The sequence below is a fragment of the Haliotis asinina genome, chromosome 9, assembly GCF_037392515.1.
Source record: "Haliotis asinina isolate JCU_RB_2024 chromosome 9, JCU_Hal_asi_v2, whole genome shotgun sequence".
Taxonomy (NCBI): Eukaryota; Metazoa; Mollusca; class Gastropoda; order Lepetellida; family Haliotidae; genus Haliotis; species Haliotis asinina.
Window position 1 is genome coordinate 676,172 of NC_090288.1, and position 144,179 is coordinate 820,350.

Sequence of the window (144,179 nt, forward strand, 5' to 3'; positions counted from 1 at the left end):
GGTCACATGCAACGTAAAACACAACTTTGCAGATTCTGGCACCTTTCGGTATGTGCTTACCGAAACAAATCATAAAAATGCCAATTCAACCTATAAAGTTAAAAAAACGCGATGTAAAAAAAGCCCGCGAAATCGGAGTTCAAACGTTTCACTCAATTCCCCCCCAGCGCTGGGGGGAAAAACTGGTTTCAACAGCTGTGCTGCGCTGCGTCCATAACGCATGCGCAGTGAATAGGTTTGCGGAGCTTGAAACAGTATGCATGCCCAGCGTCTGAGGTCATGAGCAGTAGTCTAATCTTAGTTGTGTACACAAACAAATAAATAATCTACTCGTTATGTAAAACAACTTGTTGATTGTGGTAACCTGTCTCTGTCACACAGAAAGCTCAGTGTCTGGTTTATTCACACCTATATGTCTGCCAGCCTGTCTGCTAAAGACAAGATGCAGTACACAGCTTCAATCATTGACCACGTGCAATTTGAACTTAACACCTATCAGACTATACGACATAAAGAAAATAAATTGATTTATGACTCGTGCACCCGAGTCCCGTCTCTGCCACATTATGTAATTAGGCACGTGTGATACACATGACATGTTTTTATGACTGTGGGTTGCAAACAACTTCATTCACTTTTTTCGGATGACTGGATCTGACGGAAACTGGTGCAAACTCTTGTCAGTTTCAAGTCCTGCTTTGTACTTGGACGAATGACAGATTCCAGCCACGCAGTAGTTTACCATCTCTACTGACATGATTTTTGATTGGATCGAGCGCAAATTCAGAGAACATATATTTTCAAAACCCAACATCTCTATAGGCCCTATACATTCTTCATGAATAACGACTTATTTTAGTGTGTATGATTTTGTTTGACAACAGTATATGGATCCATACTGAAACGACGCATGAAGTACACAAAAGAAGATGTTATCCATAAAGAATCTTACTTTCTTGTGACTGGGTATACTTCTAAAATGCCCACCCATCAAACAGATCATCTTTCTGTACACACAATGAACCCTCAGCATATCAGCAAATGAAACAGCCAATCAGAAGCCGTTGTTACACTTCAGTGCACATCCACCCGCTATGACTGGATTCGGTCTCCCGAGGGCTTCGTTTCGGGGGGAAGTAAGCCCAAGTACAAAATATTGCACTTTTGAATCGCGATTATAATTTTGTGTATTTGGTTTTTAAAAAGCAACAATGTATATTATATGTCATGAATAAGTGTGAAATGTGTTTTAATTATGTTTGATTTTTGGTTGCATGTGACCTTTAAGATAATCTCTTACTGTGTGGTATTTGTGAGGTCAGGCATTATCATTCATGAATATGGGGCGACCTGCAAGTGCGAGATTGTCAAAACGAGGCACGACTTTTCCCCCAGGGAGCTAATTTTGGTAGCTTTGTCCATTGAGGGTGCCTTTGACTTGGGTAAGATCAAGCTTACAACTGTAAGAACAACAGCCCCAGACCATCACATTATACAAATGGAATTACTGCCTGGACGTTGTGTTTATGGGAGGCGGGTGGTCGTGCATGCCATGTCCAGGCTCTCCCATTAACCACCCTGTGCTCTCTTATCAATTGTCTGAATACCTAATGTCGTATCCAGGCTCTCCCATTAACCACCCTGTGCTCTCTTATCAATTGTCTGAATACCTAATGTCGTATACAGGCTCTCCCATTAACCACCCTGTGCTCTCTTATCAATTGTCTGAATACCTAATGTCGTATCCAGGCTCTCCCGTTAACCACCCTGTGCTCTCTTATCAATTGTCTGAATACCTAATGTCGTATCCAGGCTCTCCCGTTAACCACCCTATGCTCTCTTATCAATTGTCTGAATACCTAATGTCGTATCCAGGCTCTCCCATTAACCACCCTGTGCTCTCTTATCAATTGTCTGAATACCTAATGTCGTATCCAGGCTCTCCCATTAACCACCCTGTGCTCTCTTATCAATTGTCTGAATACCTAATGTCGTATCCAGGCTCTCCCATTAACCACCCTGTGCTCTCTTATCAATTGTCTGAATACCTAATGTCGTATCCAGGCTCTCCCGTTAACCACCCTGTGCTCTCTTATCAATTGTCTGAATACCTAATGTCGTATCCAGGCTCTCCCGTTAACCACCCTCTGCTCTCTTATCAATTGTCTGAATACCTAATGTCGTATCCAGGCTCTCCCATTAACCACCCTGTGCTCTCTTATCAATTGTCTGAATACCTAATGTCGTATCCAGGCTCTCCCATTAACCACCCTGTGCTCTCTTATCAATTGTCTGAATACCTAATGTCGTATCCAGGCTCTCCCATTAACCACCCTGTGCTCTCTTATCAATTGTCTGAATACCTAATGTCGTATCCAGGCTCTCCCATCAACTACTTTTAGCAACCAACATGTGCTCTCTGCCACCAGACATAGACATACTGTAGACAATAGATGACTGTTTGCACTGGAGTTACCGGATGTATGTTACTTCCCGTTTGACAAGCTGACCACTTAATGATAATCCCTCAAACAAATCGGCGGTCAATCTGAAATGCTTGTGGCTAAACGAAACGGTAGCCTTTGTGTTTTTATTACCACCGTCCGGTTACAGGCGGACATGCATTAGGCAATTTATGAGAATATTTTGTCAACCAGGAACAAACCGCGAAATAAAAAAGGGATAATGGTGGCAACAATTTACAACTGCTACGCGTTTGTCTGATGTATAAGGAGATGCAGTTTGACTCTCATTGTTGTTTCTATGTTCGTTACATGTTGAAAGTGTTTTGTGATTACTGTTTTAGATGTCGGTAACTTCAAATCATATAAATTATTTCAGATGTTCGGCTAATAGACTTACGTTCATTGGTTTAGTTATCGTTCAATATATTGTGAAATTATTAAAATGTTTGGGAAGGTTTGAAACCTGTGTACACTTACACGTATGTAAAACTATTATGTATGTTGTATAGCGCTTGTATTAAAATGAGTGAAGGCACCACCGTAAAACATCAACAATACGTATAATAGTTAATGTTGCATTGTTTTAAGTTGAGGTTACCAATAGAAATCTAATGTGTTAGCGTATGTTTGTGTATTGCATGTGCCATTCTGTAAACTTTAAAACTTGTTCCAGCAAGGTATTACACAAACGTATATTGTCCAACTTACGTTGATGTTTTGATAAGTATAATGTTATGTATATGAGTACAAATGTTCATATCATTTATTTGTAATAATGTACCTTATCATGTGTTCATATACATATGTATATTTAAATATATATAACTGAATTGAAATACAATATTTATCTAATGTTTAAAACGCTGGTGTTCTTCTAAGCTTGATAGTTATGAAGATGAATATTACATGTTCAAGCCAATTGTAATATTGCATGATTGTTCTCATATCTTCATATATTGATTTGAATTGAAATGATTATTAAAGTCACTCTGCATCTGAATAAACCTTGGAACGCTGGCAACTTTTATGACATCATTATCCTGAATTCATCTGGTTTATGTTAAGGCGAAAAATACCGTGAGACAGCACGTGTTCAATAGTTAGACAGTGGACAAAAGTCGTTTTCAGATTGTAATGAGACGACACCTGGCAACTTTGATGTTTTCATGCGGTGGGGTTATCATGTGTGATGGGCTGTCACATGCCACTTTCATAACATGCCCATGTGTTTTTGAATGTTACATCTTTATAGCATCACCTCGTGTTGCAACTATGTTTACCGGATTTCCTCAATGTTGTATTTTGGGGTCAACTTTTAATGTTGAAGTTGTTGGTGCTAAACTTATGAGCAGGTGTAAAGATACCAAGGTCAGTTTGTCAGATATTTGCACCTTGCGTTTTAGTCCTTTGCAGAAAAGATATAGTACAGAGAACGGACGAAAGAAGACCATTCACCGACCCCATGAACCAGCAGAAAGCGGAAACAACGATGACGTCAAGACCAACCGATCGTTACTTTTGTGTGAGAGGTATGGAGCAGAAGGCCAGGCGCTAGGAATGTTTGATACGTCTAACCAAACACTGATGTTGATAGTGAGAATACTTCAAACAAACGACTTCCACTTTATTTCTAGCATCCCTTTTGGTGCCATATGTGATGCCTTCTTACTTCCCCAGCAGCTTGCCCTGAATGTCGCTGTCTGTGTTAAACTGGGGTGCTATATCAAACACTGCAGTGGACCCTTGTCTGCTTGTAATACTTACGCCCTTAAGTATAATTTTGTGTTTTTATCAGAATGTTGAAACAACACATCTGCCAGATGACAGTCGTGGCGGTCCCAGATAACGCCAGTACTGCGAGAAGTGCCGTCTGGTCAGCTTTGATAAGACTTTATTCTTGCGAAACAATGGCGTCTGACAGTGTTGGAAAGTCTGTGATATTTCTGACCATCTTTGTTGTCCTCAACACCATCGCCCTCGTTGTGGTGTCTTTCCTGCAGTACAGCAACATGAACAGCCTCCAGCTTCAAGATTCAGATCTTGAAAGTGACCTTGAATTCCTACTGCACGACGGTGAGCATGGTGTTAGTCTCATGTTTGAGCTGTCTTCTGGTGTGAAGCGAGATGTGTCTGAGTCACTCGCCCGCAGCAGACGATCAGGTCTGGAGGATGTTTTTCTGAGTCTCCTACAGACGGAAGAACGTGTAATTGAGCGACACTGCAAGAACACCACCAAGGTCTGCAAGCAAGGTGAGAAGGGGGCGACGGGCAAACCTGGTCATCGGGGAACCAGAGGGGTCAAGGGCGTGGTCGGACTGAAGTGGGGCGAAGGGTACCAAGGTCCAGAGGGAGATAAGGGTACCTCGGGTCCACCAGGGGAAGTAGGCGCTGCTGGGACAACAGGTCCTACAGGAACTCCCGGGGCTACGGGGCTTCCAGGGGAGAAGGGCGACCCAGGCTTGCAGGGAGCGAGGGGACAGAAGGGGGAGCCTGGAAGCCCAGGGGTGAGAGGAGACGCAGGGCAGAGAGGTGCACAAGGAATCACAGCTCAGGCAGGTTCTAAAGGTGAGGTGGGACCGAGAGGAGTTGATGGGGACCCGGGCGTGGCTGGACTTAAAGGGGAAACCGGAAACATGGGAGTGAGGGGCGGTGACGCTGACAAGCTTAAGGGTGGGTGCGAGTGCCTCAAGAAGCCGTCAATATTTGGACCAGACAGTGAGAAACTGGTTGTACCATACGGTGCCGCAGCGACACTCAACTGTAGCTCCAGCGGCATACCCCCGCCAGACATCACATGGATGGGGAATGGAAACAAAGCTCCATCTTACACTATACCCGTTGTGACGTCATTCGATTATCGTTCGTACCAATGTGTTGCCTCTAATGTGTTTGGAACGGACACGAAAAATATCACGATTAGCCGCCCATGATGTGACTCTTGTGAACCCGATGATCCGAATAAAGCGTCTGCCTGATGCGTTTGTAGTACTATGTTCAGAGTGGAATGGTTCACCCAGCTCAGCTGAAGTATCACGATGACCTGTGCAGGCAGACTGTCAAAGCACCTGTCGCCTCTGTGCAAGGTCAAGGCTTGTCGCAAGCCAAGGTAATCTGTCAACTGCGTTCTGCAAGTATGCGATAACAGCTCTGGAACGATGAGGCCTAGCATTATCGTCAATAAATACTGACCGACTGGCGAGGGGGTGGTTATCAAAATGCGGGACAACAGCAGCTTCCAGTACTTCCTGTGGGTATCTCTGACCATTGAGCGTCTCATGAATGGTAATGAGATTCACCTTACAGTCATAGGAGATACACCCTACACCATTACACATTCATCGACAAAGGGTTCAGCTGCATGAATCATCCGCTGTTGATAAGCCTCATTACTCCTTCTCCAAACTCGCCAACGGCCATCAGTAACACGAAGAAGAAAACGACTTTCATCGGACCAGTGGATCCTGCGCCATGTCCTCAGATCGTGATTTTGCCGTTGATTACACCACGACAAACGTTGAGTCTTGTGTCTATCAGTGAGCAGAGGGACGTCTAATTGGACGACGTGCACGGAGTCCAGCGGACCCGAGCCTCTTTCGGATGGTGCTGGTTGAGAGAAAAAAATCCACTCTCCATTGTTCTTTGAGATCTTTGGCACTGGTAATGTCTTGCGTCTCACTAGACGAACTAGGGCACGGTCATCTCGGCCTTCCTGATCGTGGACGATCCTTGACGTAACCAGTGACCGCATGTTTCCTTACAAGGGAACTAATGACAGTGTGATTGATGTTCAGTCTGGACCCAATGATGAGACAGGACAAACCAGCTTCATGCATGCCAATAATCTGCCATCTGGTAGTTTCAGAACGCCTACGCCTCGGCATGTCCAAAAGAGTTCAATTTCAGCACGGTCCACTTATTGATGCGACGATAAGAAAGCAATGATAATACTTCATTTCACCTTGTTATACCCCTCAGTCGCTTGTACCATGACAGAACTTTAACATGAAAAGCATGCATGTGTGTTAGTGTGTGTGTGTTAGTGTGTGTGTTAGTGTTAGTGTGTGTTAGTGTTAGTGTGTGTTAGTGTTAGTGTTAGTGTGTGTGTGTGTGTGTGTGTGTGTGTGTGTGTGTGTGTGTGTGTGTGTGTGTGTATGTGTGTGCATGTATGTATGTGTTGTTTGAATGGGCTTGGTTTGGTTAGTTTCTTGTTTTACGCCGCACTCAGCAATATTCTAACTCTGTGACGACAGTCTGTAAGTAATCGAGTCTGGACTAGACAATGCAGTGATTAACAGTCTGGGCATTGATCTGCACAGATGGGATACGATGACATGTGTCAATTATGTCAGCGTGCCTGACCACCCGATCCCTACAGTCGCCTCTTACGACAAACAGGGGTTGCTGAAAATCAAGCCTAACCCGGATCATCACCGCTTTGCTAGTATCGGAGATAAATTGGTAACGCCAACCCACCTCCATCTACACACAGTTGGGCTGGCCGGCATACAAACAAACAAACAAAACACATATGTACGCACATACATGCAAACACAGAATAACAGACAAACACAGACACATTTTCAGACACCTGCACGTTGCCTGGGAACCTGGGGGCATTGTGTGTGATCGTGGGGACATTACGTGTGATCATGGGGGCATTGTGTGTTGAACCCACCTTATTCCTCCCAGCTACACCTTGATTTAACTAAAATCCTCTGAACATCTGGTAATGACTGGCACCATTGCTACGACCTGGCTACATAGCCCGGGTTGTGTTTCATGTTTACATACATCTTAAGAATCATTATTTACGTAGGCATTTCATCAAGATTAATCCTTGGATTAAGAAACTCTCTGTCTCAAGCAGAACTCAAAACATATATTTTACATCAATATTTACCGTGCAATGCCGAATAATTAGTCGCTTATAGTCTCAGGTTAAATGATTTGAAGAGGTTTGAGTTTACAGATAACAGTAATCCCAACCTAGGAAAAAATAACAAACAAACACATGGAACAGATATTTATTACAACATAATGGATAATTATCACACACACACACACACACACACAGAGAGAGAGAGAGAGAGGGAGAGAAAGAGAGAGACGAGAGAGAGAGAGAGAGAGAGAGAGACTATGAAAGACTTTGTAGGTAGAAAAATTACATAAAATACTTCAGCGTCATATTTGAGTTCTATCACGGGGCTTTAGTCCACGAATAGTTCCATGTAAACATTCAACTTGAAACCATCAGTGAAAATTAACAGTAATGGAAACCCCAACTAGACTAATGTTCCTGCTCCAGGAGAATCATAATGCGTGTACACTTATCCACCCAAACCTCCATACCTAAACCTTCCCATACAAACATCAAACAGCGTCCCTCTTCCCATTGCGATCAACACAGTCACGAATTGCATGGCTGGAACCGCTATAAAGGTGAATATACAATAAAACAGTGCTGTACTCCCCGGATCCGTTGCCCAGTCAAGTCCATGGTATATAGCGTGGGCTCCCAGACCGTTAGTTCCGCCTGCAGTCTGATATATGGCGGAGAAGATGGTGTAAGTGGCCGCCACGATGAGGGGTTGGAAGAAATGGAGGAACCTGATCGGGGATGCTGTGATGCAGAGGTTGACGATGACGTACGTCGTGTTGCCAGTGTGGGTGATGAAATCAACATGAGACACGGGCTTTCCCGCTGCAACAGATATACATATATGTATATATATAGAGAGAATCTTTCCTCTTTACCACCCAACGTTTATGAAAGAAGCAAAAATGTAACTTTTGATGTAATTAAATTGTATTCAAATATCCCACATAGCCTAGGAATTGAAGCGGTGGAATATTGGTTAAACCCTTGTAGTGAACTCATACCAGAGACAATTTCAAAATCACTTATTTGGGAAAGCGTTGAATACATCTTAAAAATCAATATTTTCTTTTTTGACGAAAAATGATATGAACAGATTAAAAGAAGAGCCATGGGAACTACAATGGCGCCGACTTATGCGACGCTTGTATTAGGGTGTCTGGAACGAAACCTCAAACATAAAATCAGTCAAATTCTTAAAGAGGATGTTACCCTTTATTTCATGGATAATTGGACAAGATTTCTATACAACTGCTTCATTGTGTGGCCATTTTCTGAGGAGAAACTAAATACATTTTACTAACTTTTGAATAGAATGGATGAAAATCTTGTTTTCACTGTGGAGGCAGATAAAAGTAAAACAGCTTCCTGGACACAGTGGTCATCAAATCGGGGCAGAAATAGGACAGATATCTTCTACAAACCTACAGATACGAAACAATATTTACACTTTAAATATTGTTATCCGAGCCATACAAAAAGAAATCTTCCTTATATAACCTGCCACGAAGAATATGTACAATAGTTTCAAACTAGGACACCCGCAATCAAAGACTGAATGAAGTTATTTATTTTTACTATTACGGGATTATCCAAAATCTCATGTTGAAGACAGGCTCGATAAAGCATTACAGCTTATTAGAGAAGATCTTTTGACAGGACCGATAAAACAGACTAATGCGGAAAACGTAGTTGCTTCTGTATCAACTTATAATCCGTTGAACCCAAATGTCTTTCATAACATTAAAACAAACATGTGCATCTCAGAACAAGAAGAAAAACTGAAATCAATGGTGAAATCTAGAAAAATAATAAGCAGCAAAAGACAAAATCTTAAAAAGATCCTAACTAAAGCAAAATTTACTTTTAAGAAACATAATGTATTATATCCTACTATAGGTCAATCAGAAAATCTGAGAGGCCGGGTTCGTGTCCATAAACAACAAATATCGTGTCCTGAAACCGGATGTATCCCACTGAGAGAGCAGCTAGATGTCTGTGACAAAGGAAACGATATTAAATTCACAATATTTCTGTGTCATTAAATTCAAAATTCTTACAAACTACGCCGAATTTTAAAAGAACACTACTTTATAGATACGTTTAAACCAATGTTATCCCATTGTAAGCTTTGACCTCGTCACTTTAGACCTTTGTCCCTTGTGACATCATAATGTATATGCAATGACGTCATACGGCAAGTTCTACAATCTCGCTGAAGATAAAAGTGAAAAACGGGGAAAAGGCATTGTTTGTATTTAACTATATATATTTATCTTCATTAAATACCTTGCCACGTGATATAAAAAGTCAGCATTACTGGGACACTTCAATGATTAAAAAAAGTATGTTCAATGATTTGAAATGAGGTTCAACCTTTTGATTTAACATCTGGTGTTATGAACAACTGCATAATTATATGTAGTGAGTGAGTACGGTTTTACGCCGCACTTAGCGATATTCCCGGGTCTTCAGCGTGAATGCAGAGCTATTACATGTACATGATATTTGGGTAACCGTGTTGGACTGTCAAGTCAATCTTTTATTCCATGAAAGGTCACAGTGCCTACAAATATTTGCCAACCGCGGTAAGATACTGTGTAGCAATGTGTACTTACAACTGTCTGTCAAATGTTGTAGGATGCTTTCAAATACCAGCGATGTGTACTTACACCTGTATGTCAAATATTGTAGGATGCTTTCAAATACCAGCGATGTCTACTTACAACTGTATGTCAAATGTTGTAGGATGCTTTCAAATACCAGCGATGTGTACTTACACCTGTATGTCAAATGTTGTAGGATGCTTTCAAATACCAGCGATGTGTACTTACAACTGTATGTCAAATGTTGTAGGATGCTTTCAAATACCAGCGATGTGTACTTACAACTGTCTGTCAAATATTGTAGGATGCTTTCAAATACCAGCGATGTGTACTTACACCTGTATGTCAAATGTTGTAGGATGCTTTCAAATACCAGCGATGTGTACCTACACCTCTATGTCAAATGTTGTAGGATGCTTTCAAATACCAGCGATGTCTACTTACACCTGTATGTCAGATATTGTAGGATGCTTTCAAATACCAGCGATGTGTACTTACACCTGTATGTCAAATGTTGTAGGATGCTTTCAAATACCAGCGATGTGTACTTACAACTGTCTGTCAAATGTTGTAGGATGCTTTCAAATACCAGCGATGTGTACGTACACCTGTATGTCAGATGTTGTAGGACGCTTTCAAATACCAGCGATGTGTACTTACAACTGTAGGTCAAATGTTGTAGGATGCTTTCAAATACCAGCGATGTCTACTTACACCTGTATGTCAAATGTTGTAGGATGCTTTCAAATACCAGCGATGTCTACTTACAACTGTATGTCAGATGTTGTAGGATGCTTTCAAATACCAGCGATGTCTACTTACAACTGTATGTCAAATGTTGTAGGATGCTTTCAAATACCAGCGATGTCTACTTACACCTGTATGTCAAATGTTGTAGGATGCTTTCAAATACCAGCGATGTGTACTTACAACTGTATGTCAAATGTTGTAGGATGCTTTCAAATACCAGCGATGTGTACTTACAACTGTCTGTCAAATATTGTAGGATCCTTTCAAATACCAGCGATGTGTATTTACACCTGTATGTCAAATATCGTAGGACGCTTTCAAATACCAGAGATATGTATTTACACCTGTATGTCAAATATTGTAGGATGCTTTCAAATACCAGCGATGTGTACTTACAACTGTATGTCAAATGTTGTAGGACGCTTTCAAATACCAGAGATATGTATTTACACCTGTATGTCAAATATTGTAGGATGCTTTCAAATACCAGCGATGTGTACTTACACCTGTATGTCAAATGTTGTAGGATGCTTTCAAATACCAGCGATGTGTACTTACACCTGTATGTCAAATGTTGTAGGATGCTTTCAAATACCAGCGATGTGTACTTACAACTGTCTGTCAAATGTTGTAGGATGCTTTCAAATACCAGCGATGTGTACTTACAACTGTATGTCAAATGTTGTAGGATGCTTTCAAATACCAGCGATGTGTACTTACAACTGTCTGTCAAATATTGTAGGATGCTTTCAAATACCAGCGATGTGTACTTACACCTGTATGTCAAATGTTGTAGGATGCTTTCAAATACCAGCGATGTGTACCTACACCTCTATGTCAAATGTTGTAGGATGCTTTCAAATACCAGCGATGTCTACTTACACCTGTATGTCAGATATTGTAGGATGCTTTCAAATACCAGCGATGTGTACTTACACCTGTATGTCAAATGTTGTAGGATGCTTTCAAATACCAGCGATGTGTACTTACAACTGTCTGTCAAATGTTGTAGGATGCTTTCAAATACCAGCGATGTGTACTTACACCTGTATGTCAGATGTTGTAGGACGCTTTCAAATACCAGCGATGTGTACTTACAACTGTAGGTCAAATGTTGTAGGATGCTTTCAAATACCAGCGATGTCTACTTACACCTGTATGTCAAATGTTGTAGGATGCTTTCAAATACCAGCGATGTCTACTTACAACTGTATGTCAGATGTTGTAGGATGCTTTCAAATACCAGCGATGTCTACTTACAACTGTATGTCAAATGTTGTAGGATGCTTTCAAATACCAGCGATGTCTACTTACACCTGTATGTCAAATGTTGTAGGATGCTTTCAAATACCAGCGATGTGTACTTACAACTGTATGTCAAATGTTGTAGGATGCTTTCAAATACCAGCGATGTGTACTTACAACTGTCTGTCAAATATTGTAGGATCCTTTCAAATACCAGCGATGTGTATTTACACCTGTATGTCAAATATTGTAGGACGCTTTCAAATACCAGAGATATGTATTTACACCTGTATGTCAAATATTGTAGGATGCTTTCAAATACCAGCGATGTGTACTTACAACTGTATGTCAAATGTTGTAGGATGCTTTCAAATACCAGCGATGTGTACTTACACCTGTATGTCAAATGTTGTAGGATGCTTTCAAATACCAGCGATGTGTATTTACAACTGTATGTCAAATGTTGTAGGATGCTTTCAAATACCAGCGATGTGTACTTACAACTGTCTGTCAAATATTGTAGGATCCTTTCAAATACCAGCGATGTGTATTTACACCTGTATGTCAAATATTGTAGGACGCTTTCAAATACCAGAGATATGTACTTACACCTGTATGTCAAATATTGTAGGATGCTTTCAAATACCAGCGATGTGTACTTACAACTGTATGTCAAATGTTGTAGGATGCTTTCAAATACCAGCGATGTGTACTTACAACTGTCTGTCAAATGTTGTAGGATGCTTTCAAATACCAGCGATGTGTACTTACACCTGTATGTCAAATGTTGTAGGATGCTTTCAAATACCAGCGATGTGTATTTACAACTGTATGTCAGATATTGTAGGATGTGATCAAAGATGAGAGACTTACGTGAATGCACACATCCCCAGAAAAGTATAGTCACCAGTATACTGCCGGTGTTGCTCACGTTCTGCAAAACCCAGGTCACTTTCAGAAACAGCGGCATGCGTTGACTTCCACCTGTTGAAGTAAAGACGTCTTTACGGGAACTGTTGTCTCAGGCGTAACTGTTCATGCCATGTTTCATGACGAAATATGTTAACATAAACGCTAGTGCAAACATTCCACAACATTCAATGACATTACAGTTGATGTACGTAAGGAACCTGGACGTGATTATATTACAATTGATGTATGTAAGGCACCTGGACGTGATTACATTACAATTGATGTATGTAAGGCACCTGAACGCGATTATATTACAGTTGATGTATGTAAAGCACCTGAACGCGATTATATTACAATTGATGTATGTAAGGCACCTGAGAGCGATTATATTACAGTTGATGTATGTAAGGCACCTGAACGCGATTATATTACAATTGATGTATGTAAGGCACCTGAGAGCGATTATATTACAGTTGATGTATGTAAGGCACCTGAACGCGATTATATTACAATTGATGTATGTAAGGCACCTGAGAGCGATTATATTACAGTTGATGTATGTAAGGCACCTGAACGTGATTATATTACAGTTGGTATATGTAAGGCACCTGGACGTGATTATATTACAATTGATGTATGTAAGGCACCTGAGAGCGATTATATTACAATTGATGTATGTAAAGCACCTGAACGCGATTATATTACAATTGATGTATGTAAGGCACCTGAGAGCGATTATATTACAGTTGATGTATGTAAGGCACCTGAGAGCGATTATATTACAGTTGATGTATGTAAGGCACCTGAACGTGATTATATTACAGTTGATGTATGTAAGGCACCTGAACGTGATTATATTACAATTGATGTATGTAAGGCACCTGAGAGCGATTATATTACAGTTGATGTATGTAAGGCACCTGAGAGCGATTATATTACAGTTGATGCATGTAAGGCACCTGAAGGTGATTATATTACAATTGATGTATGTAAGGCACCTGAGAGCGATTATATTACAGTTGATGTATGTAAGGCACCTGAAAGTGATTATATTACAATTGATGTATGTAAGGCACCTGAGAGCGATTATATTACAATTGATGTATGTAAGGCACGTGAACGCGATTATATTACAATTGATGTATGTAAGGCACCTGAGAGCGATTATATTACAATTGATGTATGTAAGGCACCTGAGAGCGATTATATTACAGTTGATGTATGTAAGGCACCTGAGAGCGATTATATTACAATTGATGTATGTAAGGCACCTGAGAGCGATTATATTACAATTGATGTATGTAAGGCACCTGAGAGCGATTATATTACAGTTGATGTATGTAAGGCACCTGAGAGCGATTATATTACAATTGATGTATGTAAGGCACCTGAACGTGATTATATTACAATTGATGTATGTAAGGCACCTGAGAGCGATTATATTACAGTTGATGTATGTAAGACACCTGAACGTGATTATATTACAATTGATGTATGTAAGGCACCTGAGAGCGATTATATTACAATTGATGTATGTAAGGCACCTGAGAGCGATTATATTACAATTGATGTATGTAAGGCACCTGAGAGCGATTATATTACAATTGATGTATGTAAGGCACCTGAGAGCGATTATATTACAATTGATGTATGTAAGGCACCTGAGAGCGATTATATTACAGTTGATGTATGTAAGGCACCTGAGAGCGATTATATTACAATTGATGTATGTAAGGCACCTGAGAGCGATTATATTACAATTGATGTATGTAAGGCACTTGAGAGCGATTATATTACAATTGATGTATGTAAGGCACCTGAGAGCGATTATATTACAATTGATGTATGTAAGGCACCTGAGAGCGATTATATTACAGTTGATGTATGTAAGGCACCTGAGAGCGATTATATTACAGTTGATGTATGTAAGGCACCTGAACGTGATTATATTACAAATGATGTATGTAAGGCACCTGGACGTGATTATATTACAATTGATGTATGTAAGGCACCTGGACGTGATTATATTACAATTGATGTATGTAAGGCACCTGAGAGCGATTATATTACAGTTGATGTATGTAAGGCACCTGAACGCGATTATATTACAATTGATGTATGTAAGGCACCTGAGAGCGATTATATTACAGTTGATGTATGTAAGGCACCTGAGAGCGATTATATTACAATTGATGTATGTAAGGCACCTGAGAGCGATTATATTACAGTTGATGTATGTAAGGCACCTGAGAGCGATTATATTACAGTTGATGTATGTAAGGCACCTGAACGTGATTATATTACAGTTGATGTATGTAAGGCACCTGAGAGCGATTATATTACAGTTGATGTATGTAAGGCACCTGAGAGCGATTATATTACAGTTGATGTATGTAAGGCACCTGAGAGCGATTATATTACAGTTGATGTATGTAAGGCACCTGAGAGCGATTATATTACAGTTGATGTATGTAAGGCACCTGAGAGCGATTATATTACAGTTGATGTATGTAAGGCACCTTAACGTGATTATATTACAGTTGATGTATGTAAGGCACCTGAACGTGATTATATTACAATTGATGTATGTAAGGCACCTGAGAGCGATTATATTACAGTTGATGTATGTAAGGCACCTGAGAGCGATTATATTACAATTGATGTATGTAAGGCACCTGAGAGCGATTATATTACAATTGATGTATGTAAGGCACCTGAGAGCGATTATATTACAATTGATGTATGTAAGGCACCTGAGAGCGATTATATTACAGTTGATGTATGTAAGGCACTTGAGAGCGATTATATTACAATTGATGTATGTAAGGCACCTGAGAGCGATTATATTACAGTTGATGTATGTAAGGCACCTGAACGCGATTATATTACAATTGATGTATGTAAAGCACCTGAGAGCGATTATATTACAATTGATGTATGTAAGGCACCTGAGAGCGATTATATTACAATTGATGTATGTAAGGCACCTGAGAGCGATTATATTACAATTGATGTGTGTAAGGCACCTGAGAGCGATTATATTACAGTTGATGTATGTAAGGCACCTGAGAGCGATTATATTACAGTTGATGTATGTAAGGCACCTGAACGTGATTATATTACAAATGATGTATGTAAGGCACCTGGACGAGATTATATTACAATTGATGTATGTAAGGCACCTGGACGTGATTATATTACAATTGATGTATGTAAGGCACCTGAACGCGATTATATTACAATTGATGTATGTAAGGCACCTGAGAGCGATTATATTACAGTTGATGTATGTAAGGCACCTGAGAGCGATTATATTACAATTGATGTATGTAAGGCACCTGAGAGCGATTATATTACAGTTGATGTATGTAAGGCACCTGAGAGCGATTATATTACAATTGATGTATGTAAGGCACCTGAGAGCGATCATATTACAATTGATGTATGTAAGGCACTTGAGAGCGATTATATTACATTTGATGTATGTAAGGCACCTGAGAGCGATTATATTACAATTGATGTATGTAAGGCACCTGAGAGCGATTATATTACAGTTGATGTATGTAAGGCACCTGAGAGCGATTATATTACAGTTGATGTATGTAAGGCACCTGAACGTGATTATATTACAATTGATGTATGTAAGGCACCTGGACGTAATTATATTACAATTGATGTATGTAAGGCACCTGGACGTGATTATATTACAATTGATGTATGTAAGGCACCTGAGAGCGATTATATTACAGTTGATGTATGTAAGGCACCTGAACGCGATTATATTACAATTGATGTATGTAAGGCACCTGAGAGCGATTATATTACAGTTGATGTATGTAAGGCACCTGAGAGCGATTATATTACAATTGATGTATGTAAGGCACCTGAGAGCGATTATATTACAGTTGATGTATGTAAGGCACCTGAGAGCGATTATATTACAGTTGATGTATGTAAGGCACCTGAACGTGATTATATTACAGTTGATGTATGTAAGGCACCTGAGAGCGATTATATTACAGTTGATGTATGTAAGGCACCTGAGAGCGATTATATTACAGTTGATGTATGTAAGGCACCTGAGAGCGATTATATTACAGTTGATGTATGTAAGGCACCTGAGAGCGATTATATTACAGTTGATGTATGTAAGGCACCTGAGAGCGATTATATTACAGTTGATGTATGTAAGGCACCTTAACGTGATTATATTACAGTTGATGTATGTAAGGCACCTGAACGTGATTATATTACAATTGATGTATGTAAGGCACCTGAGAGGGATTATATTACAGTTGATGTATGTAAGGCACCTGAACGTGATTATATTACAATTGATGTATGTAAGGCACCTGAGAGCGATTATATTACAATTGATGTATGTAAGGCACCTGAGAGCGATTATATTACAATTGATGTATGTAAGGCACCTGAGAGCGATTATATTACAGTTGATGTATGTAAGGCACTTGAGAGCGATTATATTACAATTGATGTATGTAAGGCACCTGAGAGCGATTATATTACAGTTGATGTATGTAAGGCACCTGAACGCGATTATATTACAATTGATGTATGTAAAGCACCTGAGAGCGATTATATTACAATTGATGTATGTAAGGCACCTGAGAGCGATTATATTACAATTGATGTATGTAAGGCACCTGAGAGCGATTATATTACAATTGATGTGTGTAAGGCACCTGAGAGCGATTATATTACAGTTGATGTATGTAAGGCACCTGAGAGCGATTATATTACAGTTGATGTATGTAAGGCACCTGAACGTGATTATATTACAAATGATGTATGTAAGGCACCTGGACGAGATTATATTACAATTGATGTATGTAAGGCACCTGGACGTGATTATATTACAATTGATGTATGTAAGGCACCTGAACGCGATTATATTACAATTGATGTATGTAAGGCACCTGAGAGCGATTATATTACAGTTGATGTATGTAAGGCACCTGAGAGCGATTATATTACAATTGATGTATGTAAGGCACCTGAGAGCGATTATATTACAGTTGATGTATGTAAGGCACCTGAGAGCGATTATATTACAGTTGATGTATGTAAGGCACCTGAACGGGATTATATTACAGTTGATGTATGTAAGGCACCTGAGAGCGATTATATTACAGTTGATGTATGTAAGGCACCTGAGAGCGATTATATTACAGTTGATGTATGTAAGGCACCTGAGAGCGATTATATTACAGTTGATGTATGTAAGGCACCTGAGAGCGATTATATTACAGTTGATGTATGTAAGGCACCTGAGAGCGATTATATTACAGTTGATGTATGTAAGGCACCTGAACGTGATTATATTACAGTTGATGTATGTAAGGCACCTGAGAGCGATTATATTACAGTTGATGTATGTAAGGCACCTGAGAGCGATTATATTACAGTTGATGTATGTAAAGCACCTGAACGTGATTATATTACAATTGATGTATGTAAGGCACCTGAGAGCGATTATATTACAATTGATGTATGTAAGGCACCTGAACGCGATTATATTACAATTTATGTATGTAAGGCACCTGAGAGCGATTATATTACAGTTGATGTATGTAAGGCACCTGAGAGCGATTATATTACAATTGATGTATGTAAGGCACCTGAACGCGATTGTATTACAATTGATGTATGTAAGGCACCTGAACGCGATTATATTACAATTGATGTATGTAAGGCACCTGAGAGCGATTATATTACAATTGATGTATGTAAGGCACCTGAGAGCGATTATATTACAATTGATGTATGTAAGGCACCTGAGAGCGATTATATTACAATTGATGTATGTAAGGCACCTGAGAGCGATTATAATACAGTTGATGTATGTAAGGCACCTGAGAGCGATTATATTACAGTTGATGTATGTAAGGCACCTGAGAGCGATTATATTACAGTTGATGTATGTAAGGCACCTGAGAGCGATTATATTACAGTTGATGTATGTAAGGCACCTGAACGTGATTATATTACAGTTGATGTATGTAAGGCACCTGAGAGCGATTATATTACAGTTGATGTATGTAAGGCACCTGAGAGCGATTATATTACAGTTGATGTATGTAAGGCACATGAGAGCGATTATATTACAATTGATGTATGTAAGGCACCTGAGAGCGATTATATTACAGTTGATGTATGTAAGGCACCTGAGAGCGATTATATTACAGTTGATGTATGTAAGGCACCTGAGAGCGATTATATTACAGTTGATGTATGTAAGGCACCTGAGAGCGACTATATTACAGTTGATGTATGTAAGGCACCTGAGAGCGATTATATTGCAGTTGATGTATGTAAGGCACCTGAGAGCGATTATATTACAGTTGATGTATGTAAAGCACCTGAACGTGATTATATTACAATTGATGTATGTAAGGCACCTGAGAGCGATTATATTACAGTTGATGTATGTAAGGCACCTGAGAGCGATTATATTACAGTTGATGTATGTAAGGAACCTGAACGCGATTATATTACAATTGATGTATGTAAGGCACCTGAACGCGATTATATTACAATTGATGTATGTAAGGCACCTGAGAGCGATTATATTACAGTTGATGTATGTAAGGCACCTGAACGTGATTATATTACAGTTGATGTATGTAAGGCACCTGGACGTGATTATATTACAATTGATGTATGTAAGGCACCTATACGTGATTATATTACAATTGATCTATGTAAGGCACCTGAGAGCGATTATATTACAGTTGATGTATGTAAAGCACCTGAACGCGATTATATTACAATTGATGTATGTAAGGCACCTGAGAGCGATTATATTACAGTTGATGTATGTAAGGCACCTGAGAGCGATTATATTACAGTTGATGTATGTAAGGCACCTGAGAGCGATTATATTACAGTTGATGTATGTAAGGCACCTGAACGTGATTATATTACAATTGATGTATGTAAGGCACCTGAGAGCGATTATATTACAGTTGATGTATGTAAGGCACCTGAGAGCGATTATATTACAGTTGATGTATGTAAGGCACCTGAACGTGATTATATTACAGTTGATGTATGTAAGGCACCTGGACGTGATTATATTACAATTGATGTATGTAAGGCACCTGGACGTGATTATATTACAATTGATGTATGTAAGGCACCTGAGAGCGATTATATTACAGTTGATGTATGTAAAGCACCTGAACGCGATTATATTACAGTTGATGTATGTAAGGCACCTGAGAGCGATTATATTACAGTTGATGTATGTAAGGCACCTGAGAGCGATTATATTACAGTTGATGTATGTAAGGCACCTGAGAGCGATTATATTACAGTTGATGTATGTAAGGCACCTGAACGTGATTATATTACAGTTGATGTATGTAAGGCACCTGAGAGCGATTATATTACAATTGATGTATGTAAGGCACCTGAGAGCGATTATATTACAGTTGATGTATGTAAGGCACCTGAACGTGATTATATTACAATTGATGTATGTAAGGCACCTGAGAGCGACTATATTACAATTGATGTATGTAAGGCACCTGAGAGCGATTATATTACAATTGATGTATGTAAGGCACCTGAGAGCGATTATATTACAATTGATTTATGTAAGGCACTTGAGAGCGATTATATTACAGTTGATGTATGTAAGGCACTTGAGAGCGATTATATTACAATTAATGTATGTAAGGCACCTGAGAGCGATTATATTACAATTGATGTATGTAAGGCACCTGAGAGCGATTATATTACAGTTGATGTATGTAAGGCACCTGAGAGCGATTATATTACAATTGATGTATGTAAGGCACCTGAACGTGATTATATTACAATTGATGTATGTAAGGCACCTGAGAGCGATTATATTACAGTTGATGTATGTAAGGCACCTGAACGTGATTATATTACAATTGATGTATGTAAGGCACCTGAACGTGATTATATTACAGTTGATGTATGTAAGGCACCTGAGAGCGATTATATTACAGTTGATGTATGTAAGGCACCTGAGAGCGATTATATTACAGTTGATGTATGTAAGGCACCTGAGAGCGATTATATTACAGTTGATGTATGTAAGGCACTTGAGAGCGACTATATTACAGTTGATGTATGTAAGGCACCTGAACGTGATTATATTACAGTTGATGTATGTAAGGCACCTGAGAGCGATTATATTACAGTTGATGTATGTAAGGCACCTGAGAGCGATTATATTACAGTTGATGTATGTAAAGCACCTGAACGTGATTATATTACAATTGATGTATGTAAGGCACCTGAGAGCGATTATATTACAATTGATGTATGTAAGGCATCTGAACGCGACTATATTACAAATGATGCATGTAAGGCACCTGGACGTGATTATATTACAAATGATGTATGTAAGGCACCTGGACGTGATTATATTACAATTGATGTATGTAAGGCACCTGAACGCGATTATATTACAAATGATGCATGTAAGGCACCTGGACGTGATTATATTACAATTGATGTATGTAAAGCACTTGAACGTGATTATATTACAATTGATGTATGTAAGGCACCTGAACGTGATTATATTACAGTTGATGTATGTAAGGCACCTGAGAGCGATTATATTACAGTTGATGTATGTAAGGCACCTGAGAGCGATTATATTACAGTTGATGTATGTAAAGCACCTGAACGTGATTATATTACAATTGATGTATGTAAGGCACCCGAGAGCGATTATATTACAGTTGATGTATGTAAGGCACCTGAGAGCGATTATATTACAATTGATGTATGTAAGGCACCTGAGAGCGATTATATTACAGTTGATGTATGTAAGGCACCTGAGAGCGATTATATTACAATTGATGTATGTAAGGCACCTGAGAGCGATTATATTACAATTCATGTATGTAAGGCACCTGAGAGCGATTATATTACAATTGATGTATGTAAGGCACCTGAGAGCGATTATATTAGAATTGATGTATGTAAGGCACTTGAGAGCGATTATATTACAATTGATGTATGTAAGGCACCTGAGAGCGATTATATTACAATTGATGTATGTAAGGCACCTGAGAGCGATTATATTACAGTTGATGTATGTAAGGCACCTGAGAGCGATTATATTACAGTTGATGTATGTAAGGCACCTGAACGTAATTATATTACAAATGATGCATGTAAGGCACCTGGACGTTATTATATTACAATTGATGTATGTAATTCACCTGGACGTGATTATATTACAATTGATGTATGTAAGGCACCTGAACGCGATTATATTACAATTGATGTATGTAAGGCACCTGAACGCGATTATATTACAATTGATGTATGTAAGGCACCTGAGAGCGATTATATTACAGTTGATGTATGTAAGGCACCTGAGAGCGATTATATTACAGTTGATGTATGTAAGGCACCTGAGAGCGATTATATTAGAATTGATGTATGTAAGGCACTTGAGAGCGATTATATTACAATTGATGTATGTAAGGCACCTGAGAGCGATTATATTACAATTGATGTATGTAAGGCACCTGAGAGCGATTATATTACAGTTGATGTATGTAAGGCACCTGAGAGCGATTATATTACAGTTGATGTATGTAAGGCACCTGAACGTAATTATATTACAAATGATGCATGTAAGGCACCTGGACGTTATTATATTACAATTGATGTATGTAATTCACCTGGACGTGATTATATTACAATTGATGTATGTAAGGCACCTGAACGCGATTATATTACAATTGATGTATGTAAGGCACCTGAACGCGATTATATTACAATTGATGTATGTAAGGCACCTGAGAGCGATTATATTACAGTTGATGTATGTAAGGCACCTGAGAGCGATTATATTACAGTTGATGTATGTAAGGCACCTGAGAGCGATTATATTATAGTTGATGTATGTAAGGCACCTGAGAGCGATTATATTACAGTTGATGTATGTAAGGCACCTGAGAGCGATTATATTACAGTTGATGTATGTAAGGCACTTGAGAGCGATTATATTACAGTTGATGTATGTAAGGCACCTGAACGTGATTATATTACAATTGATGTATCTATTTCACCTGAACGTGATTATATTACAGTTGATGTATGTAAGGCACCTGAGAGCGATTATATTACAGTTGATGTATGTAAGGCACCTGAGAGCGATTGTATTACAGTTGATGTATGTAAAGCACCTGAACGTGATTATATTACAATTGATGTATCTATTTCACCTGAACGTGATTATATTACAATTGATGTATCTATTTCACCTGAACGTGATTATATTACAGTTGATGTTTGTAAGGCACCTGAGAGCGATTATATTACAGTTGATGTATGTAAGGCACCTGAGAGCGATTGTATTACAGTTGATGTATGTAAAGCACCTGAACGTGATTATATTACAATTGATGTATCTATTTCACCTGAACGTGATTATATTACAGTTGATGTATGTAAGGCACCTGAGAGCGATTATATTACAGTTGATGTATGTAAGGCACCTGAGAGCGATTATATTACAGTTGATGTATGTAAAGCACCTGAACGTGATTATATTACAATTGATGTATGTAAGGCACCTGAGAGCGATTATATTACAGTTGATGTATGTAAGGCACCTGAGAGCGATTATATTACAATTGATGTATGTAAGGCACCTGAGAGCGATTATATTACAGTTGATGTATGTAAGGCACCTGAGAGCGATTATATTACAATTGATGTATGTAAGGCACCTGAGAGCGATTATATTACAATTCATGTATGTAAGGCACCTGAGAGCGATTATATTACAATTGATGTATGTAAGGCACCTGAGAGCGATTATATTAGAATTGATGTATGTAAGGCACTTGAGAGCGATTATATTACAATTGATGTATGTAAGGCACCTGAGAGCGATTATATTACAATTGATGTATGTAAGGCACCTGAGAGCGATTATATTACAATTGATGTATGTAAGGCACCTGGACGTGATTATATTACAATTGATGTATGTAAGGCACCTGAACGCGATTATATTACAGTTGATGTATGTAAGGCACCTGAACGCGATTATATTACAATTGATGCATGTAAGGCACCTGAGAGCGATTATATTACAGTTGATGTATGTAAGGCACCTGAGAGCGATTATATTACAGTTGATGTATGTAAGGCACCTGAGAGCGATTATATTAGAAATGATGTATGTAAGGCACCTGAGAGCGATTATATTACAATTGATGTATGTAAGGCACCTGAGAGCGATTATATTACAATTGATGTATGTAAGGCACCTGAGAGCGATTATATTACAGTTGATGTATGTAAGGCACCTGAGAGCGATTATATTACAGTTGATGTATGTAAGGCACCTGAACGTAATTATATTACAGTTGATGCATGTAAGGCACCTGGACGTTATTATATTACAATTGATGTATGTAATTCACCTGGACGTGATTATATTACAATTGATGTATGTAAGGCACCTGAACGCGATTATATTACAGTTGATGTATGTAAGGCACCTGAACGCGATTATATTACAATTGATGCATGTAAGGCACCTGAGAGCGATTATATTACAGTTGATGTATGTAAGGCACCTGAGAGCGATTATATTACAGTTGATGTATGTAAGGCACCTGAGAGCGATTATATTAGAATTGATGTATGTAAGGCACCTGAGAGCGATTATATTACAATTGATGTATGTAAGGCACCTGAGAGCGATTATATTACAATTGATGTATGTAAGGCACCTGAGAGCGATTATATTACAGTTGATGTATGTAAGGCACCTGAGAGCGATTATATTACAGTTGATGTATGTAAGGCACCTGAACGTAATTATATTACAAATGATGCATGTAAGGCACCTGGACGTTATTATATTACAATTGATGTATGTAATTCACCTGGACGTGATTATATTACAATTGATGTATGTAAGGCACCTGAGAGCGATTATATTACAATTGATGTATGTAAGGCACCTGAACGCGATTATATTACAATTGATGTATGTAAGGCACCTGAGAGCGATTATATTACAGTTGATGTATGTAAGGCACCTGAGAGCGATTATATTACAGTTGATGTATGTAAGGCACCTGAGAGCGATTATATTACAGTTGATGTATGTAAGGCACCTGAGAGCGATTATATTACAGTTGATGTATGTAAGGCACCTGAGAGCGATTATATTACAGTTGATGTATGTAAGGCACTTGAGAGCGATTATATTACAGTTGATGTATGTAAGGCACCTGAACGTGATTATATTACAGTTGATGTTTGTAAGGCACCTGAGAGCGATTATATTACAGTTGATGTATGTAAGGCACCTGAGAGCGATTGTATTACAGTTGATGTATGTAAAGCACCTGAACGTGATTATATTACAATTGATGTATGTAAGGCACCTGAGAGCGATTATATTACAATTGATGTATGTAAGGCACCTGAACGCGATTATATTACAATTGATGTATGTAAGGCACCTGAGAGCGATTATATTACAGTTGATGTATGTAAGGCACCTGAGAGCGATTATATTACAATTGATGTATGTAAGGCACCTGAACGCGATTGTATTACAGTTGATGTATGTAAGGCACCTGAGAGCGATTATATTACAATTGATGTATGTAAGGCACCTGAACGCGATTATATTACAATTGATGTATGTAAGGCACCTGAGAGCGATTATATTACAATTGATGCATGTAAGGCACCTGAGAGCGATTATATTACAATTGATGTATGTAAGGCACCTGAACGCGATTATATTACAATTGATGTATGTAAGGCACCTGAGAGCGATTATATTACAATTGATGTATGTAAGGCACCTGAGAGCGATTATATTACAATTGATGTATGTAAGGCACCTGAACGCGATTATATTACAATTGATGTATGTAAGGCACCTGAGAGCGATTATATTACAGTTGATGTATGTAAGGCACCTGAGAGTGATTATATTACAGTTGATGTATGTAAGGCACCTGAGAGCGATTATATTACAGTTGATGTATGTAAGGCACCTGAGAGCGATTATATTACAGTTGATGTATGTAAGGCACCTGAGAGCGATTATATTGCAAATGATGTATGTAAGGCACCTGAGAGCGATTATATTACAGTTGATGTATGTAAAGCACCTGAACGTGATTATATTACAGTTGATGTATGTAAGGCACCTGAGAGCGATTATATTACAGTTGATGTATGTAAGGCACCTGAACGTGATTATATTACAGTTGATGTATGTAAGGCACCTGAGAGCGATTATATTACAGTTGATGTATGTAAGGCACCTGAGAGCGATTATATTACAGTTGATGTATGTAAGGCACCTGAGAGCGATTATATTACAGTTGATGTATGTAAGGCACCTGAGAGCGATTATATTACAGTTGATGTATGTAAGGCACTTGAGAGCGATTATATTACAGTTGATGTATGTAAGGCACCTGAACGTGATTATATTACAGTTGATGTATGTAAGGCACCTGAGAGCGATTATATTACAGTTGATGTATGTAAGGCACCTGAGAGCGATTATATTACAGTTGATGTATGTAAAGCACCTGAACGTGATTATATTACAATTGATGTATGTAAGGCACCTGAGAGCGATTATATTACAATTGATGTATGTAAGGCACCTGAACGCGATTATATTACAATTGATGTATGTAAGGCACCTGAGAGCGATTATATTACAATTGATGTATGTAAGGCACCTGAGAGCGATTATATTACAATTGATGTATGTAAGGCACCTGAACGCGATTATATTACAATTGATGTATGTAAGGCACCTGAGAGCGATTATATTACAATTGATGTATGTAAGGCACCTGAGAGCGATTATATTACAATTGATGTATGTAAGGCACCTGAACGCGATTATATTACAATTGATGTATGTAAGGCACCTGAGAGCGATTATATTACAGTTGATGTGTGTAAGGCACCTGAGAGCGATTATATTACAGTTGATGTATGTAAGGCACCTGAGAGCGATTATATTACAGTTGATGTATGTAAGGCACCTGAGAGCGATTATATTACAGTTGATGTATGCAAGGCACCTGAGAGCGATTATATTACAGTTGATGTATGTAAGGCACCTGAGAGCGATTATATTACAGTTGATGTATGTAAGGCACCTGAGAGCGATTATATTACAGTTGATGTATGTAAGGCACCTGAGAGCGATTATATTGCAAATGATGTATGTAAGGCACCTGAGAGCGATTATATTACAGTTGATGTATGTAAAGCACCTGAACGTGATTATATTACAGTTGATGTATGTAAGGCACCTGAGAGCGATTATATTACAGTTGATGTATGTAAGGCACCTGAACGTGATTATATTACAGTTGATGTATGTAAGGCACCTGAGAGCGATTATATTACAGTTGATGTATGTAAGGCACCTGAGAGCGATTATATTACAGTTGATGTATGTAAGGCACCTGAGAGCGATTATATTACAGTTGATGTATGTAAGGCACCTGAGAGCGATTATATTACAGTTGATGTATGTAAGGCACCTGAGAGCGATTATATTACAGTTGATGTATGTAAGGCACTTGAGAGCGACTATATTACAGTTGATGTATGTAAGGCACCTGAACGTGATTATATTACAGTTGATGTATGTAAGGCACCTGAGAACGATTATATTACAGTTGATGTATGTAAGGCACCTGAGAGCGATTATATTACAGTTGATGTATGTAAAGCACCTGAACGTGATTATATTACAATTGATGTATGTAAGGCACCTGAGAGCGATTATATTACAATTGATGTATGTAAGGCACCTGAGCGCGACTATATTACAAATGATGCATGTAAGGCACCTGGACGTGATTATATTACAAATGATGTATGTAAGGCACCTGGACGTGATTATATTACAATTGATGTATGTAAGGCACCTGAACGCGATTATATTACAAATGATGCATGTAAGGCACCTGGACGTGATTATATTACAATTGATGTATGTAAAGCACCTGAACGTGATTATATTACAATTGATGTATGTAAGGCACCTGAACGTGATTATATTACAGTTGATGTATGTAAGGCACCTGAGAGCGATTATATTACAGTTGATGTATGTAAGGCACCTGAGAGCGATTATATTACAGTTGATGTATGTAAAGCACCTGAACGTGATTATATTACAATTGATGTATGTAAGGCACCTGAGAGCGATTATATTACAGTTGATGTATGTAAGGCACCTGAGAGCGATTATATTACAATTGATGTATGTAAGGCACCTGAGAGCGATTATATTACAGTTGATGTATGTAAGGCACCTGAGAGCGATTATATTACAATTGATGTATGTAAGGCACCTGAGAGCGATTATATTACAATTCATGTATGTAAGGCACCTGAGAGCGATTATATTACAATTGATGTATGTAAGGCACCTGGGAGCGATTATATTAGAATTGATGTATGTAAGGCACTTGAGAGCGATTATATTACAATTGATGTATGTAAGGCACCTGAGAGCGATTATATTACAGTTGATGTATGTAAGGCACCTGAGAGCGATTATATTACAGTTGATGTATGTAAGGCACCTGAACGTAATTATATTACAAATGATGCATGTAAGGCACCTGGACGTTATTATATTACAATTGATGTATGTAATTCACCTGGACGTGATTATATTACAATTGATGTATGTAAGGCACCTGAACGCGATTATATTACAATTGATGTATGTAAGGCACCTGAACGCGATTATATTACAATTGATGTATGTAAGGCACCTGAGAGCGATTATATTACAGTTGATGTATGTAAGGCACCTGAGAGCGATTATATTACAGTTGATGTATGTAAGGCACCTGAGAGCGATTATGTTACAGTTGATGTATGTAAGGCACCTGAGAGCGATTATATTACAGTTGATGTATGTAAGGCACCTGAGAGCGATTATATTACAGTTGATGTATGTAAGGCACTTGAGAGCGATTATATTACAGTTGATGTATGTAAGGCACCTGAACGTGATTATATTACAGTTGATGTTTGTAAGGCACCTGAGAGCGATTATATTACAGTTGATGTATGTAAGGCACCTGAGAGCGATTGTATTACAGTTGATGTATGTAAAGCACCTGAACGTGATTATATTACAATTGATGTATGTAAGGCACCTGAGAGCGATTTTATTACAATTGATGTATGTAAGGCACCTGAACGCGATTATATTACAATTGATGTATGTAAGGCACCTGAGAGCGATTATATTACAGTTGATGTATGTAAGGCACCTGAGAGCGATTATATTACAATTGATGTATGTAAGGCACCTGAACGCGATTATATTACAGTTGATGTATGTAAGGCACCTGAGAGCGATTATATTACAATTGATGTATGTAAGGCACCTGAACGCGATTATATTACAATTGATGTATGTAAGGCACCTGAGAGCGATTATATTACAATTGATGCATGTAAGGCACCTGAGAGCGATTATATTACAATTGATGTATGTAAGGCACCTGAACGCGATTATATTACAATTGATGTATGTAAGGCACCTGAGAGCGATTATATTACAATTGATGTATGTAAGGCACCTGAGAGCGATTATATTACAATTGATGTATGTAAGGCACCTGAACGCGATTATATTACAATTGATGTATGTAAGGCACCTGAGAGCGATTATATTACAGTTGATGTATGTAAGGCACCTGAGAGCGATTATATTACAGTTGATGTATGTAAGGCACCTGAGAGCGATTATATTACAGTTGATGTATGTAAGGCACCTGAGAGCGATTATATTACAGTTGATGTATGCAAGGCACCTGAGAGCGATTATATTACAGTTGATGTATGTAAGGCACCTGAGAGCGATTATATTACAGTTGATGTATGTAAGGCACCTGAGAGCGATTATATTACAGTTGATGTATGTAAGGCACCTGAGAGCGATTATATTGCAAATGATGTATGTAAGGCACCTGAGAGCGATTATATTACAGTTGATGTATGTAAAGCACCTGAACGTGATTATATTACAGTTGATGTATGTAAGGCACCTGAGAGCGATTATATTACAGTTGATGTATGTAAGGCACCTGAACGTGATTATATTACAGTTGATGTATGTAAGGCACCTGAGAGCGATTATATTACAGTTGATGTATGTAAGGCACCTGAGAGCGATTATATTACAGTTGATGTATGCAAGGCACCTGAGAGCGATTATATTACAGTTGATGTATGTAAGGCACCTGAGAGCGATTATATTACAGTTGATGTATGTAAGGCACTTGAGAGCGATTATATTACAGTTGATGTATGTAAGGCACCTGAACGTGATTATATTACAGTTGATGTATGTAAGGCACCTGAGAGCGATTATATTACAGTTGATGTATGTAAGGCACCTGAGAGCGATTATATTACAGTTGATGTATGTAAAGCACCTGAACGTGATTATATTACAATTGATGTATGTAAGGCACCTGAGAGCGATTATATTACAATTGATGTATGTAAGGCACCTGAACGCGATTATATTACAATTGATGTATGTAAGGCACCTGAGAGCGATTATATTACAATTGATGTATGTAAGGCACCTGAGAGCGATTATATTACAATTGATGTATGTAAGGCACCTGAACGCGATTATATTACAATTGATGTATGTAAGGCACCTGAACGCGATTATATTACAATTGATGTATGTAAGGCACCTGAGAGCGATTATATTACAATTGATGTATGTAAGGCACCTGAACGCGATTATATTACAATTGATGTATGTAAGGCACCTGAGAGCGATTATATTACAGTTGATGTATGTAAGGCACCTGAGAGCGATTATATTACAGTTGATGTATGTAAGGCACCTGAGAGCGATTATATTACAGTTGATGTATGTAAGGCACCTGAGAGCGATTATATTACAGTTGATGTATGCAAGGCACCTGAGAGCGATTATATTACAGTTGATGTATGTAAGGCACCTGAGAGCGATTATATTACAGTTGATGTATGTAAGGCACCTGAGAGCGATTATATTACAGTTGATGTATGTAAGGCACCTGAGAGCGATTATATTGCAAATGATGTATGTAAGGCACCTGAGAGCGATTATATTACAGTTGATGTATGTAAAGCACCTGAACGTGATTATATTACAGTTGATGTATGTAAGGCACCTGAGAGCGATTATATTACAGTTGATGTATGTAAGGCACCTGAACGTGATTATATTACAGTTGATGTATGTAAAGCACCTGAGAGCGATTATATTACAGTTGATGTATGTAAGGCACCTGAGAGCGATTATATTACAGTTGATGTATGTAAGGCACCTGAGAGCGATTATATTACAGTTGATGTATGTAAGGCAGCTGAGAGCGATTATATTACAGTTGATGTATGTAAGGCACCTGAGAGCGATTATATTACAGTTGATGTATGTAAGGCACTTGAGAGCGACTATATTACAGTTGATGTATGTAAGGCACCTGAACGTGATTATATTACAGTTGATGTATGTAAGGCACCTGAGAGCGATTATATTACAGTTGATGTATGTAAGGCACCTGAGAGCGATTATATTACAGTTGATGTATGTAAAGCACCTGAACGTGATTATATTACAATTGATGTATGTAAGGCACCTGAGAGCGATTATATTACAATTGATGTATGTAAGGCACCTGAACGCGACTATCTTACAAATGATGCATGTAAGGCACCTGGACGTGATTATATTACAAATGATGTATGTAAGGCACCTGGACGTGATTATATTACAATTGATGTATGTAAGGCACCTGAACGCGATTATATTACAAATGATGGATGTAAGGCACCTGGACGTGATTATATTACAATTGATGTATGTAAAGCACCTGAACGTGATTATATTACAATTGATGTATGTAAGGCACCTGAACGTGATTATATTACAGTTGATGTATGTAAGGCACCTGAGAGCGATTATATTACAGTTGATGTATGTAAGGCACCTGAGAGCGATTATATTACAGTTGATGTATGTAAAGCACCTGAACGTGATTATATTACAATTGATGTATGTAAGGCACCTGAGAGCGATTATATTACAGTTGATGTATGTAAGGCACCTGAGAGCGATTATATTACAATTGATGTATGTAAGGCACCTGAGAGCGATTATATTACAGTTGATGTATGTAAGGCACCTGAGAGCGATTATATTACAATTGATGTATGTAAGGCACCTGAGAGCGATTATATTACAATTCATGTATGTAAGGCACCTGAGAGCGATTATATTACAATTGATGTATGTAAGGCACCTGAGAGCGATTATATTAGAATTGATGTATGTAAGGCACTTGAGAGCGATTATATTACAATTGATGTATGTAAGGCACCTGAGAGCGATTATATTACAATTGATGTATGTAAGGCACCTGAGAGCGATTATATTACAGTTGATGTATGTAAGGCACCTGAGAGCGATTATATTACAGTTGATGTATGTAAGGCACCTGAACGTAATTATATTACAAATGATGCATGTAAGGCACCTGGACGTTATTATATTACAATTGATGTATGTAATTCACCTGGACGTGATTATATTACAATTGATGTATGTAAGGCACCTGAACGCGATTATATTACAATTGATGTATGTAAGGCACCTGAACGCGATTATATTACAATTGATGTATGTAAGGCACCTGAGAGCGATTATATTACAGTTGATGTATGTAAGGCACCTGAGAGCGATTATATTACAGTTGATGTATGTAAGGCACCTGAGAGCGATTATATTAGAATTGATGTATGTAAGGCACTTGAGAGCGATTATATTACAATTGATGTATGTAAGGCACCTGAGAGCGATTATATTACAATTGATGTATGTAAGGCACCTGAGAGCGATTATATTACAGTTGATGTATGTAAGGCACCTGAGAGCGATTATATTACAGTTGATGTATGTAAGGCACCTGAACGTAATTATATTACAAATGATGCATGTAAGGCACCTGGACGTTATTATATTACAATTGATGTATGTAATTCACCTGGACGTGATTATATTACAATTGATGTATGTAAGGCACCTGAACGCGATTATATTACAATTGATGTATGTAAGCCACCTGAACGCGATTATATTACAATTGATGTATGTAAGGCACCTGAGAGCGATTATATTACAGTTGATGTATGTAAGGCACCTGAGAGCGATTATATTACAGTTGATGTATGTAAGGCACCTGAGAGCGATTATATTACAGTTGATGTATGTAAGGCACCTGAGAGCGATTATATTACAGTTGATGTATGTAAGGCACCTGAGAGCGATTATATTACAGTTGATGTATGTAAGGCACTTGAGAGCGATTATATTACAGTTGATGTATGTAAGGCACCTGAACGTGATTATATTACAGTTGATGTTTGTAAGGCACCTGAGAGCGATTATATTACAGTTGATGTATGTAAGGCACCTGAGAGCGATTATATTACAATTGATGTATGTAAAGCACCTGAACGTGATTATATTACAATTGATGTATGTAAGGCACCTGAGAGCGATTATATTACAATTGATGTATGTAAGGCACCTGAACGCGATTATATTACAATTGATGTATGTAAGGCACCTGAGAGCGATTATATTACAGTTGATGTATGTAAGGCACCTGAGAGCGATTATATTACAATTGATGTATGTAAGGCACCTGAACGCGATTATATTACAGTTGATGTATGTAAGGCACCTGAGAGCGATTATATTACAATTGATGTATGTAAGGCACCTGAAAGCGATTATATTACAATTGATGTATGTAAGGCACCTGAACGCGATTATATTACAATTGATGTATGTAGGGCACCTGAGAGCGATTATATTACAGTTGATGTATGTAAGGCACCTGAACGTAATTATATTACAAATGATGCATGTAAGGCACCTGGACGTTATTATATTACAATTGATGTATGTAATTCACCTGGACGTGATTATATTACAATTGATGTATGTAAGGCACCTGAACGCGATTATATTACAATTGATGTATGTAAGGCACCTGAACGCGATTATATTACAATTGATGTATGTAAGGCACCTGAGAGCGATTATATTACAGTTGATGTATGTAAGGCACCTGAGAGCGATTATATTACAGTTGATGTATGTAAGGCACCTGAGAGCGATTATATTAGAATTGATGTATGTAAGGCACTTGAGAGCGAATATATTACAATTGATGTATGTAAGGCACCTGAGAGCGATTATATTACAATTGATGTATGTAAGGCACCTGAGAGCGATTATATTACAGTTGATGTATGTAAGGCACCTGAGAGCGATTATATTACAGTTGATGTATGTAAGGCACCTGAACGTAATTATATTACAAATGATGCATGTAAGGCACCTGGACGTTATTATATTACAATTGATGTATGTAATTCACCTGGACGTGATTATATTACAATTGATGTATGTAAGGCACCTGAACGCGATTATATTACAATTGATGTATGTAAGGCACGTGAACGCGATTATATTACAATTGATGTATGTAAGGCACCTGAGAGCGATTATATTACAGTTGATGTATGTAAGCCACCTGAGAGCGATTATATTACAGTTGATGTATGTAAGCCACCTGAGAGCGATTATATTACAGTTGATGTATGTAAGGCACCTGAGAGCGATTATATTACAGTTGATGTATGTAAGGCACCTGAGAGCGATTATATTACAGTTGATGTATGTAAGGCACCTGAGAGCGATTATATTACAGTTGATGTATGTAAGGCACCTGAACGTGATTATATTACAGTTGATGTTTGTAAGGCACCTGAGAGCGATTATATTACAGTTGATGTATGTAAGGCACCTGAGAGCGATTGTATTACAGTTGATGTATGTAAAGCACCTGAACGTGATTATATTACAATTGATGTATGTAGGGCACCTGAGAGCGATTATATTACAATTGATGTATGTAAGGCACCTGAACGCGATTATATTACAATTGATGTATGTAAGGCACCTGAGAGCGATTATATTACAGTTGATGTATGTAAGGCACCTGAGAGCGATTATATTACAACTGATGTATGTAAGGCACCTGAACGCGATTATATTACAATTGATGTATGTAAGGCACCTGAGAGCGATTCTGTTACAATTGATGTATGTAAGGCACCTGAAAGCGATTATATTACAATTGATGTATGTAAGGCACCTGAACGCGATTATATTACAATTGATGTATGTAAGGCACCTGAGAGCGATTATATTACAGTTGATGTATGTAAGGCACCTGAGAGCGATTATATTACAGTTGATGTATGTAAGGCACCTGAGAGCGATTATATTACAGTTGATGTATGTAAGGCACCTGAGAGCGATTATATTACAGTTGATGTATGTAAGGCACCTGAGAGCGATTATATTACAATTGATGTATGTAAGGCACCTGAACGCGATTATATTACAATTGATGTATGTAAGGCACCTGAACGCGATTATATTACAATTGATGTATGTAAGGCACGTGAACGGGATTATATTACAATTGATGTATGTAAGGCACCTGAGAGCGATTATATTACAATTGATGTATGTAAGGCACCTGAGAGCGATTATATTACAATTGATGTATGTAAGGCACGTGAACGCGATTATATTACAATTGATGTATGTAAGGCACCTGAGAGCGATTATATTACAATTGATGTATGTAAGGCACCTGAGAGCGATTATATTACAGTTGATGTATGTAAGGCACCTGAGAGCGATTATATTACAGTTGATGTATGTAAGGCACCTGAGAGCGATTATATTACAATTGATGTATGTAAGGCACCTGAGAGCGATCATATTACAATTGATGTATGTAAGGCACCTGAGAGCGATTATGTTACAGTTGATGTATGTAAGGCACCTGAGAGCGATTATATTACAATTGATGTATGTAAGGCACCTGAGAGCGATTATATTACAGTTGATGTATGTAAGGCACCTGAGAGCGATTATATTACAGTTGATGTATGTAAGGCACCTGAGAGCGATTATATTACAGTTGATGTATGTAAGGCACCTGAGAGCGATTATATTACAGTTGATGTATGTAAGGCACCTGAGAGCGATTATATTACAGTTGATGTATGTAAGGCACCTGAGAGCGATTATATTACAGTTGATGTATGTAAAGCACCTGAACGTGATTATATTACAATTGATGTATGTAAGGCACCTGAGAGCGATTATATTACAGTTGATGTATGTAAGGCACCTGAGAGCGATTATATTACAATTGATGTATGTAAGGCACCTGAACGCGATTATATTACAGTTGATGTATGTAAGGCACCTGAGAGCGATTATATTACAATTGATGTATGTAAGGCACCTGAACGCGATTATATTACAATTGATATATGTAAGGCACCTGAACGCGATTATATTGCAATTGATGTATGTAAGGCACCTGAGAGCGATTATATTACAATTGATGTATGTAAGGCACCTGAGAGCGATTATATTACAATTGATGTATGTATGGCACCTGAACGCGATTATATTACAGTTGATGTATGTAAGGCACCTGAGAGCGATTATATTACAATTGATGTATGTAAGGCACCTGAGAGCGATTATATTACAGTTGATGTATGTAAGGCACCTGAGAGCGATTATATTACAATTGATGTATGTAAGGCACCTGAGAGCGATTATATTACAATTGATGTATGTAAGGCACCTGAGAGCGATTATATTACAGTTGATGTATGTAAGGCACCTGAGAGCGATTATATTACAATTGATGTATGTAAGGCACCTGAGAGCGATTATATTACAGTTGATGTATGTAAGGCACCTGAGAGCGATTATATTACAGTTGATGTATGTAAGGCACCTGAGAGCGATTATATTACAGTTGATGTATGTAAGGCACCTGAGAGCGATTATATTACAGTTGATGTATGTAAGGCACCTGAGAGCGGTTATATTGCAGTTGATGTATGTAAGGCACCTGAGAGCGATTATATTACAGTTGATGTATGTAAAGCACCTGAACGTGATTATATTACAATTGATGTATGTAAGGCAGCTGAGAGCGATTATATTACAGTTGATGTATGTAAGGCACCTGAGAGCGATTATATTACAATTGATGTATGTAAGGCACCTGAGAGCGATTATATTACAGTTGATGTATGTAAGGCACCTGAGAGCGATTATATTACAATTGATGTATGTAAGGCACCTGAACGCGATTATATTACAATTGATGTATGTAAGGCACCTGAACGCGATTATATTAGAATTGATGTATGTAAGGCACCTGAACGCGATTATATTACAATTGATGTATGTAAGGCACCTGAGAGCGATTATATTACAATTGATGTATGTAAGGCACCTGAGAGCGATTATATTACAATTGATGTATGTAAGGCACCTGAACGCGATTATATTACAATTGATGTATGTAAGGCACCTGAGAGCGATTATATTACAATTGATGTATGTAAGGCACCTGAGAGCGATTATATTACAGTTGATGTATGTAAGGCACCTGAGAGCGATTATATTACAATTGATGTATGTAAGGCACCTGAGAGCGATTATATTACAACTGATGTATGTAAGGCACCTGAGAGCGATTATATTACAATTGATGTATGTAAGGCACCTGAGAGCGATTATATTACAGTTGATGTATGTAAGGCACCTGAGAGCGATTATATTACAATTGATGTATGTAAGGCACCTGCGAGCGATTATATTACAGTTGATGTATGTAAGGCACCTGAGAGCGATTATATTACAGTTGATGTATGTAAGGCACCTGAGAGCGATTATATTACAGTTGATGTATGTAAGGCACCTGAGAGCGATTATATTACAGTTGATGTATGTAAGGCACCTGAGAGCGATAATATTACAGTTGATGTATGTAAGGCACCTGAGAGCGATTATATTACAGTTGATGTATGTAAGGCACCTGAGAGCGATTATATTACAGTTGATGTATGTAAGGCACCTGAGAGCGGTTATATTGCAGTTGATGTATGTAAGGCACCTGAGAGCGATTATATTACAGTTGATGTATGTAAAGCACCTGAACGTGATTATAGTACAATTGATGTATGTAAGGCACCTGAGAGCGATTGTATTACAGTTGATGTATGTAAGGCACCTGAGAGCGATTATATTACAATTGATGTATGTAAGGCACCTGAACGCGATTATATTACAGTTGATGTATGTAAGGCACCTGAGAGCGATTATATTACAATTGATGTATGTAAGGCACCTGAACGCGATTATATTACAATTGATGTATGTAAGGCACCTGAACGCGATTATATGACAATTGATGTATGTAAGGCACGTGAACGCGATTATATTAGAATTGATGTATGTAAGGCACCTGAGAGCGATTATATTACAATTGATGTATGTAAGGCACCTGAGAGCGATTATATTACAATTGATGTATGTAAGGCACCTGAACGCGATTATATTACAATTGATGTATGTAAGGCACCTGAGAGCGATTATATTACAATTGATGTATGTAAGGCACCTGAGAGCGATTATATTACAGTTGATGTATGTAAGGCACCTGAGAGCGATTATATTACAATTGATGTATGTAAGGCACCTGAGAGCGATTATATTACAATTGATGTATGTAAGGCACCTGAGAGCGATTATATTACAATTGATGTATGTAAGGCACCTGAGAGCGATTATATTACAGTTGATGTATGTAAGGCACCTGAGAGCGATTATATTACAATTGATGTATGTACGGCACCTGAGAGCGATTATATTACAGTTGATGTATGTAAGGCACCTGAGAGCGATTATATTACAGTTGATGTATGTAAGGCACCTGAGAGCGATTATATTACAGTTGATGTATGTAAGGCACCTGAGAGCGATGTATTACAGTTGATGTATGTAAAGCACCTGAACGTGATTATATTACAATTGATGTATGTAAGGCACCTGAGAGCGATTATATTACAATTGATGTATGTACGGCACCTGAGAGCGATTATATTACAATTGATGTATGTAAGGCACCTGAGAGCGATTATATTACAGTTGATGTATGTAAGGCACCTGAACGTGATTATATTACAGTTGATGTATGTAAGGCACCTGAACGTGATTATATTACAATTGATGTATGTAAGGCACCTGAGAGCGATTATATTACAGTTGATGTATGTAAGGCACCTGAGAGCGATTATATTACAATTGATGTATGTAAGGCACCTGAGAGCGATTATATTACAGTTGATGTATGTAGAGCACCTGAACGTGATTATATTACAATTGATGTATGTAAGGCACCTGAGAGCGATTATATTACAGTTGATGTATGTAAGGCACCTGAGAGCGATTATATTACAATTGATGTATGTAAGGCACCTGAACGCGATTATATTACAGTTGATGTATGTAAGGCACCTGAGAGCGATTATATTACAGTTGATGTATGTAAGGCACCTGAACGCAATTATATTACAATTCATGTATGTAATACACCTGAACGCGATGATATTACAATTGATGTATGCAAGGCACGTGAACGCGATTATATTACAATTGATGTATGTAAGGCACCTGAGAGCGATTATATTACAATTGATGTATGTAAGGCACCTGAGAGCGATTTTATTAGAATTGATGTATGTAAGGCACCTGAACGCGATTATATTACAATTGATGTATGTAAGGCACCTGAGAGCGATTATATTACAATTGATGTATGTAAGGCACCTGAGAGCGATTATATTACAGTTGATGTATGTAAGGCACCTGAGAGCGATTATATTACAATTGATGTATGTAAGGCACCTGAGAGCGACTATATTACAATTGATGTATGTAAGGCACCTGAGAGCGATTATATTACAGTTGATGTATGTAAGGCACCTGAGAGCGATTATATTACAATTGATGTATGTAAGGCACCTGAGAGCGATTATATTACAGTTGATGTATGTAAGGCACCTGAGAGCGATTATATTACAGTTGATGTATGTAAGGCACCTGAGAGCGATTATATTACAGTTGATGTATGTAAGGCACCTGAATGCGATTATATTACAGTTGATGTATGTAAGGCACCTGAGAGCGATTATATTACAGTTGATGTATGTAAGGCACCTGAGAGCGATTATATTACAGTTGATGTATGTAAGGCACCTGAGAGCGATTATATTACAATTGATGTATGTAAAGCACCTGAGAGCGATTATATTACAATTGATGTATGTAAGGCACCTGAACGCGATTATATTACAATTGATGTATGTAAGGCACCTGAGAGCGATTATATTACAGTTGATGTATGTAAGGCACCTGAGAGCGATTATATTACAATTGATGTATGTAAGCCACCTGAGAGCGATTATATTACAGTTGATGTATGTAAGGCACCTGAACGCGATTATATTACAATTGATGTATGTACGGCACCTGAGAGCGATTATATTACAATTGATGTATGTAAGGCACCTGAGAGCGATTATATTACAGTTGATGTATGTAAGGCACCTGAACGTGATTGTATTACAGTTGATGTATGTAAGGCACCTGAGAGCGATTATATTACAATTGATGTATGTAAGGCACCTGAGAGCGATTATATTACAGTTGATGTATGTAAGGCACCTGAGAGCGATTATATCACAATTGATGTATGTAAGGCACCTGAGAGCGATTATATTACAGTTGATGTATGTAAGGCACCTGAGAGCGATTATATTACAGTTGATGTATGTAAGGCACCTGAGAGCGATTATATTACAGTTGATGTATGTAAGGCACCTGAGAGCGATTATATTACAGTTGATGTATGTAAGGCACCTGAGAGCGATTATATTACAGTTGATGTATGTAGAGCACCTGAACGTGATTATATTACAATTGATGTATGTAAGGCACCTGAGAGCGATTATATTACAGTTGATGTATGTAAGGCACCTGAGAGCGATTATATTACAATTGATGTATGTAAGGTACCTGAACGCGATTATATTACAGTTGATGTATGTAAGGCACCTGAGAGCGATTATATTACAGTTGATGTATGTAAGGCACCTGAACGCAATTATATTACAATTCATGTATGTAATACACCTGAACGCGATTATATTACAATTGATGTATGCAAGGCACCTGAGAGCGATTATATTACAGTTGATGTATGTAAGGCACCTGAGAGCGATTATATTACAATTGATGTATGTAAGGCACCTGAGAGCGATTATATTACAATTGATGTATGTAAGGCACCTGAACGCGATTATATTACAATTGATGTATGTAAGGCACCTGAGAGCGATTATATTACAATTGATGTATGTAAGGCACCTGAGAGCGATTATATTACAATTGATGTATGTAAGGCACCTGAGAGCGATTATATTACAGTTGATGTATGTAAGGCACCTGAGAGCGATTATATTACAGTTGATGTATGTAAGGCACCTGAGAGCGATTATATTACAGTTGATGTATGTAAGGCACCTGAGAGCGATTATATTACAGTTGATGTATGTAAGGCACCTGAATGCGATTATATTACAGTTGATGTATGTAAGGCACCTGAGAGCGATTATATTACAGTTGATGTATGTAAGGCACCTGAGAGCGATTATATTACAGTTGATGTATGTAAGGCACCTGAGAGCGATTATATTACAGTTGATGTATGTAAGGCACCTGAGAGCGATATATTACAGTTGATGTATGTAAAGCACCTGAACGTGATTATATTACAGTTGATGTATGTAAGGCACCTGAGAGCGATTATATTACAATTGATGTATGTAAGGCACCTGAGAGCGATTATATTACAATTGATGTATGTAAGGCACCTGAGAGCGATTATATTACAATTGATGTATGTAAGGCACCTGAACGCGATTATATTACAATTGATGTATGTAAGGCACCTGAGAGCGATTATATTATAGTTGATGTATGTAAGGCACCTGAGAGCGATTATATTACAATTGATGTATGTAAGGCACCTGAACGCGATTATATTACAATTGATGTATGTAAGGCACCTGAACGCGATTATATTACAATTGATGTATGTAAGGCACCTGAGAGCGATTATATTACAATTGATGTATGTAAGGCACCTGAGAGCGATTATATTACAATTGATGTATGTAAGGCACCTGAACGCGATTATATTACAATTGATGTATGTAAGGCACCTGAGAGCGATTATATTACAGTTGATGTATGTAAGGCACCTGAACGCGATTATATTACAATTGATGTATGTAAGGCACCTGAGAGCGATTATATTACAGTTGATGTATGTAAGGCACCTGAGAGCGACTATATTACAGTTGATGTATGTAAGGCACCTGAGAGCGATTATATTACAGTTGATGTATGTAAGGCACCTGAGAGCGATTATATTACAGTTGATGTATGTAAGGCACCTGAACGTGATTATATTACAGTTGATGTATGTAAGGCACCTGAGAGCGATTATATTACAGTTGATGTATGTAAGGCACCTGAGAGCGATTATATTACAGTTGATGTATGTAAGGCACCTGAGAGCGATTATATTACAGTTGATGTATGTAAGGCACCTGAGAGCGATTATATTACAGTTGATGTATGTAAGGCACCTGAGAGCGATTATATTACAGTTGATGTATGTAAGGCACCTGAGAGCGATTATATTACAGTTGATGTATGTAAGGCACCTGAGAGCGATTATATTGCAGTTGATGTATGTAAGGCACCTGAGAGCGATTATATTACAGTTGATGTATGTAAAGCACCTGAACGTGATTATATTACAATTGATGTATGTAAGGCACCTGAGAGCGATTATATTACAGTTGATGTATGTAAGGCACATGAGAGCGATTATATTACAATTGATGTATGTAAGGCACCTGAACGCGATTATATTACAGTTGATGTATGTAAGGCACCTGAGAGCGATTATATTACAATTGATGTATGTAAGGCACCTGAACGCGATTATATTACAATTGATGTATGTAAGGCACCTGAACGCGATTATATTACAATTGATGTATGTAAGGCACCTGAACGCGATTATATTACAATTGATGTATGTAAGGCACCTGAACGCGATTATATTACAATTGATGTATGTAAGGCACCTGAGAGCGATTATATTACAATTGATGTATGTAAGGCACCTGAACGCGATTATATTACAATTGATGTATGTAAGGCACCTGAGAGCGATTATATTACAGTTGATGTATGTAAGGCACCTGAGAGCGATTATATTACAGTTGATGTATGTAAGGCACCTGAGAGCGATTATATTACAGTTGATGTATGTAAGGCACCTGAGAGCGATTATATTACAGTTGATGTATGTAAGGCACCTGAGAGCGATTATATTACAGTTGATGTATGTAAGGCACCTGAGAGCGATTATATTACAATTGATGTATGTAAGGCACCCGAACGCGATTATATTACAATTGATGTATGTAAGGCACCTGAACGCGATTATATTACAATTGATGTATGTAAGGCACCTGAGAGCGATTATATTACAATTGATGTATGTAAGGCACCTGAGAGCGATTATATTACAGTTGATGTATGTAAGGCACCTGAAAGCGATTATATTACAATTGATGTATGTAAGGCACCTGAGAGCGATTACAGACGTAAAACACGTCACTGATCTGTTACAGACGTACTGCATGTTACTGATTTGATACAGACGTGCAGCACATCACTGATCTGTTACAGACGTACAACATGTTTCTGATCTGTTACAGACGTAAAACACGTCACTGATCTGTTACAGACGTACAGCATCTTACTGATCTGTTACAGACGTACAGCATATTACTGATCTGTTACACATGTGCAATGTGTCACTGATCTGTTAAAGATGTACAACATGTCACTGATCTGTTACAGATGTGCAACATGCTACTGATCTGTTGCAGATGTACAACATGTCGCTGATCTGTTACGGATGTAAACCATGTTACTGATCTGCTACAGATGTGAGACATGTCGCTGATCTGTTGCGGATGTGCAACATGTCGCTGATCTGTTACAGATGTACAACATGTCGCTGATCTGTTACGGATGTAAACCATGTTACTGATCTGTTACAGACGTACAACATGGTACTGATCTGTTACAGACGTAGAGCACATTACTCATCTGTTACACATGTACAAGATGTCACTGATCTGTTACAGATGTACAAAGTGTCACTGATCTGTTACAGATGTGCAAGATGTTACTGATCTGTTGTAGATGTGCGACATATTACTGATCTGTTACAGATGTGCGACATGTTACTGATCTGTTACGGATGTGCAACATGTCGCTGATCTTTTACAGATGTACAACATGTTACTGATCTGTTACAGATGTCCAACATGTTTCTGATCTGTTACGGATGTACAACATGTTTCTGATCTGTTGCGGATGTAAACCATGTTACTGATCTGTTACAGACGTACAACATGGTACTGATCTGTTACAGACGTAGAGCACATTACTCATCTGTTACACATGTACATGTCGCTGATCTGTTACAGATGTACAAAGTGTCACTGATCTGTTACAGATGTACAAGATGTTTCTGATCTGTTACAGATGTGCGACATGTTACTGATCTGTTACAGATGTACAACATGTTACTGATCTGTTACAGATGTACAAGATGTCGCTTATCTGTTACGGATGTAAACCATGTTACTGATCTGTTACAGACGTACAACACGTCACTGATCTGTTACGGATGTAAACCATGTTATTATCCATTGGTGAAATAGAACCAGTGTCATATATATTGCATGTACACATGTCACATTTGCTTAGCAACCATTGTTACTGTACTTCATCTACTGTAATGTCACTAATGAACAGGGCGGTCCGTGTTTACTACACACACGTACCATGAATACACTCATGTACAATTATTACACTCGCGAGTGTGCAACACAATTTAAACGTAACTCGTGTCGTATGACACACTTGCTCGTGTAATGATTTATATTTACTAATCTGTTACAGACATTAGTGGGTTCCTCAGTGCGTTTACACAGTATTCGAGGTTGACAGGTTCCTCAGTACCTTTACACAGAATTCGAGGTTGACAGGTTCCTCAGTACCTTTACACAGTACTCATCTTCAGTGTAACTGATGATATATATGGATCACCTGCCCATGGGTCATCCCGAGTACATGGGCTTGGCAACACCCAGCGCGTGTATCCTAACAGGGTTAACGGAAGCGTGTTACAAGTCATACAAACCGTTGATGATGTCTTTCCGCACAGCGTGGCTGTAGCCTACCGCCGCGAGGTGAACGAGAGTGGACAAAGTCAGTAGGAAGAACATCCAGTTTGTGAGGTAGATGAACCACTTGACGCTGTCCTTCTCGGTCCTCGTCCAGGAGTATCTGTCACAGAACCCCGTTACGATGATCACGGCGACGTGGTAGACGGCAGAAACAGCGCGCCAACAGAGGTACACCGTCGGCCAACCCCACTAGAAACATATCCGAGCGTACATATGTCAGTAGTAAGAACATCGGTACAGTCAGCATTGCTTGCAGATTAATATTATCATATGTTGTGTGTTAGTAATTAGTAATTCAAACATCGAAATTTGTTATTTCCACAGCATGTTTTTATACGTCAAGATCAATTAGTGATCAATTAAGTGTTAGTGAACATGCTGACGCATCTGTCCCACTGGTGGCATCCGCACCGCACTTGCAAAGGCATGTCAAGTCAAATGTTCAGGGAATAAAAGGCAGGGACCTGTCTGTCATTGTGCATATCACTGATGCTTCTGTCTCAAATATCCTCCACATAACTATTGTGACATACAGTCCAATCCCGATGATTCGAATGCTGGCGTCTCGAATATTATGCATAACTCGAAGCAATTTAAAGTATTATCGAATCATCGCATACTGTAACTCAGACCAACTCACCCTGGAACTGGAACAGAACGTGATGTATATATTAACACGGGAAAATTGAGCAAAGTTTTACCAATATTTTATAACGGTATGGTTTATTGAAAACTGGAAATTTACAGACCAACTGACCACGATCCTCAATGTTGATCCTGTCAAGGGTCACAGTGATAACGAGTATCGGACTTAATCCGTGTCCAGTATCTCTAATGCTAGCAGAGTCGAGGCTGAATGCATGTATCTGTCTTTGCGGCTGTTTGTGGTTCACGCTGGTCAAATCACGTGCGTGCCACGTATACCTTCGTGGCATACTCAAGACTGGCTATCGATGCCATGGTCCATCTATGTGACATAATCTGAAGTTCACAATAACAGCATTATCGTAAGTTTTATCTGTAAACGCGATTATCTGCGATAGCTGGAATAGGTATATAGTACGGATGGTAGTCACAAATCAGGGGTGGCTGTCTTGTAAATTTTATCTATTGCATTACGTCGTGAATACTTGCTGTTTTGTAACTGTGTACAATGTAGATTGTGTAAACGCCATCCGGCTTGATTTGTAGAGTATTTAACAAAGACATAGCGTTGTATACTTTTGAACATGTGTCGTGATTAATGTAGTATGTATAACGAATCTACGTCTGATGTTTATGTTCTTTGAAAGCTGATTGACCACTGTAATAATAGTACCCATACCGTTATCGAATGATTATGTAACAAATCATCTTGTGACGCCTGTGCATTAAACTCCTCGTTAGTTTTACTCAGGCCTTGTGTTGTGTGTGGGTTGGTATAGTCATACCACTTGCCAAGCGTGCCAACTCGCGATTTAATATATATGGTATGCGTCTGTCGTCATCAGTAACACTCACCTCAAACTGGGTGAAGAGATGTGCTTGTGGATGCTCCAATCCAAAGCTGGAACACCGGAACTGTTCCCGCCAGTGTTGCATGGAACATCTGGTCCTGGGATCTGCTCTGTTACTGAAATATGATGAATGTTTCAATGAACTTTATCGGAATGGTTACAACATGGAGTTGGACTGTTTAAGACAGCACTCTGGGGATTAAGATCAAATTAACAGATATAAAAACTTCGTACGCACACAAGACACACGGGCAGAGAAAAAGAGAGAGAGACAGACACACAGATAAACAGACACGCGAGAACTTAAGTGTTGACAGATGTGCAACTGTGTCTCTGTTAGCGTCGTTCGATATTGCTCTGCGTTGATTGGCTACTGACAGGAGATGATTGACTTGACAAGTCACGTGAGTTAAGTCACATCACAATGTATACCTACGCTGGGGTTGATTTGTTTCCGTTAATGCTATTTTGTCATTAAACTATTGTTGAGTAATTGCATGTCTTTCACTCCAAGTTTAAAGACTGATTGTGTCCTTTCTCAGTTCGCTGAGTTCTCAATCGAAACACTTGTGTGAAAAAGCGGATTAATCTGAGATTTTCCGATTTTTACTCACTGAACCGAAAACGTACACTGTTCCTCGCCGTGCTTGCTGTATAGATGCTAGTCAGACCTGCTGTATAGATGCTGGTCAGACTTGCTCTAGATGCTGGTCAGACTTGCTGCATAGATGCTGGTCAGACTTACTGGATAGATGCTGGTCAGACCTGCTGTATAGATGCTGGTCAGACTTGCTCTAGATGCTGGTCAGACTTGCTGTATAGATGCTGGTCAGACCTGCTGTATAGATGCTGGTCAGACTTGCTGTATAGATGTTGGTCAGACCTGCTGTATAGATGCTGGTCAGACTTGCTGTATAGATGTTGGTCAGACTTGTTGTATAGATGTTGGTCAGACTTGCTGTATAGATGTTGGTCAGACCTGCTGTATAGATGTTGGTCAGACTTGCTGTATAGACGCTGGTCAGACCTGCTGTATAGATGCTGGTCAGACTTGCTGTATAGATGTTGGTCAGACTTGTTGTATAGATGCTGGTCAGACTTGCTGTATAGATACTTGCTGTATAGATGCTGGTCAGACTTGCTCTAGATGCTGGTCAGACTTGCTGTATAGATGCTGGTCAGACTTGCTCTAGATGCTGGTCAGACCTGCTGTATAGATGCTGGTCAGACCTGCTGTATAGATGTTGGTCAGACCTGCTGTATAGATGTTGGTCAGACTTGCTGTATAGATGCTGGTCAGACTTGCTGTATAGATGTTGGTCAGACTTGCTGTATAGATGTTGGTCAGACTTGCTCTAGATGCTGGTCAGACCTGCTGTATAGATGCTGGTCAGACTTGCTGTATAGATACTTGCTGTATAGATGTTGGTCAGACTTGCTCTAGATGCTGGTCAGACCTGCTGTATAGATGCTGGTCAGACTTGCTGTATAGATACTTGCTGTATAGATGCTGGTCAGACTTGCTCTAGATGCTGGTCAGACTTGCTGTATAGATGCTGGTCAGACTTGCTCTAGATGCTGGTCAGACTTGCTGCATAGATGCTGGTCAGACCTGCTGTATAGATGTTGGTCAGACCTGCTGTATAGATGTTGGTCAAACTTGCTGTATTGATGCTGGTCAGACCTGCTGTATAGATGCTGGTCAGACTTGCTGTATAGATGTTGGTCAGACTTGCTGTATAGATGTTGGTCAGACCTGCGGTATAGATGTTGGTCAGACTTGTTGTATAGATGCTGGTCAGACTTGCTGTATAGATGTTGGTCAGACTTGTTGTATAGATGTTGGTCAGACCTGCTGTATAGATGTTGGTCAGATTTGCTGTATAGATGCTGGTCAGACCTGCTGTATAGATGTTGGTCGGACTTGCTGTATAGATGTTGGTCAGACTTGCTGTATAGATGTTGGTCAGACTTGCTGTATAGATGCTGGTCAGACTTGCTGTATAGATGTTGGTCAGACTTGCTGTATAGATGTTGGTCAGACTTGCTGTATAGATGTTGGTCGGACTTGCTGTATAGATGTTGGTCAGACTTGCTGTATAGATGTTGGTCAGACTTGCTGTATAGATGCTGGTCAGACTTGCTGTATAGATGTTGGTCAGACTTGCTGTATAGATGCTGGTCAGACTTGCTGTATAGATGTTGGTCAGACTTGCTGTATAGATGCTTGCTGTATAGATGCTGGTCAGACTTGTTGAATAGATGTTGGTCAGATTTGCTGTATAGATGTTGGTCAGACTTGCTGTATAGATGTTGGTCAGACTTGCTGTATAGATGCTGGTCAGACTTGCTGTATAGATGCTGGTCAGACCTGCTGTATAGATGCTGGTCAGACTTGCTCTAGATGCTGGTCAGACTTGCTGTATAGATGCTGGTCAGACTTGCTGTATAGATACTTGCTGTATAGATGCTGGTCAGACTTGCTGTATAGATGCTGGTCAGACTTGCTGTATAGATGTTGGTCAGACTTGCTGTATAGATGTTGGTCAGACTTGTTGTATAGATGCTGGTCAGACTTGCTGTATAGATGTTGGTCAGACTTGTTGTATAGATGTTGGTCAGACTTGCTGTATAGATGCTTGCTGTATAGATGCTGGTCAGACTTGTTGTATAGATGTTGGTCAGACTTGCTGTATAGATGTTGGTCAGACTTGTTGTATAGATGTTGGTCAGATTTGCTGTATAGATGTTGGTCAGACTTGCTGTATAGATGCTGGTCAGACTTGCTGTATAGATGTTGGTCAGACCTGCTGTATAGATGCTGGTCAGACCTGCTGTATAGATGCTGGTCAGACTTGCTGTATAGATGCTGGTCAGACTTGCTGTATAGATGTTGGTCAGACTTGCTGTATAGATGCTGGTCAGAGTTGCTGTATAGATACTTGCTGTATAGATGTTGGTCAGACTTGCTGTATAAATGTTGGTCAGACCTGCTGTATAGATGCTGGTCAGACTTGCTGTATAGATGTTGGTCAGACCTGCTGTATAGATGCTGGTCAGACTTGCTGTATAGATGTTGGTCAGACCTGCTGTATAGATGTTGGTCAGATTTGCTGTATAGATGTTGATCAGACTTGCTGTATAAATGTTGGTCAGACTTGCTGTATAGATGCTGGTCAGACCTGCTGTATAGATGCTGGTCAGACTTGCTGTAAAGATACTTGCTGTATAGATGCTGGTCAGACCTGCTGTATAGATACTTGCTGTATAGATGCTGGTCAGACTTGCTGTATAGATGCTGGTCAGACTTGCTCTAGATGCTGGTCAGACTTGCTGTATAGATGCTGGTCAGACTTGCTGTATAGATGCTGGTCAGACCTGCTGTATAGATGCTGGTCAGACTTGCTCTAGATGCTGGTCAGACTTGCTGTATAGATGCTGGTCAGACCTGCTGTATAGATGCTGGTCAGACTTGCTGTATAGATGTTAATCAGACTTGCTGTATAGATGCTGGTCAGACTTGCTGTATAGATGCTGGTCAGACTTGTTGTATAGATGTTGGTCAGACTTGCTGTATAGATGCTGGTCAGACCTGCTGTATAGATGTTGGTCAGACTTGCTGTATAGATGCTGGTCAGACCTGCTGTATAGATGCTGGTCAGACTTGCTGTATAGATGTTGGTCAGACTTGTTGTATAGATGCTGGTCAGACTTGCTGTATAGATACTTGCTGTATAGATGCTGGTCAGACTTGCTCTAGATGCTGGTCAGACTTGCTGTATAGATGCTGGTCAGACCTGCTGTATAGATGTTGGTCAGACCTACTGTATAGATGTTGGTCAGACTTGCTGTATAGATGCTGGTCAGACTTGCTGTATAGATGTTGGTCAGACTTGCTGTATAGATGTTGGTCAGACTTGCTCTAGATGCTGGTCAGACCTGCTGTATAGATGCTGGTCAGACTTGCTGTATAGATACTTGCTGTATAGATGTTGGTCAGACTTGCTCTAGATGCTGGTGAGACCTGCTGTATAGATGCTGGTCAGACTTGCTGTATAGATACTTGCTGTATAGATGTTGGTCAGACTTGCTCTAGATGCTGGTCAGACTTGCTCTAGATGCTGGTCAGACTTGCTGTATAGATGCTGGTCAGACTTGCTCTAGATGCTGGTCAGACTTGCTGTATAGATGCTGGTCAGACCTGCTGTATAGATGTTGGTCAGACCTGCTGTATAGATGTTGGTCAGACTTGCTGTATAGATGCTGGTCAGACCTGGTGTATAGATGCTGGTCAGACTTGCTGTATAGATGCTGGTCAGACCTGCTGTATAGATGTTGGTCAGACTTGCTGTATAGATGCTGGTCAGACTTGTTGTATAGATGTTGGTCAGACTTGCTGTATAGATGTTGGTCAGACTTGTTGTACAGATGCTGGTCAGACTTGCTGTATAGATGTTGGTCAGACTTGTTGTATAGATGTTGGTCAGACCTGCTGTATAGATGCTGGTCAGATTTGCTGTATAGATGTTGGTCAGACTTGCTGTATAGATGTTGGTCAGACTTGCTGTATAGATGTTGGTCAGACTTGCTGTATAGATGTTGGTCAGACTTGCTGTATAGATGTTGGTCAGACTTGCTGTATAGATGCTTGCTGTATAGATGCTGGTCAGACTTGTTGTATAGATGTTGGTCAGATTTGCTGTATAGATGTTGGTCAGACTTGCTGTATAGATGTTGGTCAGACTTCCTGTATAGATGCTGGTCAGACTTGCTGTATAGATGCTGGTCAGACCTGCTGTATAGATGCTGGTCATACTTGCTCTAGATGCTGGTCAGACTTGCTGTATAGATGCTGGTCAGACTTGCTGTATAGATACTTGCTGTATAGATGCTGGTCAAACTTGCTGTATAGATGCTGGTCAGACTTGCTCTATAGATGTTGGTCAGACTTGCTGTGTAGATGTTGGTCAGACTTGTTGTATAGATGCTGGTCAGACTTGCTGTATAGATGTTGGTCAGACTTGTTGTATAGATGTTGGTCAGACTTGCTGTATAGATGCTTGCTGTATAGATGCTGGTCAGACTTGTTGTATAGATGTTGGTCAGATTTGCTGTATAGATGTTGGTCAGACTTGTTGTATAGATGTTGGTCAGATTTGCTGTATAGATGTTGGTCAGACTTGCTGTATAGATGTTGGTCAGACTTGCTGTATAGATGTTGGTCAGACCTGCTGTATAGATGCTGGTCAGACCTGCTGTATAGATGCTGGTCAGACTTGCCGTATAGATGCTGGTCAGACTTGCTGTATAGATGTTGGTCAGACTTGCTGTATAGATGCTGGTCAGACTTGCTGTATAGATACTTGCTGTATAGATGCTGGTCAGACTTGCTGTATAGATGCTGGTCAGACTTGCTGTATAGATGTTGGTCAGACTTGCTGTATAGATGCTGGTCAGACTTGCTGTATAGATGTTGGTCAGACTTGCTGTATAGATGTTGGTCAGACTTCTGTATAGATGCTTGCTGTATAGATGCTGGTCAGACTTGTTGTATAGATGTTGGTCAGACTTGTATAGATGTTGGTCAGATTTGTTGTATAGATGTTGGTCAGACTTGCTGTATAGATGTTGGTCAGACATGCTGTATAGATGCTGGTCAGACCTGCTGTATAGATGCTGGTCAGACTTGTATAGATGTTGGTCAGATTTGCTGTATAGATGTTGGTCAGACTTGCTGTAAAGATGTTGGTCAGACTTCCTGTATAGATGTTGGTCAGACTTGCTGTATAGATGCTGGTCAGACTTGCTGTATAGATGCTGGTCAGACTTGCTGTATAGATACTTGCTGTATAGATGTTGATCAGACTTGCCGTATAGATGTTGGTCAGACTTGCTGTATAGATGTTGGTCAGACTTGCTGTATAGATGTTGGTCAGACTTGTTGTATAGATGCTGGTCAGACTTGCTGTATAGATGTTGGTCAGACTTGTTGTATAGATGTTGGTCAGACCTGCTGTATAGATGCTGGTCAGACTTGCTGTATAGATGCTGGTCAGACTTGCTGTATAGATGTTGGTCAGACCTGCTGTATAGATGCTGGTCAGACTTGCTGTATAGATGCTGGTCAGACTTGCTGTATAGATACTTGCTGTATAGATGTTGGTCAGACTTGCCGTATAGATGTTGGTCAGACTTGCTGTATAGATGTTGGTCAGACTTGCTGTATAGATGTTGGTCAGACTTGTTGTATAGATGCTGGTCAGACTTGTTGTATAGATGTTGGTCAGAGCTGCTGTATAGATGCTGGTCAGACCTGCTGTATAGATGCCGGTCAGACTTGCTGTATAGATGCTGGTCAGACCTGCTGTATAGATACTTGCTGTATAGATGCTGGTCAGACTTGCTCTAGATGCTGGTCAGACTTGCTGTATAGATGCTGGTCAGACTTGCTCTAGATGCTGGTCAGACTTGGTGTATAGATGCTGGTCAGACTTGCTGTATAGATGTTGGTCAGACCTGCTGTATAGATGTTGGTCAGACTTGCTGTAGAGATGCTGGTCAGACCTGCTGTATAGATGCTGGTCAGACCTGCTGTATAGATACTTGCTGTATAGATGCTGGTCAGACTTGCTGTATAGATGTTGGTCAGACTTGCTGTATAGATGTTGGTCAGACTTGCTGTATAGATGTTGGTCAGACTTGTTGTATAGATGCTGGTCAGACTTGCTGTATAGATGTTTGCTGTATAGATGTTGGTCAGACTTGCTGTATAGATGCTGGTCAGACTTGCTGTATAGATGCTGGTCAGACTTGCTGTATAGATGTTGGTCAGACTTGTTGTATAGATGTTGGTCAGATTTGCTGTATAGATGCTGGTCAGACTTGCTGTATAGATGCTTGCTGTATACATGCTGGTCAGACTTGCTGTATAGATGCTGGTCAGACCTGCTGTATAGATGCTGGTCAGACTTGCTGTATAGATGTTGGTCAGATTTGCTGTATAGATGTTGGTCAGACTTGCTGTATAAATGTTGGTCAGACTTGCTGTATAGATGTTGGTCAGACTTGCTGTATAGATGTTGGTCAGACCTGCTGTATAGATACTGGTCAGACCTGCTGTATAGATACTGGTCAGACTTGCTCTAGATGCTGGTCAGACTCGCTGTATAGATGCTGGTCAGACCTGCTGTATAGATGTTGGTCAGACCTGCTGTATAGATGTTGGTCAGACTTGCTGTATAGATGCTGGTCAGACCTGCTGTATAGATGCTGGTCAGACTTGCTGTATAGATGCTGGTCAGACTTGGTGTATAGATGCTGATCAGACTTGCTGTATAGATGTTGGTCAGACTTGCTGTATAGATGTTGGTCAGACATGTTGTATAGATGTTGGTCAGATCTGCTGTATAGATGTTGGTCAGACTTGCTGTATAGATGCTTGCTGTATAGATGCTGGTCAGACTTGTTGTATAGATGTTGGTCAGACCTGCTGTATAGATGTTGGTCAGACGTGTTGTATAGATGTTGGTCAGATTTGCTGTATAGATGTTGGTCAGACTTGCTGTATAAATGTTGGTCAGACTTGCTGTATAGATGTTGGTCAGACTTGCTGTATAGATGCTGGTCAGACCTGCCGTATAGATGTTGGTCAGACTTGCTATATAGATGTTGGTCAGACCTGCGGTATAGATGCTGGTCAGACTTGCTGTATAGATGCTGGTCAGACTTGCTGTATAGATGTTGGTCAGACTTGGTGTATAGATGCTGGTCAGACTTGCTGTATAGATGTTGGTCAGACTTGCTGTATAGATGTTGGTCAGACTTGCTGTATAGATGCTGGTCGGACCTGCTGTATAGATGTTGGTCAGACTTGCTGTATAGATGTTGGTCAGACCTGCTGTATAGATGTTGGTCAGACCTGCTGTATAGATGTTGGTCAGACCTGCTGTATAGATGTTGGTCAGACTTGCTGTATAGATGCTGGTCAGACTTGCTGTATAGATGCTGGTCAGACCTGCTGTATAGATGCTGGTCAGACTTGCTGTATAGATGCTGGTCAGACTTGCTGTATAGATGCTGGTCAGACTTGCTGTATAGATGCTTGCTGTATAGATGCTGGTCAGACTTGTTGTATAGATGCTGGTCAGACCTGCTGTATAGATGCTGGTCAGACTTGCTGTATAGATGTTTGCTGTATAGATGCTGGTCAGACTTGCTGTATAGATGCTGGTCAGACCTGCTGTATAGATGCTGGTCAGACTTGCTGTATAGATGTTGGTCAGATTTGCTGTATAGATGTTGGTCAGACTTGCTGTATAAATGTTGGTCAGACTTGCTGTATAGATGTTGGTCAGACTTGCTGTATAGATGTTGGTCAGACCTGCTGTATAGATACTGGTCAGACCTGCTGTATAGATACTGGTCAGACTTGCTCTAGATGCTGGTCAGACTCGCTGTATAGATGCTGGTCAGACCTGCTGTATAGATGTTGGTCAGACCTGCTGTATAGATGTTGGTCAGACTTGCTGTATAGATGCTGGTCAGACCTGCTGTATAGATGCTGGTCAGACTTGCTGTATAGATGCTGGTCAGACTTGGTGTATAGATGCTGATCAGACTTGCTGTATAGATGTTGGTCAGACTTGCTGTATAGATGTTGGTCAGACATGTTGTATAGATGTTGGTCAGATCTGCTGTATAGATGTTGGTCAGACTTGCTGTATAGATGCTTGCTGTATAGATGCTGGTCAGACTTGTTGTATAGATGTTGGTCAGACCTGCTGTATAGATGTTGGTCAGACGTGTTGTATAGATGTTGGTCAGATTTGCTGTATAGATGTTGGTCAGACTTGCTGTATAAATGTTGGTCAGACTTGCTGTATAGATGTTGGTCAGACTTGCTGTATAGATGCTGGTCAGACCTGCCGTATAGATGTTGGTCAGACTTGCTATATAGATGTTGGTCAGACCTGCGGTATAGATGCTGGTCAGACTTGCTGTATAGATGCTGGTCAGACTTGCTGCATAGATGTTGGTCAGACTTGGTGTATAGATGCTGGTCAGACTTGCTGTATAGATGTTGGTCAGACTTGCTGTATAGATGTTGGTCAGACTTGCTGTATAGATGCTGGTCGGACCTGCTGTATAGATGTTGGTCAGACTTGCTGTATAGATGTTGGTCAGACCTGCTGTATAGATGTTGGTCAGACCTGCTGTATAGATGTTGGTCAGACCTGCTGTATAGATGTTGGTCAGACTTGCTGTATAGATGCTGGTCAGACTTGCTGTATAGATGCTGGTCAGACCTGCTGTATAGATGCTGGTCAGACTTGCTGTATAGATGCTGGTCAGACTTGCTGTATAGATGCTGGTCAGACTTGCTGTATAGATGCTTGCTGTATAGATGCTGGTCAGACTTGTTGTATAGATGCTGGTCAGACCTGCTGTATAGATGCTGGTCAGACTTGCTGTATAGATGTTTGCTGTATAGATGCTGGTCAGACCTGCTGTATAGATGCTGGTCACACCTGCTGTATAGATGCTGGTCAGACTTGCTCTAGATGCTGGTCAGACTTGCTGTATAGATGCTGGTCAGACTTGCTCTAGATGCTGGTCAGACTTGCTGTATAGATGCTGGTCAGACCTGCTGTATAGATGCTGGTCAGACTTGCTGTATAGATGTTTGCTGTATAGATGCTGGTCAGACCTGCTGTATAGATGCTGGTCACACCTGCTGTATAGATGCTGGTCAGACTTGCTCTAGATGCTGGTCAGACTTGCTGTATAGATGCTGGTCAGACTTGCTCTAGATGCTGGTCAGACTTGCTGTATAGATGCTGGTCAGACCTGTTGTATAGATACTTGCTGTATAGATGCTGGTCAGACTTGCTCTAGATGCTGGTCAGACTTGCTGTATAGATGCTGGTCAGACTTGCTCTAGATGCTGGTCAGACTTGCTGTATAGATGCTGGTCAGACTTGCTGTATAGATGTTGGTCAGACCTGCTGTATAGATGTTGGTCAGACTTGCTGTATAGATGTTGGTCAGACATGTTGTATAGATGTTGGTCAGATCTGCTGTATAGATGTTGGTCAGACTTGCTGTATAGATGCTTGCTGTATAGATGCTGGTCAGACTTGTTGTATAGATGTTGGTCAGACCTGCTGTATAGATGCTGGTCAGACGTGTTGTATAGATGTTGGTCAGATTTGCTGTATAGATGTTGGTCAGACTTGCTGTATAAATGTTGGTCAGACTTGCTGTATAGATGTTGGTCAGACTTGCTGTATAGATGCTGGTCAGACCTGCCGTATAGATGTTGGTCAGACTTGCTGTATAGATGTTGGTCAGACCTGCGGTATAGATGCTGGTCAGACTTGCTGTATAGATGCTGGTCAGACTTGCTGTATTGATGCTGGTCAGACTTGGTGTATAGATGCTGGTCAGACTTGCTGTATAGATGTTGGTCAGACTTGCTGTATAGATGTTGGTCAGACTTGCTGTATAGATGCTGGTCGGACCTGCTGTATAGATGTTGGTCAGACTTGCTGTATAGATGTTGGTCAGACTTGCTGTATAGATGCTGGTCAGACCTGCTGTATAGATGTTGGTCAGACCTGCTGTATAGATGTTGGTCAGACTTGCTGTATAGATGCTGGTCAGACTTGCTGTATAGATGCTGGTCAGACCTGCTGTATAGATGCTGGTCAGACTTGCTGTATAGATGCTGGTCAGACTTGCTGTATAGATGCTGGTCAGACTTGCTGTATAGATGCTTGCTGTATAGATGCTGGTCAGACTTGTTGTATAGATGCTGGTCAGACCTGCTGTATAGATGCTGGTCAGACTTGCTGTATAGATGTTTGCTGTATAGATGCTGGTCAGACCTGCTGTATAGATGCTGGTCACACCTGCTGTATAGATGCTGGTCAGACTTGCTCTAGATGCTGGTCAGACTTGCTGTATAGATGCTGGTCAGACTTGCTCTAGATGCTGGTCAGACTTGCTGTATAGATGCCGGTCAGACTTGCTGTATAGATACTTGCTGTATAGATGCTGGTCAGGCTTGCTGTATAGATGCTGGTCAGACTTGCTGTATAGATGTTGGTCAGACTTGCTGTATAGATGTTGGTCAGACTTGCTGTATAGATGCTGGTCAGACATGTTGTATAGATGCTTGCTGTATAGATGCTGGTCAGACTTGCTGTATAGATGTTGGTCAGACCTGCTGTATAGATGCTGGTCAGACGTGTTGTATAGATGTTGGTCAGATTTGCTGTATAGATGTTGGTCAGACTTGCTTTATAAATGTTGGTCAGACTTGCTGTATAGATGTTGGTCAGACTTGCTGTATAGATGCTGGTCAGACCTGCCGTATAGATGTTGGTCAGACTTTCTGTACAGATGTTGGTCAGACCTGCGGTATAGATGCTGGTCAGACTTGCTGTATAGATGCTGGTCAGACTTGCTGTATAGATGTTGGTCAGACTTGGTGTATAGATGCTGGTCAGACTTTCTGTATAGATGTTGGTCAGACTTGCTGTATAGATGTTGGTCAGACTTGCTGTATAGATGCTGGTCGGACCTGCTGTATAGATGTTGGTCAGACTTGCTGTATAGATGTTGGTCAGACTTGCTGTATAGATGCTGGTCAGACCTGCTGTATAGATGTTGGTCAGACCTGCTGTATAGATGTTGGTCAGACCTGCTGTATAGATGCTGGTCAGACTTGCTGTATAGATGCTGGTCAGACCTGCTGTATAGATGCTGGTCAGACTTGCTGTATAGATGCTGGTCAGACTTGCTGTATAGATGTTGGTCAGACTTGCTGTATAGATGTTGGTCAGACATGTTGTATAGATGTTGGTCAGATCTGCGGTATAGATGTTGGTCAGACTTGCTGTATAGATGCTTGCTGTATAGATGCTGGTCAGACTTGTTGTATAGATGTTGGTCAGACCTGCTGTATAGATGCTGGTCAGACTTGCTGTATAGATGTTGGTCAGACCTGCTGTATAGATGCTGGTCAGACGTGTTGTATAGATGTTGGTCAGATTTGCTGTATAGATGTTGGTCAGACTTGCTGTATAAATGTTGGTCAGACTTGCTGTATAGATGTTGGTCAGACTTGCTGTATAGATGCTGGTCAGACCTGCCGTATAGATGTTGGTCAGACTTGCTGTATAGATGTTGGTCAGACCTGCGGTATAGATGCTGGTCAGACTTGCTGTATAGATGCTGGTCAGACTTGCTGTATAGATGTTGGTCAGACTTGGTGTATAGATGCTGGTCAGACTTGCTGTATAGATGTTGGTCAGACTTGCTGTATAGATGTTGGTCAGACTTGCTGTATAGATGCTGGTCGGACCTGCTGTATAGATGTTGGTCAGACTCTCTGTATAGATGTTGGTCAGACGTGCTGTATAGATGCTGGTCAGACCTGCTGTATAGATGTTGGTCAGACCTGCTGTATAGATGTTGGTCAGACTTGCTGTATAGATGCTGGTCAGACTTGCTGTATAGATGCTGGTCAGACCTGCTGTATAGATGCTGGTCAGACTTGCTGTATAGATGCTGGTCAGACTTGCTGTATAGATGCTGGTCAGACTTGCTGTATAGATGCTTGCTGTATAGATGCTGGTCAGACTTGTTGTATAGATGCTGGTCAGACCTGCTGTATAGATGCTGGTCAGACTTGCTGTATAGATGTTTGCTGTATAGATGCTGGTCAGACCTGCTGTATAGATGCTGGTCACACCTGCTGTATAGATGCTGGTCAGAATTGCTCTAGATGCTGGTCAGACTTGCTGTATAGATGCTGGTCAGACTTGCTCTAGATGCTGGTCAGACTTGCTGTATAGATGCTGGTCAGACTTGCTGTATAGATACTTGCTGTATAGATGCTGGTCAGGCTTGCTGTATAGATGCTGGTCAGACTTGCTGTATAGATGTTGGTCAGACTTGCTGTATAGATGTTGGTCAGACTTGCTGTATAGATGCTGGTCAGACATGTTGTATAGATGCTTGCTGTATAGATGCTGGTCAGACTTGTTGTATAGATGTTGGTCAGACCTGCTGTATAGATGCTGGTCAGACGTGTTGTATAGATGTTGGTCAGATTTGCTGTATAGATGTTGGTCAGACTTGCTTTATAAATGTTGGTCAGACTTGCTGTATAGATGTTGGTCAGACTTGCTGTATAGATGCTGGTCAGACCTGCCGTATAGATGTTGGTCAGACTTGCTGTATAGATGCTGGTCAGACCTGCGGTATAGATGCTGGTCAGACTTGCTGTATAGATGCTGGTCAGACTTGCTGTATAGATGTTGGTCAGACTTGGTGTATAGATGCTGGTCAGACTTGCTGTATAGATGTTGGTCAGACTTGCTGTATAGATGTTGGTCAGACTTGCTGTATAGATGCTGGTCGGACCTGCTGTATAGATGTTGGTCAGACTCTCTGTATAGATGTTGGTCAGACGTGCTGTATAGATGCTGGTCAGACCTGCTGTATAGATGTTGGTCAGACCTGCTGTATAGATGTTGGTCAGACTTGCTGTATAGATGCTGGTCAGACTTGCTGTATAGATGCTGGTCAGACCTGCTGTATAGATGCTGGTCAGACTTGCTGTATAGATGCTGGTCAGACTTGCTGTATAGATGCTGGTCAGACTTGCTGTATAGATGCTTGCTGTATAGATGCTGGTCAGACTTGTTGTATAGATGCTGGTCAGACCTGCTGTATAGATGCTGGTCAGACTTGCTGTATAGATGTTTGCTGTATAGATGCTGGTCAGACCTGCTGTATAGATGCTGGTCACACCTGCTGTATAGATGCTGGTCAGAATTGCTCTAGATGCTGGTCAGACTTGCTGTATAGATGCTGGTCAGACTTGCTCTAGATGCTGGTCAGACTTGCTGTATAGATGCTGGTCAGACTTGCTGTATAGATACTTGCTGTATAGATGCTGGTCAGGCTTGCTGTATAGATGCTGGTCAGACTTGCTGTATAGATGTTGGTCAGACTTGCTGTATAGATGTTGGTCAGACTTGCTGTATAGATGCTGGTCAGACATGTTGTATAGATGCTTGCTGTATAGATGCTGGTCAGACTTGTTGTATAGATGTTGGTCAGACCTGCTGTATAGATGCTGGTCAGACGTGTTGTATAGATGTTGGTCAGATTTGCTGTATAGATCTTGGTCAGACTTGCTTTATAAATGTTGGTCAGACCTGCTGTATAGATGTTGGTCAGACTTGCTGTATAGATGCTGGTCAGATCTGCCGTATAGATGTTGGTCAGACTTGCTGTATAGATGCTGGTCAGACCTGCGGTATAGATGCTGGTCAGACTTGCTGTATAGATGCTGGTCAGACTTGCTGTATAGATGTTGGTCAGACTTGGTGTATAGATGCTGGTCAGACTTGCTGTATAGATGTTGGTCAGACTTGCTGTATAGATGTTGGTCAGACTTGCTGTATAGATGCTGGTCGGACCTGCTGTATAGATGTTGGTCAGACTTGCTGTGTAGATGTTGGTCAGACTTGCTGTATAGATGCTGGTCAGACCTGCTGTATAGATGTTGGTCAGACCTGCTGTATAGATGTTGGTCAGACTTGCTGTATAGATGTTGGTCAGACTTGCTGTATAGATGCTGGTCAGACTTGCTGTATAGATGCTGGTCAGACCTGCTGTATAGATGCTGGTCAGACTTGCTGTATAGATGCTGGTCAGACTTGCTGTATAGATGCTGGTCAGACTTGCTGTATAGATACTTGCTGTATAGATGCTGGTCAGACTTGTTGTATAGATGCTGGTCAGACCTGCTGTATAGATGCTGGTCAGACTTGCTGTATAGATGTTTGCTGTATAGATGCTGGTCAGACCTGCTGTATAGATGCTGGTCAGACCTGCTGTATAGATGTTGGTCAGACTTGCTCTAGATGCTGGTCAGACTTGCTGTATAGATGCTGGTTAGACTTGCTCTAGATGCTGGTCAGACTTGCTGTATAGATGCTGGTCAGACTTGCTGTATAGATACTTGCTGTATAGATGCTGGTCAGGCTTGCTGTATAGATGCTGGTCAGACTTGCTGTATAGATGTTGGTCAGACTTGCTGTATAGATGTTGGTCAGACTTGTTGTATAGATGTTTGTCAGACCTGCTGTATAGATGTTGGTCAGACTTGCTGTTTAGATACTTGCTGTATAGATGCTGGTCAGAGTTGCTGTATAGATGTTGGTCAGATTTGCTGTAAAGATGTTGGTCAGACTTGCTGTATAGATGCTGGTCAGACTTGCTGTATAGATGCTGGTCAGACCTGCTGTATAGATGCTGGTCAGACTTGCTGTATAGATGCTGGTCAGACTTGCTGTATAGATGGTGGTCAGACTTGCTGTATAGATGCTTGCTGTATAGATGCTGGTCAGACTTGTTGTATAGATGCTGGTCAGACTTGCTGTATAGATGCTGGTCAGACTTGCTGTATAGATACTTGCTGTATAGATGCTGGTCAGGCTTGCTGTATAGATGCTGGTCAGACTTGCTGTATAGATGTTGGTCAGACTTGCTGTATAGATGTTGGTCAGACTTGCTGTATAGATGCTGGTCAGACATGTTGTATAGATGCTTGCTGTATAGATGCTGGTCAGACTTGTTGTATAGATGTTGGTCAGACCTGCTGTATAGATGCTGGTCAGACGTGTTGTATAGATGTTGGTCAGATTTGCTGTATAGATGTTGGTCAGACTTGCTTTATAAATGTTGGTCAGACTTGCTGTATAGATGTTGGTCAGACTTGCTGTATAGATGCTGGTCAGACCTGCCGTATAGATGTTGGTCAGACTTGCTGTATAGATGCTGGTCAGACCTGCGGTATAGATGCTGGTCAGACTTGCTGTATAGATGCTGGTCAGACTTGCTGTATAGATGTTGGTCAGACTTGGTGTATAGATGCTGGTCAGACTTGCTGTATAGATGTTGGTCAGACTTGCTGTATAGATGTTGGTCAGACTTGCTGTATAGATGCTGGTCGGACCTGCTGTATAGATGTTGGTCAGACTCTCTGTATAGATGTTGGTCAGACGTGCTGTATAGATGCTGGTCAGACCTGCTGTATAGATGTTGGTCAGACCTGCTGTATAGATGTTGGTCAGACTTGCTGTATAGATGCTGGTCAGACTTGCTGTATAGATGCTGGTCAGACCTGCTGTATAGATGCTGGTCAGACTTGCTGTATAGATGCTGGTCAGACTTGCTGTATAGATGCTGGTCAGACTTGCTGTATAGATGCTTGCTGTATAGATGCTGGTCAGACTTGTTGTATAGATGCTGGTCAGACCTGCTGTATAGATGCTGGTCAGACTTGCTGTATAGATGTTTGCTGTATAGATGCTGGTCAGACCTGCTGTATAGATGCTGGTCACACCTGCTGTATAGATGCTGGTCAGAATTGCTCTAGATGCTGGTCAGACTTGCTGTATAGATGCTGGTCAGACTTGCTCTAGATGCTGGTCAGACTTGCTGTATAGATACTGGTCAGACTTGCTGTATAGATACTTGCTGTATCGATGCTGGTCAGGCTTGCTGTATAGATGCTGGTCAGACTTGCTGTATAGATGTTGGTCAGACTTGCTGTATAGATGTTGGTCAGACTTGCTGTATAGATGCTGGTCAGACATGTTGTATAGATGCTTGCTGTATAGATGCTGGTCAGACTTGTTGTATAGATGTTGGTCAGACCTGCTGTATAGATGCTGGTCAGACGTGTTGTATAGATGTTGGTCAGATTTGCTGTATAGATCTTGGTCAGACTTGCTTTATAAATGTTGGTCAGACTTGCTGTATAGATGTTGGTCAGACTTGCTGTATAGATGCTGGTCAGACCTGCCGTATAGATGTTGGTCAGACTTGCTGTATAGATGCTGGTCAGACCTGCGGTATAGATGCTGGTCAGACTTGCTGTATAGATGCTGGTCAGACTTGCTGTATAGATGTTGGTCAGACTTGGTGTATAGATGCTGGTCAGACTTGCTGTATAGATGTTGGTCAGACTTGCTGTATAGATGTTGGTCAGACTTGCTGTATAGATGCTGGTCGGACCTGCTGTATAGATGTTGGTCAGACTTGCTGTGTAGATGTTGGTCAGACTTGCTGTATAGATGCTGGTCAGACCTGCTGTATAGATGTTGGTCAGACCTGCTGTATAGATGTTGGTCAGACTTGCTGTATAGATGTTGGTCAGACTTGCTGTATAGATGCTGGTCAGACTTGCTGTATAGATGCTGGTCAGACCTGCTGTATAGATGCTGGTCAGACTTGCTGTATAGATGCTGGTCAGACTTGCTGTATAGATGCTGGTCAGACTTGCTGTATAGATACTTGCTGTATAGATGCTGGTCAGACTTGTTGTATAGATGCTGGTCAGACCTGCTGTATAGATGCTGGTCAGACTTGCTGTATAGATGTTTGCTGTATAGATGCTGGTCAGACCTGCTGTATAGATGCTGGTCAGACCTGCTGTATAGATGCTGGTCAGACTTGCTCTAGATGCTGGTCAGACTTGCTGTATAGATGCTGGTCAGACTTGCTCTAGATGCTGGTCAGACTTGCTGTATAGATGCTGGTCAGACTTGCTGTATAGATACTTGCTGTATAGATGCTGGTCAGGCTTGCTGTATAGATGCTGGTCAGACTTGCTGTATAGATGTTGGTCAGACTTGCTGTATAGATGTTGGTCAGACTTGTTGTATAGATGTTTGTCAGACCTGCTGTATAGATGTTGGTCAGACTTACTGTTTAGATACTTGCTGTATAGATGCTGGTCAGAGTTGCTGTATAGATGTTGGTCAGATTTGCTGTAAAGATGTTGGTCAGACTTGCTGTATAGATGTTGGTCAGACTTGCTGTATAGATGTTGGTCAGAATTGCTGTATAGATGCTGGTTAGACTTGCTGTATAGATGTTGGTCGGACTTGCTGTATAGATGCTGGTCGGACTTGCTGTATAGATGTTGGTCAGACTTGCTGTATAGATGTTGGTCAGACTTGCTGTATAGATGCTGGTCAGACTTGCTGTACAGATGTTGGTCAGACTTGCTGTATAGATGCTGGTCAGACTTGCTGTATAGATGTTGGTCAGACTTGCTGTATAGATGTTGGTCAGACTTGCTGTATTGATGCTGGTCAGACTTGCTGTATAGATGTTGGTCAGACTTGCTGTATAGATGTTGGTCAGACTTGGTGTATAGATGCTGGTCAGACCTGCTGTATAAATGCTGGTCAGACTTGCTGTATAGATGCTGGTCAGACCTGCTGTATAGATGTTGGTCAGACTTGCTGTATAGATGCTGGTCAGACTTGCTGTATATATGCTTGCTGTATAGATGCTGGCCAGACCTGCTGTATAGATGCTGGTCTCTTCCTCAGTAATTAGTAGATTGCTCCCAAGTAGCTTTAAACTGAATAAAAATAGTTACCTCCATTTTGAGACCCGCAGGTGGGTCAGAGGGGTAACTGTTTTGTGGCTTTTCCACAATGCCGTAATTATGAAGTGTAGATCCTAATGTGACAGTGGTCAGCCAATGAGGTCTGTAATTTAGTTCAAAATTGATTTGCATTTTTGTGTTACGTAGCTGACACTATTTCACATCAGAACATCATGTGTCATGATGCTGTTTGAAATAAAGTCATTTATGCTTCAAAAAGGAATTTGTTAAATAATCACCACTTATTCATTCAAACAGAACGAAACCCATACTAATCTTGTAAATTTCCCTGTTCAACAGTCAGTCAATCTGGACAATACTTGAGCTAATTAATCAGCTTAATGTACACAATGCCTGGATTTCTAGACAATGTACACAATGACTGAGTGAATCAGGCAATTTACACAATAATTATTCATTGTACACATTGCCTGATTGTAGACATTGACTGCAACATCACCTTTCCTTTGTCCCTTTTAATTTTTGGCTAAATATTTCCTGCAACGCCAGCGACTGATATCAGAAAACAAGGCCTACGTGCAGCCAATGGAGAACGAATGAGGTCAGATAAAGAGGTCTACATGAAGCCACTGGAGAACGAATGAGGTCAGATCATGAAGTTTACATGCAGCCACTGGAGAACGAGTTAGGTCAGATCATGAAGTTTACATGCAGCTAATGGAGAACAAGTGAGGTCAGATAAAGAGGTCTACATGCAGGTTATGGAGAACAGGTGAGGTCAGATAATGAGGTCTACATGCAGGTTATGGAGAACAGGTGAGGTCAGATAATGAGGTCTACATGCAGGTTATGGAGAACAGGTGAAGTCAGATAATGAGGTCTACATGCAGGTTATGGAGAACAGGTGAAGTCAGATAATGAGGTCTACATGCAGGTTATGGAGAACAGGTGAGGTCAGATAATGAGGTCTACATGCAGGTTATGGAGAACAGGTGAAGTCAGATAATGAGGTCTACATGCAAGTTATGGAGAACAGGTGAAGTCAGATAATGAGGTCTACATGGAAGTTATGGAGAACACGTGAAGTCAGATAATGACGTCTACATGCAGGTTATGGAGAACAGGTGAGGTCAGATAATGAGGTCTACATGCAGGTTATGGAGAACAGGTGAGGTCAGATAATGGGGTCTACATGCAGGTTATGGAGAACAGGTGAGGTCAGATAATGAGGTCTACATGCAGGTTATGGAGAACAGGTGAGGTCAGATAATGAGGTCTACATGCAGGTTATGGAGAACAGGTGAGGTCAGATAATGAGGTCTACATGCAGGTTATGGAGAACAGGTGAGGTCAGATAATGAGGTCTACATGCAGGTTATGGAGAACAGGTGAGGTCAGATAATGAGGTCTACATGCAGGTTATGGAGAACAGATGAAGTCAGATAATGAGGTCTACATGCAGGTTATGGAGAAGAGGTGAGGTCAGATAATGAGGTCTACATGCAGGTTATGGGGAACAGGTGAGGTCAGATAATGAGGTCTACATGCAGGTTATGGAGAACAGGTGAGGTCAGATAATGAGGTCTACATGCAGGTTTTGGAGAACAGGTGAGGTCAGATAATGAGGTCTACATGCAGGTTATGGGGAACAGGTGAGGTCCGATAATGAGGTCTACATGCAGGTTATGGAGAACAGGTGAAGTCAAATAATGAGGTCTACATGCAGGTTATGGAGAACAGGTGAGGTCAGATAATGAGGTCTACATGCAGGTTATGGGGAACAGGTGAGGTCAGAAAATGAGGTCTACATGCAGGTTATGGAGAACAGGTGAAGTCAGATAATGAGGTCTACATGCAGGTTGTGGAGAACAGGTGAGGTCAGATAATGAGGTCTACATGCAGGTTTTGGGGAACAGGTGAGGTCAGATAAGGAGGTCTACATGCAGGTTATGGGGAACAGGTGAGGTCAGATAATGAGGTCTACATGCAGGTTGTGGAGAACAGGTGAGGTCAGATAATGAGGTCTACATGCAGGTTATGGGGAACAGGTGAGGTCAGATAATGAGGTCTACATGCAGGTAATGGGGAACAGGTGAGGTCAGATAATGAGGTCTACATGCAGGTTATGGAGAACAGGTGAGGTCAGATAATGAGGTCTACATGCAGCTTATGGAGAACAGGTGAGGTCAGATAATGAGGTTTACATGCAGGTTATGGAGAACAGGTGAGGTCAGATAATGAGGTCTACATGCAGGTTGTGGGGAACAGGTGAGGTCAGATAATGAGGTCTACATGCAGGTTATGGAGAACAGGTGAGGTCAGATAATGAGGTCTACATGCAGGTTATGGAGAACAGGTGAGGTCAGATAATGAGGTCTACATGCAGGTTATGGAGAACAGGTGAGGTCAGATAATGAGGTCTACATGCAGCTTATGGAGAACAGGTGAGGTCAGATAATGAGGTCTACATGCAGGTTTTGGAGAACAGGTGAGGTCAGATAATGAGGTCTACATGCAGGTTGTGGGGAACAGGTGAGGTCAGATAATGAGGTCTACATGCAGGTTATGGGGAACAGGTGAGGTCAGATAATGAGGTCTACATGAAGGTTGTGGAGAACAGGTGAGGTCAGATAATGAGGTCTACATGCAGGTTATGGGGAAAAGGTGAGGTCAGATAATGAGGTCTACATGCAGGTTATGGGGAACAGGTGAGGTCAGATAATGAGGTCTACATGCAGGTTATGGGGAACAGGTGAGGTCAGATAATGAGGTCTACATGCAGCTTATGGAGAACAGGTGAGGTCAGATAATGAGGTTTACATGCAGGTTTTGGAGAACAGGTGAGGTCAGATAATGAGGTCTACATGCAGGTTATGGGGAACAGGTGAGGACAGATAATGAGGTCTACATGCAGGTTATGGAGAACAGGTGAGGTCAGATAATGAGGTCTACATGCAGGTTATGGAGAACAGGTGAGGTCAGATAATGAGGTCTACATGCAGGTTATGGAGAACAGGTGAGGTCAGATAATGAGGTCTACATGCAGCTTATGGAGAACAGGTGAGGTCAGATAATGAGGTCTACATGCAGGTTATGGAGAACAGGTGAGGTCAGATAATGAGGTCTACATGCAGGTTGTGGGGAACAGGTGAGGTCAGATAATGAGGTCTACATGCAGGTTATGGAGAACAGGTGAGGTCAGATAATGAGGTCTACATGCAGGTTATGGGGAACAGGTGAGGTCAGATAATGAGGTCTACATGCAGGTTGTGGAGAACAGGTGAGGTCAGATAATGAGGTCTACATGCAGGTTATGGGGAACAGGTGAGGTCAGATAATGAGGTCTACATGCAGGTTATGGGGAACAGGTGAGGTCAGATAATGAGGTCTACATGCAGGTTATGGGGAACAGGTGAGGTCAGATAATGAGGTCTACATGCAGGTTGTGGAGAACAGGTGAGGTCAGATAATGAGGTCTACATGCAGGTTATGGGGAACAGGTGAGGTCAGATAATGAGGTCTACATGCAGGTTATGGAGAACAGGTGAGGTCAGATAATGAGGTCTACATGCAGGTTATGGAGAACAGGTGAGGTCAGATAATGAGGTCTACATGCAGGTTATGGAGAACAGGTGAGGTCAGATAATGAGGTCTACATGCAGGTTCTGGAGAACAGGTGAGGTCAGATAATGAGGTCTACATGCAGGTTATGGAGAACAGGTGAAGTCAGATAATGGGGTCTACATGCATCTTATGGAGAACAGATGAAGTCAGATAATGAGGTCTACATGCAGGTTATGGAGAACAGGTGAGGTCAGATAATGAGGTCTACATGCAGGTTATGGAGAACAGGTGAGGTCAGATAATGAGGTCTACATGCAGGTTATGGAGAACAGGTGAGGTCAGATAATGAGGTCTACATGCAGGTTATGGAGAACAGGTGAGGTCAGATAATGAGGTCTACATGCAGGTTATGGGGAACAGGTGAGGTCAGATAATGAGGTCTACATGCAGGCTATAGGGAACAGGTGAGGTCAGATATTGAGGTCTACATGCAGGTTATGGAGAACAGGTGAGGTCAGATAATGAGGTCTACATGCAGGTTATGGAGAACAGGTGAGGTCAGATAATGAGGTCTACATGCAGGTTATGGGGAACAGGTGAGGTCAGATAATGAGGTCTACATGCAGGTTATGGAGAACAGGTGAGGTCAGATTATGAGGTCTACATGCAGGTTATGGGGAACAGGTGAGGTCAGATAATGAGGTCTACATACAGGTTATGGAGAACAGCTGAGGTCAGATAAAGAGGTCTACATGCAGGTTTTGGGGAACAGGTGAGGTCAGATAATGAGGTCTACATGCAGGTTATGGAGAACAGGTGAAGTCAGATAATGAGGTCTACATGCAGGTTATGGGGAACAGGTGAGGTCAGATAATGAGGTCTACATGCAGGTTATGGAGAACAGGTGAGGTCAGATAATGAGGTCTACATGCAGGTTTTGGAGAACAGGTGAGGTCAGATAATGAGGTCTACATGCAGGTTATGGAGAACAGGTGAGGTCAGATAATGAGGTCTACATGCAGGTTATGGGGAACAGGTGAGGTCAGATAATGAGGTCTACATGCAGGTTATGGAGAACAGGTGAGGTCAGATAATGAGGTCTACATGCAGGTTATGGAGAACAGGTGAGGTCAGATAATGAGGTCTACATGCAGGTTTTGGAGAACAGGTGAGGTCAGATAATGAGGTCTACATGCAGGTTGTGGGGAACAGGTGAGGTCAGATAATGAGGTCTACATGCAGGTTATGGAGAACAGGTGAGGTCAGATAAGGAGGTCTACATGCAGGTTATGGGGAACAGGTGAGGTCAGATAATGAGGTCTACATGAAGGTTGTGGAGAACAGGTGAGGTCAGATAATGAGGTCTACATGCAGGTTATGGGGAAAAGGTGAGGTCAGATAATGAGGTCTACATGCAGGTTATGGGGAACAGGTGAGGTCAGATAATGAGGTCTACATGCAGGTTATGGGGAACAGGTGAGGTCAGATAATGAGGTCTACATGCAGGTTATGGAGAACAGGTGAGGTCAGATAATGAGGTTTACATGCAGGTTTTGGAGAACAGGTGAGGTCAGATAATGAGGTCTACATGCAGGTTATGGGGAACAGGTGAGGACAGATAATGAGGTCTACATGCAGGTTATGGAGAACAGGTGAGGTCAGATAATGAGGTCTACATGCAGGTTATGGAGAACAGGTGAGGTCAGATAATGAGGTCTACATGCAGGTTATGGAGAACAGGTGAGGTCAGATAATGAGGTCTACATGCAGCTTATGGAGAACAGGTGAGGTCAGATAATGAGGTCTACATGCAGGTTATGGAGAACAGGTGAGGTCAGATAATGAGGTCTACATGCAGGTTGTGGGGAACAGGTGAGGTCAGATAATGAGGTCTACATGCAGGTTATGGAGAACAGGTGAGGTCAGATAATGAGGTCTACATGCAGGTTATGGGGAACAGGTGAGGTCAGATAATGAGGTCTACATGCAGGTTGTGGAGAACAGGTGAGGTCAGATAATGAGGTCTACATGCAGGTTATGGGGAACAGGTGAGGTCAGATAATGAGGTCTACATGCAGGTTATGGGGAACAGGTGAGGTCAGATAATGAGGTCTACATGCAGGTTATGGGGAACAGGTGAGGTCAGATAATGAGGTCTACATGCAGGTTGTGGAGAACAGGTGAGGTCAGATAATGAGGTCTACATGCAGGTTATGGGGAACAGGTGAGGTCAGATAATGAGGTCTACATGCAGGTTATGGAGAACAGGTGAGGTCAGATAATGAGGTCTACATGCAGGTTATGGAGAACAGGTGAGGTCAGATAATGAGATCTACATGCAGGTTATGGAGAACAGGTGAGGTCAGATAATGAGGTCTACATGCAGGTTCTGGAGAACAGGTGAGGTCAGATAATGAGGTCTACATGCAGGTTATGGAGAACAGGTGAAGTCAGATAATGGGGTCTACATGCATCTTATGGAGAACAGGTGAAGTCAGATAATGAGGTCTACATGCAGGTTATGGAGAACAGGTGAGGTCAGATAATGAGGTCTACATGCAGGTTATGGAGAACAGGTGAGGTCAGATAATGAGGTCTACATGCAGGTTATGGAGAACAGGTGAGGTCAGATAATGAGGTCTACATGCAGGTTATGGAGAACAGGTGAGGTCAGATAATGAGGTCTACATGCAGGTTATGGGGAACAGGTGAGGTCAGATAATGAGGTCTACATGCAGGCTATAGGGAACAGGTGAGGTCAGATATTGAGGTCTACATGCAGGTTATGGAGAACAGGTGAGGTCAGATAATGAGGTCTACATGCAGGTTATGGAGAACAGGTGAGGTCAGATAATGAGGTCTACATGCAGGTTATGGGGAACAGGTGAGGTCAGATAATGAGGTCTACATGCAGGTTATGGAGAACAGGTGAGGTCAGATTATGAGGTCTACATGCAGGTTATGGGGAACAGGTGAGGTCAGATAATGAGGTCTACATACAGGTTATGGAGAACAGCTGAGGTCAGATAAAGAGGTCTACATGCAGGTTTTGGGGAACAGGTGAGGTCAGATAATGAGGTCTACATGCAGGTTATGGAGAACAGGTGAAGTCAGATAATGAGGTCTACATGCAGGTTATGGGGAACAGGTGAGGTCAGATAATGAGGTCTACATGCAGGTTATGGAGAACAGGTGAGGTCAGATAATGAGGTCTACATGCAGGTTTTGGAGAACAGGTGAGGTCAGATAATGAGGTCTACATGCAGGTTATGGAGAACAGGTGAGGTCAGATAATGAGGTCTACATGCAGGTTATGGGGAACAGGTGAGGTCAGATAATGAGGTCTACATGCAGGTTATGGAGAACAGGTGAGGTCAGATAATGAGGTCTACATGCAGGTTATGGAGAACAGGTGAGGTCAGATAATGAGGTCTACATGCAGGTTATGGGGAACAGGTGAGGTCACATAATGAGGTCTACATGCAGGCTATGGAGAACAGATGAAGTCAGATAATGAGGTCTACATGCAGGTCATGGGGAACAGGTGAGGTCAGATAATGAGGTCTACATGCAGGTTATGGGGAACAGGTGAGGTCACATAATGAGGTCTACATGCAGGCTATGGAGAACAGGTGAGGTCAGATAATGAGGTCTACATGCAGGTTATGGAGAACAGGTGAGGTCAGATAATGAGGTCTACATGCAGGTTATGTGGAACAGGTGAGGTCAGATAATGAGGTCTACATGCAGGTTATGGAGAACAGGTGAGGTCAGATAATGAAGTTTACATGCAGGTTATGGAGAACAGGTGAAGTCAGATAATGAGGTCTACATGCAGGTTACGGAGAACAGGTGAGGTCTGATAATGAGGTCTACATGCAGGTTATGGAGAACAGGTGAGGTCAGATAATGAGGTCTACATGCAGGTTTTGGAGAACAGGTGAGGTCAGATAATGAGGTCTACATGCAGGCTATGGAGAACAGGTGAGGTCAGATAATGAGGTCTACATGCAGGTTGTGGAGAACAGGTGAGGTCAGATAATGAGGTCTACATGCAGGCTATAGGGAACAGGTGAGGTCAGATAATGAGGTCTACATGCAGGTTATGGAGAATAGGTGAGGTCAGATAATGAGGTCTACATGCAGGTTATGGAGAACAGGTGAGGTCAGATAATGAGGTCTACATGCAGGTTATGGGGAACAGGTGAGGTCAGATAATGAGGTCTACATGCAGGTTATGGAGAACAGGTGAGGTCAGATAATGAGGTCTACATGCAGGTTATGGGGAACAGGTGAGGTCAGATAATGAGGTCTACATGCAGGTTATGGAGAACAGGTGAGGTCAGATAATGAGGTCTACATGCAGGTTATGGAGAACAGATGAAGTCAGATAATGAGGTCTACATGCAGGTTATGGGGAACAGGTGAGGTCAGATAATGAGGTCTACATGCAGGTTATGGGGAACAGGTGAGGTCAGATAATGAGGTCTACATGCAGGTTATGGAGAACAGGTGAGGTCAGATAATGAGGTCTACATGCAGGTTATGGAGAACAGATGAAGTCAGATAATGAGGTCTACATGCAGGTTATGGGGAACAGGTGAGGTCAGATAATGAGGTCTACATGCAGGTTATGGGGAACAGGTGAGGTCACATAATGAGGTCTACATGCAGGCTATGGAGAACAGGTGAGGTCAGATAATGAGGTCTACATGCAGGTTATGGAGAACAGGTGAGGTCAGATAATGAGGTCTACATGCAGGTTATGTGGAACAGGTGAGGTCAGATAATGAGGTCTACATGCAGGTTATGGAGAACAGGTGAGGTCAGATAATGAAGTCTACATGCAGGTTATGGAGAACAGGTGAAGTCAGATAATGAGCTCTACATGCAGGTTATGGAGAACAGGTGAGGTCAGATAATGAGGTCTACATGCAGGTTATGGGGAACAGGTGAGGTCAGATAATGAGGTCTACATGCAGGTTATGGAGAACAGGTGAGGTCAGATAATGAGGTCTACATGCAGGTTGTGGAGAACAGGTGAGGTCAGATAATGAGGTCTACATGCAGGTTATGGGGAAGAGGTGAGGTCAGATAATGAGGTCTACATGCAGGTTATGGGGAACAGGTGAGGTCAGATATTGAGGTCTACATGCAGGTTATGGAGAACAGGTGAAGTCAAATAATGAGGTCTACATGCAGGTTATGGAGAACAGGTGAGGTCAGATAATGAGGTCTACATGCAGGTTATGGGGAACAGGTGAGGTCAGATAATGAGGTCTACATGCAGGTTATGGAGAACAGGTGAAGTCAGATAATGAGGTCTACATGCATGTTGTGGGGAACAGGTGAGGTCAGATAATGAGGTCTACATGCAGGTTTTGGAGAACAGATGAGGTCAGATAATGAGGTCTACATGCAGGTTATGGGGAACAGGTGAGGTCAGATAATGAGGTCTACATGCAGGTTATGGAGAACAGGTGAGGTCAGATAATGAGGTCTACATGCAGGTTATGGAGAACAGGTGAGGTCAGATAATGAGGTCTACATGCAGGCTATGGAGAACAGGTGAGGTCAGATAATGAGGTCTACATGCAGGTTGTGGGGAACAGGTGAGGTCAGATAATGAGGTCTACATGCAGGCTATAGGGAACAGGTGAGGTCAGATAATGAGGTCTACATGCAGGTTATGGAGAATAGGTGAGGTCAGATAATGAGGTCTACATGCAGGTTATGGAGAACAGGTGAGGTCAGATAATGAGGTCTACATGCAGGTTATGGGGAACAGGTGAGGTCAGATAATGAGGTCTACATGCAGGTTATGGAGAACAGGTGAGGTCAGATTATGAGGTCTACATGCAGGTTGTGGGGAACAGGTGAGGTCAGATAATGAGGTCTACATGCAGGTTATGGAGAACAGGTGAGGTCAGATAAAGAGGTCTACATGCAGGTTTTGGGGAACAGGTGAGGTCAGATAATGAGGTCTACATGCAGGTTGTGGAGAACAGGTGAAGTCAGATAATGAGGTCTACATGCAGGTTATGGGGAACAGGTGAGGTCAGATAATGAGGTCTACATGCAGGTTATGGAGAACAGGTGAGGTCAGATAATGAGGTCTACATGCAGGTTTTGGAGAACAGGTGAGGTCAGATAATGAGGTCTACATGCAGGTTATGGAGAACAGGTGAGGTCAGATAATGAGGTCTACATGCAGGTTATGGGGAACAGGTGAGGTCACATACTGAGGTCTACATGCAGGTTATGGAGAACAGGTGAGGTCAGATAATGAGGTATACATGCAGGTTTTGGAGAACAGATGAAGTCAGATAATGAGGTCTACATGCAGGTTCTTGGGAACAGGTGAGGTCAGATAATGAGGTCTACATGCAGGTTATGGGGAACAGGTGAGGTCAGATAATGAGGTCTACATGCAGGCTATGGAGAACAGGTGAGGTCAGATAATGAGGTCTACATGCAGGTTATGGAGAACAGGTGAGGTCAGATAATGAGGTCTACATGCAGGTTATGGTGAACAGGTGAAGTCAGATAATGAGCTCTACATGCAGGTTATGGAGAACAGGTGAAGTCAGATAATGAGGTCTACATGCAGGTTATGGGGAACAGGTGAGGTCAGATAATGAGGTCTACATGCAGGTTTTGGAGAACAGGTGAGGTCAGATAATGAGGTCTACATGCAGGTTATGGGGAACAGGTGAGGTCAGACAATGAGGTCTACATGCAGGTTGTGTTGAACAGGTGAGGTCAGATAATGAGGTCTACATGCAGGTTATGGGGAACAGGTGAGGTCAGATAATGAGGTCTACATGCAGGTTATGGGGAACAGGTGAGGTCAGATAATGAGGTCTACATGCAGGTTATGGAGAACAGGTGAAGTCAAATAATGAGGTCTACATGCAGGTTATGGAGAACAGGTGAGGTCAGATAATGAGGTCTACATGCAGGTTATGGAGAACAGGTGAAGTCAGATAATGAGGTCTACATGCAGGTTGTGGGGAACAGGTGAGGTCAGATAATGAGGTCTACATGCAGGTTTTGGAGAACAGATGAGGTCAGATAATGAGGTCTACATGCAGGTTATGGGGAACAGGTGAGGTCAGATAATGAGGTCTACATGCAGGTTTTGGAGAACAGGTGAGGTCAGATAATGAGGTCTACATGCAGGTTATGGGGAACAGGTGAGGTCAGATAATGAGGTCTACATGCAGGCTATGGAGAACAGGTGAGGTCAGATAATGAGGTCTACATGCAGGTTATGGAGAACAGGTGAGGTCAGATAATGAGGTCTACATGCAGGTTGTGGGGAACAGGTGAAGTCAGATAATGAGGTCTACATGCAGGTTATGGGGAACAGGTGAGGTCAGATAATGAGGTCTACATGCAGGTTTTGGAGAACAGATGAGGTCAGATAATGAGGTCTACATGCAGGTTATGGGGAAGAGGTGAGGTCAGATAATGAGGTCTACATGCAGGTTGTGGAGAACAGGTGAGGTCAGATAATGAGGTCTACATGCAGGTTATGGAAAACAGGTGAGGTCAGATAATGAGGTCTACATGCAGGTTATGGGGAACAGGTGAAGTCAGATAATGAGCTCTACATGCAGGTTATGGAGAACAGGTGAAGTCAGATAATAAGGTCTACATGCAGGTTGTGGGGAACAGGTGAGGTCAGATAATGAGGTCTACATGCAGGTTTTGGAGAACAGGTGAGGTCAGATAATGAGGTCTACATGCAGGTTATGGGGAACAGGTGAGGTCAGATAATGAGATCTACATGCAGGTTGTGGAGAACAGGTGAGGTCAGATAATGAGGTCTACATGCAGGTTATGGGGAACAGGTGAGGTCAGATAATGAGGTCTACATGCAGGTTATGGGGAACAGGTGAAGTCAAATAATGAGGTCTACATGCAGGTTATGGAGAACAGGTGAGGTCAGATAATGAGGTCTACATGCAGGTTATGGGGAACAGGTGAGGTCAGATAATGAGGTCTACATGCAGGTTATGGAGAACAGGTGAAGTCAGATAATGAGGTCTACATGCAGGTTGTGGGGAACAGGTGAGGTCAGATAATGAGGTCTACATGCAGGTTGTGGAGAACAGGTGAGGTCAGATAATGAGGTCTACATGCAGGTTATGGGGAACAGGTGAGGTCAGATAATGAGGTCTACATGCAGGTTATGGGGAACAGGTGAGGTCAGATAATGAGGTCTACATGTAGGTTATGGAGAACAGGTGAAGTCAAATAATGAGGTCTACATGCAGGTTATGGAGAACAGGTGAGGTCAGATAATGAGGTCTACATGCAGGTTATGGGGAACAGGTGAGGTCAGATAATGAGGTCTACATGCAGGTTATGGAGAACAGGTGAAGTCAGATAATGAGGTCTACATGCAGGTTGTGGGGAACAGGTGAGGTCAGATAATGAGGTCTACATGCAGGTTTTGGAGAACAGATGAGGTCAGATAATGAGGTCTACATGCAGGTTATGGGGAACAGGTGAGGTCAGATAATGAGGTCTACATGCAGGTTGTGGAGAACAGGTGAGGTCAGATAATGAGGTCTACATGCAGGTTATGGAGAACAGGTGAGGTCAGATAATGAGGTCTACATGCAGGTTATGGAGAACAGGTGAGGTCAGATAATGAGGTCTACATGCAGGTTATGGAGAACAGGGGCGGTCAGATAAAGAGGTCTACATGCAGGTTTTGGGGAACAGGTGAGGTCAGATAATGAGGTCTACATGCAGGTTATGGGGAACAGGTGAAGTCAGATAATGAGGTCTACATGCAGGTTGTGGGAAACAGGTGAGGTCAGATAATGAGGTCTACATGCAGGTTATGGAGAACAGGTGAGGTCAGATAATGAGGTCTACATGCAGGTTTTGGAGAACAGGTGAGGTCAGATAATGAGGTCTACATGCAGGTTATGGAGAACAGGTGAGGTCAGATAATGAGGTCTACATGCAGGTTATGGGGAACAGGTGAGGTCAGATAATGAGGTCTACATGCAGGTTATGGAGAACAGGTGAGGTCAGATAATGAGGTCTACATGCAGGTTATGGAGAACAGGTGAGGTCAGATAATGAGGTCTACATGCAGGTTATGGAGAACAGATGAAGTCAGATAATGAGGTCTACATGCAGGTTATTGGGAACAGGTGAGGTCAGATAATGAGGTCTACATGCAGGTTATGGGGAACAGGTGAGGTCAGATAATGAGGTCTACATGCAGGCTATGGAGAACAGGTGAGGTCAGATAATGAGGTCTACATGCAGGTTATGGAAAACAGGTGAGGTCAGATAATGAGGTCTACATGCAGGTTATGGGGAACAGGTGAAGTCAGATAATGAGCTCTACATGCAGGTTATGGAGAACAGGTGAAGTCAGATAATGAGGTCTACATGCAGGTTATGGGGAACAGGTGAGGTCAGATAATGAGGTCTACATGCAGGTTATGGAGAACAGGTGAGGTCAGATAATGAGGTCTACATGCAGGTTATGGGGAACAGGTGAGGTCAGATAATGAGGTCTACATGCAGGTTGTGGAGAACAGGTGAGGTCAGATAATGAGGTCTACATGCAGGTTATGGGGAACAGGTGAGGTCAGATAATGAGGTCTACATGCAGGTTATGGTGAACAGGTGAAGTCAGATAATGAGCTCTACATGCAGGTTATGGAGAACAGGTGAAGTCAGATAATGAGGTCTACATGCAGGTTATGGGGAACAGGTGAGGTCAGATAATGAGGTCTACATGCAGGTTTTGGAGAACAGGTGAGGTCAGATAATGAGGTCTACATGCAGGTTATGGGGAACAGGTGAGGTCAGACAATGAGGTCTACATGCAGGTTGTGGGGAACAGGTGAGGTCAGATAATGAGGTCTACATGCAGGTCATGGGGAACAGGTGAGGTCAGATAATGAGGTCTACATGCAGGTTATGGGGAACAGGTGAGGTCAGATAATGAGGTCTACATGCAGGTTATGGAGAACAGGTGAAGTCAAATAATGAGGTCTACATGCAGGTTATGGAGAACAGGTGAGGTCAGATAATGAGGTCTACATGCAGGTTATGGAGAACAGGTGAAGTCAGATAATGAGGTCTACATGCAGGTTGTGGGGAACAGGTGAGGTCAGATAATGAGGTCTACATGCAGGTTTTGGAGAACAGATGAGGTCAGATAATGAGGTCTACATGCAGGTTATGGGGAACAGGTGAGGTCAGATAATGAGGTCTACATGCAGGTTTTGGAGAACAGGTGAGGTCAGATAATGAGGTCTACATGCAGGTTATGGGGAACAGGTGAGGTCAGATAATGAGGTCTACATGCAGGCTATGGAGAACAGGTGAGGTCAGATAATGAGGTCTACATGCAGGTTATGGAGAACAGGTGAGGTCAGATAATGAGGTCTACATGCAGGTTGTGGGGAACAGGTGAAGTCAGATAATGAGGTCTACATGCAGGTTATGGGGAACAGGTGAGGTCAGATAGTGAGGTCTACATGCAGGTTTTGGAGAACAGATGAGGTCAGATAATGAGGTCTACATGCAGGTTATGGGGAAGAGGTGAGGTCAGATAATGAGGTCTACATGCAGGTTGTGGAGAACAGGTGAGGTCAGATAATGAGGTCTACATGCAGGTTATGGAGAACAGGTGAGGTCAGATAATGAGGTCTACATGCAGGTTATGGGGAACAGGTGAAGTCAGATAATGAGCTCTACATGCAGGTTATGGAGAACAGGTGAAGTCAGATAATAAGGTCTACATGCAGGTTGTGGGGAACAGGTGAGGTCAGATAATGAGGTCTACATGCAGGTTTTGGAGAACAGGTGAGGTCAGATAATGAGGTCTACATGCAGGTTATGGGGAACAGGTGAGGTCAGATAATGAGATCTACATGCAGGTTGTGGAGAACAGGTGAGGTCAGATAATGAGGTCTACATGCAGGTTATGGGGAACAGGTGAGGTCAGATAATGAGGTCTACATGCAGGTTATGGGGAACAGGTGAGGTCAGATAATGAGGTCTACATGCAGGTTATGGAGAACAGGTGAAGTCAAATAATGAGGTCTACATGCAGGTTATGGAGAACAGGTGAGGTCAGATAATGAGGTCTACATGCAGGTTATGGGGAACAGGTGAGGTCAGATAATGAGGTCTACATGCAGGTTATGGAGAACAGGTGAAGTCAGATAATGAGGTCTACATGCAGGTTGTGGGGAACAGGTGAGGTCAGATAATGAGGTCTACATGCATGTTGTGGAGAACAGGTGAGGTCAGATAATGAGGTCTACATGCAGGTTATGGGGAACAGGTGAGGTCAGATAATGAGGTCTACATGCAGGTTATGGGGAACAGGTGAGGTCAGATAATGAGGTCTACATGCAGGTTATGGAGAACAGGTGAAGTCAGATAATGAGGTCTACATGCAGGTTGTGGAGAACAGGTGAGGTCAGATAATGAGGTCTACATGCATGTTGTGGAGAACAGGTGAGGTCAGATAGTGAGGTCTACATGCAGGTTATGGGGAACAGGTGAGGTCAGACAATGAGGTCTACATGCAGGTTGTGGGGAACAGGTGAGGTCAGATAATGAGGTCTACATGCAGGTCATGGGGAACAGGTGAGGTCAGATAATGAGGTCTACATGCAGGTTATGGGGAACAGGTGAGGTCAGATAATGAGGTCTACATGCAGGTTATGGAGAACAGGTGAAGTCAAATAATGAGGTCTACATGCAGGTTATGGAGAACAGGTGAGGTCAGATAATGAGGTCTACATGCAGGTTATGGAGAACAGGTGAAGTCAGATAATGAGGTCTACATGCAGGTTGTGGGGAACAGGTGAGGTCAGATAATGAGGTCTACATGCAGGTTTTGGAGAACAGATGAGGTCAGATAATGAGGTCTACATGCAGGTTATGGGGAACAGGTGAGGTCAGATAATGAGGTCTACATGCAGGTTTTGGAGAACAGGTGAGGTCAGATAATGAGGTCTACATGCAGGTTATGGGGAACAGGTGAGGTCAGACAATGAGGTCTACATGCAGGTTGTGGGGAACAGGTGAGGTCAGATAATGAGGTCTACATGCAGGTCATGGGGAACAGGTGAGGTCAGATAATGAGGTCTACATGCAGGTTATGGGGAACAGGTGAGGTCAGATAATGAGGTCTACATGCAGGTTATGGAGAACAGGTGAGGTCAAATAATGAGGTCTACATGCAGGTTATGGAGAACAGGTGAGGTCAGATAATGAGGTCTACATGCAGGTTATGGAGAACAGGTGAAATCAGATAATGAGGTCTACATGCAGGTTGTGGGGAACAGGTGAGGTCAGATAATGAGGTCTACATGCAGGTTTTGGAGAACAGATGAGGTCAGATAATGAGGTCTACATGCAGGTTATGGGGAACAGGTGAGGTCAGATAATGAGGTCTACATGCAGGTTTTGGAGAACAGGTGAGGTCAGATAATGAGGTCTACATGCAGGTTATGGGGAACAGGTGAGGTCAGATAATGAGGTCTACATGCAGGCTATGGAGAACAGGTGAGGTCAGATAATGAGGTCTACATGCAGGTTATGGAGAACAGGTGAGGTCAGATAATGAGGTCTACATGCAGGTTGTGGGGAACAGGTGAAGTCAGATAATGAGGTCTACATGCAGGTTATGGGGAACAGGTGAGGTCAGATAGTGAGGTCTACATGCAGGTTTTGGAGAACAGATGAGGTCAGATAATGAGGTCTACATGCAGGTTATGGGGAAGAGGTGAGGTCAGATAATGAGGTCTACATGCAGGTTGTGGAGAACAGGTGAGGTCAGATAATGAGGTCTACATGCAGGTTATGGAGAACAGGTGAGGTCAGATAATGAGGTCTACATGCACGTTATGGGGAACAGGTGAAGTCAGATAATGAGCTCTACATGCAGGTTATGGAGAACAGGTGAAGTCAGATAATAAGGTCTACATGCAGGTTGTGGGGAACAGGTGAGGTCAGATAATGAGGTCTACATGCAGGTTTTGGAGAACAGGTGAGGTCAGATAATGAGGTCTACATGCAGGTTATGGGGAACAGGTGAGGTCAGATAATGAGATCTACATGCAGGTTGTGGAGAACAGGTGAGGTCAGATAATGAGGTCTACATGCAGGTTATGGGGAACAGGTGAGGTCAGATAATGAGGTCTACATGCAGGTTATGGGGAACAGGTGAGGTCAGATAATGAGGTCTACATGCAGGTTATGGAGAACAGGTGAAGTCAAATAATGAGGTCTACATGCAGGTTATGGAGAACAGGTGAGGTCAGATAATGAGGTCTACATGCAGGTTATGGGGAACAGGTGAGGTCAGATAATGAGGTCTACATGCAGGTTATGGAGAACAGGTGAAGTCAGATAATGAGGTCTACATGCAGGTTGTGGGGAACAGGTGAGGTCAGATAATGAGGTCTACATGCATGTTGTGGAGAACAGGTGAGGTCAGATAATGAGGTCTACATGCAGGTTATGGGGAACAGGTGAGGTCAGATAATGAGGTCTACATGCAGGTTATGGGGAACAGGTGAGGTCAGATAATGAGGTCTACATGCAGGTTATGGAGAACAGGTGAAGTCAGATAATGAGGTCTACATGCAGGTTGTGGAGAACAGGTGAGGTCAGATAATGAGGTCTACATGCAGGTTATGGGGAACAGGTGAGGTCAGATAATGAGGTCTACATGCAGGTTATGGAGAACAGGTGAAGTCAGATAATGAGGTCTACATGCAGGTTGTGGGGAACAGGTGAGGTCAGATAATGAGGTCTACATGCAGGTTATGGAGAACAGATGAGGTCAGATAATGAGGTCTACATGCAGGTTATGGGGAACAGGTGAGGTCAGATAATGAGGTCTACATGCAGGTTGTGGAGAACAGGTGAGGTCAGATAATGAGGTCTACATGCAGGTTATGGGGAACAGGTGAGGTCAGATAATGAGATCTACATGCAGGTTGTGGAGAACAGGTGAGGTCAGATAATGAGGTCTACATGCAGGTTATGGGGAACAGGTGAGGTCAGATAATGAGGTCTACATGCAGGTTATGGGGAACAGGTGAGGTCAGATAATGAGGTCTACATGCAGGTTATGGAGAACAGGTGAAGTCAAATAATGAGGTCTACATGCAGGTTATGGAGAACAGGTGAGGTCAGATAATGAGGTCTACATGCAGGTTATGGGGAACAGGTGAGGTCAGATAATGAGGTCTACATGCAGGTTATGGAGAGCAGGTGAAGTCAGATAATGAGGTCTACATGCAGGTTGTGGGGAACAGGTGAGGTCAGATAATGAGGTCTACATGCATGTTGTGGAGAACAGGTGAGGTCAGATAATGAGGTCTACATGCAGGTTATGGGGAACAGGTGAGGTCAGATAATGAGGTCTACATGCAGGTTATGGGGAACAGGTGAGGTCAGATAATGAGGTCTACATGCAGGTTATGGAGAACAGGTGAAGTCAGATAATGAGGTCTACATGCAGGTTGTGGAGAACAGGTGAGGTCAGATAATGAGGTCTACATGCATGTTGTGGAGAACAGGTGAGGTCAGATAATGAGGTCTACATGCAGGTTATGGGGAACAGGTGAGGTCAGACAATGAGGTCTACATGCAGGTTGTGGGGAACAGGTGAGGTCAGATAATGAGGTCTACATGCAGGTCATGGGGAACAGGTGAGGTCAGATAATGAGGTCTACATGCAGGTTATGGGGAACAGGTGAGGTCAGATAATGAGGTCTACATGCAGGTTATGGAGAACAGGTGAAGTCAAATAATGAGGTCTACATGCAGGTTATGGAGAACAGGTGAGGTCAGATAATGAGGTCTACATGCAGGTTATGGAGAACAGGTGAAGTCAGATAATGAGGTCTACATGCAGGTTGTGGGGAACAGGTGAGGTCAGATAATGAGGTCTACATGCAGGTTTTGGAGAACAGATGAGGTCAGATAATGAGGTCTACATGCAGGTTATGGGGAACAGGTGAGGTCAGATAATGAGGTCTACATGCAGGTTTTGGAGAACAGGTGAGGTCAGATAATGAGGTCTACATGCAGGTTATGGGGAACAGGTGAGGTCAGATAATGAGGTCTACATGCAGGCTATGGAGAACAGGTGAGGTCAGATAATGAGGTCTACATGCAGGTTATGGAGAACAGGTGAGGTCAGATAATGAGGTCTACATGCAGGTTGTGGGGAACAGGTGAAGTCAGATAATGAGGTCTACATGCAGGTTATGGGGAACAGGTGAGGTCAGATAGTGAGGTCTACATGCAGGTTTTGGAGAACAGATGAGGTCAGATAATGAGGTCTACATGCAGGTTATGGGGAAGAGGTGAGGTCAGATAATGAGGTCTACATGCAGGTTGTGGAGAACAGGTGAGGTCAGATAATGAGGTCTACATGCAGGTTATGGAGAACAGGTGAGGTCAGATAATGAGGTCTACATGCAGGTTATGGGGAACAGGTGAGGTCAGATAATGAGGTCTACATGCAGGTTTTGGAGAACAGGTGAGGTCAGATAATGAGGTCTACATGCAGGTTATGGGGAACAGGTGAGGTCAGATAATGAGATCTACATGCAGGTTGTGGAGAACAGGTGAGGTCAGATAATGAGGTCTACATGCAGGTTATGGGGAACAGGTGAGGTCAGATAATGAGGTCTACATGCAGGTTATGGGGAACAGGTGAGGTCAGATAATGAGGTCTACATGCAGGTTATGGAGAACAGGTGAAGTCAAATAATGAGGTCTACATGCAGGTTATGGAGAACAGGTGAGGTCAGATAATGAGGTCTACATGCAGGTTATGGGGAACAGGTGAGGTCAGATAATGAGGTCTACATGCAGGTTATGGAGAACAGGTGAAGTCAGATAATGAGGTCTACATGCAGGTTGTGGGGAACAGGTGAGGTCAGATAATGAGGTCTACATGCATGTTGTGGAGAACAGGTGAGGTCAGATAATGAGGTCTACATGCAGGTTATGGGGAACAGGTGAGGTCAGATAATGAGGTCTACATGCAGGTTATGGGGAACAGGTGAGGTCAGATAATGAGGTCTACATGCAGGTTATGGAGAACAGGTGAAGTCAGATAATGAGGTCTACATGCAGGTTGTGGAGAACAGGTGAGGTCAGATAATGAGGTCTACATGCAGGTTATGGGGAACAGGTGAGGTCAGATAATGAGGTCTACATGCAGGTTATGGAGAACAGGTGAAGTCAGATAATGAGGTCTACATGCAGGTTGTGGGGAACAGGTGAGGTCAGATAATGAGGTCTACATGCAGGTTATGGAGAACAGATGAGGTCAGATAATGAGGTCTACATGCAGGTTATGGGGAACAGGTGAGGTCAGATAATGAGGTCTACATGCAGGTTGTGGAGAACAGGTGAGGTCAGATAATGAGGTCTACATGCAGGTTATGGAGAACAGGTGAGGTCAGATAATGAGGTCTACATGCAGGTTATGGAGAACAGGTGAGGTCAGATAATGAGGTCTACATGCAGGTTATGGAGAACAGGGGCGGTCAGATAAAGAGGTCTACATGCAGGTTTTGGGGAACAGGTGAGGTCAGATAATGAGGTCTACATGCAGGTTATGGAGAACAGGTGAAGTCAGATAATGAGGTCTACATGCAGGTTGTGGGAAACAGGTGAGGTCAGATAATGAGGTCTACATGCAGGTTATGGAGAACAGGTGAGGTCAGATAATGAGGTCTACATGCAGGTTTTGGAGAACAGGTGAGGTCAGATAATGAGGTCTACATGCAGGTTATGGAGAACAGGTGAGGTCAGATAATGAGGTCTACATGCAGGTTATGGGGAACAGGTGAGGTCAGATAATGAGGTCTACATGCAGGTTATGGAGAACAGGTGAGGTCAGATAATGAGGTCTACATGCAGGTTATGGAGAACAGATGAAGTCAGATAATGAGGTCTACATGCAGGTTATTGGGAACAGGTGAGGTCAGATAATGAGGTCTACATGCAGGTTATGGGGAACAGGTGAGGTCAGATAATGAGGTCTACATGCAGGCTATGGAGAACAGGTGAGGTCAGATAATGAGGTCTACATGCAGGTTATGGAGAACAGGTGAGGTCAGATAATGAGGTCTACATGCAGGTTATGGGGAACAGGTGAAGTCAGATAATGAGCTCTACATGCAGGTTATGGAGAACAGGTGAAGTCAGATAATGAGGTCTACATGCAGGTTATGGGGAACAGGTGAGGTCAGATAATGAGGTCTACATGCAGGTTTTGGGGAACAGGTGAGGTCAGATAATGAGGTCTACATGCAGGTTATGGAGAACAGGTGAAGTCAGATAATGAGGTCTACATGCAGGTTGTGGGGAACAGGTGAGGTCAGATAATGAGGTCTACATGCATGTTGTGGAGAACAGGTGAGGTCAGATAATGAGGTCTACATGCAGGTTATGGGGAACAGGTGAGGTCAGATAATGAGGTCTACATGCAGGTTATGGGGAACAGGTGAGGTCAGATAATGAGGTCTACATGCAGGTTATGGAGAACAGGTGAAGTCAGATAATGAGGTCTACATGCAGGTTATGGAGAACAGGTGAGGTCAGATAATGAGGTCTACATGCAGGTTATGGGGAACAGGTGAGGTCAGATAATGAGGTCTACATGCAGGTTATGGAGAACAGGTGAAGTCAGATAATGAGGTCTACATGCAGGTTGTGGGGAACAGGTGAGGTCAGATAATGAGGTCTACATGCAGGTTATGGAGAACAGATGAGGTCAGATAATGAGGTCTACATGCAGGTTATGGGGAACAGGTGAGGTCAGATAATGAGGTCTACATGCAGGTTGTGGAGAACAGGTGAGGTCAGATAATGAGGTCTACATGCAGGTTATGGAGAACAGGTGAGGTCAGATAATGAGGTCTACATGCAGGTTATGGAGAACAGGTGAGGTCAGATAATGAGGTCTACATGCAGGTTATGGAGAACAGGGGCGGTCAGATAAAGAGGTCTACATGCAGGTTTTGGGGAACAGGTGAGGTCAGATAATGAGGTCTACATGCAGGTTATGGGGAACAGGTGAAGTCAGATAATGAGGTCTACATGCAGGTTGTGGGAAACAGGTGAGGTCAGATAATGAGGTCTACATGCAGGTTATGGAGAACAGGTGAGGTCAGATAATGAGGTCTACATGCAGGTTTTGGAGAACAGGTGAGGTCAGATAATGAGGTCTACATGCAGGTTATGGAGAACAGGTGAGGTCAGATAATGAGGTCTACATGCAGGTTATGGGGAACAGGTGAGGTCAGATAATGAGGTCTACATGCAGGTTATGGAGAACAGGTGAGGTCAGATAATGAGGTCTACATGCAGGTTATGGAGAACAGATGAAGTCAGATAATGAGGTCTACATGCAGGTTATTGGGAACAGGTGAGGTCAGATAATGAGGTCTACATGCAGGTTATGGGGAACAGGTGAGGTCAGATAATGAGGTCTACATGCAGGCTATGGAGAACAGGTGAGGTCAGATAATGAGGTCTACATGCAGGTTATGGAGAACAGGTGAGGTCAGATAATGAGGTCTACATGCAGGTTATGGGGAACAGGTGAAGTCAGATAATGAGCTCTACATGCAGGTTATGGAGAACAGGTGAAGTCAGATAATGAGGTCTACATGCAGGTTATGGGGAACAGGTGAGGTCAGATAATGAGGTCTACATGCAGGTTATGGAGAACAGGTGAGGTCAGATAATGAGGTCTACATGCAGGTTATGGGGAACAGGTGAGGTCAGATAATGAGGTCTACATGCAGGTTGTGGAGAACAGGTGAGGTCAGATAATGAGGTCTACATGCAGGTTATGGGGAACAGGTGAGGTCAGATAATGAGGTCTACATGCAGGTTATGTGGAACAGGTGAGGTCAGATAATGAGGTCTACATGCAGGTTATGGAGAACAGGTGAAGTCAAATAATGAGGTCTACATGCAGGTTATGGAGAACAGGTGAGGTCAGATAATGAGGTCTACATGCAGGTTATGGGGAACAGGTGAGGTCAGATAATGAGGTCTACATGCAGGTTGTGGAGAACAGGTGAAGTCAGATAATGAGGTCTACATGCAGGTTGTGGGGAACAGGTGAAGTCAGATAATGAGGTCTACATGCAGGTTTTGGAGAACAGATGAGGTCAGATAATGAGGTCTACATGCAGGTTATGGGGAACAGGTGAGGTCAGATAATGAGGTCTACATGCAGGTTGTGGAGAACAGGTGAGGTGAGATAATGAGGTCTACATGCAGGTTATGGGGAACAGGTGAGGTCAGATAATGAGGTCTACATGCAGGTTATGGGGAACAGGTGAGGTCAGATAATGAGGTCTACATGCAGGTTATGGAGAACAGGTGAGGTCAGATAATGAGGTCTACATGCAGGTTATGGAGAACAGGTGAGGTCAGATAATGAGGTCTACATGCAGGTTATGGAGAACAGGTGAGGTCAGATAATGAGGTCTACATGCAGGTTGTGGGGAACAGGTGAGGTCAGATAATGAGGTCTACATGCAGGTTATGGAGAACAGGTGAGGTCAGATAATGAGGCCTACATGCAGGTTGTGGGGAACAGGTGAGGTCAGATAATGAGGTCTACATGCAGGTTGTGGAGAACAGGTGAGGTCAGATAATGAGGTCTACATGCAGGTTATGGGGAACAGGTGAGGTCAGATAATGAGGTCTACATGCAGGTTATGGGGAACAGGTGAGGTCAGATAATGAGGTCTACATGCAGGTTATGGAGAACAGGTGAAGTCAGATAATGAGGTCTACATGCAGGTTATGGAGAACAGGTGAGGTCAGATAATGAGGTCTACATGCAGGTTATGGAGAACAGGTGAGGTCAGATAATGAGGTCTACATGCAGGTTATGGAGAAGAGGTGAGGTCAGATAATGAGGTCTACCTGCAGGTTATGGGGAACAGGTGAGGTCAGATAATGAGGTCTACATGCAGGTTATGGAGAACAGGTGAAGTCAGATAATGGGGTCTACATGCAGGTTATGGAGAACAGGTGAAGTCAGATAATGAGGTCTACATGCAGGTTGTGGAGAACAGGTGAGGTCAGATAATGAGGTCTACATGCAGGTTATGGAGAACAGGTGAGGTCAGATAATGAGGTCTACATGCAGGTTATGGAGAACAGGTGAGGTCAGATAATGAGGTCTACATGCAGGTTATGGAGAACAGGTGAGGTCAGATAATGAGGTCTACATGGAGGTTTTGGAGAACAGGTGAGGTCAGATAAAGAGGTCTACATGCAGGTTTTGGGGAACAGGTGAGGTCAGATAATGAGGTCTACATGCAGGTTGTGGAGAACAGTTGAAGTCAGATAATGAGGTCTACATGCAGGTTATGGGGAACAGGTGAGGTCAGATAATGAGGTCTACATGCAGGTTATGGAGAACAGGTGAGGTCAGATAATGAGGTCTACATGCAGGTTATGGGGAACAGGTGAGGTCAGATAATGAGGTCTACATGCAGGTTATGGAGAACAGGTGAGGTCAGATTATGAGGTCTACATGCAGGTTTTGGGGAACAGGTGAGGTCAGATAATGAGGTCTACATGGAGGTTATGGAGAACAGATGAAGTCAGATAATGAGGTCTACATGCAGGCTATGGGGAACAGGTGAGGTCAGATAATGAGGTCTACATGCAGGTTATGGGGAACAGGTGAGGTCAGATAATGAGGTCTACATGCAGGCTATGGAGAACAGGTGAGGTCAGATAATGAGGTCTACATGCAGGTTATGGAGAATAGGTGAGGTCAGATAATGAGGTCTACATGCAGGTTATGGAGAACAGGTGAGGTCAGATAGTGAGGTCTACATGCAGGTTATGGGGAACAGGTGAGGTCAGATAATGAGGTCTACATGCAGGCTATGGAGAACAGGTGAGGTCAGATAATGAGGTCTACATGCAGGTTATGGAGAACAGGTGAGGTCAGATAATGAGGTCTACATGCAGGTTATGGAGAACAGGTGAGGTCAGATGAAGAGGTCTACGTGCAGGTTATGTGGAACAGGTGAGGTCAGATAATGAGGTCTACATGCAGGCTATGGAGAACAGGTGAGGTCAGATAATGAGGTCTACATGGAGGCTATGGAGAACAGGTGAGGTCAGATAATGAGGTCTACATACAGGCTATGGGGAACGAGCAATAGATGAGACCATCAGGTCTACAAGTATCTAATGGAAAGAGTATGAAGTCACATGATGAGTTCTACAAGCATCTAGTGGCGAACGAGTGAGGTCAGATAGTGAGGTGAAACCTGAGACACATCGTCATGTTGAAATCAGGCATCAGCTGCGATAACAACGAAAAAAGCGTCATTGGACACATGCCATTTGTTTTCCCTTTCTCACCCGAGTCGTCCGGGACGACAACGCTTGTGAAATATCGCCATTCGGCTCCACAGTATCAGTGAATAGATGTGTTGGTAGACACTCTACTGATCAAAGTGTCCATGTACCCTATCGTCCTTCCAGGCCGTAAGCATCATTATATTTGACTGTCATACTTACCTTCCAATTGTAATTTGTTTAATAGAATCATATAACTAGGGTAATGACACAACTCTGAAATATCCCCTCCTGTTATTTAATGGCGATACGTGTAGCACGCAGGAACCACTATCGCCAGGTGTTAGGTGAGTTGAGACGTGTAACAGTTATCCTACTGGCGCGGACAGGAAATGACTGGTATGTATGAAACTCAACACCACTGGTAGTAATACCAACCTTCCTTCTCCCAGCGCTTCATGTCTGCGGATGAGCGGGGTCCCACTCTGCGAGGCTTCGTCACACATGTTCGTCCTCATCCTGTCACCGTCCTGTATGTGAGCTAAATCAGTCACTGTCACCTTATAAAACCAATTATGTAAATGAACGGGCACAGTTCAATGTACTGTAATATCTACATACTGATCTAGGCAGCTATAACTGCAGCCAAAGGCTACACATATGTTGCAGGCAAATTAAATAGAACGTAAATCTCATTATGGTTAACGATCATTTTTAATGGCAGAACAATAGTCGTCAGAGCGCGCACTGTTGATATATTTGTGTATGTCTGACATGATGCTGATGCAGTGGGACAACGGATGAAGATGACTGTGCTCGATATACACGTCAGCTGGTCGCTCGATGCTGGGTGTACACATGTGAGTACTTCGCTCGTATTCGATATGTCTCTGCAAAACTATTACATGGTATACATGTAGTGTGTTTGTGTGTGTGTGTGTGTGTGTGTGTGTGTGTGTGTGTGTTTGTCTCTGTGCGTGTCTGTGTGTGTCTGTGTGTGTGTTCATGTACATGCACGCCTTTACACGTGGTTATAATAACAATGTATTTTGTATCTCGCTAGATTCCATACACTCGTGTATGCTCAAAGCGGCACATGTTTGAAAAGTCATAGTGTTCACGGAATAGGAAGGTCTTTTATATTGGCATCTGAAAGAGTCAAATGAAGGAGAGAGTTTAATGTTTAAAGGCAGTGTGTTCCAGAGTCTTGGGGCATGAACACAGAATGATTTTTCATCAAAGTTTGTGAAGTTGTACTGGGGAATCGACAGAAGGTGGAGATTATCTGAGCGCCGTGAACGCTGGGACTGGTGGTGATTGAGTAGACAGTATAGGTATGATGGAGCCAATCCATGGTAACACTTGTCCGTCACTCACAGAACTTTCAATTTCAGTCTGGCTTCTACAGGAAGCCAGTGTAGTGATTGAAGAATTGGAGTAACTGGCAAGACTTTCGACACTCTTGACACCATCCGTGTTGCAGTGTTCTATACTTTCTAAAGCTTTAGTAATAATGATTTCTTGATTCCAAAGAGGAATGGTCTAGTCGTGAAAGGACAAGAGATTGACCAAGGTTTTGTTGTGGCGTCAGTGGTTAGAAGATGTCTTCAGTAGAAAGTAGCATGTCCTGCGTAGACTATCTACCTGCTTCTCCATGGTGAGCCGTGAGTCTAAATACACACCAAGACTCTTAACTTTGTCCGAACGAGAAGTGGACTTCAGCTTGTCCAATACTTGTCCAATACTAACACAAGCCTCATCCACTGACTGAAGTTGACGTCTTATACCCGATCAGAATAGCCTCAGTCTTGTCATTAAGTGTGAGTTCCTTACAGGCCATCCAAACCGTGCTGTTGTGCAGTCCAGTGTTTGACTGTCGCTAGGGTGAAAACTATCGATGAGCTGTGCATCATCAGCAAAACGCTGGTGTATCATCCCATGGTGATCCGTGATATGAGCAAGATTGTTTGTGTGGATGACAAACAGCACAGGGCCGAGGACAGAACCTTAATGAACACCAACGGTTAGTCAAATGGGATCTGATTGCTGTTCCTCGATTTTGATGACCTGTTGCCTTCCCTTGCGGTACGACTGAAAGAACTGAAGAGCAACTTCAAATCACCGTCAATGCTGTTGGTGAGCTGCATGCGATTAACTGTATCGAAAGCCGCAGATTCGTCAAGAAGAATCTTGACAACTCATTCACGATTTGCAGCAGAACTGTCTCCGTGCTGTGACGTGCTCGGTATGCTGACTGGAAGTCATCCAGTAAACTATTGTCAGATAGGTGTGATTTCAGTCTTATGTTAGCAGCTTTTTCAACAGTTTTGCAAAGGAAGGAAAGGTCTGAAACTGGTCAGTATTTTTTCTGATTTTCCGGATTTAGGGTAGTTTTCTTCAGGACTGATCGAATGACAACTTCTCCATGACATCAGGAAAGCTGACATCCGGAAAGGTGCCTTGCTGTAAGCATAAGTTCACAATCATTAATGTGACTTGTAACAATATGTCCTGGTGTTCAAATAAAAGAGTGGTGGAATTGGATCCTCACCGCTGGTTATCTGTTGTTTTATATACCTGCACGCCTCTACACGTGGGTATATGGTGTTTTATATACCTGCACGCCTCTACACGTGGGTATATGGTGTTTTATATACCTGCACGCCTCTACACGTGGGTATATGGTGTTTTATATACCTGCACGCCTCTACACGTGGGTATATGGTGTTTTATATACCTGCACGCCTCTACACGTGGGTATATGGTGTTTTATATACCTGCACGCCTCTACACGTGGGTATATGGTGTTTTATATACCTGCACGCCTCTACACGTGGGTATATGGTGTTTTATATACCTGCACGCCTCTACACGTGGGTATATGGTGTTTTATATACCTGCACGCCTCTACACGTGGGTATATGGTGTTTTATATACCTGCACGCCTCTACACGTGGGTATATGTTGTTTTATATACCTGCACGCCTCTACACGTGGGTATATGTTGTTTTATATACCTGCACGCCTCTACATGTGGGTATATGGTGTTTTATATACCTGCACGCCTCTACACGTGGGTATATGTTGTTTTATATACCTGCACGCCTCTACACGTGGGTATATGGTGTTTTATATACCTGCACGCCTCTACATGTGGGTATATGGTGTTTTATATACCTGCACGCCTCTACACGTGGGTATATGTTGTTTTATATACCTGCACGCCTCTACACGTGGGTATATGGTGTTTTAATACTGTTTTGTAAGAATAGCCACCAATTTCAGTTTCAAATATAATACATGTTCGAACTTTGGAGTACATGTTCCAACATGTTCAATATATTCACCATGTCTCTCATATGGACTATCTATTAAGAGCTATCTCTGGGATTGTGAAAATTGAATCACGAATTGTGCCGTTCCCGGGAATGTGGTAGAGTGGTTGCCCAAACCCAGGGAATGAGCAATTCACTGGTGTTCCAGGATAAAGGGTGCCCAGTCACCATTCTCTACCACCGGAGATCCAGGATAAAGGGTGCCCAGTCACCATTCTCTACCACCGGAGATCCAGGATAAAGTATATCAAGTCGTTGCAACATATGTCATATTTGGGATTTCACTTTCTTAGTAAAGTACAAATTCTAGTACTTTTGTGGCTGAGTCCCATCCGGGATTCGAACCCGCACCCTCAGAGTCAGGTACCTAATCGCCAGCACACAAAGTCAGCCGAGTAACCCGCTCAGCCACCGAGACTTCCACGGCTGACTTTGTGTGCTGGCGATTAGGTGCCTGACTCTGAGGGTGCGGGTTCGAATCCCGGATGGGACTCAACCAAAAAAGTGCTAGAATTTGTACTTTACTAAGAAAGTGAAATCCCAAATATGACATATGTTGCATTTGACCACTTTCTAAATGGCATCGTGTAATCATATCAAGTTGTTGTTCTCTACCACTTCTGTTCCAGGATGAAAAGTATTTGAATGCCGCTGTAGTATTCTGAGAGGTAGTTGTACGCCTTATAACATCTGAGGTCACGTGATGTATCTGGTGAACTTGCGTATTACGTCAGAATAAAGCGGGTGATGGAACTACTCGCATGTCGTTGTGTGTGTGTCCCTGTGTAGACATCGATCCCATGAAGATACTACAGCCGCCATGGGGCGACATTGTCGTTACTAACTGCGGTGTGTAAAAACATACGCTCATGTTCCGAGCGCGTGTACACCATGGTCCCCGAAGCTGTCTGCATTCACTCCGTGTCTGATACCCACCTATCAGGCCAAACATCTTGTTAAGATGAAAGAACGTCTCAAAGTTAAACTCAACATTTTAATCAACATATACCACATACCCGAATACATGTTACAAATTATTTGTTGTGTGAGTGCTCCCGTATGCGCCACTGGGGGAATATAATTTGGCTGGAGTTGATTCTTTCTCTTCTGCTGGTGATCTGCATCCACAAACGTGCACTATGCCTCTACGGGCTAGATGTATGAAGAATATCAGTGTATGAGCAAAGATGACGCCAAACACCACAGCAAGGCCTATAGCTTCTGTCTGGACGGGGTTCGTCCGCCAGTCTATTGGTGGGTAGATGTAGGGTTTGTCTGTATCGTCAGTAGCACCAGCAGCGATGTAGATGATGTTGAAGGTCCCGTATACGACGGTGAAGACTAAAGGTTGCCAGAAGTGGAAGAGACGTACTGGCATAGCCGTAACACAGAGGTTGCAGATGACGTAAATGGAGTTCATGCCGTGACCGAGGAAGGGAAGAACTCGGGGTCCTGACAAGCCTTTTGTTGCTGAAACATAAACATCGCTGTTATAAGCAGAGAAACTGCTACAGGGTACATGGCGTAGCGTTATTGGAATGTTTCCTTCTTTTTGTGCTTAATCCAAGCTGCACGTACCTCATTCAATATCGTTGTTCATTTTAATGCTAATTCCTCACACACTTCCCCCCTTGTGGATAGGATAGGTAGAGGAGTTTACTCTCGCAAAGTAAGACTAAACGGTTTATCCTGGTATCATCTGAACTCGACTATCTAAGTCTTTCCAGCCAATCCCTGACCACCATCACGCCGCGATCATGCGCAGTAGGCTTTTAATCCAATTTTATTCCACCGAAAAGTTATTTCACGAATAACTCTCTTAACACCGCATTGGAATATGTTACATCTATCTGAGCTATATGGCGGTGTGCAGGATAAATGTGACACAAGATCTGGTGTGAGAACTAATTTAGATGTGTGTCAGCCCGTCCAGCTACTGCCACCGTCACTTACGGTCGAAGGTTCCGAAGCCCCAGTAACCCACGGTGACCATTAGGGACACAGCGTTGTAGATGTTAGACAACACCCACACCAGCTTCAGGTACCATGGCAACGATTCCTCTTCCTTTTCTGAAACATTGCAAATACGACACTATATGACTCCAGAGAAACAGGGTTGCCTAATGCAGAGGTGGACACTCTCCGTACTTCACTGCAGTTGACCAGGTAAAAGAAGCAGACTGTCACTCTCCTTACTGCACTACAGTTGACCTGTTAAAAGAAGCGGACAGTCACTCTCCTTACTGCACTACAGTAGAACAGTTAAACGAAGCAGACAGTCACTTTCCTTACTGCACTGCTGTTGACCAGTTAAAAGAAGCAGACAGTTACTCTCCTTACTGCACTACAGTAGAACAGTTAAAAGAAGCAGACAGTTACTCTCCTTACTGCACTGCAGTTGACCAGTTAGAAGAAGCAGACAGTCACTCTCCTTACTGCACTACAGTAGAACAGTTAAAAGAAGCAGACAGTTACTCTCCTTACTGCACTACAGTAGAACAGTTAAAAGAAGCAGACAGTTACTCTCCTTACTGCACTGCAGTTGACCAGTTAAAAGAAGCAGACAGTCACTCTCCTTACTGCACTGCAGTTGACCAGTTAGAAGAAGCAGACTGTCACTCTCCTTACTGCACTGCAGTTGACCAGTTAGAAGAAGCAGACTGTCACTCTCCTTACTGCACTGCAGTTGACCAGTTAGAAGAAGCAGACAGTCACTCTCCTTACTGCACTACAGTAGAACAGTTAAAAGAAGCAGACTGTCACTCTCCTTACTGCACTGCAGTTGACCAGTTAGAACAAGCAGACAGTCACTCTCCTTACTGCACTACAGTAGAACAGTTAAAAGAAGCAGACAGTTACTCTCCTTACTGCACTGCAGTTGACCAGTTAGAAGAAGCAGACAGTCACTCTCCTTACTGCACTACAGTAGAACAGTTAAAAGAAGCAGACAGTTACTCTCCTTACTGCACTACAGTAGAACAGTTAAAAGAAGCAGACAGTTACTCTCCTTACTGCACTACAGTAGAACAGTTAAACGAAGCGGACAGTAAATATCCTTACTGCACTGCAGTTGACCAGTTAGAAGAAGCAGACAGTCACTCTCCTTACTGCACTACAGTAGAACAGTTAAAAGAAGCAGACAGTTACTCTCCTTACTGCACTGCAGTTGACCAGTTAGAAGAAGCAGACAGTCACTCTCCTTGCTTCACTACAGTTGACCAGTTAAACGAACCAGACAGTCACTTTCCTTACTGCACTACAGTTGACCAGTTAAAAGAAGCAGACAGTCACTCTCCTTACTGCACGACAGTTGACCAGTTAAACGAAGCAGACTGTCACTCTCCTTACTGCACTGCAGTTGACCAGTTAAACGAAGCAGACTGTCACTCTCCTTACTGCACGACAGTTGACCAGTTAAACGAAGCGGACAGTCACTTTCCTTACTGCACTACAGTTGACCAGTTAAACGAACCAGACAGTCACTTTCCTTACTGCACTACAGTTGACCAGTTAAACGAACCAGACAGTCACTCTACTTACTGCACGACAGTTGACCAGTTAAACGAACCAGACAGTCACTCTACTTACTGCACGACAGTTGACCAGTTAAACGAACCAGACAGTCACTTTCCTTACTGCACGACAGTTGACCAGTTAAACGAACCAGACAGTCACTTTCCTTACTGCACGACAGTTGACCAGTTAAACGAACCAGACAGTCACTTTCCTTACTGCACGACAGTTGACCAGTTAAACGAACCAGACAGTCACTCTCCTTACTGCACTGCAGTTGACCAGTTAGAAGAAGCAGACAGTCACTCTCCTTACTGCACGACAGTTGACCAGTTAAACGAAGCAGACAGTCACTCTCCTTACTGCACGACAGTTGACCAGTTAAACGAAGCAGACAGTCACTCTCCTTACTGCACTGCAGTTGACCAGTTAGAAGAAGCAGACAGTCACTCTCCTTACTGCACGACAGTTGACCAGTTAAAAGAAGCAGACAGTCACTCTCCTTACTGCACGACAGTTGACCAGTTAAACGAAGCGGACAGTCACTCTCCTTACTGCACGACAGTTGACCAGTTAAACGAACCAGACAGTCACTTTCCTTACTGCACGACAGTTGACCAGTTAAACGAACCAGACAGTCACTCTCCTTACTGCACTGCAGTTGACCAGTTAGAAGAAGCAGACAGTCACTCTCCTTACTGCACGACAGTTGACCAGTTAAACGAAGCAGACAGTCACTCTCCTTACTGCACGACAGTTGACCAGTTAAACGAACCAGACAGTCACTCTACTTACTGCACGACAGTTGACCAGTTAAACGAACCAGACAGTCACTTTCCTTACTGCACGACAGTTGACCAGTTAAACGAATCAGACAGTCACTTTCCTTACTGCACGACAGTTGACCAGTTAAACGAACCAGACAGTCACTTTCCTTACTGCACGACAGTTGACCAGTTAAACGAACCAGACAGTCACTCTCCTTACTGCACTGCAGTTGACCAGTTAGAAGAAGCAGACAGTCACTCTCCTTACTGCACGACAGTTGACCAGTTAAAAGAAGCAGACAGTCACTCTCCTTACTGCACTACAGTTGACCAGTTAAACGAAGCGGACAGTCACTCTCCTTACTGCACGACAGTTGACCAGTTAAAAGAAGCGGACAGTCACTCTCCTTACTGCACGACAGTTGACCAGTTAAACGAAGCAGACAGTCACTCTCCTTACTGCACGACAGTTGACCAGTTAAACGAACCAGACAGTCACTCTCCTTACTGCACGACAGTTGACCAGTTAAACGAAGCAGACAGTCACTCTCCTTACTGCACTGCAGTTGACCAGTTAGAAGAAGCAGACAGTCACTCTCCTTACTGCACGACAGTTGACCAGTTAAAAGAAGCAGACAGTCACTCTCCTTACTGCACGACAGTTGACCAGTTAAACGAAGCAGACAGTCACTCTCCTTACTGCACGACAGTTGACCAGTTAAACGAAGCAGACAGTCACTCTCCTTACTGCACTACAGTTGACCAGTTAAACGAAGCGGACAGTCACTCTCCTTACTGCACGACAGTTGACCAGTTAAAAGAAGCGGACAGTCACTCTCCTTACTGCACGACAGTTGACCAGTTAAACGAAGCAGACAGTTACTCTCCTTACTGCACGACAGTTGACCAGTTAAACGAAGCAGACAGTCACTCTCCTTACTGCACTACAGTTGACCAGTTAAACGAAGCGGACAGTCACTCTCCTTACTGCACGACAGTTGACCAGTTAAAAGAAGCGGACAGTCACTCTCCTTACTGCACGACAGTTGACCAGTTAAACGAAGCAGACAGTCACTCTCCTTACTGCACGACAGTTGACCAGTTAAAAGAAGCGGACAGTCACTCTCCTTACTGCACGACAGTTGACCAGTTAAACGAAGCAGACAGTCACTCTCCTTACTGCACGACAGTTGACCAGTTAAAAGAAGCAGACAGTCACTCTCCTTACTGCACGACAGTTGACCAGTTAAAAGAAGCGGACAGTAAATATCCTTGAATGAAACACTATCACAACGACACTTTCATGTGTAACACGACCAAAAATACTCGGACGTCTATGTCTCGCACACCAACTGTCTTTCAATTAAAGACCATGCGTTCTCCCTGTACCCCGCTGTCTTAGCACAGTGTATCGACACAGATCGTAATACAGTTTACACCTTCTAGTGTCTCATTCTAGTCTAGAGTCATTGCTAGTCCCAGACTGAAGACATGGAGCCACTTATTTTGTTGTAAGCCCTGGACTGAGTTGGACTTCCAGGACTCTTCTGAATGACTTTCATGTGCATTAAACATTCCCTCTGAGTTTGTAGTGTAGAATGGTACGAGCATACAAAAATGCTCGTATATCACAAAAACACTATTATACAATGCAACATATGTCATATTTGGGATTTCACTTCCTCAGTAAAGTACAAATTCTAATACTTTTTTGGTTGAGTCCCATCCGGGATTCGAACCCGCACCCTCAGAGTCAGGCACCTAATCGCCAGCACACAAAGTGAGCCGCCTAACCCGCTCAGCCACCGCGACTTCCACATATCAGTGAACTATTATACAATGTTTTGGATACACAATACATGTACACCCTGGCCATAATGTAACGGATGTCATGCTTTTGTCAGGATGGATTTCACGTTTTTATGATACCTTGGTTATACGGATTTCCATCACATACCCTCACACGCGTTCCTACAACCCAACATACCCTCCCACGCGTTCCTACACCTTCACACACTCTCACACGCGTTCCTACAACCCCACAGACCCTCACACTCGTTCTTCCAACCTCACATATCCTCACATGCGTTCCTACACCTTCACATACTTTCACACGGGTTCCTACACCCGACATACCCTCACACGCGTTCCTACACCCGACATACCCTCACATGCGTTCCTACACCTTCACATACCCTCACACGCGTTCCTACACCCGACATACCCTCACACGCGTTCCTACACCATCACATACCCTCCCACGCGTTCCTACACCCCACATACCCTCACACGCGTTCCGACACCTTCACATAACCTCACACGCGTTCCTACACCCCACATACCCTCACACCAGTTCCTAAACCATCATATATCCTCACACCCGTCCCTACACCATCACATACCCTCAGACGCGTTCTTCCAACCTCACATACCCTCACATGCGTTCCTACACCTTCACATACTTTCACACGCGATCCTACACCTTCACATACCCTCACATGCGTTCCTACACCCCGCATACCCTCACACCAGTTCCTAAACCATCATATACCCTCACACCCGTCCCTACACCATCACATACACTTACACGCGTTCCTACAGCTTAACATACCCTCACATCCTTTCCTATACCCCACCTACCCTCACACCAGTTTCTACACCATCACAAACCTCAACACCCGTTATTACACCATTACATACCCTCACACCCGTCCCTACACAATCACATACCCTCACACTCGTTCCTACACCTTCACATACCCTCACACCCGTTCCTACACCCCTAAATACCTTGCAGCAGCTGCGGATATCCCCACTGGACGAACACTGTCGTAACGAAGTCCACAATGCACCCAAATGTGAGAACAATGAATGTCCAGTTGGTGAGAAAAATCAGCCACTTCCATCTGTTGTCTGGCGAGCTGGCGTAGTACTTCTCAAGGAGTCCACTCGATATGATTGCACCTATGTTGTACAGCAGCCACACGAACCGCCAGGCCGCGTACAATTTCGGGTATCCACACTGCAATACAACAGTAGGCATCTACAACATGGGATACAACACGGCAAAACAAAAATAGGCATCTACAAATTGGGGTATCCACACTGCAAACCAACAGTAGGAATCTACAACTTGAGGTAACAAACTGCAGTACAACAGTAGGCATCTACAACTTCAGGTGACAAACTGCAATACAACAGTAGGCATCTACAACTTCAGGTAACAAACTGCAACACAACAGTAGGCATCTACAACATAAGGTACCAGTCGACAAAACAGCAATAGGCATCTACAACTTCATATAGCAAACTACAATGCAACAGTAGGCATTTACAACTTGGGGTATCTACACTGCAGCACAAAGTAGGCAACTACAGCTTGGCGTACCACACTGCAACACATCAGTAGGCATCTACAACTTGGGGTATCTACACTGCAATACAACAATAGGCATCTACAACTTGGCATACCACCCTGCAATACAACAGTAGGCATCTACAACTTGGCATACCACCCTGCAATACAACAATATGCATATACACCTTGGCGTACCACACATCAATACAACAGTAGGCATCTACACCTTGGCACACCACCCTGCAATACAACAGTAGGCATCTACAACTTGGTGTACCACCCTGCAATACAACAGTAGGCATCTACTACTTGGGGTATCTACACTGCTATACACAAGTAGGCATCTACAACTTGGCATACCACCCTGCAATACAACAATAGGCATCAACAACTTGGGGTAACACCCTGCAATACAACAGTAGGCATCTACAACTTGGCATACCACCCTGCAATACATCAGTAGGCATCTACAACTTGGCATACCACCCTGCAATACAACAATAGGTATCTACAACTTGAGGTACCAAACATCAATACAACAGTAGGCATCTACCACTTGGCATACCACCCTGCAATACAACAATAGGCATCTACAACTTGGGGTATCTACACTGCAATACAACAATAGGCATTTACAACTTGGGGTATCTACACTGCAATACAACAATAGGCATCTACACCCTGGCGTAACACACTGCAATACAACAGTAGGCATCTACAACTTGGCGTATCACACATGAATACAACAGTAGGCATCTTCAACTTGGCGTACCCCACTACAGTACAACAATAGGCATCTACAACTTGGGGTATCTACACTGCAATACAACAATAGGCATCTACAACTTGGTGTAACATACCAAACTGCAATACAACAATAGGCATCTACAACTTGGGGTATATACACTGCAATACAACAATAGGCATCTACACCTTGGGGTATCTACACTGCAATACAACAGTAGGCATCTACAACTTGGGGTATCTACACTGCAATATAACAATAGGCATCTACAACTTGGGGTATCTACACTGCAATACAACAATAGGCATCTACAACTTGGGGTATCTACACTGCAATACAACAATAGGCAGCTACACCTTGGGGTATATACACTGCAATACAACAATAGGCATCTTCAACTTGGCGTACCCCACTACAGTACAACAATAGGCATCTACAACTTGGGGTATCTACACTGCAATACAACAATAGGCATCTACAACTTGGTGTAACATACCAAACTGCAATACAACAATAGGCATCTACAACTTGGGGTATATACACTGCAATACAACAATAGGCATCTACACCTTGGGGTATCTACACTGCAATACAACAGTAGGCATCTACAACTTGGGGTATCTACACTGCAATATAACAATAGGCATCTACAACTTGGGGTATCTACACTGCAATACAACAATAGGCATCTACAACTTGGGGTATCTACACTGCAATACAACAATAGGCAGCTACACCTTGGGGTATATACACTGCAATACAACAATAGGCATCTTCAACTTGGCGTACCCCACTACAGTACAACAATAGGCATCTACAACTTGGTGTATCTACACTGCAATATAGCAATAGGCAGCTACAACTTGGAGTATCTACACTGCAATAGAACAATAGGCAGCTACAACTTGGAGTATCTACACTGCAATAGAACAATAGGCATCTACAACTTGGGGTAACACACTGCAATACAACAATAGGCATCTACACCTTGGCGTAACACACTGCAATACAACAATAGGCATCTACAACTTGGTGTATCTACACTGCAATATAGCAATAGGCAGCTACAACTTGGTGTATCTACACTGCAATATAGCAATAGGCAGCTACAACTTGGAGTATCTACACTGCAATAGAACAATAGGCAGCTACAACTTGGAGTATCTACACTGCAATAGAACAATAGGCAGCTACAACTTGGGATAACACACTGCAATACAACAATAGGCATCTACACCTTGGCGTAACACACTGCAATACAACAATAGGCATCTACAACTTGGCGTACCACACTGCAGTACAACAGTAGCCATCAGAAAAGTCATAAACCTCGTTTCAAACAAGTATACAATATGACGCTATACCTAGATGTCAACACCCTAACTCTACAACTATCTATTGACCAAACTCCCACAGCAAGTTACGACAAGGCTGCACTGGGCAATATTCAAGCTACATAGCCATGGTCGGAAAATAATCGAGTCTGGATCAGACAATCCTGTGATTTTCATTGTGTGCAACGATCTATGCATTTCGGATACCAGCTCATGTTAACCAACACAGAGAGCCTGATCACCTGATCCCATAAGTCTTCTCCTACGACAAATTTGGGTTGCTAAAGACAATTCTCCACAGGTGTATTCAGCTTTGCATAAAGATGGATGATATAAGAATGGACCTAATTATAAAAGGCAAAACAGTAACACTGAAGCAGTTAAGAAGGCAGCAGTGGCGATATGTCCATTATGCATGTTGGCATCACCTGGGCCCTTATTCTCGAAACGTTCGTAGTCCTAAGAATTCTTAACTGTGATCGTAGCCGGTGTGTTAAGAATGGGCTTAAGAACTTCGAAGGGCTACGAACGTTTCGAGAATGGCTAGCCTGATCGGGAAACAGTGATATCTCAGATGACCCAATCTTCACTTGACAGCGCAATAAGTGACCTCACAGCTCCCTGTTTAACGCCACAAGATTAATTATCTGTTTATACTCTTCCTTACATCTTCGCATGGAGTGTTGGTACGAGGCGTCAGACTACGACAGATGGAATCTGCTATACGCGAGACTGATTTTCTGTTTGCGTTGGTGATTTATATTTTGTGACTGCAATAAGATGGTTTCGTTACACAGGAGCATTCTAAAGCTGTGACGGTAATATTCTTTGTGTGCGGCTAAATACACGCACACACATGCGTATACTCGTACACACACACACACACACACATTTAAAGCCAGCAAACAGACAGATATGACAAACATTCAGTGTAAAGTACACGTCCTGAACGTAAACATTTCATAATTAACAAACATAATAGAGACAGTAATGCTCACTGTCGATCATCATTAGGTTCACATTGTGATTCAATGTGTTTGATAAGCTCCCGTAAGTTTGAATTCGGCGTGTAATTGTAGTCACTGAACCAGGCTCAAATCATATTAACATTTCGTTGGTCAAGAAATATCGTGAACAGAACGCTTAGTTTATGACGCGCTGAAACAACAGCTGTATTAGGATAACATTAAACACAGAATTATCAACACGTACATGTGTCCTCAGGGGAACTAGTTCCGAACTAACACGAAGAATACGTGTAAACTTCTATAGTTTACACACAGTTTAGTCTCCTTGATGCTGAGCCGGCTCGTAGTGTAAGAGGATGAAGTCACTGGGTGCTGTGGAATTCTGAACTATGAAGTGGAATATGATTTCAATTTGAGTTTAGCTCACTGAGAATGTAATGATACTGACTGATGTGTTCACTCAATCAGTGCCACACAACATATACGTGTCTTACATGTTGTATGAATACCACCAAGTTACAACAGCTAATGTCATTTAAACAATGGCTCGAACACAGCTAGTGAGTCCGACTACCAGTTCCTTCACCTAGACGCATGTAACAGACAGGCCATGTTGCTTTTGTGGGTATCAGAGTAAAAACGTCCTACCATGCAATATTGTATTCTGTAACAACAAAATTATATACTAATGGAAACAAATATGGGGACAGCTGAAAGTACAAGTGTTCCTTTATTGTTTTCCAGGTTTCTTCACAAGGTAAGTATTGCACTTTAGCTGAAACTCTGGTAATAAATAAAGGAACACTTTTATGTTCATGTGTTCCTTTATTTGTTTCTATTAGTATACCTCTGGGAATAACATTTTTAAAAATTATGCTTCCCTCGAAAAATTAACCCTCTAAATACGTGTACAAGTCAGGTATGAGCCTAGTTCCCGGCTCCAGGTCAACCTCCGGGGATTACCTACATGTACAAGCTAGGTGTGGGTGGGGTTCCCGGCTCCAGGTCAACCTCCGGGGATTACCTACATGTACAAGCTAGGTGTGGGTGGGGTTCCCGGCTCCAGGTCAACCTCCGGGGATTACCTACATGTACAAGCTAGGTGTGGGTGGGGTTCCCGGCTCCAGGTCAACCTCCGGGGATTACCTACATGTACAAGCTAGGTGTGGGTGGGGTTCCCGGCTCCAGGTCAACCTCCGGGGATTACCTACATGTACAAGCTAGGTGTGGGTGGGGTTCCCGGCTCCAGGTCAACCTCCGGGGATTACCTACATGTACAAGCAACATAAGTCTCGTTCCCTACACAAGCAGTCGGGATCCCGGTCTGACTGGCACTATAGATGTGGACATATAGGTGAAGACAAGAATGGGCAGAAGGAGCGACACACATGGATAGATCAAGGAAACAGTGGCATTGCCGGATATGATCGCACACAAGGCCAATAGAATAACCATTGACGGTTGCTGCTGACACGACAATAATTCATGAAAGTCACAGAGCAGCAGTGGTGATGAGGATTTATAATGGAGATTAGCTTCATATCAATTATTGTCATGAAGTTATTCATATTGTATGTCTTTTGGCCCTTGGATGTATTCGGACAATGACAAACCCGAATCAGTGGATATCATATAATAAACAGACTTGAGGAAACAAAACGTATGAATTATTCTGGAAACATAGTGACATCAACCTTCCCGCCATTTTCACTCATTTTTATGATTTATTTGACTCATGACAATAGTTTTTTCAACGTTACAACTTTGTTTTATAATATATCAGTTCATGTATAAACAGTGCCTTCTAAACAGTTTGGGAATATTTGGAGGATTAGAACAGCTGCCTGTAGTAAATGACTGTATTTACACCAGTGAGTCCAAACGATTGACAGGAAGTATAAATTATAGGCGCTGACCACTATAATAACATAGTGTTCGAAGCGTTTACTGTGAACCTTCTGATTGAATACACGTGGCTATATGTGTCGCATGGTCCAGGAGTTTTACAACAAGGTTAGATCCAAAGTGGAAATACATTGCATAGACATGGCTACACCTGGTTACAGAGCAACTGGCGATAACAGGGTCCTTATCTTCTAAACACACTAATATTGACTGGACTGGACCGACTGAGTTGCGGCCCTTTGGTGTAGGACCTGCCATGGATATAATGCCTACTAATCTACTTTGATCGTAGAATTAATATGTTCAGGTAGCTAAGTGTAGTTTTAAAGCGTTCGCTCGTCACGCCGAACACTCGGGTTCGATTGCCCCATGGGTACAATGTGTGAAGCCCATTTCTGATGTCCACAGCCCTGGGTACAATGTGTGAAGCCCATTTCTGGTGTCCACAGCCCTGGGTACAATGTGTGAAGCCCATTTCTGGTGTCCACAGCCCTGGGTACAATGTGTGAAGCCCATTTCTGGTGTCCACACCATGATATTGCTGGGATATTACTAAAAGCGGCGTACAACATTATTCACTCTCTCATCGTAGCGTTAATCTCAGAATATTTGCTACCTACTCACAGATGTATATCGTTAAGTGGATTTTAAGGGTAAATCGATATTAGCATCACAGTAGAAACCATGAACGAGACTGATGCGTGAGCTGGTGTTTTCATGACAGATGGCTCCACGTAATGTATGCTGTACGTCTCCATTAATGAAAGTCCTCTTTTGCCTTTCAAAACACATGACTCACCCCCCCCGTACAAGTCATGCTACAGCACCTGCTTCACCCGACTGGAGCCAACTGTCACAACACAAAGCACGACATTAATCTATACCATATGGTAAAACACCCGAATAGTCTGCTATTGCGCGCGCGCACGCGCGCGCACGCACGCACACACACACACACACACACACACACACTAACACACACTAACACACACACACACACTAACACACGCAAACACACACACAAACACACACACAAACACACACAAACACACACACAAACACACATACTCACACAAACACACATGTACATGCTTGCTACTAGTTCATTAGATGATGATATCTGTGTATGGTTTATTCTTGAACAATGTCCTAATTGTAGTACATTCTTACGTTAAGATCCAGTACAAGTCAATAACACAATAGTGGTCAAATAATTAACCGTGAGGAATGTATGACTTTCTAATGTTAACAGTCGCTTGGAAATTATTTTTTTCTTTGCTTTTGGAGTCAAACGTAACACTGTATCGAGTAGATCAGCTCCAGACCAGTTATTGTGTAGAAGCTTCTAACGGGTATGTAGACAATGTATGTGGGCAAGCGCAAGTCACTGTCATCTCACATAGCAACAAATGGTTGTGCTGAGATAACAGTTTCATCCTCGATATACGACATTGAACTGTATCGGAAGCCTGATCAGTGTTGAAACTAGGTACATAATTATACCACCGACATATTGCCATCCCTACTTTTATTGTCTTTTATAGTTCCTGTGCAACCTTACCACCTCTAAAGCGAGAGTACACCTACGCTGTTGTGTTCGTCCATTGAACTGACTTGTAGTAATATATAGTGATATATTTAATTATATCATTTGCATATATTCGTGTTCTGAGTTAACTTACTGCTTCGGTTTTAACATGGAATAAAGGTACACATGTACTGACGACATCCATGACGACGTTCCTTCATCGTGGAGAGCGGCTACAGCATCAATATGTCCAGTAACATATCCTGCTGTAGAGGAAGGGCGGGGTTGGGCATGGTCTGGGTGTTGTGGGGGGTAGGGGTTGGTGGTTGGGGGGTGGTGGTTGGTGGGGGGTGGGTGGTGGGTGGTGGGTGGTGTTGTCTTGTGGGTACTGCGGCCTCTGGTCAGTCAGAAGGCCCAGGTTCGAATCCTCAGAAGGGTTCACTGGATGATGCCAAATGTTGGTATCCCCGACGTGACATTTCTGATATACCAACGAAAGCAGGGAGGGAAACCAGTCACTAAATGACAACAGAGACAGTGATTTTTAGGTGTTATATATATTAACCTAGACCTTTGGTATTCGGGTACTGATAGATTAACATAGACCTTTTGAAGGTACTATTGGTATTTGGGTACTGATAGATTAACTCAGACCTTTGAAGGTATTATTGGTATTTGGGTACCAATAGATTAACTTTGAAAGTACCATTGGTATTTAGGTACTGATAGATTAACTTAGCCCTTCGAAGAGGTTTAGAATTAATGATTATTTTCCAGTAATATACGCGGTTCATCACCATAACGTCTATCGTCCTACCCTGTAGCCTACCAGACAAGATGCTATACAATTTGATATGTCAATCGACGCCTCCTGTGCAGTTTGTTTGGACATGGCTGCCAGATTCCGGGCCTTGACGTCCAGAAAGTTTCACAGGACACGCGTGACGAATATGTCTAAATACCGTACAAGCCCAACCATGTAGTAATGTCTTACCTCAAATCGCACAAATCGCCCCGGATACTTGTAGCCAAGAAGGAAACTCGTTGAACTAAATTCCTCCGCAAATATTTCCTTTATTCCCATGCTTTTCGTGAGACTTCATGTGGAATGGAAGCTCTTGAGGTGAAGTGACCACCACTAACGGTCAGTACTGATGGACACGGACCCACTGACGGTGCCGCATCTCGTGTGTTACCATCTGCGGCTCTGTATTGATTGTCGGCGTCTATTTAGCTGAATTCAGCACATGCAGCCCCAGCAGTTTAGTACTGATACATATGTCACTGTTTAACGACCTGTATCGGGAACCAATGTCGGTACACCGCTGTAACACCCAGTCTGGATAATACACGCCCGGATGTAATTGTGGGACATTCTATTCACATAATGCGGAGTAATTGAAAACCCTTTTTGAGCTAAATAGTTCGATCGATTCTCATCAATGAACGCCTACCTGTGCCATACAAATAATAAACAATTGCAGAATATGTTTCACGTCGTTAACTTGATCCATGTCCCCTGATTATGTTTCTCTTTATCATTATTGGTTTTCCATTTTCTGCCAATGTTTCGTCATTTCCATTTTGTTTCCTCAGATCTAACTGTCTCTTAAATTTTCTAATAGATAATGAAGTACAGAACAACTTCATGTTTATTGCTTAGGACGACCTTTCGGTGTGGATTATTTACTCAATGAACAAGAATTTGTCATTCACACAAAGTTGTATGCTTCTTTATTGATTAATCGATTTCTAGAATGCCTATCAAATAACTATCTACTAGATCTCTGTATATCAAGTAACTGGGTCACTGCGTTCGCTCTTCACTCGGAGAGACCGGGTTTGATTCCGCACACTGGCATACCAGATGATAAGGAAGACTCACAGTATCTATATAACAGGTTCAAAGTAGGAAGGAGGAAGGAGGAAGGACACTAGGTCATTGCCCAGCAGTGAATATACAGGTCCTACGTCATTGGCCGACAGTGAATGTACAGGTCCTACGTCATTGTCCGACAGTGAATGTACAGGTGCTACGTCATTGCCCAGCAGTGAGTGTACAGGTTCTACGTCATTGCCCGACAGTGAATGTACAGGTCCTACGTCATTGCCCGACAGTGAATGTACTGATGCTGCTTTATGGTCTAACAAAGAATGTACAAGTGCTATGTTATTGCACGACAGTGAATGTACAGGTCCTACGTCATTGGCCGACAGTGAATGTACAGGTTCTACGTGATTGCCCGACAGTGAATGTACTGGTCCTACTTCATTGCCCGACAATGAATGTACTGGTACTACGTCATTGACAGACAGTGAATGTACAGGTCCTACGTCATTGACAGACAGTGAATGTACAGGTCCTACGTCATTGCCCGACAATGAATGTACTGGTACTACGTCATTACACGACAGTGAATGTACTGGTACTACGTCATTGCCCGACAGTGAATATACAGGTCCTACGTCATTGCCCAGCAGTGAGTGTACAGGTTCTACGTCATTGCCCGACAGTGAATGTACAGGTCCTACGTCATTGCCCGACAGTGAATGTACTGATGCTGCTTTATGGTCTAACAAAGAATGTACAAGTGCTATGTTATTGCACGACAGTGAATGTACAGGTCCTACGTCATTGGCCGACAGTGAATGTACAGGTTCTACGTGATTGCCCGACAGTGAATGTACTGGTCCTACTTCATTGCCCGACAATGAATGTACTGGTACTACGTCATTACACGACAGTGAATGTACAGGTCCTACGTCATTGACAGACAGTGAATGTACAGGTCCTACGTCATTGCCCGACAATGAATGTACTGGTACTACGTCATTACACGACAGTGAATGTACTGGCACTACGTCATTGCCCGACAGTGAATGTACAGGTGCTACGTCATTGCCCAGCAGTGAGTGTACAGGTTCTACGTCATTGCCCGACAGTGAATGTACAGGTCCTACGTCATTGCCCGACAGTGAATGTACTGATGCTGCTTTATGGTCTAACAAAGAATGTACAAGTGCTATGTTATTGCACGACAGTGAATGTACAGGTCCTACGTCATTGGCCGACAGTAAAAGTACATGTTCTACGTGATTGCCCGACAGTGAATGTACTGGTCCTACTTCATTGCCCGACAATGAATGTACTGGTACTACGTCATTACACGACAGTGAATGTACAGGTCCTACGTCATTGACAGACAGTGAATGTACAGGTCCTACGTCATTGCCCGACAATGAATGTACTGGTACTACGTCATTACACGACAGTGAATGTACTGGTACTACGTCATTGCCCGACAGTGAATGTACAGGTCCTACGTCATTGCCCAGCAGTAAATGTACAGGTCCTACGTCATTGCCCAGCAGTAAATGTACAGGTGCTACGTCATTGGCCGACAGTGAATGTACTGGTCCTACGTCATTGGCCGACAGTGAATGTACTGGTCCTACGTAATTGGCCGACAGTGAATGTACTGGTACTACGTCATTGGTAGACAGTGAATGTACTGATGCTGCTTTATGGTCTAACAAAGAACGTACAAGTGCTGTGTTACTGCACGACAGTGAATGTACTGATGCTGCTTTATGGTCTAACAAAGAACGTACAAGTGCTGTGTTATTGCCCGACAGTGAATGTACTGATGCTGCTTTATGGTCTAACAAAGAACGTACAAGTGCTATGTTATTGCACGACAGTGAATGTACTGATGCTGCTTTATGGTCTATCAAAGAACGTACAAGTGCTGTGTTACTGCACGACAGTGAATGTACTGATGCTGCTTTATGGTCTATCAAAGAACGTACAAGTGCTGTGTTACTGCACGACAGTGAATGTACTGATGCTGCTTTATGGTCTATCAAAGAACGTACAAGTGCTGTGTTACTGCACGACAGTGAATGTACTGATGCTGCTTTATGGTCTATCAAAGAACGTACAAGTGCTGTGTTATTGCACGACAGTGAATGTACTGATGCTGCTTTATGGTCTATCAAAGAACGTACAAGTGCTGTGTTATTGCACGACAGTGAATGTACTGATGCTGCTTTATGGTCTAACAAAGAACGTACAAGTGCTGTGTTACTGCACGACAGTGAATGTACTGATGCTGCTTTATGGTCTATCAAAGAACGTACAAGTGCTGTGTTACTGCACGACAGTGAATGTACTGATGCTGCTTTATGGTCTATCAAAGAACGTACAAGTGCTATGTTATTGCACGACAGTGAATGTACTGATGCTGCTTTATGGTCTAACAAAGAACGTACAAGTGCTATGTTATTGCCCGACAGTGAATGTACTGATGCTGCTTTATGGTCTATCAAAGAACGTACAAGTGCTGTGTTACTGCACGACAGTGAATGTACTGATGCTGCTTTATGGTCTAACAAAGAACGTACAAGTGCTATGTTATTGCACGACAGTGAATGTACTGATGCTGCTTTATGGTCTAACAAAGAACGTACAAGTGCTGTGTTATTGCACGACAGTGAATGTACTGATGCTGCTTTATGGTCTATCAAAGAACGTACAAGTGCTGTGTTATTGCACGACAGTGAATGTACTGATGCTGCTTTATGGTCTAACAAAGAACGTACAAGTGCTGTGTTATTGCACGACAGTGAATGTACTGATGCTGCTTTATGGTCTAACAAAGAACGTACAAGTGCTGTGTTATTGCACGACAGTGAATGTACTGATGCTGCTTTATGGTCTATCAAAGAACGTACAAGTGCTGTGTTATTGCACGACAGTGAATGTACTGATGCTGCTTTATGGTCTATCAAAGAATGTACAAGTGCTGTGTTACTGCACGACAGTGAATGTACTGATGCTGCTTTATGGTCTATCAAAGAACGTACAAGTGCTGTGTTATTGCACGACAGTGAATGTACTGATGCTGCTTTATGATCTATCAAAGAACGTACAAGTGCTGTGTTACTGCACGACAGTGAATGTACTGATGCTGCTTTATGGTCTATCAAAGAACGTACAAGTGCTGTGTTACTGCACGACAGTGAATGTACTGATGCTGCTTTATGGTCTAACAAAGAACGTACAAGTGCTATGTTATTGCACGACAGTGAATGTACTGATGCTGCTTTATGGTCTAACAAAGAACGTACAAGTGCTGTGTTATTGCACGACAGTGAATGTACTGATGCTGCTTTATGGTCTAACAAAGAACGTACAAGTGCTGTGTTATTGCACGACAGTGAATGTACTGATGCTGCTTTATGGTCTAACAAAGAACGTACAAGTGCTGTGTTATTGCACGACAGTGAATGTACTGATGCTGCTTTATGGTCTATCAAAGAACGTACAAGTGCTGTGTTATTGCACGACAGTGAATGTACTGATGCTGCTTTATGGTCTATCAAAGAATGTACAAGTGCTGTGTTACTGCACGACAGTGAATGTACTGATGCTGCTTTATGGTCTATCAAAGAACGTACAAGTGCTGTGTTATTGCACGACAGTGAATGTACTGATGCTGCTTTATGATCTATCAAAGAACGTACAAGTGCTGTGTTACTGCACGACAGTGAATGTACTGATGCTGCTTTATGGTCTATCAAAGAACGTACAAGTGCTGTGTTACTGCACGACAGTGAATGTACTGATGCTGCTTTATGGTCTAACAAAGAACGTACAAGTGCTATGTTATTGCACGACAGTGAATGTACTGATGCTGCTTTATGGTCTAACAAAGAACGTACAAGTGCTGTGTTATTGCACGACAGTGAATGTACTGATGCTGCTTTATGGTCTAACAAAGAACGTACAAGTGCTGTGTTACTGCACGACAGTGAATGTACTGATGCTGCTTTATGGTCTATCAAAGAACGTACAAGTGCTGTGTTACTGCACGACAGTGAATGTACTGATGCTGCTTTATGGTCTAACAAAGAACGTACCAGTGCTATGTTATTGCACGACAGTGAATGTACTGATGCTGCTTTATGGTCTAACAAAGAACGTACAAGTGCTGTGTTATTGCACGACAGTGAATGTACTGATGCTGCTTTATGGTCTAAGAAAGAACGTACAAGTGCTGTGTTACTGCACGACAGTGAATGTACTGATGCTGCTTTATGGTCTATCAAAGAACGTACAAGTGCTGTGTTATTGCACGACAGTGAATGTACTGATGCTGCTTTATGGTCTATCAAAGAACGTACAAGTGCTGTGTTATTGCCCGACAGTGAATGTACTGATGCTGTTTTATGGTCTAACAAAGAACGTACAAGTGCTGTGTTATTGCACGACAGTGAATGTACTGATGCTGCTTTATGGTCTAACCAAGAACGTACAAGTGCTATGTTATTGCACGACAGTGAATGTACTGATGCTGTTTTATGGTCTAACAAAGAATGTACAAGTGCTATGTTATTGCACGACAGTGAATGTACAGGTCCTACGTCATTGGCCGACAGTGAATGTACAGGTTCTACGTGATTGCCCGACAGTGAATGTACTGGTCCTACTTCATTGCCCGACAATGAATGTACTGGTACTACGTCATTACACGACAGTGAATGTACAGGTCCTACGTCATTGACAGACAGTGAATGTACAGGTCCTACGTCATTGCCCGACAATGAATGTACTGGTACTACGTCATTACACGACAGTGAATGTACTGGTACTACGTCATTGCCCGACAGTGAATATACAGGTCCTACGTCATTGCCCAGCAGTAAATGTACAGGTCCTACGTCATTGCCCAGCAGTAAATGTACAGGTGCTACGTCATTGGCCGACAGTGAATGTACTGGTCCTACGTCATTGGCCGACAGTGAATGTACTGGTCCTACGTCATTGGCCGACAGTGAATGTACTGGTACTACGTCATTGGTAGACAGTGAATGTACTGATGCTGCTTTATGGTCTAACAAAGAACGTACAAGTGCTGTGTTACTGCACGACAGTGAATGTACTGATGCTGCTTTATGGTCTAACAAAGAACGTACAAGTGCTGTGTTATTGCCCGACAGTGAATGTACTGATGCTGCTTTATGGTCTAACAAAGAACGTACAAGTGCTATGTTATTGCCCGACAGTGAATGTACTGATGCTGCTTTATGGTCTATCAAAGAACGTACAAGTGCTGTGTTACTGCACGACAGTGAATGTACTGATGCTGCTTTATGGTCTATCAAAGAACGTACAAGTGCTGTGTTACTGCACGACAGTGAATGTACTGATGCTGCTTTATGGTCTATCAAAGAACGTACAAGTGCTGTGTTATTGCACGACAGTGAATGTACTGATGCTGCTTTATGGTCTATCAAAGAACGTACAAGTGCTGTGTTACTGCACGACAGTGAATGTACTGATGCTGCTTTATGGTCTATCAAAGAACGTACAAGTGCTGTGTTACTGCACGACAGTGAATGTACTGATGCTGCTTTATGGTCTAACAAAGAACGTACAAGTGCTATGTTATTGCCCGACAGTGAATGTACTGATGCTGCTTTATGGTCTATCAAAGAACGTACAAGTGCTGTGTTATTGCACGACAGTGAATGTACTGATGCTGCTTTATGATCTATCAAAGAACGTACAAGTGCTGTGTTACTGCACGACAGTGAATGTACTGATGCTGCTTTATGGTCTATCAAAGAACGTACAAGTGCTGTGTTACTGCACGACAGTGAATGTACTGATGCTGCTTTATGGTCTATCAAAGAACGTACAAGTGCTGTGTTACTGCACGACAGTGAATGTACTGATGCTGCTTTATGGTCTAACAAAGAACGTACAAGTGCTGTGTTATTGCACGACAGTGAATGTACTGATGCTGCTTTATGGTCTAACAAAGAACGTACAAGTGCTGTGTTATTGCACGACAGTGAATGTACTGATGCTGCTTTATGGTCTATCAAAGAACGTACAAGTGCTGTGTTACTGCACGACAGTGAATGTACTGATGCTGCTTTATGGTCTATCAAAGAACGTACAAGTGCTGTGTTACTGCACGACAGTGAATGTACTGATGCTGCTTTATGGTCTATCAAAGAACGTACAAGTGCTGTGTTACTGCACGACAGTGAATGTACTGATGCTGCTTTATGGTCTATCAAAGAACGTACAAGTGCTGTGTTATTGCACGACAGTGAATGTACTGATGCTGCTTTATGGTCTATCAAAGAACGTACAAGTGCTGTGTTATTGCACGACAGTGAATGTACTGATGCTGCTTTATGGTCTATCAAAGAACGTACAAGTGCTGTGTTACTGCACGACAGTGAATGTACTGATGCTGCTTTATGGTCTAACAAAGAACGTACAAGTGCTGTGTTATTGCACGACAGTGAATGTACTGATGCTGCTTTATGGTCTAACAAAGAACGTACAAGTGCTGTGTTATTGCACGACAGTGAATGTACTGATGCTGCTTTATGGTCTATCAAAGAACGTACAAGTGCTGTGTTACTGCACGACAGTGAATGTACTGATGCTGCTTTATGGTCTATCAAAGAACGTACAAGTGCTGTGTTACTGCACGACAGTGAATGTACTGATGCTGCTTTATGGTCTATCAAAGAACGTACAAGTGCTGTGTTACTGCACGACAGTGAATGTACTGATGCTGCTTTATGGTCTATCAAAGAACGTACAAGTGCTGTGTTATTGCACGACAGTGAATGTACTGATGCTGCTTTATGGTCTATCAAAGAACGTACAAGTGCTGTGTTATTGCACGACAGTGAATGTACTGATGCTGCTTTATGGTCTATCAAAGAACGTACAAGTGCTATGTTACTGCACGACAGTGAATGTACTGATGCTGTTTTATGGTCTAACAAGGAACGTACAAGTGCTGTGTTATTGCACGACAGTGAATGTACTGATGCTGCTTTATGGTCTAACAAAGAACGTACAAGTGCTATGTTATTGCACGACAGTGAATGTACTGATGCTGCTTTATGGTCTATCAAAGAACGTACAAGTGCTGTGTTATTGCACGACAGTGAATGTACTGATGCTGCTTTATGGTCTATCAAAGAACGTACAAGTGCTGTGTTATTGCACGACAGTGAATGTACTGATGCTGATTTATGGTCTAACAAAGAACGTACAAGTGCTGTGTTACTGCACGACAGTGAATGTACTGATGCTGCTTTATGGTCTATCAAAGAACGTACAAGTGCTGTGTTATTGCCCGACAGTGAATGTACTGATGCTGCTTTATGGTCTAACAAAGAACGTACAAGTGCTATGTTATTGCCCGACAGTGAATGTACTGATGCGGCTTTATGGTCTAACAAAGAACGTACAAGTGCTGTGTTATTGCACGACAGTGAATGTACTGATGCTGCTTTATGGTCTATCAAAAAACGTACAAGTGCTGTGTTATTGCACGACAGTGAATGTACTGATGCTGTTTTATGGTCTAACAAGGAACGTACAAGTGCTGTGTTATTGCACGACAGTGAATGTACTGATGCTGCTTTATGGTCTATCAAAGAACGTACAAGTGCTATGTTACTGCACGACAGTGAATGTACTGATGCTGCTTTATGGTCTAACAAAGAATGTACAAGTGCTGTGTTACTGCACGACAGTGAATGTACTGATGCTGCTTTATGGTCTATCAAAGAACGTACAAGTGCTGTGTTATTGCACGACAGTGAATGTACTGATGCTGCTTTATGGTCTATCAAAGAACGTACAAGTGCTGTGTTACTGCACGACAGTGAATGTACTGATGCTGCTTTATGGTCTATCAAAGAACGTACAAGTGCAGTGTTATTGCACGACAGTGAATGTACTGATGCTGCTTTATGGTCTAACAAAGAACGTACAAGTGCTGTGTTATTGCACGACAGTGAATGTACTGATGCTGCTTTATGGTCTAACAAAGAACGTACAAGTGCTGTGTTATTGCACGACAGTGAATGTACTGATGCTGCTTTATGGTCTATCAAAGAACGTACAAGTGCTGTGTTATTGACGACAGTGAATGTACTGATGCTGCTTTATGGTCTATCAAAGAACGTACAAGTGCTATGTTACTGCACGACAGTGAATGTACTGATGCTGTTTTATGGTCTAACAAGGAACGTACAAGTGGTGTGTTATTGCACGACAGTGAATGTACTGATGCTGCTTTATGGTCTATCAAAGAACGTACAAGTGCTGTGTTATTGCACGACAGTGAATGTACTGATGCTGCTTTATGGTCTAACAAAGAACGTACAAGTGCTGTGTTATTGCCCGACAGTGAATGTACTGATGCTGCTTTATGGTCTAACAAAGAACGTACAAGTGCTATGTTATTGCCCGACAGTGAATGTACTGATGCTGCTTTATGGTCTATCAAAGAACGTACAAGTGCTGTGTTACTGCACGACAGTGAATGTACTGATGCTGCTTTATGGTCTATCAAAGAACGTACAAGTGCTGTGTTACTGCACGACAGTGAATGTACTGATGCTGCTTTATGGTCTATCAAAGAACGTACAAGTGCTGTGTTACTGCACGACAGTGAATGTACTGATGCTGCTTTATGGTCTATCAAAGAACGTACAAGTGCTGTGTTACTGCACGACAGTGAATGTACTGATGCTGCTTTATGGTCTATCAAAGAACGTACAAGTGCTGTGTTATTGCACGACAGTGAATGTACTGATGCTGCTTTATGGTCTATCAAAGAACGTACAAGTGCTGTGTTATTGCACGACAGTGAATGTACTGATGCTGCTTTATGGTCTATCAAAGAACGTACAAGTGCTATGTTACTGCACGACAGTGAATGTACTGATGCTGTTTTATGGTCTAACAAGGAACGTACAAGTGCTGTGTTATTGCACGACAGTGAATGTACTGATGCTGCTTTATGGTCTAACAAAGAACGTACAAGTGCTATGTTATTGCACGACAGTGAATGTACTGATGCTGCTTTATGGTCTATCAAAGAACGTACAAGTGCTGTGTTATTGCACGACAGTGAATGTACTGATGCTGCTTTATGGTCTATCAAAGAACGTACAAGTGCTGTGTTATTGCACGACAGTGAATGTACTGATGCTGCTTTATGGTCTAACAAAGAACGTACAAGTGCTGTGTTACTGCACGACAGTGAATGTACTGATGCTGCTTTATGGTCTATCAAAGAACGTACAAGTGCTGTGTTATTGCCCGACAGTGAATGTACTGATGCTGCTTTATGGTCTATCAAAGAACGTACAAGTGCTGTGTTATTGCACGACAGTGAATGTACTGATGCTGCTTTATGGTCTATCAAAGAACGTACAAGTGCAGTGTTATTGCACGACAGTGAATGTACTGATGCTGCTTTATGGTCTAACAAAGAACGTACAAGTGCTGTGTTATTGCACGACAGTGAATGTACTGATGCTGCTTTATGGTCTAACAAAGAACGTACAAGTGCTGTGTTATTGCACGACAGTGAATGTACTGATGCTGCTTTATGGTCTATCAAAGAACGTACAAGTGCTGTGTTATTGACGACAGTGAATGTACTGATGCTGCTTTATGGTCTATCAAAGAACGTACAAGTGCTATGTTACTGCACGACAGTGAATGTACTGATGCTGTTTTATGGTCTAACAAGGAACGTACAAGTGGTGTGTTATTGCACGACAGTGAATGTACTGATGCTGCTTTATGGTCTATCAAAGAACGTACAAGTGCTGTGTTATTGCACGACAGTGAATGTACTGATGCTGCTTTATGGTCTAACAAAGAACGTACAAGTGCTGTGTTATTGCCCGACAGTGAATGTACTGATGCTGCTTTATGGTCTAACAAAGAACGTACAAGTGCTATGTTATTGCCCGACAGTGAATGTACTGATGCTGCTTTATGGTCTATCAAAGAACGTACAAGTGCTGTGTTACTGCACGACAGTGAATGTACTGATGCTGCTTTATGGTCTATCAAAGAACGTACAAGTGCTGTGTTACTGCACGACAGTGAATGTACTGATGCTGCTTTATGGTCTATCAAAGAACGTACAAGTGCTGTGTTATTGCACGACAGTGAATGTACTGATGCTGCTTTATGGTCTATCAAAGAACGTACAAGTGCTGTGTTATTGCACGACAGTGAATGTACTGATGCTGCTTTATGGTCTAACAAAGAACGTACAAGTGCTGTGTTACTGCACGACAGTGAATGTACTGATGCTGCTTTATGGTCTATCAAAGAACGTACAAGTGCTGTGTTACTGCACGACAGTGAATGTACTGATGCTGCTTTATGGTCTATCAAAGAACGTACAAGTGCTATGTTATTGCACGACAGTGAATGTACTGATGCTGCTTTATGGTCTAACAAAGAACGTACAAGTGCTATGTTATTGCCCGACAGTGAATGTACTGATGCTGCTTTATGGTCTATCAAAGAACGTACAAGTGCTGTGTTACTGCACGACAGTGAATGTACTGATGCTGCTTTATGGTCTAACAAAGAACGTACAAGTGCTATGTTATTGCACGACAGTGAATGTACTGATGCTGCTTTATGGTCTAACAAAGAACGTACAAGTGCTGTGTTATTGCACGACAGTGAATGTACTGATGCTGCTTTATGGTCTAACAAAGAACGTACAAGTGCTATGTTATTGCCCGACAGTGAATGTACTGATGCGGCTTTATGGTCTAACAAAGAACGTACAAGTGCTGTGTTATTGCACGACAGTGAATGTACTGATGCTGCTTTATGGTCTATCAAAGAACGTACAAGTGCTATGTTATTGCACGACAGTGAATGTACTGATGCTGTTTTATGGTCTATCAAGGAACGTACAAGTGCTGTGTTATTGCACGACAGTGAATGTACTGATGCTGCTTTATGGTCTATCAAAGAACGTACAAGTGCTATGTTACTGCACGACAGTGAATGTACTGATGCTGCTTTATGGTCTAACAAAGAATGTACAAGTGCTGTGTTACTGCACGACAGTGAATGTACTGATGCTGCTTTATGGTCTATCAAAGAACGTACAAGTGCTGTGTTATTGCACGACAGTGAATGTACTGATGCTGCTTTATGGTCTATCAAAGAATGTACAAGTGCTGTGTTACTGCACGACAGTGAATGTACTGATGCTGCTTTATGGTCTATCAAAGAACGTACAAGTGCAGTGTTATTGCACGACAGTGAATGTACTGATGCTGCTTTATGGTCTAACAAAGAACGTACAAGTGCTGTGTTATTGCACGACAGTGAATGTACTGATGCTGCTTTATGGTCTAACAAAGAACGTACAAGTGCTGTGTTATTGCACGACAGTGAATGTACTGATGCTGCTTTATGGTCTATCAAAGAACGTACAAGTGCTGTGTTATTGCACGACAGTGAATGTACTGATGCTGCTTTATGGTCTATCAAAGAACGTACAAGTGCTATGTTACTGCACGACAGTGAATGTACTGATGCTGCTTTATGGTCTAACAAAGAATGTACAAGTGCTGTGTTACTGCACGACAGTGAATGTACTGATGCTGCTTTATGGTCTATCAAAGAACGTACAAGTGCTGTGTTATTGCACGACAGTGAATGTACTGATGCTGCTTTATGGTCTATCAAAGAATGTACAAGTGCTGTGTTACTGCACGACAGTGAATGTACTGATGCTGCTTTATGGTCTATCAAAGAACGTACAAGTGCAGTGTTATTGCACGACAGTGAATGTACTGATGCTGCTTTATGGTCTAACAAAGAACGTACAAGTGCTGTGTTATTGCACGACAGTGAATGTACTGATGCTGCTTTATGGTCTAACAAAGAACGTACAAGTGCTGTGTTATTGCACGACAGTGAATGTACTGATGCTGCTTTATGGTCTATCAAAGAACGTACAAGTGCTGTGTTATTGCACGACAGTGAATGTACTGATGCTGCTTTATGGTCTATCAAAGAACGTACAAGTGCTATGTTACTGCACGACAGTGAATGTACTGATGCTGTTTTATGGTCTAACAAGGAACGTACAAGTGCTGTGTTATTGCACGACAGTGAATGTACTGATGCTGCTTTATGGTCTATCAAAGAACGTACAAGTGCTATGTTATTGCACGACAGTGAATGTACTGATGCTGTTTTATGGTCTAACAAGGAATGTACAAGTGCTGTGTTATTGCACGACAGTGAATGTACTGATGCTGTTTTATGGTCTAACAAGGAACGTACAAGTGCTGTGTTACTGCACGACAGTGAATGTACTGATGCTGCTTTATGGTCTATCAAAGAACGTACAAGTGCTGTGTTATTGCACGACAGTGAATGTACTGATGCTGCTTTATGGTCTATCAAAGAACGTACAAGTGCTGTGTTACTGCACGACAGTGAATGTTCTGATGCTGCTTTATGGTCTAACAAAGAAAGTACAAGTGCTGTGTTACTGCACAACAGTGAATGTACTGATGCTGCTTTATGGTCTATCAAAGAACGTACAAGTGCTGTGTTATTGCACGACAGTGAATGTACTGATGCTGCTTTATGGTCTAACAAAGAACGTACAAGTGCTGTGTTATTGCACGACAGTGAATGTACTGATGCTGTTTTATGGTCTAACAAGGAACGTACAAGTGCTGTGTTACTGCACGACAGTGAATGTACTGATGCTGCTTTATGGTCTATCAAAGAACGTACAAGTGCTGTGTTATTGCACGACAGTGAATGTACTGATGCTGCTTTATGGTCTATCAAAGAACGTACAAGTGCTGTGTTACTGCACGACAGTGAATGTTCTGATGCTGCTTTATGGTCTAACAAAGAAAGTACAAGTGCTGTGTTACTGCACAACAGTGAATGTACTGATGCTGCTTTATGGTCTATCAAAGAACGTACAAGTGCTGTGTTATTGCACGACAGTGAATGTACTGATGCTGCTTTATGGTCTAACAAAGAACGTACAAGTGCTGTGTTATTGCACGACAGTGAATGTACTGATGCTGCTTTATGGTCTATCAAAGAACGTACAAGTGCTGTGTTATTGCACGACAGTGAATGTACTGATGCTGCTTTATGGTCTATCAAAGAACGTACAAGTGCTGTGTTACTGCACGACAGTGAATGTTCTGATGCTGCTTTATGGTCTAACAAAGAAAGTACAAGTGCTGTGTTACTGCACAACAGTGAATGTACTGATGCTGCTTTATGGTCTATCAAAGAACGTACAAGTGCTGTGTTATTGCACGACAGTGAATGTACTGATGCTGCTTTATGGTCTAACAAAGAACGTACAAGTGCTGTGTTATTGCACGACAGTGAATGTACTGATGCTGCTTTATGGTCTAACAAAGAACGTACAAGTGCTGTGTTATTGCACGACAGTGAATGTACTGATGCTGCTTTATGGTCTATCAAAGAACGTACAAGTGCTGTGTTACTGCACGACAGTGAATGTACTGATGCTGCTTTATGGTCTAACAAAGAACGTACAAGTGCTGTGTTATTGCACGACAGTGAATGTACTGATGCTGCTTTATGGTCTAACAAAGAATGTACAAGTGCTGTGTTATTGCACGACAGTGAATGTACTGATGCTGCTTTATGGTCTATCAAAGAACGTACAAGAGCTGTGTTATTGCACGACAGTGAATGTACTGATGCTGCTTTATGGTCTAACAAAGAACGTACAAGTGCTGTGTTATTGCACGACAGTGAATGTACTGATGCGGCTTTATGGTCTAACAAAGAACGTACAAGTGCTGTGTTATTGCACGACAGTGAATGTACTGATGCTGCTTTATGGTCTATCAAAGAACGTACAAGTGCTGTGTTACTGCACGACAGTGAATGTACTGATGCTGCTTTATGGTCTAACAAAGAACGTACAAGTGCTGTGTTATTGCACGACAGTGAATGTACTGATGCTGCTTTATGGTCTAACAAAGAACGTACAAGTGCTGTGTTATTGCACGACAGTGAATGTACTGATGCTGCTTTATGGTCTAACAAAGAACGTACAAGTGCTGTGTTATTGCACGACAGTGAATGTACTGATGCTGCTTTATGGTCTAACAAGGAACGTACAAGTGGTATGTTACTGCACGACAGCGAATGTACTGATGCTGCTTTATGGTCTAACAAGGAACGTACAAGTGCTGTGTTACTGCACGACAGTGAATGTACTGATGCTGCTTTATGGTCTAACAAGGAACGTACAAGTGCTGTGTTACTGCACGACAGTGAATGTACTGATGCTGCTTTATGGTCTAACAAGGAACGTACAAGTGCTATGTTACTGCACGACAGTGAATGTACTGATGCTGCTTTATGGTCTAACAAGGAACGTACAAGTGCTGTGTTACTGCACGACAGTGAATGTACTGATGCTGCTTTATGGTCTATCAAAGAACGTACAAGTTCTGTGTTACTGCACGACAGTGAATGTACTGATGCTGCTTTATGGTCTAACAAAGAACGTACAAGTGCTGTGTTATTGCACGACAGTGAATGTACTGATGCTGCTTTATGGTCTAACAAAGAACGTACAAGTGCTGTGTTATTGCACGACAGTGAATGTACTGATGCTGCTTTATGGTCTAACAAAGAACGGACAAGTGCTGTGTTATTGCACGACAGTGAATGTACTGATGCTGCTTTATGGTCTAACAAGGAACGTACAAGTGCTATGTTACTGCACGACAGTGAATGTACTGATGCTGCTTTATGGTCTAACAAGGAACGTACAAGTGCTGTGTTACTGCACGACAGTGAATGTACTGATCCTGCTTTATGGTCTAACAAGGAACGTACAAGTGCTGTGTTACTGCACGACAGTGAATGTACTGATGCTGCTTTATGGTCTAACAAGGAACGTACAAGTGCTATGTTACTGAACGACAGTGAATGTACTGATGCTGCTTTATGGTCTAACAAGGAACGTACAAGTGCTGTGTTACTGCACGACAGTGAATGTACTGATGCTGCTTTATGGTCTAACAAGGAACGTAGAAGTGCTGTGTTACTGCACGACAGTGAATGTACTGATGCTGCTTTATGGTCTAACAAGGAACGTAGAAGTGCTGTGTTACTGCACGACAGTGAATGTACTGATGCTGCTTTATGGTCTAACAAGGAACGTACAAGTGCTGTGTTACTGCACGACAGTGAATGTACTGATGCTGCTTTATGGTCTAACAAGGAACGTACAAGTGCTGTGTTACTGCACGACAGTGAATGTACTGATGCTGCTTTATGGTCTAACAAGGAACGTACAAGTGCTGTGTTACTGCACGACAGTGAATGTACTGATGCTGCTTTATGGTCTAACAAGGAACGTACAAGTGCTGTGTTACTGCACGACAGTGAATGTACTGATGCTGCTTTATGGTCTAACAAAGAACGTACAAGTGCTGTGTTACTGCACGACAGTGAATGTACTGATGCTGCTTTATGGTCTAACAAGGAACGTACAAGTGCTGTGTTATTGCACGACAGTGAATGTACTGATGCTGCTTTATGGTCTAACAAAGAACGTACAAGTGCTATGTTATTGCACGACAGTGAATGTACTGATGCTGCTTTATGGTCTAACAAAGAATGTACAAGTGCTGTGTTACTGCACGACAGTGAATGTACTGATGCTGCTTTATGGTCTAACAAGGAACGTACAAGTGCTGTGTTATTGCACGACAGTGAATGTACTGATGCTGCTTTATGGTCTAACAAAGAACGTACAAGTGCTGTGTTTTTGCACGACAGTGAATGTACTGATGCTGCTTTATGGTCTAACAAAGAACGTACAAGTGCTGTGTTATTGCACGACAGTGAATGTACTGATGCTGCTTTATGGTCTAACAAAGAACGTACAAGTGCTGTGTTACTGCACGACAGTGAATGTACTGATGCTGCTTTATGGTCTAACAAAGAACGTACAAGTGCTGTGTTATTGCACGACAGTGAATGTACTGATGCTGCTTTATGGTCTAACAAGGAACGTACAAGTGCTATGTTATTGCCCGACAGTGAATGTACTGATGCTGCTTTATGGTCTAACAAAGAACGTACAAGTGCTGTGTTATTGCACGACAGTGAATGTACTGATGCTGCTTTATGGTCTAACAAAGAACGTACAAGTGCTATGTTATTGCCCGACAGTGAATGTACTGATGCTGCTTTATGGTCTAACAAAGAACGTACAAGTGCTGTGTTACTGCACGACAGTGAATGTACTGATGCTGCTTTATGGTCTAACAAAGAATGTACAAGTGCTGTGTTACTGCACGACAGTGAATGTACTGATGCTGCTTTATGGTCTAACAAAGAATGTACAAGTGCTATGTTTTTGCCCGACAGTGAATGTACTGATGCGGCTTTATGGTCTAACAAAGAACGTACAAGTGCTGTGTTACTGCACGACAGTGAATGTACTGATGCTGCTTTATGGTCTAACAAGGAACGTACAAGTGCTATGTTACTGCACGACAGTGAATGTACTGATGCTGCTTTATGGTCTAACAAAGAATGTACAAGTGGTATGTTATTGCACGACAGTGAATGTACTGATGCTGCTTTATGGTCTAACAAAGAATGTACAAGTGCTGTGTTACTGCACGACAGTGAATGTACTGATGCTGCTTTATGGTCTAACAAGGAACGTACAAGTGCTATGTTACTGCACGACAGTGAATGTACTGATGCTGCTTTATGGTCTAACAAAGAAGGTACAAGTGCTATGTTATTGCACGACAGTGAATGTACTGATGCTGTTTTATGGTCTAACAAGGAACGTACAAGTGCTGTGTTATTGCACGACAGTGAATGTACTGATGCTGTTTTATGGTCTAACAAGGAACGTACAAGTGCTATGTTATTGCACGACAGTGAATGTACTGATGCTGCTTTATGGTCTAACAAGGAACGTACAAGTGCTGTGTTATTGCACGACAGTGAATGTACTGATGCTGTTTTATGGTCTAACAAGGAACGTACAAGTGCTATGTTATTGCACGACAGTGAATGTACTGATGCTGCTTTATGGTCTAACAAGGAACGTACAAGTGCTGTGTTACTGCACGACAGTGAATGTACTGATGCTGTTTTATGGTCTAACAAGGAACGTACAAGTGCTATGTTATTGCACGACAGTGAATGTACTGATGCTGCTTTATGGTCTAACGAAGAACGTACAAGTGCTATGTTATTGCCCGACAGTGAATGTACTGATGCTGTTTTATGGTCTAACAAGGAACGTACAAGTGCTGTGTTACTGCACGACAGTGAATGTACTGATGCTGCTTTATGGTCTAACAAGGAACGTACAAGTGCTGTGTTACTGCACGACAGTGAATGTACAGGTCCTGCGTGAGTTCGGTTCCTTTTCGATGTTGTGGTGATTGGTGTATAGTTTTGTTGTGAAATTATGTAGAGATATTATAGTGACTATTTCATCTGTTCGTAGGGCCTTGTGCAAGAGAAAGATTTTCCAGTTTTACTCATCAAAACCACGTTCAACTTATTAGATATTCCGAAAGTCTCGATCATTTAAATACAATAACAGTCTATATCGTCCAAAGCTGATGATATCGAAAAAACAATATAATGCTAAGTTACGAGTTCAATGTATATATATCAGTGTTCAATGTGAAATACTCACATTAGATTATTTGAAAAACCTGAATTGTTTCCACTGTGTTTCGGAGGTTGGAGTTAGCAGCAAGATCATGGCTGTCCTTGACACGGGACGTTACTCCATGCGACGGAGGATCCGTCACCAGCACGATGTCAACGCTGGTGCACACTCACAGGGTTTTCATGATTATGGAAACTGGCTGTGGTTTTAGTTACATTCACTTCCACTGTGCAGATACATACGGCAAACTGAGAACTGATATTGAGATTCTCACGTACACGATTCATTACAACGGTTAATCATACTGTGTATTGTTAAGACATGATGAATGACCTGTGTATTTAGTGATATTCAGATATGTGCAGGTCGACTCGCCTCTCGAAATACACTAAAGAGCAAAGGAAACTTTTCCATCCAATCACGCTTGGAAAGACTTTAGACAGAATTGACGCATGCATAATACACGTGCAATATATGACCCCGGGGACAACGCCGACATGGAGTACTGTCTGTTCTCTGTGTTGGGGGTTTATCACCCTATCACATACTATGTCTTCCTGATGTATGTGACTGTCCCAACTCAAGATAACCTGAATTATTCTGTGAGCGGTTCTGTCCCCACCTGCCGCATGAGTAAACGAATGGGTATTTAATAAATTCAGTGATATAATACAAGAATGTAATTTCCTCCAGTCTGGGAACAGTAACTAGCGCTTGTATTAAAATTGAAACAAAATTTGGTTTGGTGTGTTGTGTTTTGATCCGCAGCAATGTAGATATACTTGTGTTAAATGGTGTGTTTTGGATTCTGTTATACATATCTGAAATGGGACGGTCCTATTTGAATCCACTAGATATGTAAGCATTTGATGTAGAAAGTTCAAATTCCGGGTTAGCGTGGGGTGAATCATCAGTGTGTTTTTTACCGGGCTGCATCACTCCGTGGTCGGGAGTAACAAAGGTCTCAGGCCTCCATCACTCTGTGGTCGGGGGTAGCAAAGGGCTTAGACCTTCATCACTCCCTGGTCGGGAATAAAAAAGGTCTTAGACCTTCATCACTTCTTAGACCTTCATCACTTCGTGGTCTGGATTAGCAAAGGTCTTAGACCTTCATCACTCCCACCCCCGATGTGTTATGAATGTGTCATAGTGGATGGGTTATGAATGTGCCATAGTGGATGTGTTATGATTGTGTCCTATTGGATGGCTTGTGAATGTGTCATAGTGGATGTGTTATGATTGTGTCATAGTGGATGGGTTGTGAATGTGTCATAGTGGATGTGTTATGATTGTGTCATAGTGGATGGGTTATGATTGTGTCATAGTGGATGTGTTTTGAATGTGTCATAGTGGACGTGTTATGAATGTGTCATAGTGGATGGATTATGATTGTGTCATAGTGGATGTGTTGTGAATGTGGCACAGTAGATGTGTTATGAATGTGTCATAATGGATGGGTTATGAATGTGCCATAGTGGATGTGCAATGAATGTGTCGTTGTGGATGTGTTATGAATCTGGCATAGTAGATGTGTTATGAATGTGTCATAGTGGATGTGTTATGAATGTGTCATAGTGGACGTGTTATGATTGTGTCCTATTGGGTGGGTTGTGAATGTGTCATAGTGGATGTGTTATGATTGTGTCATAGTGGATGGGTTATGATTGTGTCATAGTGGATGTGTTATGAATGTGTCATAGTGGATGGATTATGAATGTGACATAGTGGATGTGTTGTGAATGTGGCACAGCAGATGTGTTATGAATGTGTCATAGTGGATGGGTTATGAATGTGCCATAGTGGATGTGTTATGAATTTGTCGTTGTGGATGTGGTATGAATGAGACATAGTGGATGTGTTATGAATCTGGCATAGTAGATGTGTTATGAATGTGCCATAGTGGATGTGTTATGAATGTGTCATAGTGGATGTGTTATGAATGTGTCCTATTGGATGGGTTGTGAATGTGTCATAGTGGATGTGTTATAAATGTGTCATAGTAGATTTGTTATAAATGTGTCATAGTGGATGGGTTATGAATGTGTCATAGTGGATGTGTTATGATTGTGTCCTATTGGATGGGTTGTGAATGTGTCATATTGGATGGATTATGATTATGTCATAGTGGATGTGTTATGATTGTGTCATAGTGGATGTGTTATGAATGTGGCATAGTAGATGTGTTTTGAATGTGTCATAGTGGATGTGTTATGATTATGTCATAGTGGATGGGTTATGATTGTGTCATAGTGGATGTGTTTTGAATGTGTCATAGTGGACGTGTTATGAATGTGTCATAGTGGATGGATTATGAATGTGTCATAGTGGATGTGTTATAAATGTGTCATAGTAGATTTGTTGTAAATGTGTCATAGTGGATGGGTTATGAATGTGTCATAGTGGATGTGTTATGATTGTGTCATATTGGATGTGTTATGAATGTGTCCTATTGGATGGGTTGTGAATGTGTCATAGTGGATGGATTATGATTATGTCATAGTGGATGTGTTATAATTGTGTCAGAGTGGATGTGATATGATTGTGTCATAGTGGATGGGTGAGTGAGTTTAGTTTTACGCCGCACTCAGCAATATTCCAGCTACATGGCGGCGGTCTGTAAATAATCGAGTCTGGACCAGACAATCCAGTCATCAACAACATGAGCATCGATCTACGCAATTGGGAACCGATGACATGTGTCAACCAAGTCAGCGAGCCTGACCGCCCGATCCCTACAGTCGTCTCCACAAGCACAGTCGCGTCATAGTGGGTGTGTTATGAATGTGGCATAGTGGTTGTGTTATGAATGGGACATGAACGATGTGTTATGAATGTGACATAGTGGTTGTGTTATAAATGTGAAATGATCGATGTGTTATAAATGTGACATGATCGATGTGTTATGAATGTGAAATGATCGATGTGTGATAAATGTGAAATGATCGATGTTTTAAGAATGTGACATGATCGATGTGTTATGAATGTGACATAGTGGTTGTATTATAAATGTGAAATGATCGATGTGTTATGAATGTGAAATGATCGATGTTTTTAGAATGTGACATAGTGGTTGTGTTATATATGTGACATGATCGATGTGTTATGAATGTGAAATGATCGATGTTTTATGAATGTGAAATAATCGATGTGTTATGAATGTGACATAGTGGTTGTGTTATAAATGTGACATGATCGATGTGTTATGAATGTGAAATGATCGATGTTTTGTGAATGTGGAAAGATCGATGTGTTAAGAATGTGACATAGTGGTTGTGTTATAAATGTGATGTGGTCGATGTGTTGATCTGGGCCCCATGGTTGTTCCTCCTCCCATATATGACACCTGCCAGGGAGGAGACACAACAATAGTGTCATCACGGTAACCCGGATGTTGCAGTTGATTCTTATCTACTTCATTTACTGTTGTTGACTTAGTGTGGCAGCATGCTGTCCCCGATTTATGCAGTAGCTCTGAGCTGCTGTCACCAGCCAGATGCTGACGTGTTCCTCATATATTCACTTGTTTCACGTTTACCTTTTTTCTGTGTTTGATCACAAATTCACCCGGGGAAAATTTAAATAAATTATGGACATATTCCATCCTTAAGGACACTGAGTCACACCTTACTCGCAAGCACTATCACTGTCATTGCAAAGATATATTTCGTCGGATAAATTGATTTCTATACTTTTTCTCGTAGGCAATTTCCATTTGTCCTTTTCAGTGTATAGACAGTTCCAGCCCATGACATAGGCAAAGATAGATTTTCTATCGAGGAAGATGTATAACATATTCTACTCAAAGGTCGCTTATATGCTTTGAAGAAAAAACGCAACATCCCACTTACAAAGATTAAGTTTCCCCAAGAGGACCTAGGTGTCGCGTTGACTAGCGGATGCATGAAATGTGAAATGTCAACCAAAATGTGATCAGCAATCGATATTAGAAGCAAGCTTCTCAATACAGGTGGTCGACAACGTTCCACAAATGTGACCAATTTACCCATACCACAGACATTCCCCATGTTACCCACATCATAGATGTGTCCCATGTTACCCACATCACAGATGTGTCCCATGTTACCAATACACTAAATATGCACCATGTTACCCACATCATAGATGTGTCCCATGTTACCAATACACTAAATATGCACCATGTCACCCACATCACAGATGTGTCCCATGTTACCAATACACTAAATATGCACCATGTCACCCACATCACAGATGTGTCCCATGTTACCAATACACTAAATATGCACCATGTCACCCACATCATAGATGTGTCCCATGTTACCAAAACACTAAATATGCACCATGTCACCCACATCATAGATGTGTCCCATGTTACCAATACACTAAATATGCACCATGTCACCCACATCATAGATGTGTCCCATGTTACCAATACACTAAATATGCACCATGTCACCCACATCACAGATGTGTCCCATGTTACCAATACACTAAATATGCACCATGTTACCCACATCATAGATGTGTCCCATGTTACCAATACACTAAATATGCACCATGTCACCCACATCACAGATGTGTCCCATGTTACCAATACACTAAATATGCACCATGTCACCCACATCACAGATGTGTCCCATGTTACCAATACACTAAATATGCACCATGTCACCCACATCATAGATGTGTCCCATGTTACCAATACACTAAATATGCACCATGTCACCCACATCATAGATGTGTCCCATGTTACCAATACACTAAATATGCACCATGTCACCCACATCACAGATGTGTCCCATGTTACCAATACACTAAATATGCACCATGTTACCCACATCATAGATGTGTCCCATGTTACCAATACACTAAATATGCACCATGTCACCCACATCACAGATGTGTCCCATGTTACCAATACACTAAATATGCACCATGTCACCCACATCACAGATGTGTCCCATGTTACCAATACACTAAATATGCACCATGTCACCCACATCATAGATGTGTCCCATGTTACCAATACACTAAATATGCACCATGTCACCCACATCACAGATGTGTCCCATGTTACCAATACACTAAATATGCACCATGTTACCCACATCATAGATGTGTCCCATGTTACCAATACACTAAATATGCACCATGTCACCCACATCACAGATGTGTCCCATGTTACCAATACACTAAATATGCACCATGTCACCCACATCACAGATGTGTCCCATGTTACCAATACACTAAATATGCACCATGTCACCCACATCACAGATGTGTCCCATGTTACCAATACACTAAATATGCACCATGTTACCAATACACTAAATATGCACCATGTCACCCACATCACAGATGTGTCCCATGTTACCAATACACTAAATATGCACCATGTTACCCACATCATAGATGTGTCCCATGTTACCAATACACTAAATATGCACCATGTTACCAATACACTAAATATGCACCATGTTACCAATACACTAAATATGCACCATGTCACCCACATCATAGATGTGTCCCATGTTACCAATACACTAAATATGCACCATGTTACCAATACACTAAATATGCACCATGTCACCCACATCACAGATGTGTCCCATGTTACCAATACACTAAATATGCACCATGTTACCAATACACTAAATATGCACCATGTCACCCACATCACAGATGTGTCCCATGTTACCAATACACTAAATATGCACCATGTTACCCACATCATAGATGTGTCCCATGTTACCAATACACTAAATATGCACCATGTCACCCACATCATAGATGTGTCCCATGTTACCAATACACTAAATATGCACCATGTCACCCACATCACAGATGTGTCCCATGTTACCAATACACTAAATATGCACCATGTCACCCACATCACAGATGTGTCCCATGTTACCAATACACTAAATATGCACCATGTCACCCACATCACAGATGTGTCCCATGTTACCAATACACTAAATATGCACCATGTCACCCACATCACAGATGTGTCCCATGTTACCAATACACTAAATATGCACCATGTCACCCACATCACAGATGTGTCCCATGTTACCAATACACTAAATATGCACCATGTTACCAATACACTAAATATGCACCATGTCACCCACATCACAGATGTGTCCCATGTTATCAATACACTAAATATGCACCATGTCACCCACATCATAGATGTGTCCCATGTTACCAATACACTAAATATGCACCATGTCACCCACATCACAGATGTGTCCCATGTTACCAATACACTAAATATGCACCATGTCACCCACATCACAGATGTGTCCCATGTTACCAATACACTAAATATGCACCATGTCACCCACATCACAGATGTGTCCCATGTTACCAATACACTAAATATGCACCATGTCACCCACATCACAGATGTGTCCCATGTTACCAATACACTAAATATGCACCATGTTACCAATACACTAAATATGCACCATGTCACCCACATCACAGATGTGTCCCATGTTACCAATACACTAAATATGCACCATGTTACCAATACACTAAATATGCACCATGTTACCAATACACTAAATATGCACCATGTCACCCACATCATAGATGTGTCCCATGTTACCAATACACTAAATATGCACCATGTCACCCACATCACAGATGTGTCCCATGTTACCAATACACTAAATATGCACCATGTTACCCACATCATAGATGTGTCCCATGTTACCAATACACTAAATATGCACCATGTCACCCACATCATAGATGTGTCCCATGTTACCAATACACTAAATATGCACCATGTCACCCACATCACAGATGTGTCCCATGTTACCAATACACTAAATATGCACCATGTTACCCACATCATAGATGTGTCCCATGTTACCAATACACTAAATATGCACCATGTCACCCACATCACAGATGTGTCCCATGTTACCAATACACTAAATATGCACCATGTTACCCACATCATAGATGTGTCCCATGTTACCAATACACTAAATATGCACCATGTCACCCACATCACAGATGTGTCCCATGTTACCAATACACTAAATATGCACTATGTTACCCACATCATAGATGTGTCCCATGTTACCAATACACTAAATATGCACCATGTCACCCACATCACAGATGTGTCCCATGTTACCAATACACTAAATATGCACCATGTCACCCACATCATAGATGTGTCCCATGTTACCAATACACTAAATATGCACCATGTCACCCACATCACAGATGTGTCCCATGTTACCAATACACTAAATATGCACCATGTTACCAATACACTAAATATGCACCATGTCACCCACATCACAGATGTGTCCCATGTTACCAATACACTAAATATGCACCATGTTACCAATACACTAAATATGCACCATGTTACCAATACACTAAATATGCACCATGTCACCCACATCATAGATGTGTCCCATGTTACCAATACACTAAATATGCACCATGTCACCCACATCACAGATGTGTCCCATGTTACCAATACACTAAATATGCACCATGTTACCCACATCATAGATGTGTCCCATGTTACCAATACACTAAATATGCACCATGTCACCCACATCATAGATGTGTCCCATGTTACCAATACACTAAATATGCACCATGTCACCCACATCACAGATGTGTCCCATGTTACCAATACACTAAATATGCACCATGTTACCCACATCATAGATGTGTCCCATGTTACCAATACACTAAATATGCACCATGTCACCCACATCACAGATGTGTCCCATGTTACCAATACACTAAATATGCACCATGTTACCCACATCATAGATGTGTCCCATGTTACCAATACACTAAATATGCACCATGTCACCCACATCACAGATGTGTCCCATGTTACCAATACACTAAATATGCACTATGTTACCCACATCATAGATGTGTCCCATGTTACCAATACACTAAATATGCACCATGTCACCCACATCACAGATGTGTCCCATGTTACCAATACACTAAATATGCACCATGTCACCCACATCATAGATGTGTCCCATGTTACCAATACACTAAATATGCACCATGTCACCCACATCACAGATGTGTCCCATGTTACCAATACACTAAATATGCACCATGTCACCCACATCATAGATGTGTCCCATGTTACCAATACACTAAATATGCACCATGTCACCCACATCATAGATGTGTCCCATGTTACCAATACACTAAATATGCACCATGTCACCCATACCATAGATGTGCCCCATATTCCTCCATACAGTTAACCCTGTACCTCATGCCACTGGTGTGCGCCACGATAAATGTATTATAAATTTAACCTGATTTAACCAATATAATGTCCCCGTACCTCAAGTACAATAGAAGGTTATAAGCAATGATTTCTAAAATCCAGTCAATAACCCACTCACGCTCTGATTACTATTGATTAGTGTAACAAATGGGTTTTGACAAACAAAATAGGTTTATTTACAACTCGTCAATGTTTTGAACAAGAAATGTACATATACAGTCGGTTCATGCCCACCTAGCCCCAAACTGGCTGTAACTAGTCTGTTGTACAAACAAAGACGTTGGGTTATGTGGGAATGGTTATAGCGTTCAGGGATTAGTCGTACTAAATAAACACAAACTTCTATACAGACTGATATAGTCATACACTTTATAATTTATAAGTCGACATTTATTAAGTAGGAAGCAGCATCTACAAACATGACATCAATTTCGCAACATCGGTATCTGGTCTTGAATCTGCACGATCTCTATACTTATTCTTCTTGTACTTCAGTCTACCTGTGACCTGGAGATGGATTATTAAAATTTCATTCTTGGTCTGTGTGCTTTTGATGACATTGATAAACTTGTACAGGTTAGGATGGGATGTCTTGATGGCGTTATTGAGCTTATGGTGCCACCCTTCAAGATGGTTTGTTGTACAGGGGCCCTGAGTGTCAAAGTGGTTCCACGTCTGGCGATCTTTCTGAACCCACTTCTCAGTAACATAGTCCGCAAACCTATCTTTGTCGGGTACTTCTGATGGTCGGTCTTACTGGGGCTGAACCCATACATCGTCTAGTTTCTCTAATGGCTCTAGCGGTATGACTGTTGCATGTCTGATGAATTTGTTGGATCGGGAATGTCTCTGTGGGGAGCTCAATGCTGCATTTTCAAAGTCGAGAAAAACATTGCAGAAGTGTACATAAATATATCATTCACGATTTTGGTAACTTCAGTAGGACGGGGGTCACTCTGGTTGTGGTTCTGGTCTGACTTAACATAGGCAGCGTTCTGCGCCGTAGCTGTTGCTCGACAACCCATGTGATGATGTCTACTGTGTCCGTATGCCTGTTCTTAACGCCAAACTGAAAGCCATTGTAGACTAGAAATTGTCAACCTTTAAGGTTATCAATATACCTGAGCGTTTGCGATTTTGAGAGAAGCTGTCTAAGTTGTATGAGTTTTTATAATATGAACTGGATGACGCTGAGTGAAAGATAGTGAGTGGACGCTCACCCATGGCAATATCTTTATCCAAGGTAGTGGATGATAAAGAGTGGACACTCACTCAAGATATCGGGGAAACAGGCTATAACTCAGAGCGTTAATCCCGTGTAACAACACTGCTCCTTTGGGCTTGGGACCTAGTGGGAATAGGGAAAAATAGATTTGGGGCTAGGCGGGAATAGGAGACATCGAATTTTGGGCTAGGCGGGAGGACACCATACAGTTGATTTCACATGTATCACTTCATCAATGCATTCATTTGAATAACTTGTTTGAGTGGCATTTTAGAAGTTGAGGTGTACAAATAGGACAAATTGTTATGGATAACAACTTCTTTATTGCGTGATTGTGACGTTTCGGTACAAGAATCTGTACCGAAACGTCACAATCACGCAATAAAAAAGTTGTTATCCATAACAATTTGTCCTATTTATTGGAATAATTCATCAAAACTCAACACACATTTCGACAAAAGAATGTAAACCACTACCCAAAAATGACAACCTGTTGAATGAGGAAAGTAAGATAGTTTATGGATAGTCACCTGTTTGTTACATACATGATGCGACTTTTCGTTTCTTATACCGTTGTAAAGCAAGAGTGAAATACTACAGCGCAGAGGGACGTAAATACATCAAGAGGGATTAACGCTGATGTCCAGCTGATAGGTATGTTTCTCGACCAGTCTGAGTAAACTTATCCTCAGTACTTTTCGTTACACTCCACTACTGAGTCTAACAAACCTTATGGGAGATCACGTCAGGTAACCCTTGAGAATGACCAGTCAAAACACCTTGAGAATGACCAATCAGAACACAGCTTACCAAATCGCGAAAGTGGACATTCGCACATACCTTTTGAACTTTTTATCTCGAAAAGGTTCGTACCGAATGCGATTCCGAATGCTATTTAGCGTGCGCTTGCTTCCGGGTGATGCACACGGCGTACGTACAACCATGACAACGGTGAGTAAACAGTTGCTGAAAGTAGTGTTTTTGGCAATATTCAAGGATGTTATCTTGTGAAAATATTAGCTAATGGTAACCATGTCAACAAAAACCCCAAAGTGTTTATACTGCAGGTCAAATAACTGTGTTATATGCGGATTTTTGTTTGTGGAGAGATCTGTGTCAGAGACCTGAATATTTTGAAAATCCCTCCGATCGCTAAATAGTAGCCGTTGTCTGACTGGTTAAATCTATTTAACCGTCACACGTTTGATTGGACGGTCATTGGTTGCTCAAAGGTTACCTGACGCGACCTTCTACTATGTTTTGTTAGACTCAGTGGTGGAGTGTAACGAAATACGCTGAGACTAAGTTTATTTAGACTGGTTTCTCGACGAAGACTGTCGGGCAGGATGTGAGTGATGTAGAGACTCGTTTAGTACATCCCTGTGTTAAGGTCTCTTTTAACTCCTGAAATATGACAAGAAAAAAACGTTTGGAACAATTTTACAAGAACAAATTGAAACTGTAACGAATTAAAAATAGATGCAAACATTGACCTTTATCAACATATTTGTCGGACTTGGGGTGTTTCCATTTTCATATATCACCATGACACGGTTGGTGTTTGGGGTAGGGGTGGTGGTGTGTGGGGTGTGGGGTGTGGGGTGTGTGTTCACATATCACCATATCAGGGATGATGTTACCCGGTATATGTTTTCATATATATGTACATACTATACATATATATTTTGTATATGGGCCACTGGCCTTCATGCAATAGACTGATTGATTTGATTTTTGTGTGTCACATAGGGGCAACATCACCGACAGAGGGACAACATCACCGACAGAGGGACAACATAGGTGACAGATGGGAAACATCAGTGTCAGGGAGAAAATACGTGACATAGGGTCAATATCAGTGACAGTGGGGCAACATAGGTGACAGAGGGGCAACATCAGAGATATTGGGGCAACATTTTTTTAAAAGTAATGTTACATTTTAATTACCACATTCTCCCAACTCAACACAAAATATTCATGACCATGATGGAAGATTGCTCCATTTTACTACATAACACTCAGAGGCAGGGTTAGGTTAGCAGTAGCCATATCGTGACAAGTATGCGTCAGCTGCACACATAATTATATAAAGCTAACATACCCTGCTGCGATCTACAGAACCTGACATGCCCTGCTGTCATCTAAGTATGCTGACATAGAATGCTGTCATCTATAGGATGTTAACATACCCTGCTGTCATCTACAGAAGCTGACATACCCTGCTGTCATCTAAGTATGCTGACATAGAATGCTGTTATCTATAGATGTTAACATACCCTGCTGCCATCTACAGAACCTGACATACCCTGCTGTCATCAACAGCTGACATACCCTGCTGTCATCTAAGTATGCTGACATAGAATGCTGTCATCTATAGACGTTAACATACCCTGCTGTCATCTACAGAAGCTGACATACCCTGCTGTCATCTAAGTATGCTGACATAGAATGCTGTCATCTATAGATGTTAACATACCCTGCTGTCATCTACAGAAGCTGACATACCCTGCTGCCATCTAAGTATGCTGACATAGAATGCTGTCATCTATAGATGTTAACATACCCTGCTGCCATCTACAGAAGCTGACATACCCTGCTGCCATCTACAGATGCTGACATACCTTTCTGTTATCTGCAGAAGCTGACATACCCTGCTGCCATCTACAGAAGCTGACATACCCTTCTGTTATCTACAGATGCTGACATACCCTTTTGTTATCTACAGAAGCTGACATACCCTGCTCTTATCTACAGAAGCTGACATACCCTGCTGCCATCTTCAGAACCTGACATTCCCTGCTGCCATCTACAGATGCTGACATACCCTTCTGTTATCTGCAGAAGCTGACATACCCTTCTGTTATCTACAGATGCTGACATACCCTTTTATTATCTACAGAAGCTGACATACCCTGCTCTTATCTACAGAAGCTGACATACCCTGCTGCCATCTACAGATGCCGACATACCCTGCTGCCATCTACAGATGCTGACATACCCTGCTGTCCCGTTGACACCTCTCCCGTCATGCCAGGCACCGGTCAGGTGGGTCTTTTCATTGTTCATCTTGTGTGAGAGGGGTCCACAGCAACAACTGACCCTCTGACAGTACAGACAGGCGTGGTAAACAACCCACCGCATGATGAGCAGCATCACCACAGACACAATCAACACAATCCCGCCCAAGATGACGATCACGGGAACCAGCCAGGCGTCACTCAGCTTGTCATCATACCAAACAGCCGCTAACACTTCAGGGTCGAAGAACGATTTAGTTCGAATACTAAGGATGTTCTGTGTCGATGCCATGGTCGGTGTTGCTATGGTGATGTTGTGAGTTGCTGCGGAAGCGTTGTGAGTGTGTGAGAAGGCCGCTGGACCGACGTCGTTGTTGCGCATCATGCTGCAAGATTTTCTGGATACCTTGATCTGTGATGGTCATACGAACTATGGGCACCCGAAGTCCTGAAACTAATAGAATGCCTGACATGTCAACAGTATACTAAGGTCTTTGTTTGACGCACGAAGATACCAATGTCTCCTGTATGCCCGGATCCAACAGGTAATGACAAGCTGATACTATGTTAACAACTTATACACGATGTTCCACACACCTGTAGTCACGGTAAAATCTGTTACCAACGTTACACCTACAGGCAATGCTATGCATGTAACCCATGTTACAAGCACAATCAGTGCTACACATATAATCAAATTTACAGCTGTAATGAAAGTTACCCTGTAATAGTGTTTCGCCTGTAATCAACGTTACACCTGCAATCAGTTTTGCATCTGTAATCAGTGTTATACCACTTATTACTGCTACACCTGTAATCAGTGACAGCCTGTAATCAGTGTTACACCTGTACTCAGTGTTACACTTGTTATCAGTGATATACCTGTAATCAGTGTTACAACTGTAATCGGTGCTATACCTGTAATCAATGTTACATCTGTAATCAGTGTTACACCCACAATCAATGTTACACTTGTAATCAGTGATATACCTGTAATCAGTGTTACAACTGTAATCGGTGTTATACCTGTAATCAGTGCTACAGTTGTAACCAGTGTTACAATTGTAATCCGTGTTACACCTGTAATCAGTGTTTTAACTGTAATCAGTGTTACACCTGTAATCAGTGTTCCAGTGTTACAACTGTAATCCGTGTTACACCTGTAACCAATAGTACACCTGTAATCAATGGTACACCTGTAATCAATGGTACACCTGTAATCAGTGTTACACCTGTAATCAATGGTACACCTGTAATCAATGGTACACATGTAATCAGTGTTACACCTGTAATCAATGGTACACCTGTAATCAATGGTACACCAGTAATCAATGGTACACCTGTAATCAATAGTACACCTGTAATCAGTGTTACACTTAGAATTATCGTTACGCCTGTGATCAGTGTTACATCTGTAATCAAAGTTACACTTGTAGTCAATGTAGCTTAGGCCATACATACAGAAACTGTACTACCTGTCTGCATGAAACAACTGCTGGTTACAGACTTACTGAGACTTATTGTCGACCTTGGCTGTCGACTGAGGGAAATTCTGCACGTGCAACATAATCTGGTCCTTTGCATTGCATCTGTCCTCGAATTCCTCTTTTCAAACATGATGAAGATTACTGGATATTCCTCATTATGTGTTATCTCATTCACAGCAGAACATATGCGGCATTATGCATTAGACAGAAACTGGCTTGACATCCTAGTCCGATCACAGACATCTGAAACACATTTGAGTCCGTAACGCTGGATTCATCACATCACTGTTGCTGACTTTTATCTATATGAAGGAGCTTTAATACTAATGTTGTTTCGTTAGCCTGGACATTCATTAAACCGGATAATAATCTCCAAGGCATGGTAGCAGCCCCGTTAGCTGCCGGATAGGTGACGTTTACCTGACAGAATCCCGCACCTGGGACGGCGTGTCCTTACCCGAACTACGGTATACCCCCGTACTTCGGTCTTGACGATAGGGGATGTGCGAGAGGTACAATGTCAGTACTCGGGGGTCCTTGGAGTTTTACCGTAGTTCCTCCAGAAACCACAAGACGATGATCTTCGTTTAATAGTTTATTTAAACTGTGTTGCTGGTCAACCCACTCGATGGTCACTCTATAAGACTTCAGCCCAAAGCTTCCGTCTTAAGCCAAATGCTGGTGCTTTTTAAGATAGTTTTTCATCAGACGATTCCTTGTGACCAAATACCAAGAGTGGGAGCGCACCAGACTAAACCCTCCAAATTTCTCCTAACCATATATGGCTCGTGGAATACTACGAGCTGCTGCCGAGATCCCCGGACAAGTTGCTCCATCTTGATAGTACCGTCATTTTCCCTTTACCGAATCTATGAATCATCTCAACTTGCCCCCAATAAGCTCTAACGACCTACTTTCGTGCTTATTTCCTCCGCAGCCGAATACCTACCTCTCTTACCTTGTTTATGTTTCCTACCTCACAGGCCTTTATCTATCATTTCTTATTCTAAATATATTATTAGAACACATTGATCACCTGTTATTAATAATATCATCCTTAAATCTATATTATAACAATAATTATAATTCCTCGGCCATGATACCCTATTATTATAACAAAATCATAATTCCATGCCTCGGACAATAACACGACGAAAAGCAACCACTGCAAGATGAGGTCTCGTTATGTTCAGTTACACTGGAGAAGACTGGTCTGAAACGGCAATGGACGGAGTCCAGTAGACCTACACTGGCGTTTGACAGCGACCGCTATCGAAGTAGAAAACATCAATTTTGAAACCACGTACCGTGTATCGTGTTCTGATTGCCAGTATATATAACAGTGGACTCTAGTGAAGTGGCAACCTACCCACCTAACCTGCTACCCACCTACCCATCTACCTACCTAGCCTGCTACCTACCTACCCATCTACCCACCTACCCTGCTACCCGCCTATCCTTCCATACTGCTACTCACCTACCCATCTACAAATCCCGCTGCATCAGGCTACAAAGCCTGTAGAACGTTTCTGGGAGCAGGCAAGTGGCCTTTAATTGCACTGACTGGAGAACGGGGCAAACTGAAATATTTTGATTTTAGACAAAACGTCAACACAGGGTACAAAATTGAATCTAGTGCTGGATGGTATTTGTAAAGTTATCAACTCGATAATTCAGAGACCGCCACCTGGAAAACTAAACTCACTACTACCCACTGTGCCGTTACCTCCCGACATCGAAACCCTATCTAAATATTCATTTTTCGGTCCGATCATAATCAGCAATTTAGTTTTGACAAGAATCATTTTTGTAACATACTCTATACCACTCAAAATAGTTCACACAACTGTTAATATACTACCATATGTACGGTGACAGTCAAACAGACAGCGGTCATATCAACAGAAAAAATCAGGCTATTCATGTATGTACATCACATCTGTATAGTAAGTGGCAGGTAGTGCTTGCACAACGAGCTGTACCCGGATTGACACCCCGCATGTGGATCGGATTTCAAGTGTGTTTAGCAAACACTTCAAATAAATAGTCAGAAAAAGATGAGATTTCAATCTGGCGTTAATGAGCGAAGCTGTACCATGTTACCCTCAATCCTCCTTACAAACTGTTACCTCCATATATCCTGCGTCAACCTCTACCCTCCATATACCCTATTATACCTACCCTACATTTACCCTGTTACCTCCATATACCCTGTGTTACCCTCTATCCTCCATAAACCCTGTTACCCTGTTCCAAGGTTAGCTCTATATCCCCTGTTGTATCACATATCAGCACACTAACCCTGTACAGTACAAGGCCTCCACTCACCCAGGACTGACGGCACAACTAATATGCGCAACAAACACAGTTTATTTAAACGTAAGTAATACATGACAAGAGAGGCTAGGGTTAGAAGGGTTAGGCTGATGTCCATCTCTCCCAGTAATACATGACAATATATTGAGGCAAGGCTGATATCCATCTCTCCCAGTAATACATGACAATATATTGAGGCAAGGCTGATGTCCATCTCTCCCAGTAATGCATGACAATATATTGAGGCAAGGCTGATATCCATCTCTCCCAGTAATGCATGACAATATATTGAGGCAAGGCTGATGTCCATCTCTCCCAGTAATACATGACAATATATTGAGGCAAGGCTGATGTCCATCTCTCCCAGTAATGCATGACAATATATTGAGGCAAGGCTGATGTCCATCTCTCCCAGTAATGCATGACAATATATTGAGGCAAGGCTGATGTCCATCTCTCCCAGTAATACATGACAATATATTGAGGCAAGGCTGATGTCCATCTCTCCCAGTAATACATGACAATATATTGAGGCAAGGCTGATGTCCATCTCTCCCAGTAATACATGACAATATATTGAGGCAAGGCTGATGTCCATCTCTCCCAGTAATGCATGACAATATATTGAGGCAAGGCTGATGTCCATCTCTCCCAGTAATACATGACAATAT

General features: G+C 41.9%; 4 protein-coding genes across 5 annotated transcripts in view; 1 reads left to right on the forward strand and 3 right to left on the reverse strand.

Annotated features, from left to right (window-relative positions):
• Positions 1-4,356: 4,356 nt before the first annotated feature.
• LOC137296658 (collagen alpha-1(II) chain-like) lies at positions 4,357-5,442 on the forward strand. Its single transcript, XM_067828477.1, has one exon. The coding sequence runs from the start codon at positions 4,373-4,375 to the stop codon at positions 5,393-5,395; it is 1,023 nt and encodes a 340-aa protein (XP_067684578.1). The 5' UTR covers positions 4,357-4,372; the 3' UTR covers positions 5,396-5,442.
• Positions 5,443-7,477: 2,035 nt separating this feature from the next.
• Positions 7,478-90,682, reverse strand: LOC137296675 (protein rolling stone-like). The gene is made up of 5 exons (XM_067828495.1): positions 90,606-90,682; positions 46,785-46,896; positions 45,239-45,473; positions 12,816-12,926; positions 7,478-8,166 (listed from the first exon to the last, which is right to left on the reverse strand). The coding sequence occupies exons 1-5, from the start codon at positions 90,671-90,673 to the stop codon at positions 7,793-7,795; spliced, it is 900 nt and encodes a 299-aa protein (XP_067684596.1). The 5' UTR covers positions 90,674-90,682; the 3' UTR covers positions 7,478-7,792.
• Positions 90,683-94,482: 3,800 nt separating this feature from the next.
• On the reverse strand, positions 94,483-108,986 carry LOC137296391 (protein rolling stone-like). Its single transcript, XM_067828187.1, has 4 exons — positions 108,615-108,986; positions 100,573-100,804; positions 95,456-95,572; positions 94,483-94,972 (listed from the first exon to the last, which is right to left on the reverse strand). Exons 1-4 carry the CDS (start codon positions 108,702-108,704, stop codon positions 94,530-94,532), a joined length of 882 nt encoding a protein of 293 aa, XP_067684288.1. The 5' UTR covers positions 108,705-108,986; the 3' UTR covers positions 94,483-94,529.
• Positions 108,987-141,778: 32,792 nt separating this feature from the next.
• The window catches only part of LOC137296295 (uncharacterized), a 10,215-nt gene continuing 7,814 nt past the window's right edge, over positions 141,779-144,179 (reverse strand). Inside the window, exon 3 of one of the 2 annotated variants that reach the window (XM_067828059.1) lies at positions 141,779-144,179. This exon is cut by the window's right edge and continues 818 nt beyond it. The gene's annotated coding sequence lies outside the window, so the exon portion shown is untranslated. The other variant, XM_067828060.1, reaches the window with a different exon arrangement.

Excerpts from the sequence above, each read along its gene's own strand:
- LOC137296658 (XM_067828477.1), top strand. The coding sequence starts at position 4,373 with ATGGCGTCTGACAGTGTTGGAAAGTCTGTGATATTTCTGACCATCTTT.
- LOC137296675 (XM_067828495.1), bottom strand. The coding sequence starts at position 90,673 with ATGTGTGACGAAGCCTCGCAGAGTGGGACCCCGCTCATCCGCAGACAT. Across the intron at positions 46,897-90,605 it reads GAAGCGCTGGGAGAAGGAAG|TAACAGAGCAGATCCCAGGA; the intron begins GTTGGTATTACT and ends ATCATATTTCAG. Across the intron at positions 8,167-12,815 it reads CTGGGGATGTGTGCATTCAC|CGGGAAAGCCCGTGTCTCAT; the intron begins GTAAGTCTCTCA and ends TATCTGTTGCAG.
- LOC137296391 (XM_067828187.1), bottom strand. The coding sequence starts at position 108,704 with ATGGGAATAAAGGAAATATTTGCGGAGGAATTTAGTTCAACGAGTTTC. Across the intron at positions 95,573-100,572 it reads ATATCCGCAGCTGCTGCAAG|AAAAGGAAGAGGAATCGTTG; the intron begins GTATTTAGGGGT and ends GCAATGTTTCAG. Across the intron at positions 94,973-95,455 it reads GGGCTTCGGAACCTTCGACC|CAACAAAAGGCTTGTCAGGA; the intron begins GTAAGTGACGGT and ends TTTATGTTTCAG.